The following is a 144,179-nucleotide window of genomic DNA, read 5'->3' as shown; positions in this document are numbered from 1 at the left end:
ATTATAACAAATTCATTAACAAGAACATAATTTATTTTTATATTGGTCATTTAAACATGCACAAGGTGGGTCATGGCAACATGTATATTAGAAGAAGACAGAAGTTATGAAATACTTACTCTTGATGTTGGTTGAATTCTGCGATTAGATCTACGAGGCTCAACAACTTCAGATGTTGATTTTGCAGAATTACCATTAAAGATTTTGTCCTCCTCAATTTTGGCTAACTTTCCACCAGCTGGTGCAAGTTTTCCTTTATTAGCCCTCTCAGATTTGGCATTTGATGTGGAAACTTTCTTGGAGGATCCATCTGATGAAGAAGCCCGTGAAGAAAATAAAATTGGGCCCTCTGCAGTTCCCAGAGTGCTAGAGAGCGATCCAATATCGAACTGGTTATGCTTTCCTGATGCATTCTCAGCATGGCTTATAGAATCCTTGACTTTGGCTGAGTGATTTGTCAGAGTGCCATCATCAGGAGCAGAAACTGCATTAATTGAGAGGCTGTCCTTTGCTGGAACAGTTCTACCTGAGACACTTTGTGGTTTTCCAGTCTTAAGACCTCTGGGCTTGGTTTCAGCTACTCGTTTTTCCTTTAAAATACTACTTTTAGTACTATTTTTCCATCCACGGGATCCTGAGCCTTGAGGCATCAAATATTTCACAAATTTAACTGAATCATTTGGTTCATTAATTTTATTGCCCCGATCTGCAACATAATGTTTGCTTACTTCCATGAATTTTCTCTTCTTTCCAGGCTTAGGAACACCAATAACAACTCTTGATCCTTCCTTCTGCAAACCAGTCCGTAATGTTCTTAGAGCATCAGGCTTATTCTCGTTTCTGGTGTTCTTACCAACATTAAACAACTTTTCATTCTCTGATAAATCCAGTAATCTTGACTCCTCAGATTTCCCTAATTCTACAACACCCTTACTTTCTAACATCTTATCCTTCCCTTTGGCCTCTGCTGCTGGACTGCCCAACTTTATTCGTTTTTCCTGTGGCATATCACCCTGAACAACAGATTTGCATCTTAGTAAATAAAAAAGTAATTATTAAAATTATTTTTAGTCACTATCAGACAAACATCAACCATAAGAACGCACCTCATGGGAAGCACTGACATTTTCTCGCAAATTGGACCATTCTATCCATTCCCCATCCTTCCAAATGAGAGAAGGCCGAAGATGCCAGGCTCTAACAACTGATGTTTCTCCTTGAGCTGCAAGAACCAAACAATGATTCACTTTCAATAAATAGGGTCAGTAGACTCTGTAAAATAATAGCAAGCACATAACAATCGGGTATATTCAAATAACCAATTATTTTTTAAATAATAACAAAATTTTTTTAAAAAAAGTACCTGGAAAATGGACAGTTAATTCAGTCTCATCTTTCTTGTTCTTTTCAGTGATAATCCCTTCGCACCAGCTGAAAGATGAAATAACAGACGGATTGATTAAGCTATTATCACATGGAGTATGCAAATAAAAAATTTCAAACTTGACTGCATATAGTTGGGAACAGGATTCATGAACTGGGTCAAGTTTAAATATTTTCAGTAAGGAAGACGCTTCCAAAAAATAAAAAAGAGAAGCAAGAAAAGCCAATGAGATAGCTCTAGCTAAAATAGAACTTCCTCTTCCCACAAAAATATGATGATGAGGTTGGGGTGAAATATGTGCTAAACTGGCTGCTTGAGGGTTTCAGAAAAAACATCACCTACTACAATCCTTTTTTGTTTAAATTGCATACCATGCAAAAGCAGTATAAACAATCATCAAATAAGATACTGATACTAGACAGTATTTTGTTACGAAAGTTTACTGTCTTTAAATCCCACATAACTACAGAGCAAATAGTATGAACAATCATCAAAACAAAATAGCGTGTTAGAAAGTCAGCTACTAAGACATTTCAAATGATAAGTCTTCATATGATCGCTTTCTACGATGTTTTTCATTAAAAATTTGAACCTCAGAACCATTCAGAAAGTGAAGTTTGCAAATAAATGAGTATCTATGGAGTAGAATAAGTTGTTCAGGTTTTGTGTTACATCAGGACCAATTACATAGTGAAAAAAAATTATAAAGCTACAGTCATAAAAATATTAAAATTTGTGGAATCTTTTAGGTAACATATCTTGTAGTTTGCTTTGCAATAGGCAATTTAATAAAGAGATTCTGGTCATAAAATTAAAAGGTAAAAACTAAGACAGATGACAATATAACAAATTTAAAAAATTCTTAAATAGCATCCAAAACACCTTGTCTATACTAGAGTTGTATCCAGCATGATAGATCCTTGAAATTTTCTTTTCTAAAGTCTGTTAGAAAAATATTTATCATTACTTACACACACCTGTCTCTAATCCATGCATCAACTCTATCTCCAACAGACCAATTAAAATCTCCCATAGCTGCTCTACGTCTCTTCCTTGTTCCTTCATATCGCATGATAGTAACAGGACGGGCAGTGCGTATTTTTGGCACCTTGTCTCCTTCGCCTTGGAGTGACACCCATTCCTTCAGCTGTCCCTCTGCTGGAAAGTTGGGAAATAAATAATATAAACTAAGTGAATAATCAATCAGTGTAAATGCATGAAGCACAATTCATTTTTTTTCAATAATCTCCTTTCTGATGGGTTACACTCTTGGCAACAAATTGTTGTGCCAAATAAGGAGTCCATGCAAATACACTCACACAACTAGGCAGGATTGCTCAAAATCTGGGTTGCAAAAGAGTAAGAAACACTATGGCATAGCTGCATAGGTACACTTGACAGAAGTTCATGGCAACTCACCATTGTCTGTCTGAAGTTCAGTGTAACAGACATATGCTTTCCCATCCTCCAAACTCAATACATTGGCCGTGAACCAAGCTGCTTTAAATCCCTCTGTATCTTTAAGAACCTAAAATATAATCAACAAGTTAAAAGAAGAAAAAGAAAAAGAAAGTAAGTATGAAGACCTAACAACCCAACAGAATCACCAAACTTCAAAGCATGCAGATATTTGGAAGGTAACAAGGTAAAAATTAGAACTCAAGTCCCATGAAATGCAATGGTGTGTAAAAAATTTGATTTTACTTTAAACCCATTCTAAAAGGAGGAGTTAAGTCTCAAGAATTCAAAATCAATTTCAGGCCTCAGACCTCTACATGTGAACCCTCCTTGATGCTGTCCTCTTTAAAAGTTTCTGCCGCCTTTTCATACTCATTCCGAACAGTAGATCTTGATCCAATCTCAGATTCAGGAACCACACCAATGGTTTTTGCTAAATCAGAAACTTTTCGGCCCTTTTGAACTCTTGAATCTGTTTCATTAGATGGAATGGGCACTGAAATTGCATCTACCAATCTCATATGATCCACCATTGACTCCTTTGGCATCTCTGTTTGAAGCTGTGACTTCTCATGTGTAGCACTCTTAGTTTCTTTTACCGATGCTCCGTCTTTTTGATGCTTTGTAGAAGTATCTGGACCCTCTCCAACAATATCATTGCTTAATTGTTCTCTATTTACCTCAATTGATTTCCCAACAAGCTCAGTAGATTCTCTGGATACTTTCCAATAACCCTCTGGACCAAACTCCAGCAGTTCAGTCAACGGCAAAGGATCACCCATTGCAACAATCTTTCCAGCTTGTGATATGGCCTCTGCTGCCAGCTCAGCAGCTTTTACAATTGCATCCATATTTTCAGCTCTTTTAGTAGCAGCTGAAGCAGCTTCAACCCTTTTTCTAACAGCCTCCTTGGCAGCTATAATGATTGAACTCGAGCTGTTTGTTCTGTTATCACCCTTCAGAATGGATGCAGGAGTAGCCTGTCCCAAAATATTCATACAATCAGGAAGAGAAGGTCCAGTACTTTGACTAGGATTGCCATAACCATTCAAAACAAGTGCTTCTTCAGCCATTAACTTTGCTTGCAGTGCAGCATTTGATGCAACCTTGGCTGCTGCAGCTGCTGCCTTTGAAACAGCAGCAGCGGCTGCTACTGCAACAGCTGCAGAAGCTAATTTAGCTTCAACATCTGAAACCAATCCAGAATTTTTTCGCTCTTCCAATTGACTCCAAACTTCTTGGCTATGACTAACAGCAGCTGCAGAGAGAACAGCAGCATCCTCCGCCTGTAATCTAGCCTCCTTAACTTTACTAAGGGTTTCCTCTGACAAACTAGCCCTCTGCTGTACATCCTGGTCTGCCTTTTTTTGGAGGTGATCCATGGATGATATAGGAGATTCAGATATAACGAATTTTTCTGAAGTGGCTTTAGATGCGAAACCAGTGGGCATTGTAAAGACAACAGAAGTGGGCAGATGTGAAGTAACAGCAGGGGTTGAAACTGGCTCAGGTTGAGATTGAGACTGCAAAACAATCTGACCAAGATCCTCAGAAACTGGATTTTTTCTTCTTTTTCTAGACTTTGGATCTGTAGAATTCTTTCCGGGTGATGCTGTTACCTTTTTTGGATCAAGCAGGGAAGTGCTAGTAGGGACCCCGCTATGAACCACTGGATGCTTTATACCAGAGGAATGCGGCACAGATAATTCTTTGACAGGAGTCAACTTAATTGCTTCTGTGTTAGGTAAACGAGTACTCGCATCAGGTGCAGAAGTTTGTGGAGAAGCCATCCAGGGACCACGAAAGGGGCCCTGAGATATCCACGGAGTGTTATGTCCAACAAAGTTTCTAACTGGAGGAGTCTGAAAAGGATGCAATGGACTAAGTGTCTGCTGATAATCCATGGCTGAACCTCTTTGCATGACACTCGATTGCAAGGCATCGCCAGAAGGTGTAGGCATACTCCACAATGGTGATGAAAGAGGTATCATCGAATTTACAACTGTTGGAGTACCCTTGCTGCTGGTTCGACCAAGAAGTGAGGAGACACCTTTACTTTGAAGTGTACTTTGCTTGCTTGCTTGATCAGGAACCCTAGCACCTGTAGATGTGAATTCTGAATCCTGGTTACAAACTCAATAAATAAGGAGAGAAACTAAACAGCTTCAAATCCAAAGAAATACCAGAACGTGATGGCAATGGGGTTTCAGGGGTAATGGGAAGAGACTTTTGACTGTGTAGCCTTTCCATGCATGCACGCCAGGCATTCTCCCAAACATTCCTTCCACCATCTAAAAGCGCAATGCCAGACATTAAGACATGTATGCAATGAATGCCCAAAGAGAAAACATAACAGGGAGATATAGAAAACTAACCAGGTCCACCAAATGCTGATATCATATGTGCCTCTTCAGGTGCTGTTCCTTGACTGCATAAAATTTCAAATGCATCTTAAATATTATAATTAAGGTGCCAAGTGCCACCCCCCCTCCCCAACCCCCTCCCTATCTTATTGAAAAATATCCACTAATCCTACAAATAGAAGAACGTCTCCTTAACATCCAATCTCAAAGGGAACCAGTGGTGCCCTTTGTGTAGGTTTCTTCAATCATGGCATGGCCATTAAAATGAATAAAATCAATCCTTTACTTATCAAAAACAAAAACGAATTACATCAATCCTAAATATCTTCATATGAGAAAAGGACTCACATCAAAGCTCCATACACAAAGATCTGAGCACGCAATTGCACTTGCTGTAAATCCGTGAAAGGTTGCTGAAATAATGTAGATGGTGAAGCTGAAGTATTCAAATCTGGCAGACTAGATGCTGAAGCAGCGATAACAAATATTGGCTTTGTACTATTGCCTTCTACATGCCCATAATGCTGCATTTCCCTGGATTGCACAAACTGGAAAATTGCAGATGGGCTTAGGGATGCAGTAGCTGCTTTATCCCCTCTTTCTGATTGTTTTGTAGGAGTTGTTCCTTTCACATGATTTCCCCTTTTAGGAGTTTCCTTTCCAATTGCTGTCTTACCAGATGTCCGCCTTGTCTTACGCTCATGAGTACCTTTCGAACCACCACGTGTAATCTGTCCTTCAGATACTTGTGGACTACCAGTAGAATTATCTTGTGATATCTTGGCATCCATTTGGCCTAAACCAGAAGTTGAAGGAGAACCCTCTACAATCTTCAAAAGTAATTCTTGGTAAGGATAAAAGGTTATTAATTGTCGAAGGGCATAATATAGATCCCTCCAGAATTTTTTGACATAGATCAACATAATGATCTTCCCCAGATAAACAAAAAATAATTAAAAATTAAGCCACAAAAAATATTAAAGATGGAAGGTTATAACAAAGTCATCTATTAACACAGAACTTACCGGCAATACTTTGACAGCAGAAATAGAAGGAAAGGGTTGTGAATTCTTTCCAGTGTCTTTCCTAGACAAATCTGCCAATGAACCAATCTCAAAAGAGAAACTCTGCTCATCTTTGGAACTGTCCTTTCCTTTTGGATCCCCAGAAACTGACAAAGAATTGCTAGTTTCTACATCATCAATCTCAGCAACCTGGGCTTTCTGATCAGTGGACCTGTTAACTTCTTCCTCTGTTGATGCCCTCAGTCCCTCCTTTTCCTTTTCACTCTGAGAAAGCTCCGTAGTACTTATAATATTAGGGGAACCAGTAGGTTTATCAGGATTGCTAGAAGCACTTCCACTTTCCATTGCACAAATAGCAGAAGATAAGGAACCTTCATGAAGTTTAAAAACATCACCCGCAAAATTAAATCAGTAATGAGAATAAAAAAATTACACTGGGAAAAAAATAGATGTCAGACTTCGATGTCAAACATCGAGTAACAAAGAAGACTCCAACAAACATGATTATTAAACTCCTTCAAAAGTGAACTAAAACTCTTACTTTAAACCTGTCTCCACAACATCTTAATGTACTTTTTTACAGGTCCCACAAAAAAATCCATAACTTTGAATGCTAGTCAGTACTCAAAATATATTTTTCCTACAGGCTTCTTTTTCCTCTCTTTTACTTTTTAAAAATTATTATTTTCCACAAAAGTACTAACAAGACAAAGAACAGAAAGCATGTGAAGCATTGCATTTTTAAACAACACAAACTAAAGCTACAACATACTTCTTCATACAGAAAGTTTGCTTCACAAGGGGTCTACTTAGCATATAATACCTCTCTTCCTCTCAGCCAACAATGAAAGGGAGAAACGCATCTCATTTGACCAATTATGTACAGCACATATTGTGGTCATTACTTTGAAGATTACATATAGTACATAGACGAGTATCAAAATTACAGATTAGACGAGAATTATGACACCAAATAGCATGCCATAAAATAGATTAACTGACTGTGGAAACATAATTCGTCACCAAAAATTAGAAAGAATCCAGACCAACAGCATATATAATCGGTCTCAAGTGGGAATATATATCAAGATGCCTTTGCATATCCTAAGACAAGATCTAACCACTGCATATCAAAGTGTGATTTCCACATAATAAATGTCAGAAAAATATCCTTCCCCATGTCAGACCTTTGCATACATATTGTCATATTATGAAGATTCCAAATATCAGAAGCAAAACTTTGAGTTGATAAACTTAATTTAGGTCTAAAGATTTTAAAAAGATATTTGTCAACAATAATTTGTTTACAAAAACAATGTAAATATTTGTTTAAGCATTTTTTGTTAATGATGTCACTGTAAATGGAATTAAAAAGATTTTGAAAGTACAGATTTTAATTTGGAACTTCTAAAAGTGAGGTTTTAAAACCACCCTAAACTATGGGGTTTAAAATGTAATGGATAAATGACTACCCATCCCAAAAGCTAAAGCTATTATGAAAGGGTAAATTTAATCCTTACACTTTCACTCACATGTGGACCCAAACTATCCCCTCAATAAGTGGGGTCCAACATGTAGTATTTTTAACTTTTAAACGAGAGATAGAGTGGGAAAAGTTTTGAACTCGAGATCAAGAAAGAAGACTCGAGATTTCAAATCAGTTTAATTTTCAACAGTTACTAACCAGAAGATGTGTGTGTGTTTGTGAATAACAAATGCCCACCTGAAGCTTCTGAGGATGCCTTTTCAAGATTCTCTTCTACAGTCGCTTCCTCACGCTTTTCAAGAAAAGTTACTGCATCAGCAGCACCACCCTCTTTTGCTGCTACTTCACAGATAGCAGCATGCACTTCGGTCCCCCTAATGCATTCCTGGTTAACTTCATTAACAACCACTGTTTGAACTTCCCTCTGAATTTCTGCATTACAAGTATCTGCCTTTGGCAGCGATTGATGAACTGTCTTTTGTAAAAGCTTTCCAGCAGTATCAAAAGATGCATCTTTTTCACTTTCAGAAGCAGGACCTGGCTCAGTTTCCAATTCTGAAGATTCCTTCAAAGTAGATAATATTGCTTCTGTAGATATTTTGGTTGCAGTAGACTCCTTATCAGAGTAAGTAAAAGTCCCAACAGAAGATACTGTTAGAACCTCTTTACAATCACCAACCCCATCTATAGTCTTAACATTCTCAGAAGGCTGGAGAACACCAGTCATGTCAAAGGATGCCACCTTAGCATTTTCCAAGGTAGCATTTAATGCTGCCAAAAAAAAAAACTCAAATTTTAAATTTCATGCATATGTATAAGCTTCAACAATCATTGGATAAGTTATAAAATACCTGATTCATTGCTAACAGTGACATCAAGTGGTACAACGGGCTCATTTCCAGCACTACCTTCACATTGAGATGAGGTCCCAGCTCCCTTATCAACGATAAGAGATCCATCCACTACACAATCCATATTACTAGATTCAGATGGCAACTTTGTGCTCTTCTTATCACTAATCGAAACATCTATATCACATTTATGCACATCACCTTGTCCATAGACTTTATCTGCTTCACATATTTGAGTGGATTCATCCAGAATGGAAGACGAAACATGGTCTTCAGCAACCAGATTCTCCCTAGACACTTCAAAAACAACCTGACCAACTTTCAGAGTTCCAGTCTCACATGCTTCCCTAAGCAATTCAGCTGAAGAACACACTGTCACAGTAGAAATACCTCCCACATGACTACTACTGTTTTCTTTATCTTCAACTTTGGAAACTTTATTATCCTCCTTGGATGACAAAGATGCCTCAGATTTACTTACTAAAATCTCATTATCTAATTGTTGACTACTTTCTAACAAATTATCTTTCTCAACAACACTTTCCAGTCCATATGTTAGCTGCACAATGGCATCCATTTTTGGCTCAACACTTGCAGAGATCCCAGCTTCAGGACCACTGACTTGCACTGCATAACCCTCAAAATTAGTATCACCTTCAAAGGCCAGTGGTGAGACCTCATGTGTATTTACTTTAGAAGGTTCACCAAACTCTGTGTCTTTGAACAAAACCGCATCACATTTCCTGGTCTCCACGGGAATTCTGGAATCTACATCCTCTGTGCATTGTTCCGCTGTATGCAAGGCAGAAACAACTACCATACTAGAAGGCTCCTCCGCATTAATGATACGATTTTCAATATCATTTCCTTCTTCCACAGAGTCTACCTTTGAGGTTGAGCCAAGAGGGTTTTCCAAATGAAAGGTGCCACTTTCAACTGCATTGCCATCCAAATTCTCAGCCTCTCTGCTCAGTACATGAAATTCTTCCTTTCGCTCATCATTTCTTGTTTGCAATCCATCCAAATTCATATTGCCAACATCATCTATCTCATGTTGGAGATCTTCATTGTTCTGCTCACCACCACTTGAAATGATATTTTGTGCACAGGGAACCATATTATCAACTTGCATCCCTGAAGCAGAAAAATCTTCTTGGGTCTTATGATCCACATATTCATCAACCAAAGGATTGATATCTCTTCTATCTGCAACATCAGATTTGCTATCAGCAAACGGATCTTCCTCAATCATAGGTAAGCCACCCTTTACACTGACAGCATTTGGATCCAGTTCACCTGATCTTCCATCCACAGAAAACTCACCTTCATGAGTTTTTGAAGTATCTTCAACACAAGGCTCGACTGGTATATCTTCTTTTAACATGGAAAAGTTTTCAGGAATCTCATCCTGTGGTAATGTAGACTTTAAATCTGTATCATCCCCTATTTTAGGAAGAATGTCATCATCATGTTTCAGACTAGGCTCCATTTGCTTGGTTAAGGAACCAAGTTCATCACATGCATCTGACTCCTCAACAATAGTTTGTCTGAGAATAGTTTCCTCCTGCCCAACGGATTTTAATAGCATTTCAACAGATTCTGAGGAAGTGGCCTCAGACCAAACATTGTTACGCCTTGATATAGAGCAAGATTCGGCTGCACTCGAATTGAACTCTATCCCACTACTCCCCCGAGAGAAATCTTCAATCCACTGGTTATCCTCGTTACTTTCAATGCCAAGAAAAACTTCTGTTTCAACCAAGCTATCAAACCTTAAATGCCCCTGAAGGCTGTCGTCAAAATCAAACTTGGGAAGAGCATATGGCTGCAAAACCGGTGGAAATTTGGTGCTTCCTTCACCAGCTAAATGAAGATTCTGGCTTTGAAAATCATTGTCATCATAATCCATGGGTGTATCCCTGCAACAAAGAAAAGGGAAGAGAGAGAGAGACAAAAATTGAGAGATAAAAGAAGACAGAGAATAGGGTGCACATATACACGGATCATGTCTTCAACATTTCAGGCTACAGAGTAAAATGACAATATACAATAGTACATGAGAAGTTATGACACACATAATTACAGTTAGATTAAAAAGGATCACCAAAATTCAAAAGGTCCTTCATAGCCTATTTCAACAAAAATGAAGGGACAAAAAAGACCCTTCCTCTGTTATTTCTTCTATATTTAAATGATATCATCCACTTATGTTCATTCAAAAACTTCATATTCTTCACAAATTAGCAATAAAATGTATATGTAGAACAATGATAAAATAGGTTTCAGTAAAATAATGAAAGCAAGAATAGAAATCTTTTTTTTTTTTTTTTTTTTTTGGGGGGGGGGGGGGTGTGCTTAACTAGTTGCTGATGTAACGACAACAACATTCACAAAAGCAATCAGTAATCATATTGAAACAATCAAGGGTCATATAAAAAGGTAAAACAAAACTGGAACAAAAACAGGGTGCAGTGCAAATGAAAAGAACAATGGTCCCAAATCATCATCCCCAAGAGAACTTTACATGGTTTATAAAGAAGCAATCACATATTTAGAAGATCAAACTAAAACTAAATCCAATAAATAATCCAAACAATGAAAAGACACGAGAAACATGCTATGATATGGCTAAAGTGAGAAAACTGTGGACTCGACGTCAAGTAAATTTGCAAGCATCACTATAGGGAGGAACTATCTATAGCACCGGCTGGCCATTAGGCAGTAGCACCATTTAAAATATTCTCACCATGATTCACACTAATCAATGGGCAACTATAACATCCCAAAACTAACTTTGTCCGAATAACCATACATACAACCAAATTTGTACGCACAACTCAAAGGCATCATCATTCAATTGCATTTCACTGAATTCCATCACAATGCGGAGGAGGAGGAGGAGGAGGATACTACTAATAATTATAGCAACAACAATAACAATGATGATAATGAAAATGATGTTATTTTGTATCAGATACTGATGATATAGAGAGTGAATGGAAAATAAAGATATATGATATAGAGGGCTAAAAATATAAATAAATAAAAGGTGGCCAGATCCCACATTGGGCAACAGGAAATTTTAGAAGAAACCTCTTGCTCAATTCTAACAGTTAATGAAATTAAAATCTTTAATTATCAATTTATCATTGGCTTAAAATTTATTTTTTCCTTTTCTCTTTTTGTAAATAAAATAATTAGAGTACATATTGCTAGGTTAATCTCAATTCCCACAGTACAAGAATAGCAGTTCATCAATTGCACAGGGACACACATAGCCTGTGTCCACTAGTAATAAAGGATATAGTTAGTTGTATTCTGACTGAATGTGTATCAAAGACCAACCACAACCAGCCACAAAAGACAGCCCAAAACCAGTGACTTTTACAAATCATTGAAATGTCAAAATATTAATCATATAAATTACATATTTACATGTCAAAGTCACTCTAGAAACAACATATTAGACATGTATGTAAACACTTGTTATTAAAATGCCAACTAAGCTACTTAACTCAAATTCTATAGTGATTGCTGTGACTTTTCATTTGTTCAGCATCAAGGTTGATGGCCATGCCCATTTTACAAGTAGTTAACAATAATGAAGCAACGAAGTCTAAAAATCAAAATAAAAAAGATAATTTTTTTTTTTTGTGGATAGTTTAAAAAAAGATAAATTTTATAGTTTTTGATGAACGATAAAATTCAATTAGAGTGCACAAATGTGGAAGCAACCGATGTACATGTGGAGTGTACAAAAGGGCACCCCAAATTGGGGGCAGAGGAAGCAAGAGAAAGACAATAACAATTCAAATCCTAAGTTAAAAATCAAAGCACAACGTACAAAAATCATGAATCAGACTCGAGAGTATAATATTTGATGGAAAGAATTTCATGGTATGTATGTCAAACATAAAAAAAAAAATCCAAACATACAACTTTCTACATCTCAGTCACAGGATTTCACTAAATACAAGTCAAGGGGGATCTCCTTGGATCCATAAATGCTTTGCAGACTGATAATAGAAAGATTATTCTAATTCAGAATAATGACACTGCACTGCCATATAGTTGCATCCAGAAAGAACAATGTGAAGCTCATTCTTGGTTAAAAAGAAACCCTATCAGGATAAATTATCTTTTTTTTTTATTAAGTCCTATCAGGATACATTATCATCTGGCATGAATATTTCAAATAAATTTTTTTTTAAAAGTCCATCTTGGAACTCCAATGGGTTGGTCTAGTGGTTACCAAGCCCTCATGAGATCCATGACGTCTTAAATTCAAACTACCCCCAAGGGTTTCCTCCCCTATAATTACCTGGAGTGTGTGGGGCCGGGGGCTACACAACCAAGGTAATATGTGTTCAAAGAGTCCTAAACACCCACAGTAGCCAAATAAAAAGTCCATCTTTAATGCACCAAAAAAAAAATAGAGCTCCTATTTATCCAACATAAGAGAAATAAGGTCTACTATAGGAGTGTTTATATGTGGACAGCAGTCCATGATTGGACTAGAGCCACTAACATTATAAAGCAGAATTGTGTGCTTAAAGTCTGCTTACATTAACAGATGGTATATAAATAACATGTGATCCAAACTAACAACTGGGAAGTTCCTATGATCCTCCAATTGCATTCAGAAAAAGGCCAAACATGATTCAAAGCAAACATCTTTCCATTTTTGTTTAACTTAAAAATAAAAAATAAATCCAGTTATTTTTTCTAGCATATTTTACTCTCCTTTACAAGCACTAAACTTTTATTAAAAAATGAGAATTACTTCATGCTCAATATGATTTGGTCTTCCATCCAAATCCAAAACCAACGGTACTCTTTACTTAAAATCCACCGCGTCGATAAGTTAGCAGCACAGACCAAATGGGACCCTAAATGTTACTTCCAAAATAGTATTTGACATCTTATTATTGAAATACCCCTATGTTGATTATGGATGGAACCGCACCACAATATCTTTAGTATTCCCAAAGTTCAATACATATACAAAAAGGATTGAGCTTTCTTTTTGTCTTATCACTTATCACTCAGTTAACTACTGAAAAGTCTACTAATCCATCAAATCAACTAAATCAATCTATTCGAAGAGCTCATATCTTAGACCTAAAACCTTTAATACTACCCGAAACAAACACGAACACGAACCAATAACCAATTTCAATCAATTTGAATAGTAACCAACTAAAAAAATTTCGTCTTGGCGCTACAAGTAAGCTATGAAATAATGAACAAAAAAAAATAGAACTTAATGAAAGTAGTGTAAAACTCACCATTTGAAAGCAAAGGAAGCAACAGCTTTGCACTAATGCACATAGAAAAGAAAAGCCCTATCACTGTTTAAGAAATGTAGGAAATGAACAGTACCAGAACAAGTAAGTCTAGAGACGCTACCTCCCTCCATCCGGTGACGAAATCCTGCCCGTTTGATCTCTCAACTGCTCCCCAATCGTACGCTCATCTACTGCTCTCACTGCCAAACACCAAACAAACTCCTAGGGTTAGTATTTTTCACTACTGTCAAGCACTCCAACACTTCACTCTCCGACGAATTCAAATACAAAAACACAAGGTCGCCGGAGATTTTTGTACTTACCGGCGGAGTTGTTCTGGTTTCCGGCGGATCGAATTAGGGTTCCGGCAAATCGACGGCGAGAGAAAGAGAGAGAGGAAGAGAGAGTTTTCTCAAAGTGGTTTTTTATGTTTTCTTCGCTACTTGTTTTTCTTGTCTCTGTGCAGAGAGAGAGAGAGAGAGAGAGAGAGAGAATTAGGAGGAAAAAAAAATATGAAAAATGAGTGATTGTGATCGAATTTGAAAAAAAGTGGGGCATTCGTATATGGCTTTGATCAGACGGGTATAAAACGTAACGTCACTTAACACGTGGCTTCTTACGATTCGGGATACGAAAGCGTCTCGAAGTTTGACCTTCGTTACTGCCCGGTCCTGGGTCCTTTACGTAACTGGCGTGCTTTCCATCGTTGGATTTGAAAGGAAGGGTGAGAGCGTGACACGTGGATGGATCAAGAATAGGCTGTGACTGGGAGAGGTGTGACATTAGAGTTGAATGGTTTTTTTTTTAAATTAAAAATACGAATCCGTATGTTTGAATGGACACGTGGCGAGAGACCGTTAGATCGAGTCAGAGAGGTATATGGCTCCTATCTAGGAACGAAAAGTTGTGCACACGATAAGGATTGTTTTGGACCGTCCGATCATGGTTACTATACACTAGTTAAGTTAGTAGTTGTATCGCTTTGATCGAGCGAGCACCGAAGCCAAGATTTTCGAAATTTCTGACTCTGAAAAATAAGTGCTACTCCCAAAAAAAAAATGATGATACCACTGTATTTCTTTTTTGTTTTGTTTAGTACTAGACTGTAATGATCCAACGGCTGCCGATCATTTTTTTCAAGAGGGGTCCACTCCGGAATGTCCTGTCGTGTCAATTGAAAATAAGGACTCTAAACAATAATTTATAGTAATAATTCTTTTTAATGCCTTTTTTTTTTCTTGGCAGATATATTTCCTTTCTTGTCTATTATGTAGCTTAATAGAAAAAAAAAATGGGTATGTAACTATATTAATGGATTATTTTTAGAATTTTTTATACTATTTTAATGAAAAAAATTAATAAAAAGTCTTTTTTTTCATTATCTTTCTGTAAAAAATTTTTCCATACAAATTTTTTTTAAATATATATTTTTTTATACAATATAGAAACTCTACTCTAATCTAATCTAAATATTTTCTGAATCAATGTTTTTAGAGTATCTGTTAATTTTTTCCATAAAAAAAAGTTCAATTTTAGTAAGAATAAAGTTTTTATCCATCTACGCAAGTTCAGTTATCAAAATGTCTCAAGTTACATGGCACATAATAGGACACATGTCATTTTTATATTAGTAGTTAGAGCTAACCTCTAAATGTAACAAAATATGTCTTTAGTTTTAATTTTATTTAATAAATTATGTTACAATAAAACGTTGTCAATTCTATTCTGATCTTTGTTCTAGTTTGTCTATTAAAACATAATATTTCAATACGGGTCAATTATGCCATATTGTTTTAGGATTATAATTAATTTTAATATATATAAACTCACACACACAAAAATAAATAGGTGTCTTCATCGCATAATATTCTTCCATATTATTTATCAATTCAAGATCAATTTTGCACATTGTCCTTCTCAAAGAAAGAAATATATATATATATATATATATACACACACTGCACATTCTTAATGAAGAAAAAGAGTCATATGCGAGTAAAGTAAATGAAAAAGAAAAATGTATTTTTAATGAAAAATAAAACGGAAACATATAATAAGCTGGACTAAGTCTAGCTACAAACTTGCTATAGCCTAAACTTACAATTTCCTTTAAAAAAATTAACATTGTAACATATTTTAAAAATTTAATCGTTAGATTGCATATTCTTTATACTCTTAATACATATGTTAAATTTCGTGTTAATCGGATATTATTTACTATATGATCCATAAATTTATTTTTATGCATAATTTTAGACTTCATAAACGTGTAATCTAAACAATTTATTGGTGACATAGCTATTAATCTTTGATCTTTTAGAAATTTTGCAAGCATAGAAGATAGAAGAAGAAAATGTAATCTAATAATAAATTTATCAAAATTCATATCTAATAAAAAGATATTGTGTAGAGTTATAGACTAAGATTACAACTAAGTTTGTAACCAAATTTTGTCCTAATAAACGAGTTAAAAAAATAAAATAAAAAAGTTTAAATAATTTTTTTTTTTTAATTGAGTTCACATTCCGATCGAAATCATTATATAAGTAGGAATATAGCAAAATCGAATAGAACAAACAAAATAGATCTAAATAGGCCGTAATTTAGAATGAGGTGCATTAGCCTATTAGAATTTAGGAGTATGATTTATAGTTTTATACCCGTTAACTAATTATAATATAATTTTTTTGGCCAAAACAACGGAACGAAATGACATCAATTGTATTCATGCTCTTACTATTGGGTCTCAAATAATATTATCACCAAAACTATCAATTCAAAACAACAATCACACAAGAACACAAAATTTAAGTGGAAAACCCTTTATCTTTGAAGGGAAAACCATGGGACAAATTCAAAATAATTTCACTATTATCAAATCAATTACAACAATTCTTGTGATTATCAAATCAATTACAACAATTCTTGTGTATGTCTCACGACTAAAGAAAAAATCACTTTTTTTTTCTTTACTCTCACACACAAAAATTATCTCTCTCAAAGGCGACAGTACTTTGCACTCTCCTTTCTATTTTCTTCTCCACACACAACTCTCTCTTGACTGTCTTCTTTTCTCTACGTGGCTCCTTCTTGGCTGATCTTTTTTTTTTTTTTTCTTGTGCGACTTTCTCTTTCTTTTCTTTCTATTCTATATGCAGCACGCCCACATGCTTTTTATACACAAAAAAGCTTCAACCGCCTTAGACTTCTTTTCCCAGCATAATATGAATTCCTAACATGACTTGAGTTAGGATTCTTACAAGTATTAATTATTAAACACAACTCCTACTTTCATTTGGAGTAGGATTCTAGGACTTGTCAACCACATTCACCTATTTCTAATTGAAATAGAATTCCATCAATGCTTGCATGGCAAGCTCATTATCTTGAACACAAATCCTACATGGGTTGGACTTTTATTAGGTGCTATGCACCTCCCAACAATCTCCCCCTCCAACCCATCGAGAAAGGAGATCTTCAATTCCAACTCTTTAGTTAGAATTCATGTCGGTCAAGCCAACTCCAAGTTTGACCTACTTCATTATCTTCACCAGCACTGAGAACACTTCATCAACATCAATACCTTTCATTCTCAAAGAATTAATCTCATCTTGAATTTCTTTAATCCAATCCCTTGGCTCCCCCTCATTAGAAACCCAATTATTCTTAAAGCTAACAATTCAATGTTCTTCAGTAGTCCTCTTCTCGTGAGGTTCATCAATCTTTAGTGGAGGATATTGCTTCCCTTGCGTAAGACCTCCAAGGTCTTTCACTTCTTCATCATCCCATGCAGTCTTAACATCTTCATATTCTTCATCACCTACCACTTCCTCTTCTGAAGTCCCATCAAGCAATGAGAATTTCACCCTTTTGGTATCAACACCATTAATCCCAACTCTCAATATTAAGTCTTCTCTAAATTTTTAATCTCATTGAACTTCTTCTTACAGGTCTTCACCTAAGTCTTGTACATACCCAACATGCATGTCCTCTTGCAACAACCAATGACCCCTTAGTAAGTTTCCATATTCCATTACCAAGGTAGTTACAATAACCCACTCGGTCCATAACTAATGTAGAAAACACATTCATCCTTAAATCTGAAACATATCACACATCCTTCGATATCACAGTGCTACCAACATTGGTTTTGATATACACATCACTAATTTCCACAATTTTTAAGTAATTTGAATTACCCATCTTCATTATACCAAAGTCCCTCATTTTGTAGTGGTAAACAACCCTTTCCTAGGGATAACATGGTGGGAGGCTGCAGAATCAACGACCCACTCAACATCATTATTAGCAACATGCTCATACTTTTGCTCTTCAACAAAAAGCACTACAACATCCTTGACAATCACGATAGCTTAGTATTTTTCTCATTATTATTCTTTTTATATTTGCCTTCAATTTGTTCTTTATTCTAATGCCAGCAATTTCTTCTTAAGTGACAATTTTTCCCATAATAGAAGCATTCTCTATTTCCTTGAACTGGATCTGTTTCTTGATTGTGACCTACCATTGAATTTTCAATCATAAGGTTATCTGCTTCTACCTTTGCTCTTGTTTTCCATGACAAAAGCTTGATCTTTTGCATTATCTATATTGCATTTATCCTACGAACCTCTTCACTTAAAATCAAACCTTGAATATCAACATATTTGAGTTTGTTTTTCTTTGCAGAATTACTCACTACCACTCTCATGACTTTCCAACTGTTTGATAAAGAAGCCAAAAGAATCAATACACGAACCATATCATCAAATTCAATTTCCACCGAGGATAATTGATTTGTGATGTATTAAACTCATTCAGACGCTACGCTACATGAGTGCCTTCTGCTTCTTCAGATTAAACAACTTCTTCATCAGATGCACTTTATTGTTAGCCAATGGCTTTTCATACATGCCAAACAAAGCCTTCATCAGATCTACTATGGTCTTTCTTTCACAACATTGTGGGAACTGATCTTGATAGAGTTAATCAAATAACTCTCAATATCTATTTATCAAGAAGGTTCCAGTCTTTATCCTTCATAGTTTCAAGTTTCGTCCCCAAAAGAGNTTAGAATTCATGTCGGTCAAGCCAACTCCAAGTTTGACCTACTTCATTATCTTCACCAGCACTGAGAACACTTCATCAACATCAATACCTTTCATTCTCAAAGAATTAATCTCATCTTGAATTTCTTTAATCCAATCCCTTGGCTCCCCCTCATTAGAAACCCAATTATTCTTAAAGCTAACAATTCAATGTTCTTCAGTAGTCCTCTTCTCGTGAGGTTCATCAATCTTTAGTGGAGGATATTGCTTCCCTTGCGTAAGACCTCCAAGGTCTTTCACTTCTTCATCATCCCATGCAGTCTTAACATCTTCATATTCTTCATCACCTACCACTTCCTCTTCTGAAGTCCCATCAAGCAATGAGAATTTCACCCTTTTGGTATCAACACCATTAATCCCAACTCTCAATTATTAAGTCTTCTCTAAATTTTTAATCTCATTGAACTTCTTCTTACAGGTCTTCACCTAAGTCTTGTACATACCACAACATGCATGTCCTCTTGCAACAACCAATGACCCCTTAGTAAGTTTCCATATTCCATTACCAAGGTAGTTACAATAACCCACTCGGTCCATAACTAATGTAGAAAACACATTCATCCTTAAATCTGAAACATATCACACATCCTTCGATATCACAGTGCTACCAACATTGGTTTTGATATACACATCACTAATTTCCACAATTTTTAAGTAATTTGAATTACCCATCTTCATTATACCAAAGTCCCTCATTTTGTATGTGGTAAACAACCCTTTCCTAGGGATAACATGGTGGGAGGCTGCAGAATCAACGACCCACTCAACATCATTATTAGCAACATGCTCATACTTTTGCTCTTCAACAAAAAGCACTACAACATCCTTGACAATCACGATAGCTGTAGTATTTTTCTCATTATTATTCTTTTTATATTTGCCTTCAATTTGTTCTTTATTCTAATGCCAGCAATCTCTTCTTAAGTGACAATTTTTCCCATAATAGAAGCATTCTCTAATTTCCTTGAACTGGGATCTGTTTCTTGATTGTGACCTACCATTGAATTTTCAATCATAAGGTTATCTGCTTCTACCTCTGCTCTTGTTTTCCATGACAAAAGCTTGATCTTTTGCATTATCTATATTGCATTTATCCTACGAACCTCTTCACTTAAAATCAAACCTTGAATATCAACATATTTGAGTTTGTTTTTCTTTGCAGAATTACTCACTACCACTCTCATGACTTTCCAACTGTTTGATAAAGAAGCCAAAAGAATCAATACACGAACCATATCATCAAATTCAATTTCCACCGAGGATAATTGATTTGTGATGTATTAAACTCATTCAGACGCTACGCTACATGAGTGCCTTCTGCCTTCTTCAGATTAAACAACTTCTTCATCAGATGCACTTTATTGTTAGCCAATGGCTTTTCATACATGCCAAACAAAGCCTTCATCAGATCTACTATGGTCTGTTCTTTCACAACATTGTGCGGAACTGATCTTGATAGAGTTAATCAAATAACTCTCAATATCTATTTATCAAGAAGGTTCCAGTCTTTATCCTTCATAGTTTCAAGTTTCGTCCCAAAAGAGGCAAATGCAATTCCTTCCCATAGAGATAATCTTCAATCTGCATCCTCCAATACCTGAAGTCTATTCCATTAAACCTCTTAATTTCTGAAGTCTTGCCTTCTTCTCTGGCCATCGCTTCTACTCTAACCTTAGCTCTGATACCACTTGTTGGGTCCTAAATAATATTATCACCAAAACTATCAATTCAAAACAACAATCACACAAGAACACAAAATTTATGTGAAAACCCTTTCTCTTTGAAGCGAAAAGCCAGGGGACAAACACCAAATAATTTCACTATTATCAAATCAATTACAATAATTCTTATGTATATCTCACAACTAAAGAAAAATCTCTCTTATTTTTCTTTACTCTCACACACACAAATTATCTCTCCCAAAGGTGGCAACACTTTGCACTCTCCTTTTATTTTCTTCTCCAATCATAGCTCTTCTTAGCTGTCTTCTTTTCTCTAAGCGGCTCCTTCTTGGCTTCCTTTTTTTTTTTTTTTTTTTTTTTTTTATGTGCAGCTTTCTCTTTCTTTTCTTTCTATTCTGTATGCGGCACACCCACATGCTTTTTATACACAAAAAAGCTTCAACCGCCTTAGACTTCTTTTCCTAGCATAATATGAATTCCTAACATGACTTGATTTAGGATTCTTACAAGTATTAATTATTAAACGCAATTCCTACTTACATTTGGAGTAGGATTCTAGGACTTATCAACCACGTTCACCTATTTTTAATTGAAATAGATTTCCATCAATGCTTGCATGGCAAGTTCATTATCTTGAGCACAAATCCTACATGGGCTGGACTTCTATTAGGCGCCCGTGCACCTCCCAATACTTACAACACACAGAGCAATGTTATTGTTGGTAATATCCCCATTTTGGTTTCTCGTTTCTGTTAGCAACTTGTCTTGCTTTGTGCATTGCTAAGCTGAAAAATGCAAACAAAAATGAAGGAATTTTCGGATGATAATCATATTGTTGTCATAGTAACTAGCTAAAGTACACTACTTAAACTACTGCCTTCTGTAAGACGCTATTCTTGACTTTTTGAGCTTCTTTTTGACTTGATCTATAAGAAAAAGAAGATGATAATATTCATATAATTTACAGGACACCTTCCCATGAAATTTGAATATGCTCTTTGTTAATCCGAATAATAAAAACTAACCTCTTGTGCCCTGTGTGTGAACATGCTCTTTCTTTTTCTTTTTCTTTTTAATGAAAAGTATAAGAACTTATAATAAACACTTATTCACATTACCTTTTATCTAAATAAGTATAAAGTATATTTCTTTTATTTTTATTTTTTTAAATATAAGAAGTTAAAATTATTCATTTTTATCCTCTATTTAAATAGTTTAAGGTCAAAATGCAAAAACACCCCCTGAAATTTGGATCAGTTGCAACTAACTCCTAGTGTTTCAATTATTTCTAATTAAACTCAATGAGGTTTCCATATTTGCTAAATTGAATATTTGATCCAAGGGCATGGAGAAAGTTGAAATGTACATAAATCAAAACCAAATGTTAAATGATGTTACATTAAAGTCTTTTTACATCAAGAAGTGAAAGTCAGTCAGACTACTGTTGAAGTTGGTACCACTTCCTGCAATTACAATGCTAAGATCATCAGACAAAATCAGCAAAAAGGTCCCCACTGTTTCAGATTAGATTACAATAGACTAACAGAGAGGCACAAACTTTGCACTGCGTGGAACAACAAAGTGGTACTGTGGTAGCAAAAATCACATGCACAATAAACAAGGATTAGTTTGAAGTACCCACGTTTCATTTCCTCTCTCGGCCAATCAATGTTTTAATGGTTCATGTGACAGTGAGAAACACATGCAACTGCATAAGAAGAACCTCACATCCACCATGGCTTCTCAGCTAGATCCTTTAAGAATACGTACCGGAACCTGGAACTATAAGGCAGCCACTCTATGATCTGAGACGCCTTCTTGCTGGATTTACGATCAATGCATTTCTGTATCGAATCATGTAGCTTCTTATCAACATTTTCAGTGAGCCATTTGAGAATATCATCTGAGTTGAGAGATGCTTCCCTTGCATATCTCTCGAGCACCTTTGGTAGAAACACTTTCCTCGACTTCTTCATAACTATATTTGCTTGAAGAAATTCTCTTTTTGCTGCTTCTAATTCTTCTCCAACATTTGATGCAGTGTAGACTTTTAGCTACATAAATTTAACTACCAACTTTTAATCTACCATGAGCGATATCAGATGTCTTTGGAAGCAACAAGGAGCAATGAATTACAATTAGAGCAAATCATAGAAATTTTTTTTTTTTTTTTTTAATGAAAAGTATAAGAACTTATAATAAACACTTATTCACATTACCTTCTATCTAAATAAGTATAAAGTATATTTATTTATTTATTTATTTTTTTAAATATAAGAAGTTAAAATTATTCATTTTTATCCTCTATCTAAATCGTTTAAGGTCAAAATGCAAAAACACCCCCTGAAATTTGGATCACTTGCAACTAACTCCTAGTGTTTCAATTATTTCTAATTAAACTCAATGAGGTTTCCATATTTGCTAAATTGAATATTTGATCCAAGGACATGGAGAAAGTTGAAATGTACATAAATCAAAACCAAATGTTAAATGATGTTACATTAAAGTCTTTTTACATCAAGAAGTGAAAGTCAGTCAGACTACTGTTGAAGTTGGTACCACTTCCTGCAATTACAATGCTAAGATCATCAGACAAAATCAGCAAAAAGGTCCCCACTGTTTCAGATTAGATTACAATAGACTAACAGAGAGGCACAAACTTTGCACTGCGTGGAACAACAAAGTGGTACTGTGGTAGCAAAAATCACATGCACAATAAACAAGGATTAGTTTGAAGTACCCACGTTTCATTTCCTCTCTCGGCCAATCAATGTTTTAATGGTTCATGTGACAGTGAGAAACACATTCAACTGCATAAGAAGAACCTCACATCCACCATGGCTTCTCAGCTAGATCCTTTGAGAATACGTACCGGAACCTGGAACTATAAGGCAGCCACTCTATGATCTGAGACGCCTTCTTGCTGGATTTACGATCAATGCATTTCTGTATCGAATCATGTAGCTTCTTATCAACATTTTCAGTGAGCCATTTGAGAATATCATCTGAGTTGAGAGATGCTTCCCTTGCATATCTCTCGAGCACCTTTGGTAGAAACACTTTCCTCGACTTCTTCATAACTATATTTGCTTGAAGAAATTCTCTTTTTGCTGCTTCTAATTCTTCTCCAACATTTGATGCAGTGTAGACTTTTAGCTACATAAATTTAACTACCAACTTTTAATCTACCATGAGCGATATCAGATGTCTTTGGAAGCAACAAGGAGCAATGAATTACAATTAGAGCAAATCATAGAAATTACTACACCATGTTTAAGGTTGATGATTTCGAGAATTCCATCACTTAAGTCGGTTTTCAAAATCAGCAGAAATCAGCAAATTTTGGTGAGAAAATCTAGTTCAATAGGTACCTCAAAAATTTGAAAGAGAATTTTTAAGTGAAACTACGTGCTTATGCTCTGCCTTTCTACAAACTTGATAAAAGACATCTGAAAACAGTTTATTCAAATAATTTTCATGATCCTTATATCAAACTTCCCTTCAAGTTGCTTTCCACGTCACATCAGAAATGTTCTGGTCCATCATGTAGATGAAGACAAAAACTAAACTAATCCTAAGTTTTACAAAGCTAATAATAGAGCATAAAGTATACATCATCACAATACCAAATAAAATGATAATTTTATCTACAAAAACTTTGGAACAATTACCTTTTTACCGTAAGAACTCAATTTTATTACAGCTGTACCAATAGTCTTTTAAAAACAATTCAAACTTCATTGAGTAAAAGAGGAGTAATAAAAATGAGAAGTTACCGCAGGATCAGAAAAAGCTCCAGTACAAAGGGCAAAGCAGACAAGGGGTTGGGACTTTAGAAGACCCAATTTTGAACTGAGTTGTCTTTCTTCACCCGACTTTTTTCTCAAGGTAGTGGAAAGGATGGTTTCTAGCCACTGTAAATCATAAAAAATCAGATAACTGAAGTTATACATAGGCCTTTAGGCCAAAAAACTTAGAAAATCTGTTCATATTCACACATATGTTCACCTTTTCATTCTGTGAAGGAAAGGAAAAGTTCAAGCAGTAATTCTCGAATACATGCACGCACCAGAAATTTTAACCATGACTATATTTCTAACATGTCCAAAAAGAAAAAGAGACAGAGAGACAAGCAACAAGTGGCAGGAAGTCATGAAATAATCCTCAATTAAGCTAGCCAACACCAACAATCAGCTGAAAGAGTTAATCACGGTGATATAAGAATAATTTTTTAGATGATGCCACTTGTTAGGTCCATCTACATTTTCCCCATTTAGTGCATATGTATCTTTGCGTGTTCTTAAATGAGATTAAGATGAGTACCCGTCCACCTCGGGGTGTTCGGAAGCAAAATATTGCATGCTCTATAGCATTTGCACTTATGACATGGCCACCAATGTTGTAAGCAGCCTGCACTATACAAATATATCCATCAAAAAAAATTTACATTTCCAAAGATAAAAACAGTAAGATAGGAAAAAATATTATGGTTTCTTCAGAAACAACTGAAAGTCCACAAAAACCTGTATTACGAATCTCCATTTTTCTCAAAATTCTATGCCACAGGTTTTATTTCTTCTCAAACAGTTCAACTTTGCTTGTATGATTTTTCAATCCTATTTTTATGCAAAATAAAAATTTTATAAAAAATTTGAAAATTATATCCAAATTAAAATATTTTATTCCAAAGAAAAGGGGGAAAAAAGGGTTGTCCCCTTCTTGTAAGTGAGCTGAAGCAGAGTATAGCATGAAAAAGTCAAATTTTGAGAACAAATAAGATTTTGTTGACTTTGGAATAGGAAGAACTGGTGAAACTATTAAAGCATCTTATAACAAACCCCTGGTACAGGCAATGGTAGAGATAAGGCTTGGTGGACAGGAAAAAAACAAACTACAAATTTGTAGAGTTTCATAGGTTTGCTTAAACTGTCATTGGTTCTCTGCATCCAACAAATTCTTTTGTTCTAGCAGTTTTTCCTATACACCATGAGAATTTAAAAGAATGATTTTTAACAAACAGCAACATGACACAAAGAAGTTTAATACCTTATGAAACATGGCTAATCTTCTCAAAGAGTTGTTGGGGATTCCGTATGCTAAATATGCCTGCACAAGCCTCAATGATGAGAGACAGTAATATGAAGTGCAAATTGGTCAGAGAAAACCAACAGCCAGTACAATTCTTACATGCATAACAAGCGCATTGTACACATTGATCCAAAATGCAGTTTGTGCATCATTTTCCATCTGACTGAAACTCACTCTTTCTAGTTGTTCAACCAAAACCCTGAAATTAGAAACATCAAGTACATGTCAAGTCAGTCCTCCTGCGTGTGGTTAAACAATAGACGAGATGGCATATGCTATACGTGTGACAAACATATAGCAAATAAAGATTTGTAGTGCACATTCTAAAAGGAGTGACCCACCATATGACTCAAAAATTGTAAACTTAGATCAGAAAAGATTGTCCAGTATGATCAATTGCTTCATTAAATAACATTATGATAATGTCGTCCCCTTTATTATGCTCCATCACCACATATTTGGAAAATGATTTCCCCTTACAGGAGATCCAAGATATGAATAAACGTTCAATAACGTTTTTTGTGAAATTATGCCATCAGATGACACGGCCAGAATTTTGGAAGTCTGATTCCTAAGAAATTTTGCAATGATAACATGTGAGGAGCATTAGGTCCAGCTAACTAGGGATGAATCGTTAATTTTTTTCCTACCACAGAAAACATCCACCCCAAATTCAAAGAAATATCATAAATATAGCCCAAACAAGCAAGTGGAACATGCTCCCATTCATGCTCCAATGAACACCCCCATGTGCTCAAGATAGAGGACTTGAGTTTGTTTTTAATTTTGTTATTATTGTTAATATTATTGAAAATCATATTACGGAAGTAACCTGTAGTTGTTGATGGCATAAGAAGCATGAGAAAACTGGCTTTTATCAGTTGATATCCAAGATATTTCGATCATTGATTTGCAAGTCCAATCTCGGTCTGCTCCAGTACCACGTCGCGGCTGTATAACATTTGTGGATGACCTCGACAACAAAGGTGATCGGTTCGTTTCAGTATTTACAGATGCTGCACTACGAAGCCAGCAATATACAGCAGCCATGCACCTAACCATCTCCTCGGATAACTTGCTCGGGCACTGGTAAATATGATCTTTCAGAGTTCGCAGAACAGATGTTTTATCCATGGATTGAACCTTTTCCCTAACCTGGCAAATAATTGACATGAAAAGGTTTGGACAACCATATGGCATTATATGGCAATCACTAACATGAAATGTATTAATTTTACTTGATAACAAGCAAACATAAAAGTGCTTTTAGGATATTCCATAGAATGGAAATCTGGCCATTTTGTCTCTCTGTAAATGTTGAAGGCATAAATCTATCTATTAATTAAATACATAGACACTAAATAGATTCGTTGCAAGAGTTTCGAGCCTTCATCAAAATTGGTTATAATGACGTGCTCAGTGAAATCCTAATATGATCCCATACATGATATGGAATAGATTTACTTTGATGAGTAGGGGGGAAAATCAAGAATGTTTTGGAAAGCCATAAACACAAACAGAATAATTTTCTTAATACTATGATGTCCAAAGACCTATCTAATGAATAACTTCAGTGCTCAGCATGCACAGGCCTGACCTTAGTGATTAATTGATGGCCACACTCACAAGGTGGCATCAACAAGTGATGCACTTTGTTGAATCCCATATTTGAATTCTTTAGGGCCTTGGTCTACTCATTCTATAAATTTGTTCATTCATGTGGTTGAAAGAGTCCTTTTGGCCATCACCCATTACTACCTTTTCTTTTGACAAGTAATCACCCGCTACAACTATATGTACAGGAAAAACAGATACTCAAACATTTGTTACACCAAAGATCTTCAGAAGGTACTTTTTTTTATTGAATAAAGGGGAGACTTTACCCCCAGAAAGTTTCAAACCCAAGCTCACTCCCATGGCAAAGTCAGACATGCCAATTGACTAAGGGATCACTAGCCCTTCTAAAGGTACTTAGATTCATCTCATGATAAAATTATTTTACAGGTCAACTTTCATATCAACGCTTTTTATTTATCCAAAATCACTACATGAAACCTGATCAAAGCATCAAGCTTGTATTTTCTTTTCCAGCATCCCTTTTTTCAGTCACCAAACATAGTGAAGTATGGAGAATTTCAAAGTTTTGACAGTTACCCAAACTCTTTTTTGTGGGTCCATTGGGGGCCTATTGGAGCGGAAAAAGTTTCTCTTCAAATTAGTTTGGAGAGAAACCTTCCAAACTCCTCCTATATCTTTCTATTGGATGTGAATTTTGAAATTTTCATAGTTGGATGCATGTTCTTTGTGTTCTTAACATACATGTCAAATCTCATTCAAATCAAATGTTATTTATTATTCAATCAATAAACTTATTTTTTATATATAGTTTTAGAGACTTGGTCACCAAAAAACACTATCCTTAAGAAAAGTTTGAAACTCTGCCAAGTTTATACCTAGTCATAGGTCCCTAGGTGACCAAACAATTGTAGAATAAATTCAAAATTGATTGGAAATTCAGCAGACTAACAAATCTAAATGACCTTGCATGTCTCTGGTCCTTACAAACAGCAAAAAAGAAGAGGATCATGACCATTTCTGGAAAACCAACTTTTAAAGTTTTTTGAGCAGCCCCAGAGAAGCTTCTTGTCTCCAAAATCACAATGACATAAGGCACAATTCATTCTTTTTATACTAGATCATGACAGAAGTAGCAGGAATCATATAATCTCCATACACCAACACTTTCAAACTCCCTTGATAATTTTTCTAAACTACTAAATATATAAAGTAATTAAAAAAATGAATTAGAAAATCAAAGCATTTTCAGAAAAAACCCAAGATTTTGAATATAAAATTAATAAGATGTTCTTTTTCTTTTTGTGGACAAGATCAATGATTTCAATTAAGGGAAAAAATAAAGAATACCAAAAAAAAAAAAAAAAACTCAAAAGTACATTTGCAAAATAAAAAAGAAGATAAGTACATATAATACCTTAGTTTGGTCAAAACACATTTTTTCAGTATCAATGTTGTTTTTGCCATTGGACATTGGTGTATGACTAGTCTTGTGGGATCTTTTCCATGGGTCATCCAGAGAAACTAGAACTTGCAAAGGCTGCAAAGGAAACTTTTTTGAGGAACAAAAAGCACTTGAAATGATACTTGGATGTTTCCTGGAACCATGTTTTGTATGGGCTGGGGAAACCATGCCTGAATTTTGTGCTGAAGGTGGCCGACTAACGCTGTCAAAGATGTTCCTGTAGAGAGAAAGAACATGCTGCTCACGGTTTGCAACCTCCTCTTCAAGTAATTCAATTTCAGCAATCAATTCCTTTGTCTGAAAATAGGACAATAATTTTAATTATTAAAAAAAAAAGAAGGAAAAGAAAAGAAAATAGGTCAATAATTTGCAGGTTATTCTCTATTTACTCACCATATGCGTAGTTAAAAGAATATATTAAGTTAACCACAGAAAAGTATAAAACAGACTTGTGTTATAACAATAACAATAAGTAGATATTGCCAATTTCACAAAATATGTAAGTCTCTTTTTGCCAATTAGTAAGTATCAGGAAAATTTCACAAGCCAGATTCTCCAACATGTAAGCAGGTCAAGGATGGAGTGATATGGAAAACTCACAATTGCATCTAAAAGCACCTCTGAACCCCCAATTGGTAAGGTCAAAACTCTACAGCCTACAAGTTGCGCCCATAGGAAATATGTACATAAAAGAAAAGAGGCAAAGATATGGTTCCCAGTTCTACAGCACTGAATTTCAAATGTGAGTGCTTTTACAGGAGCTGCATGCAAGTACCAGGAACATAATTAAAATGGAAAATAAGTAATCATCAAATGGCATAATTGTATATTTCCTTCAAGTTTCATGGTAGGATGTAATAGCTTAGAACCAGAACTGCTTAGAAATTTATTTTCTTGAAGTGCGTTTGACTAATTAAACATTACAATTTTCATCTTGATCATCATCTAGATGCATGATGAGCATGAAACATGGTTCAAGCCTTGGTTGTAAAAATTTATAAAAGAAAATACTCCATCAACATACATGTATATCTACAAACAAATACTTATATTGTGTGTGTGCGTGTGTACACAAAAGTAAAAGAAAAGCAGAAGTTTTTTGAAAATCCAGAAACAGATATTTGGAATTTAAAGTATAAACCAAAGGTAAAGTTACCTGAGCAGCAAAATGCCTATGTCCAGGAGATAAAGTACTAGAAGCTCGACCCATTGTCCTCTCAAGCATCATGCGCATAGATTTTTCTTGCTGCAATCGCAATTGCAGCTGCTCAATCTGTAAAGCAGCATAGACATTTATAAATGGAACAATAATAATGGTGGGGCAAAAAATTTCTACACAAACAAAACACTTATATTATCTTTAGATTTGTTCATTCAGAACTGTGAATATCATTCACGGAGTATTGTTTTTGTACACACAACTTATCACATAATTCACAAAAATACTGTATATCATGAAGTGTATATACTTTTTAAGTAATTGTAAAGTAGTTTTGAACACTGCTTATTCTACACAAAGATGGTAATTTTCTTAAAACATATAAAAAATATACACTTGATTAGTTCTCCATATTTATAACAGAGAAGTAAAACAAGTTACAATAATTTATTCCGCATATATTATTGACTATTCTTAGTGACTAATACAAGGGCCATTGCACATCTAGGGCCAGTTCACACAGATTCATCTCATGATCTCACCCAGATATCAAATTATAGATAGAAGAATTATCCAACCTGACACCTTAATGTAAAGAGAAATATAACACAGTCCTGATGCTTACATCTTTTTCCAAGGAGGCCCTGTGATTTGATGATATGTTCTTATTAAAATGGTTGGCATAGTCATGCAGAGGACTTTGTCCCCTAGAAACACTTGCTGAATATGGTAACACCTGTTATATTCATGTTATAAGAACAAAAAATGGTAATCAATAATTTTATAATCGGTTCACATTCCAGATTATGATATACAGCTTTAGGCTGTGTTCATCGATGATTTTAAGCATGGTCATTGTTTGCCACTAAAAAAAAAAAAACCAATACGATTACTAATATAATTATGACCTGTGATCTCACATATGTTTCATCTTGGTCCCGCTTTATGGAACGCAAAACTCCACCTCCTAAAACACTTGCATTCCTGTCTGAAGCACTGAAAGGAAAAGCCAGAAATTCTGTCAAAATGGGCGCGCAACTAAATACAATGATTCAAATGTTTAAGAAGAATTAAGAATCAATATATTGGACCATTGTGCACCCTTGGTTTGATGGTTACTCCACAAGTACAAGTTCTTGTGGGTGGGGTGGGAGGAGTAAGGGCCGAGGTTCAACTCTCTAGGAAGAAGTTTTACGCACATATACACTTAAATTAGTTTAGAGTAGCATTCTACCTTTGAGCAACAAAAAAGAAAAGAAAAAAAAATCAATATATTGGACTAATCTACTTAACTTGACACCACTTAATCAGAATTTTTACAGTAACCACACAATTTTTTTTTTTAACAGAGCAGTCACCTAGGACCATATCATTCTTCAAATCATATGCCGGTAGTCACACTTCAGAACCAAGGAATGGAAACTCACTTAGAAGAAAACACACACACACACACACACACACACAGAGGTACTAATTGCAAACGCAAACGTTAACTATCTATTTTCCTCAGTATATAAGATGCTTTAAACATTTTCTCTGCTGCCAACAGACTACCCAATTTTTTTTTTTTTAAAATTAAATTTGAATTTCGTATTCAAGTACACGTTCTTCTCATAAGTGGACCACTTAACCATTCCACTACTTAAAATTACAGATTTCTCCCCCACAAAATCTAGATTACTCAGAGCAACAAATTCCAAGATGTTCAAAAAATCTATAAGCCTCAAGTTTTGCTCAAAGACTCATATACTTTTCCCATAAATAAATAAATTAAAAATTAAAAAAAAAAAAAGACTCATATACTTAAATAAAAACCATCCATAAGCTAGCCCATGAAAGCCACAAAATATTGCAATAAAAAAAACTTTATCCAAAAGCCACAAAATATAGACTATATTTAAGATTTTGAGATAGCATATAATAATAAGAACAATTATACAAGTAAAAATATTCAAATTGGGTATGAAATTAGACCTCTTAGAGCGTCTGTGTTGGGAATGAAAAAGAGGATTTCCCCAAGTATCTCCATATTCTCTCTTCCCAACTGCTGCTGTTGCTTCTTCAACAACACTAAAACCACCCATTACTATTTCACAAAATAATCTACCACAAGCTCACATTCTTCTTATATTAAAATAATATCTTTGCACTGCTTCTAAAATGTTTAAAATAAAGTATACCCTATAGAGATCATGTGGCTATATTTTGAAATGGGAGTGAGAGAGAGAGTTGTTATTAAATGGGTATGATTGATTGGATTGACTGGTTTGAATGTGAAGTTGAAATTGGAATTCTTTTTTTTTTTTTTTAAGAGATGGAAGGAATACGAAATGTGAAGTAATGGGCAAGACTTGCTCAGAGAGTGTGACAAAGAATCTGTCTGATCTACTATGAATTGAATTGAATTGAATTTGGTCATTTGGGTTGTTGGGAGCATTCAATGTTAGAATCGTCTAGTCTCTCTCTCACTCTCACTCACTCACTCACACCACGTTTTGCTTGAATAGTTGGGAAGCGAATTGGAGACCGCTTCAGTGCTTGTATCATTTGTACGCGTGAACCCGCCATAATTCCCTAAAAACGGTTCAAGGCCCTTCACACAGTTCTATAATTTATTCCGCATATATTATTGACTATTCTTAGTGACTAATACAAGGGCCATTGCACATCTAGGGCCAGTTCACACAGATTCATCTCATGATCTCACCCAGATATCAAATTATAGATAGAAGAATTATCCAACCTGACACCTTAATGTAAAGAGAAATATAACACAGTCCTGATGCTTACATCTTTTTCCAAGGAGGCCCTGTGATTTGATGATATGTTCTTATTAAAATGGTTGGCATAGTCATGCAGAGGACTTTGTCCCCTAGAAACACTTGCTGAATATGGTAACACCTGTTATATTCATGTTATAAGAACAAAAAATGGTAATCAATAATTTTATAATCGGTTCACATTCCAGATTATGATATACAGCTTTAGGCTGTGTTCATCGATGATTTTAAGCATGGTCATTGTTTGCCACTAAAAAAAAAAAAACCAATACGATTACTAATATAATTATGACCTGTGATCTCACATATGTTTCATCTTGGTCCCGCTTTATGGAACGCAAAACTCCACCTCCTAAAACACTTGCATTCCTGTCTGAAGCACTGAAAGGAAAAGCCAGAAATTCTGTCAAAATGGGCGCGCAACTAAATACAATGATTCAAATGTTTAAGAAGAATTAAGAATCAATATATTGGACCATTGTGCACCCTTGGTTTGATGGTTACTCCACAAGTACAAGTTCTTGTGGGTGGGGTGGGAGGAGTAAGGGCCGAGGTTCAACTCTCTAGGAAGAAGTTTTACGCACATATACACTTAAATTAGTTTAGAGTAGCATTCTACCTTTGAGCAACAAAAAAGAAAAGAAAAAAAAATCAATATATTGGACTAATCTACTTAACTTGACACCACTTAATCAGAATTTTTACAGTAACCACACAATTTTTTTTTTTAACAGAGCAGTCACCTAGGACCATATCATTCTTCAAATCATATGCCGGTAGTCACACTTCAGAACCAAGGAATGGAAACTCACTTAGAAGAAAACACACACACACACACACACACACACAGAGGTACTAATTGCAAACGCAAACGTTAACTATCTATTTTCCTCAGTATATAAGATGCTTTAAACATTTTCTCTGCTGCCAACAGACTACCCAATTTTTTTTTTTTTAAAATTAAATTTGAATTTCGTATTCAAGTACACGTTCTTCTCATAAGTGGACCACTTAACCATTCCACTACTTAAAATTACAGATTTCTCCCCCACAAAATCTAGATTACTCAGAGCAACAAATTCCAAGATGTTCAAAAAATCTATAAGCCTCAAGTTTTGCTCAAAGACTCATATACTTTTCCCATAAATAAATAAATTAAAAATTAAAAAAAAAAAAAGACTCATATACTTAAATAAAAACCATCCATAAGCTAGCCCATGAAAGCCACAAAATATTGCAATAAAAAAAACTTTATCCAAAAGCCACAAAATATAGACTATATTTAAGATTTTGAGATAGCATATAATAATAAGAACAATTATACAAGTAAAAATATTCAAATTGGGTATGAAATTAGACCTCTTAGAGCGTCTGTGTTGGGAATGAAAAAGAGGATTTCCCCAAGTATCTCCATATTCTCTCTTCCCAACTGCTGCTGTTGCTTCTTCAACAACACTAAAACCACCCATTACTATTTCACAAAATAATCTACCACAAGCTCACATTCTTCTTATATTAAAATAATATCTTTGCACTGCTTCTAAAATGTTTAAAATAAAGTATACCCTATAGAGATCATGTGGCTATATTTTGAAATGGGAGTGAGAGAGAGAGTTGTTATTAAATGGGTATGATTGATTGGATTGACTGGTTTGAATGTGAAGTTGAAATTGGAATTCTTTTTTTTTTTTTTTAAGAGATGGAAGGAATACGAAATGTGAAGTAATGGGCAAGACTTGCTCAGAGAGTGTGACAAAGAATCTGTCTGATCTACTATGAATTGAATTGAATTGAATTTGGTCATTTGGGTTGTTGGGAGCATTCAATGTTAGAATCGTCTAGTCTCTCTCTCACTCTCACTCACTCACTCACACCACGTTTTGCTTGAATAGTTGGGAAGCGAATTGGAGACCGCTTCAGTGCTTGTATCATTTGTACGCGTGAACCCGCCATAATTCCCTAAAAACGGTTCAAGGCCCTTCACACAGTTCCCCAAATTTTCATTTCATTGGTTGCATCTTTTTTTATTTGAAACATTTGAGGTCAATGTAGGGACAGTCCGGGCAATGCATTTAGGTCCCTGTTTTTTTTTTTTTTGATCATCTAATAGGCAAGAAATGGACTAATTTGATAAAGCTGGAATACATTTTTCTATTAAAAAAAAAAACTTTCAAATTTCAATGGTTACATTTTTATTTTTGCTCTTACTAATTTCTTTATGGTGTACACAAAATTATTCAACCACAGCACTTTTTTCTTTTAAGTATAGATGAGATTCAAACCTATAACCATTAATCAAGAATAAAATATTTTACTAAATGCACATTGCACAATAGCGTCTACATTTGACATTTCTAATCAGATTTAAAAAATCATTAGTATTTTTTTCAAAACAAAGTATTTTTTTTTCTTGTGGGATGTGAATTCCTAATAATATCAATACTTTAGGAGAGTCAAATCAAATATAACAATTTAAAGAGGGTTATTATTATATTATTATTATCATTAACAACGATGACTTTATTAATGTAAGACTAATAAAAACATAGGATAAAATTTAAATCTAATCATGTTTAGAGTTATCTTGGTTGGTGGATTCATGTGCCTTGAATTTGTCTGGCTTACGAGCAGTTTGGAATTAATGCTAGCAATTGAAAGACCTATAAATTAGTTATTAATTAGTTTAAAATGCAAAAGTCACCTTCTAAGTTTCACCATTTGTCATTTCAGTCCTTTAAATTTGTGTTTTGTCTTTTCAGTCCTCTAAGTTTTATTTTTTTTTTCAATTAAGTTTCCTATTAACCAGCCGTTAGTTCTTGCCGTTATTATTTTTTTGTTACTCTTTTATCACTTTTCAGTTTTCACCAACAGCTCCCTCTAAAAAAAAAAAAAATTCACCTCCAGCTTCTGCGTCAACTTGGTTCTATGTCTGAGCCTAAATTGGTTCCAATTTCTATATAGCAAACAAGCAACCAACTGAACCAAGCCCACTTTGTTCGCTTTGAAAACCTCGCTAGCATTTATCATTAACCCACCAGAAAATTTCATACCCACAAGAACACCCAAGTCTCTAAGCCGAAACAAAAACCCAGTCGTCATTATCAAAGTATCTAACCGCCTAAACCCACACCCATCACACATCATCGTTGATCCTCCAAGGAAAAAAAGAAAGAAAAAAAGAACCAGAGTTGTCCATCATAACCTCTTGGTCCACAAATTCTACAACAACCATAATTAATAAAGTGGCTCCACTCTGCGATAGAACAATGCCACAGAGGCAAGCATCCACCGCAAGGCCCAGCCGGTGCCGCCATTCATCTGATCTGTTTCTCCAGCTACAGTTCCACCTCTCTTCTCCCTCTTTCCCCTTCTCAATCTCTCTTTCTCTCCCTTTCCTCCTCTTTCTTCCTCTCAGTCTCTCAGTATCAGGTGGTGCTTGAATTTTATTATTCGTTATTGTTCTCCAAATACAACGCCCTTTTTTTAGCTTATATCTCTTTCTTTCTTTCTTTTTTTTTTTTAAATTTAAAATTAACGTTTTCTTAAAATTAATAAATTAATAATAAATTAAAATTTTAAATTAAAAAAAATACAAAACGGTGTGGTTTTGCTGTAGATAACAGAAGCAATTAACAGATTGTTAACAGAAGACTTAATTGAAAAAAAAATAAAATTTAGAGGACTGAAATGACAAAACCCAAACTTAGAGGACTGAAATGAAAAATAGTGAAACTTAGAAGGTGAGTTTTGCATTTTTACCTATTAATTATTATTGGTACATACTATATTCATTATGCTGATTTTTGAAAGTACAGATGCATTATTTTATTTGTTTCCCCAGTCCTCATATAATTTGTATTTCATTTGCTAAAAAATAACTCCATCCTAGGCATAACTAAGGCAACCCTTTTGAGATAGAACATCTCCAATAAGTTTGTTAAATTGATTGAAAAGTCAATTTAGCAACCAATATTTTCAAAATACCCTGTACAGTAAAGAAGCTAAATTTAAAATAATTTGAGTATAAGCTACACTGAGCTGCTATAAATTCCAGCTATAGCAGCTCCCTGGAGCTTAAAAAAAAAAGTGTAGTGTTAAAAAAATAGTATTTTAATGTGTTGATAATTGTGATTGTTATTTAGTGTGTTGAATATATTATTTTATTATATTATTTATATTATTTTAATGTGTTGAATATTAAAGAAAACTTTTGAAACTGGGTGTATTATAAAGTGTGGTATTAAGATAAATAAAGTAGTATTTTGAGTCAAGTTATATTTTTTTAGCGTTCTTATCAGTGAATGCTCGTAGACTTCAAATCTTAAAGGTAGGCTTTAAAAGCTAAGCCCCATAGCCTAATGATTAAATAATAAATATTAATGCATTTGCCAGCGAAGGGTTGGCTGAGTCGGTCAGGACTTTTGTTCCCTGCTTGTTAGGCTTGGGTTCGAGTGATCTCGTGATCCTCACCGCTGCCATTCCGGCGCCCTACCCGGAGGTTTAATACAACCATAAACGCTCCCATTTTTCTTCACCAAAAAAAAATATATATATATATATATATTAATGCATTCAAGTCACGTTGCATTAATGCATTCAAACCTAATGATTAAATAATAAATATGCTTCTAAAAAAATAATATTAAATATGAGTTAGAATTTTGAGCAATGAGAATTGAATTTTGAGAACTGAGTTTTGAGTGATGCTCAAACTAAATAGGGCCTTAATAACTCTAAACATTATTCTCTTGTTAGAAAATAAATTAATATGTACACTTGTTTATTTGAGATTCGCTTATTTTTCTAAAACTAAAAACTTTTTACTGAAATTACTGTAGATTAAAATAAAAGTTAGCTAAAATAGTACAGTGAGACTCATGAATAATACAAAAAAGTGTAATGAGATTCATAAATAGTAGTAAAAATAAGCTGAATGGTAAAATAAGTTAGCAAAACTAATTTTTGCCAAATGGACATTTAGTCTAGCTACTTTACCTTTCTTGGACTCCATGGTTGATCTGATCTATCATCTACTGGCTAATAAGCAAGGTCCAAATGAGGAGGTTAAGCAGATATGGCTTGAAGAAGTCTCAGTGTCCTATTGCATATCAAAGTCTTAAATTCGGGGTGATGTGATTGCGTTTATGATAACTTGATGTATCTTATCGAGTATTACAATTTATACCAAGTTTTCAATTAAAAAAAAGGTGAGTGACGTGAGTCTCATGCCGAACCCACAAGCATAACCCATTTTATTCCGATAAATACATTAGTATTTCAAGCAAAATTCGACTTACGCCTAGGTCACTTAGGTAATGGCCTAAGAACTCCTATTCTAGATAAGGCCGAAAAATTAGAGGGTAATAAATGATTTTTTATCTATATTTTTTTAAAATGTGAGTTGTATATTTTTCTTCCACTTTTAGGAAGACCTAAAAATTGAGTAATACTAAGAATACTACAAATTTTATCACATAGGTCTTAAAAATTGTTGTCACTAAGCGCAATAAGTAATTCAAATACTTTTTTTTTTATTATCATTGAAATGCCACCAATCACATTAATTTCCACGTTAGTTTGTAAGTTTTTTATAGTAAAATTTGTAATAATTTAGCATTTTCACAAAAAATGTATAGATTAATAGAAATCCAACCAAATCACTTGAGTGAATGAAAATGCAAAAGCTACTATAAAAAAATAAAAAATAAAAAAATAAAAAACACTTACAAACTTTTTTTTATTGCAAAAACTTACAAACTTATGTGGTAAGAATATGATTAGTGTCACTTAAACAATATAATAAATAAATGTTTGAATAAATTTTTCTTGAATGATGACACATTAGTTTGTATGACCTATGTAGTAAAATTTGTCGTATCACTATCATCACTAAGTGAGTTAGTCATACTAAAAAGTAAAAATAATGTATTTCAAATAAAATATATATAATATAATACATTAACTAAATTAATGGTTAATAAATTAAATATTATTTAAGTGATGTAAAAATATAAAAGGGCTCATTTGAAAATTTTGCCTTAGGCCTCAAATTGTATTAAGCCATCCTAATTTCAAAACTATGACGTCCACTCCATTATAGCTGTTCTTTGTTATTAAGCCAAAGCACTAATTGGTTTTTGGTATATATATGTGGGAATTGAAAAAGAAAATTATATAGATCACATTTTTATGTAAAAAGAAAGTTTACTATATGGAGTGCATTATATAATTTCACATATTAAGATCTTTTAAAACTTGTAGGATAATTTCACAATGATTTTTTTTTTTTTAAAATAGAAGACAGAATTTTTACTCTAGCCTAATCTAAGTGTATATGTGTGCGAAACTTCCTCATAGAGACTTGAATCCCAGCCCTTGTCCTTCACACCTCTCAAACATTTATACTTGTGAAGTGACCACCGCACCAAAGGTGCGCGGTGGTACAATGAAATTCTTAAATTCCTATACATCTATTATGAATAAGTGAGTTGGATTTTATCACATCATTAACATTTAAATAATCATTAATTAGTATAAAAAATTCTAAGACTACATAAAATGCCACAATTTCAATCATAAATGTCCACGTGGCAAACTGTGAGTGGTCAAAAAAATATGATAAGTTTATATGAAAGTGACAAGTAGCCAATCACAATCTGACACATAAGATATTTGTATCATTTTATGTGGCACTAAAACTACTCTTTAGTATCTATTTAAATTTCTAATGACATGTAAAATTCAGCCCATTCACGCATTTCAAATTGTAATGTTCGCGGGAAAACATGTAACTTTAATCTGTATGCCTGTCTTTGTATTCTTTCGAGTTGGCCCACCACTACCAGCTTCTTCTTTTGTTGAGAAAAAACTACTACCAGGTTCTAGTTCAGCATCATTGCCATTGGAGACAAGGAATAGATTTTTCAATTAACAATATGTCGTAGGACTCAACAATATCAACAACCAATATTGTTAGAGCTTTCTCTCGAAAAAAATAATAATAATACTGTTAGAGCTTTTTTGATATTATTGTAGGAAGTAGGGTTTTTGTCATAAAGAGCTTTAACCGAAAAATGCAATAAAGTTATTACCCCATTTGGTAATCACATTGATTATTAGCTTTTAGGTATAAAAAAAAATCACAAAAAATACATAATAAAAGCATTTTGTATGGGATAAGTTCAAGTTACACCTGGTGTAACTCTTTTAGAGTTACACATTTATTAAACCATTAGATTTAAGTAGATCCAACGGTTAAAAAAAGATTACAATTATTACAAATATACTGATTAGAATATAATTAATTACCTTCATTTATTATCTTCTAAACATATCTCTAAACCCAAAAAAAGTTTGACTTCTCTCTCTCTCTCTCCCCGTTTTTCTCTCTGCATTCTCTTTCTGGCAACTGTGTTGCTCAAGTGACTTGTAGTAAATGGTAACACACCATAACATGGGAATATTCGTCCTCTTGCCTTCAAAGAAAGCTATAGATTTTTGATAACCAGTGCGCGATTGTGGCCATTCATTCCTTCTTAGAGCACAATAGAAAGTTTATGCTTGAAAATCCTGCCAATTCATAATTATATATGGATACAATGTTTTGATTAATAATTTGCTTATTTCTTCTTTATGAATGGATACAATGTTTTGAGTATGATTTTTTATTACTCTGAGCACAGATTTTTACAGCTAATTTTTTTTTCTTCTTCTCACTTTTCATTGGAAAAATTCTGTGAGTTGTATGTTGTAACATAAAGAGATTTCCTTTTTACCCTATAGGTGCACTTGCACGGATTGTTGGCTGGTGTGATCTTGGTTTTACACATACGAGTTTCTTAACAAATTTGTGGCCAAACACTGTGTATGTATTTAACTTATTTCTTGACATTGAAGTGTTATGAAAGTCTTAATAATATATGCTAAAGTTTGCTATGATGGTATTCCAGCTACTCTTACAGGATGGGTCATATCCTATCTAATGGTTCATATGTCTGGAGCAAAACTCATTCTTTCAAATCCTCCCCATATCCTGGACAGGACTCATTACAGCGTGTTAAAATATTTGGTGACATGGGGAAGGTAAAACAAACTCAAATGAATAACCAATCAAAAAAAAAAAAATTTGAATGTAGCAGTCACAATTTTTGAAAGGAAAAAAAACTATAATGTTCCAAACCAACTATTAATACAAATCCATCAAAATTTTTATTAGTATAATGTTAAAAATTTGAGTCATGTTTGAGTTTCTTGTAAATGATGAATTGGGAAAAAATCACATTTTTTCTTGTATGCTTTAGGGAGAACGCAACGGGTCAACTGAATATGCTAAAAAAGATCCCAATGCACTTAACACTATAGACCAACCCATCAAGGACTTGCCAAATTATGATATGTATTCCACATAGGAGATATACCATATGTAGATGGATACATCGCAGATTGGGATCAATTCCTGCAACAGGTGGAACCCATTACATCTACTGTTTCATATATGGTTGCAAGGTTTGTGTAATTGATCACTAATTGTTTCCATGTATAATAAAAATCAGATTATATGCCTTACTTGATAAAACTGGTTAATGAATCTTTCAATTGATCATCTTGCAGTGGTAATCATGAACGTGATTGGCTGGATTCAGGTTCCTTCTATACTGGCAGTAAGGTCAGAGAAAGAGAGAGAGAAATGCAGAGAGAGAAACGAAGAGAAAGAGAGAGAGAGAGAGAGAGAGAGTCATAAGTCAAACTTTTTTTTGGGTTTAAAGATAGATTTAGAAGATAATAAATGAGAGTTATTAATTAGAATTTAATAAGAATATTTGTAATAATTATAGTCTCTTTTTAACCGTTGGATCTATTTAAATCCAATGATTTAAAAAATGTGTAACTCTTTAGGAGTGAGATATTACAAATTAGAGTCATGCTATTGCTAACAAGTCCCTTTAGGACAATGGTTAACAATCTATTTTAGGAAAGTTTTGATACCACTTTTATGAAAAATGAAAAAAACTGTCAAAATATTAAATTTTTTTTATTTTCCCATAAAAACTTTCTTTAAATAAATTGTTAATCATTGCATTAATGGTATCCGTTAGCATTTCCCTACAAATTATACTAAATAGAGCTTATAAATTGATGTGTCATTAATTACAAAAAAAAAAAAAAAATTCAAACATTCATTTATTAGGTAATTGAAAGCCCACCAACTATACTTATTGTCACGTTAGTTTGTACTTTATAGAGTAAAATTTGTAATAATTTTAATATTGTCTTGTTATCTCACTCTCTTATAAAATGGATAGGAATTGTATGTCATAACATTAAAGTTCGAAATTTCAAATTTAGATTGAAGTCATTTTCCAACTTTAAGGGGGTCTTTAGAACTCTTCAAAATTGTATTCCATATCATATGTGTAGGGATAAGGGCCCAAAAATCGTATATTGGGCCTTGGGCCTTGGCCAAGGACGTTGATGGTCCGAGGACGGATAAACAGTAAGGGGGGTGTTAAGCTCAGAACCCTGTGATTAAGATACAAATAGAAAGGCTGGGAAGGTGGTTCGAGGAGCCAGTATATCATCGAATGAACAGAGCACAGATTAAAGGTATATCATGACGATCAGAGTGACCTTACAGGAAGTTCTACTGATAAGGATGTGTATTATAAACGTACAAGAGGGGAGGAGGCTCAGAGGTATCTAAGAAAAAACTGTTGCCACTACATTAAATGCTCTGTAGCTAACTTTCTTGCTGCATTTATGTAGAGAAGACCCCTGAACCGTGATGCCTAGCTTATCCCAACTCACAAAAGGCCAGAGGGGATGTCCGATTGGACAAACACTTGAGTAATAACCTGGATGATCAACAAATGGATGGCTAAGATTGATCAAGGGGGGATATATAATGTAAGGAACTGCTAAGGAAAGAGAAATCGGAAAATCAAGAAAGAAATACTGTAGCAATCTAGAACTAAACTTGTAACCATATCTAAGAGTATTATATAAGAACCAGTCTCCTCGGACTTTGCTAAGGACATTTTTCTTAAGCTTAAACTTGTTTATTTTCATTTTGTTATCATCAAACCTACCTAACTTGTTGTTTGGTTAACTAAAATCTAGTTTTCTAACCCATTTTCTATAAATTTATTGTTTTGGATTTTTTGGGCCTAAGTTCATTAATACTTTGGGCTAGGAATTCAAATCTGGTCCTTACAATATAATTGTACAATAGAACATAATTAAAATCACTTGGAAAGGAGAATCATTGGTGTCCGGTGAATTAGTAAAATCATAAGATCCTATAATTCAACACTAATTCTGATATTTTAGTTAACAATAACATTAATGTAATTTAATGTTGAAGGGTATACACGTGTGAATAAAATCAGTGCCACCTTGATACAATTTGAGCCTTGAGGTGATAAAAATAACACTATTATTAGAGGTGGAAATTCATGTTCGCATGTTGGGTTGAGCTATGAGTATTATGCTATATGGATAAACAATTAATACGATCCCGACCCATTTAGTAAACAAGTCAGGATTTCTCAACCTTAACGCAATCTGTTTATTAAACTGGTAACCTGACATGACACATTTAACCTGTTTAATTAGTAGATCATATTAGGGTCAACACAAATGACCTGTTTAATAATAGGTTTGATTAATAGGTCATAACTGACCCAAATAGTCTGTTTAATTAATAAGTAACACTTAACCCGAATAACCTGTTATCAATTCCTATATATCTAAAATTATAATACAACCATAAATCAAGTAATAAACATTCAAATAATAACAAAAGCAAATAATTATTTCCTTCCTTCAAAATAGAATTACTAGTCCAAAAGGTTCCAACCTCCATACTATCAAATTCAATAATATGTCAAAGTTCCATAATAATTATAAAAAAAATAATTAAAAAAAAAACCAAAATTATTACATAGCATCCAAGTGCCATATCAAAAACTAAAAGACATCTCCAAGCCTAATACTCTACTTTGAAAGTGCTATAAGCTTGTTCTGATACTAATAAATATAAGCCAATGATTTATTTTTCTACTAATAAACAATCACATTCCATCTATAAGCCAATGATTTACTGGTAATGAACTTGTAGTGTCTAAAAAGTCTACCAAACAATAACATCTATAGACTATTATATTCCAAATATGCATGAATATGTTTTATATAATATTGATCAACCATACCATCATGCATCATTCAACTCAATTTATTCCATTTAAATTCTCTAAAATATGGTGCATGGGATGACTAGGGATTTGAGGGGAAGAGAGAGCAGGGGGTTGAGAGACATGGAATGATTAGGATTTTGATTTTAAATAATGTAGAATCTGTAGATGAAAGAGGAGCGACTGGAGTTTAGAGGAGAAGAAAAAGAGTCAGAGAGTAATGTTGTGAAATTTTAAAGTACTTGCAAGTGTATGAACCGTACCGAAGTATAGTTTGACAAGAACGAAGTTGAACCCTCAAGGACTTGTATGAATGTAGGAAAATTAATTAAATCTTAACCAAATAAATCCTAATCTAGCTTAATAAAGATTGGTTGTTTTTAAATTAAATAAAGCTAAACAAATAATTAAAAACAAAACAAAGATGTGATATAAAGCAATAAAGAGATGTAACAATCTAGAAAAAAAATTAAGGTTTTGGAATCCGCATTGCTAATTCATATCAGCGTATATTTATGATCATTAATTTTTCTCAACCTCTGCGTGATAATCTAGAAATCAATCTTGTTATCATGGAAAATAACTTATGTTTAAAAATCTAAAGCATGCTCCTTCACTTCCTAGGTATAAAAACAAATAATCAATTGTATTCGTAACCAAACATATCGCAAAAGATATTCAATTTTAAAATCAAACAATTATCAAACCAAGCATTCAATTAATTAAGATAAATCCAAAATCATGAGAAAAACATGATTGAACTCATATTAAGAACCTTATCTCGGTTAATTGTAATGAAGCAAAAACAATTTAAATCATTAAAGAACAACTATTGTGGGAAAAATCAAATCACATAAATAATAATAATAATAATCTTTAACAAGGTTTCATCCTTAACCTTAATTGAAATAAAACACACAAAATATATATTAAACATTAAACTAGACAATTAAATTGCTAACTAAAATGAAAGAGAAAAGTTACAATGCTAGCATAGAGAAAGGGTGAAGAAAAAGCCACATGCGGCATTGCCCTTTTGCTCCTACATTTCAACCTTCGCCATCCCCTGTTTCAACTCTCTTCTCGCCTGGGTCTTAGCTTCCTTCTCTGGCCGCCCCTCTGTTTCTATTTCCTACTATTTATACTTACATTCACCTATGTGGCTGAGACCTAAAAGCTTCTTATAAAACCAACGTGGCCCAAGTACTCCTAGGTAGACAAATCAAGAGGCCCATGCAAATTTCCAAAGCCCACCTTGTTGGACTTGCCAGCTTGTGCTTGTTAAGTCATTCTTGGACTACTTTTATGATGGAGGACACGATTTACTATTTAATTATTGTAATTTATTATTTTTGGTTTTTTTATGTAAAAAAAGTTATTTTAGGTTTAGGTGATTTATTTCCTTGTTTTTAGGTGCTTTTTAGCTCAAATTTGGTTCTTGTTATGGTTAGGTATCAATTGGGAGTTATTTTAGAATATATTTTCTTGTTTGTCAAGTTTTATGGAGCCCTTAAATAGACTCCTAAGTTTGTACACATTTTTTAACAATTATTCAATCAATAAAATTCAAACTTTTGTTTTTATATTTTCTGGTGGATTCTAGACCCTTTCTCATTGTGGATTCAAGGAACCCTCATGGATTATAGGTTATTCTCAGAAGCAAACGTGTTTTGTTTTTTTGTTTTCTAAAGGTAGACGTGTTCTGCTTCTTAACGTTTCTGCATTTCGTATCAGTTAGTATTAGAGCCTTGACTTATCCTAGTTTGATAGCTAACGTATGAGACGGTAGCAATTTCGGTGACAGAAAACTTAGCAAGTATTACGTGATGTACAGCTAACACTCACAAATATCTTTACTAGGATGCTATCATTGGATCATGTAAACAATAGGGATAACTGTCGCGAAGACATAACTCACGGGCAACCTATTGGTAAGTAAATTTCATATAGACCTTATGTTGAGGTCCAAAATGTTATAAGTGTTGAAATCCAAAATTAATGGGCCCTCAAGGATAGGAAATGCCCAATCCATGAGCTAAGGTCCATTTAAAATGGGTAAAGAAAGCCCAAGCTCATGAACAGGTAAGCCTTGGGCCTTAGAGAAGGAAGAAAAGGGAGAGGAAGTTTGGCTCAGCCTCTATAAGAAGAATTCCCAAGGAGCCCAAAAAGAGACTAGACCAGGATACCTAGGAGTTGTCAGAACCAAGGGGGGGATCCTCGGGAAGTGCAGGAAAGAATCAGCTGGGACTTGGACAGCTCAAGGAAGCATGCTTATGGACACAAGGAACGAAGAAAGACATGTCCCATCAGCCGCCTGCAACTCAGAAGAAAAGGCTTTGGAAACAGATAATGATTTAAGAATCGGCACTTGATGAAGGGAAGCTTGGTACCTTGGGAAGAGCAGTAAGGTGAACCATGAAAAAAGGTGGTTGGGGATCTTTCAACTTGAAGGGAGGAATCTTCCTATTTAGAGAAAAAAGACAAAGGTTGAGGTAGCCAAAAAGGGTTTTGAAAAAGCCTCTCTAGAAGTCTTGGAAAAATAGATTAAAAGTCAGGCCTAGGACCCCCCAAAAGAGGAAGGTTAGCTGGGGACTTTTGGGAGGGAAGCCTCAAAAGAAGAATGTAGTAAGAAAATGAGGAAAGAACCAGTTAGCAATGTTGCTAACACAGCACTGGTTCTGGTACTTAGGGCAGCAAATGGAGAGAACCAATGGCATACCAAAAATCCTAGGAATGTACTATAAAAAGGGGATCAAGCCCTTAGGAAAATTCATTTCAGCAACAATTAATCAAGGCAAAAAGAAGCATTAGAGAGAGTCACTAAACCTCAGAAAATAGAGAAAAGAGAAAAAACACTGTGAAGGATCCTATGATAAGTACTTGAGGATACACTTGGATTTAAGGGTATTCAAACTTCACAAGTCTTGGAAGCCTACAAAGAGTTATCTAAGTCTATGATTTTTGAATTTATTTGAACCTTATGGCATATCCCAGTGGGAAATAGGGTCCAATGTAATAAAAACTCAATATAATGAAATATCATTTATTTTTTTGAGGATCCTTGACGTTCTTATTTGCATCTTTTAAATGATTATTTATTGTTCCTTAGCCACTTGTTTTACGATATATATATATATATATATATATATATATATGTTTGCACATATGAATGTGTATGTGTTGTAGGGCCTATTTTTTGTGCACAAATTAGTTTGTAATCAGCCCATTATTGCTGCGGTGAACCAATTCCAGTCCACCAACAAACAAATATAAAACTCTTTAGGGGTCAGGATCCTTGTCACTACTTGGGCCTGGGTACTGCCCAATAGAGGAACCCACACCTTATAAGAGAATTGCAAGTTTTAATTGTTATTTTTTAAAAGGAGATTTTCTTGATTGGTTACTTGATCTTGAGGATTTATTTGACTATAAAAATATTTTTTATGAGAGAAAAGTTGGACTTGCTTTGTATAAACTTAGTAAGTATGCCTTACGTTGGTGGGAACGATTACAATCTGATAGAATCCGACAAGGTAAAGACAAAATTCGTTCATGGCCAAGGATGAAAAAGATGCTTGCTATCAAATTTTATTCTTTGGATTGTGAAGAAATCTTGTCATATAAAACAAGATTATTATTGGCCAAGAAGTTCACACTTGAATTATTTTAAAGACTCATATATTTCACCACTAAGAGAAGAATTACATGTTGAAGAAAATACTTTTCTTGAAGAATATGTAGAAGTTGAAGAAGAAAATATTGAGATTTTTGAGGAAATTAATGAAGACCTTGTTATAGAAGAAGAATTTGAAATCAAGATTGTGGAAGAGATTAATGAAGACCCTATTATAGAGAAAGATCTTGAGGTTGAGATAGTAGAGACCATTAAAGAAGAAATTATAGAGGAAGTTGTTAACGATCTCGATGAAGTCAAGTTAGATGATTGCAACGTTCAAGCTCCTATTATTTTGGTGGTAGACAATGAAATAAAGTTTATTGATTTTATTAGGGTTGATAGATTTGATTCAATTGACAACTCTTATTTGGTAAATCTCTACAATTACATGAAGACAAATGAAAAAGAAATTCAAGTTGATTTGTTTATTCCATGGATGAGTTGCAAGTATGGAAAGAAGATCAAGGGGCTCAAGCATTCAAAGTATTTGTTTATTTGGAACGAAATATTGCAAATTTCAAAGGTGGACTAGAGGATGAGTTTGTTTCAAGTGAACGGGTCTGATGTAGGACACGATTTACTATTTAATTATTGTAATTTATTATTTTTGATATTTTTATTTTAAAAAACGTTATTTTAGGTTTAGGTGATTTATTTCCTTGTTTTTAGGTGCTTTTAATGCTTTTTAGGTCAAATTTGGTTCTTGTTATGGTTAGGTATCAATTAAGAGTTATTTTAGGATATATTCTATTGTCTGTCAAGTTTTATGGAGCCCTTAAATAGACTCCTAAGTATGTACCAATTATTAAATTAATAAAATTTAGACTTTTATCTTTCTCTTTTATGGTAGATTCTAGACTCTCTCTCCTTGTGGATTTAAGGAACCGTCATGGATTCGAGGTTATTTTAGAAGCAAACGTGTTTTGTTTCTTGTTAGGTAGACGTGTTCTACTTCTTGACGCTTCCGCATCTCACATTATTTTATCCTTTTATTTTATTTTTGCTTGCTTCACTTCACGCCTGGGCTGAATCTCTCAAATTGGCCCATTATGTAGCATGTCCACGTAAATAGCCTTTAATATCTATAGGACAAAGATGACTTATAATCAATCACAAAATAGCATAAAAGTAAGGCTTAATATATAAGAGTACTTTATTATCTATATTTCATGCACATCAAGTAAAGATTGATAATAAAAATGAAGAGACAAAGTCACAATCTCATAGAGAGTAAGAGAGGCATAAGGTCTAGTTGTGAGGGAGGAGAACAAAGTGAATAATAGCTATTGTGGGGATAAAAGAACTGAGTAGGAGTATTGAGCCATGGGCCATGCCTGAGGATGCAGAGGAGCTTGATGATGATCAAATAGTAAGATAAGTTTGTGGGTTAATTGGCCGAGGACAAGGACAAATAACAACGAATACATGGAGTCTCCCGAGGAGCCACACGTCCTCAGGGAGCATTGTTGAAGGTTGGCACCCGATCGCCTAGAGAATACTGTAAGAGGCAACCATACTTTTGAGGACAAGCTTTAGAGAAAAGAGTCAATAGTAAACTAAGAAATATTTGAGAAGAAGGATGTTGCCACCACATTAAATGTCTTGCACCTAATCAACTGGCCGCATTTATGTGGAAATGACACCTGAACAGTGATATTTTATCTTATAGCTACATACAAAGTTCATAGGAGGGTTCTGATGAGATAAGCATCTAGGAGATCATCTACATAATCAACAAGTGGAGGTTGGGGCCTAGGATTGAAAAGAATAAGACCATATAAGGGGATGGCTTCCATGAAAAAGGACACATGTAATCTAAAAAGGAAAGGAGAAAAAGGATAGAACAACTTGTACTTAGATAAACTTGAGTGAATATAAGAACACTTCATCCTTAAACTTGACCGAGGAGTGTTATTTCCTTCAAATTGTGTTTTCTTATCTTTCGGGCACGAATCCAATTTATTGTGGCCCATACTTAATTTATTGAGTCTTTACCTGTAAAATCAACTCTCTAACAAATATATTGTTTTGGGCTTGTTGGGCCATCATTCATTTCTAGTGGGCTGAGGGTCAAATTCTAGTCCTTACAGCTATGCTTATATACCTAGGTTTATATGGGTAAAATGGAGAAATTACCTTTATATATAAGCTAATTGGGTCAAACATGTTTACATGTAGAACATGAACATGATCCGTTTAGTAAATGGCCCAGCCATGTTAACTTGAATATGACTGAACCAATTTAGCCTCAACTTATGACTTATTTATAAACAGGTTTGTTGTGTTAGGTCGTGTCGGATTTTGTCACCCCTAACTATTATCCTATATTTGGAAGGCAATATTACATCTATTTTATGTTTAATTCCACGTAAATATGTGAGTTTGAAATATTTATTTGAAATATACTCATTTAGTGTATTTTTCTCTTTTATGAGATAAAAACTAATCAACTAATCATGTAGACATGCAACTAAGAGAATCTAAGGTCAAGATCAATTGGAGCATGAATTTTTAATTATTAAATAAGTAACAAAATGTGTAAAAATAAAAAGGCAAGAAATTTTTTTTTTTTTGGTTTAAACCAAAATTTGAAAAATCCTGATTCTAAAACATCTTGTGTTGTCTTAGTATTTTTGCCATAAATATATGCAACTAAGAGAATCTAAGGGTCAAGATCAATTGGGGCATGGGTTTTTAATTATTTAATAAGTAAAAAATGCGTGAAAATAAAAAGGTAAGAAAAAAATTTGTTTAAACCAAAATTTGAAAAATCCTGATACAAAAACATTTTGTGCTGTCTTAGTATTTCAACCATAACTTTTTGTACAGATATTCAATTTACTTGATTCTTGTGGCCACGGAAAGAAGACTCAAAGATCTACAACATTTCAATTCCCCATAAATTTGGGAAAAAAAATATGTTGGAGGTCAAATGTGGGCTAGAAGCTAATCATGTAGACATGCAATTAAGAGAATCTAAGGTCGAGATTAATTGGGGCATGGATTTTTAATTATTTAATAAGTAAAAAACGTGTGAAAATAATAAGACAAGAAAAAAAATTCATTAAAGCCAAAATTTGAAAAATCCTAATACAGAATCATCCTGTGCTGTCTTAGTATTTTTGCCATAACTTTTTGTACAGATATCGGCCACAGAAAGAAGACTCAAAGATTTACAATTTTTTAGTTCACCATAAATTTGGGAAAAAAAATTTTTGGAGGTCAAATGTGGGTTGGAAGTTGAAAATAGAATGTTTTTTTTTTTGAAATTTATGGTGTGTTTGGATGACCTGATTTGGGCATTTGGATTTAGATTTGGGTGATTAAGGGGGTGTTTGGTTTAGGAATTTTCATCACTCAATTCTCACTTATTATTAGTCAATTCTCAAATTTCGTGGGCTCCACCTTAAAGGTGCTTGTTCGGTTCAAAAAAAATTTTTTTAATTTTTTTTTAATCTCAAATCTCATGACTCATTACTCAAAAAAGTGAGTTAGAGTCATGGAAACTGAAATCAACTTTTAGGAGTTTTCAAAAACTGAAAATTGAGTTATGCGATATGGGGTATGAGATATGAGTTATGGGTGATGAGTTATGAGTAATGGGTTAACCAAACAGGCCCTAAAATCCAAATATCTTGTTTGGCAAGTTTGAAAAATGTCAAGGATTTGAATTTGAAAAATCCACCAAGAATTTTAAATCGTTAAAATGAGTTAAAAATAATCCAAGTTCATATGATAAAATATTAGGTGGATCTTTGAATCCCTATTATTTTTCTTCATCAATTTCTCTTAAATTTATTATGCTACTTTCAATTTTAGTTTTAATATTATCTTGCTCCATCTTTATGTGGAAAAATAAACAAACAACTATTTTTATTTTTTGCTTAATAATAGAGCTTTTTACATTAGTGTCAATCATTTTATGAGGATCAACCTCAAACTCACCGAGATATTATTACTTGCGAATAATACATACTTGGCCACCATTTTTTTTCCCAATCAAACTAATTATTAGCTAAATTTGTGGGTCATTTTTTCTAAGAAGGGCATAAGTAATGGCCTAAGTCGCATTTTCTAAGAGCTAGAATTGAGAGGAAGTCCCACATTTAGGGTAAAAAATAGAACTTAAGATATTAATATAAAATAATTTGAACAGAATTCATAAGTTTAAACTTTTGGGTTAAATGATGTTTTTGTATGTTATATTAAAGCATTAGTTAAGCTTTCCCAATGTGTTATCTCTCAAATAAGTGGTACTAGAGCTAATGATGCTCTAATGTAAGGTGGCAAGATTGTCAACAAAGTCTTAGCAAGGACTGATGCGTGTACTTGGAGTAGTATAGTATTGATAATGGTGCAAAAGCAAAGGATAACAACCTAAGAGCATTCGCATCAAGAGTTTTAAAATTTTTAACATTTTGCATCTAAAAAACCAACTTTATAGTAACTGTAGGGACTGGATTTGAGCACTCCTTCTGCTGGACGAGTGGACTCAAATCTAACTAGCCCAATACAATGAATTTGTAGAGAATAAGTTTAAGAGCTAGACCTTAGTGCATGGACAACGGTTAATATGATATTCACCACCACCAAACATAGACGAACTAAGATTATCTGAGAAAGTTTGTCCTCGGTTCAATCCGAGGAGCTTTGTAGTAACTATTGAATGAGAGTCGTTACATAAAATCCTCCTCGCTTTTGATCTGTTTTTCCCTTTTATATAGTCCTCCTCCAACGATCTCTTTCTTCCACTTGTTAACCATCCATGCCCCCTTCTAACTACTCGTCCCATCAGCCACCTTACCAAACTCCTGTGAGTTGTAGCAATCAAGGCAGCACTGTTCAGGGGTCATGTCTCCATTAATGCGGTTAGAACGTTAGTTGTGCGCATTTAATGTGAATGTGACAATTCCTCATTGAATTGCTCCTCCACCATGCTTCCATGGGTGGCTCATCATACTTGTCTTTTTCCTGGGGTGCTTAGAGAGGCTACCTTTGATGGCCCGTTGCTTCCTCCTCCCATGGTCTTGGTTGGCCGAGGGCAAGATTGTCCTCGGCAAGGTTCCTGAGTGATTTGGACTTTCTAACTCCGTCCTCAGACGTTTCTTCCTCCTCGACATGGGCCTTAGGCTTAATGTGAAGTGGGCTGGGATCGTCGGATTCTTAGGCCCCACAGTAACATTTAACATATCACTTTACAATACACTTAACATCAAAATTTCTATTTTTTTAACTACCTCATTTAAATATTCTTTCTTTATTATTTTTTATTCATTTTTTATAATTTTTTTTATTCTTCCTCTCTGTCTCTCTCTTCTCAACCCAACAATCTTGCTAGCCGCCACCACCAGTATAACAAAACCCAACAGCCACCACACCCAACAACTAACAGCCACCTCACCCAACACCCAACAGCCACCACATTACCATTAGCCACCGTGCCCAAAACTTAAACACTACCAACAACCACCACAAACCCACCACTCATAAACCCACCATACAAACCCGACCACAAACCACCATAGCACAACCATAGCCACTATCACTGGCACTCACAACCTCTACAAATCGGGACCCCTACCACCTAAAACCAAATCACAAACTCACTAAACCCATACCAAAACCACCAATACAACCCACAACCACCACAAATCACAAACCTACATTAGAAATCACAAACGCAAAATAAAAAAGAACATACTTTTTTTTGATATTTTTTACCTAAAATCAAATCACAAAACCCACCTAAACCCAACCACACCCATCGAAACCCAGTCATACTTGCCGAACCACTGCAACCCACCCACCTCGATCAACAGTAGAGACCCACGAACCACAAAATCGACCTCATCTGCTTCATCGATTGTGCCAAACCACTGCCCACACCAGTTGCCAGAGTCAAATCATAGCTTAGTGAGAAAGAGGGAGATGAAGAGAGGCTGGAGTCTGATCATAGCTCAGTGAGAAAGAAGGAGACAAAGAGGCAGAGAGAAACAGAGAAAAGAGAGAGAGAGAGAGAGAGAGAGAGAGAGAGAGAGAGAGAGAAACATAGCACGTGTTAGTTGTTATTAATAGCATTTTTAGCATTATAACATTTTTGATGTGAATACTCTAACGCGAGGCTTTTATAGATGATCATGAGGAGTTGGCATGTGGTCTTTGTGATGGTATACAAGGGCTCATGGATGATGCCTGGGGGTTAACATGTGGTTCCATGTTATGTTCATACTGTTTGATTATTGCATAATGGTTTAAAGCTCAAATATCACTATCTCTTTGTATAAAATAAATGGGCATCAAATAAATTGTTCACGAAGGAAAAATGCATAAAGATATCCACTCATGTAAAACGATCAAATTCTAAAAGTTGAGGGGGGGGGGGGGGGGTGGGGGGTTGTGTGGAAGCTAGATCTTACGTGTTCGTTCACTATTGGACATATTGATTAGTCGGCATTAAACAAACTTCGATTATAGATTTCCCATTAAAAAAAAAAAAGAAGAAGAAAACTAGATCCTTCCACAGTTCCACTAGACAACCCAACCATTATTATATCATCAATGCAAATTATTAAAGTTTTAAAAAAATTATTTGGATGATAACTTTGAAGCCAAACGGCCCAAACCACATTTTATTCTAGCATTATCCTTAATCCATAGATTAATGAGGTTGATGAAATAGTCAAATAGTCCACACACACACACACACGTATCATTATAATTCATGGACAATTAGAGAATAACACTTCCCAATTCCTGACAAAGGTAGAATTTACACTTTTTCTCTTAACATGATTAGTCAAGACTCAAGAAGTGTGATGGGAATTGGGAAATTTAAAATCTGTAACCATTATTCATCGAAATAAAAATCCGTGATCACTTAATTATGATTGAACAGTGAATTTAGTTCTAGAATTTTTGTTTTAAAAAAATTATTAGAGCATGAAATAATTTTTAAATACATTTGTTATTAGTACGTCACAAATCTTTAGATTTCTGCTTCATTTAATTTGACAAAAAATATTTTCTAAGAATCACTTGTTTTTTAATATATTTTACTAAAAATTGATTTCTTTTTAATATATGGCAATGACACTGAAAATGAGTTAGAGATTATATTTTATTGTTTGGTTAACTTGGAATATCTTTAATATTATTAATAATTCCAAATAATTATATGAATCATGAGTCAAAACCTTTGTTCACACTGAAAATATTACATAAAACAATGAAAACAAATTTTATTTTCAAAGACAGATTTACTAGTTGATATTAAAAAAAAAAAATATATTACGTCATCTATATAGCCAGGGAAAAAATAGTTAGATTTGGTTTTAAAGATGTTTGTGGGAAAGTATAATTCACTTCCCATGTCACTAAAAACCAAATCAAGACATTGATTTCAAGAGAAAATTATGAGATTGATTAACAATTAGAGATTGACTGTTAGAGAAAATTGTATAGGAAAAAAATGAGCCCTTTAGGTTTTTGACCCATGAATACAAGTGACAAGATTTAATTGCGTAACTCTCATGTCTTGTCTCTTTCCTTTTCTCTATTACTCTATCAAATTTTTTTACAATGTTTTATTAAAAAAAAAAAGGAAAAATATTTTCATCTAAAACTTATTGTTTTCTTTTTATTAAGGTTGTATTTGGATAGCTTATTTTTTGCCAACTTAAGTGTCTGTTTGGCATGATTAATTTTGTCAGTTTATTTTACTATTTAGCTTATTTTTGCTACTATTTATGGGTCCTATTGTACTTTTTAATACTATTAATGACTTCTACTGTACTAATTTAACTAACTTTTACCTTTGTCTACAGCACTTTCAACAAAATGTTTTCAGTTTCAGCAAAATAAGCAGATCCCAAACAGACTTTCAGCTACAAGTTTCAATTGACCAGTATTTTCCACCATACCAAACACTAGAAAATGCAGAAAACGTTTTTGGAGCATCTTTTCCCCGTACCAAACAAAACAAAATATAAACTTGAATGAAGAATTCGTTGGAAAATTAAATTGGATTAAGAGGAAAATGACATCATACCTCTTTGTTAATGTAAAGGAGATCACTTTGTAATATTCTACAAGAACATGCTTATCTCCCTACTATTTTTAAATAGTTGTCTGTTCATTAATTACTAGTAAAGTTGGTTGTCTTATGCTCATAATGTCTATAATTTATCAAGAAAAGGCGGTTGTTAGGCACCTAAACCCAATCAGACGGTGACTTAGCATTCATCCGGGTCCCATGGTCGGTGCCGGCCATGGCTCTCCCTTCCTAACCTATGTGTAGCACTTGCTGTATATAAACAATGCAATAGGAATGTGACATGACCAAGTTGTAGCAACTAGCAAAGCCACTCTATTCTCTAAGTAGTCTTTGAGCAAAAATAATGGTGAAGCTAGCTTTTGGCAGTTTTGGTGACTCTTTCAGCATTCAGTCTCTCAAGTCTTATCTATCAGAGTTTATAGCCACTCTTCTTTTCGTGTTTGCAGGAGTTGGATCCGCCATTGCTTATAGTAAGTGTGTTAATAACCATGAAATCATTGTAATGAAAATGATATACATAGAATGGTGTAAATGGAAATTTTACTTAGTGTCAAAACATATGTAACAAAAAGTATTTTATTCATACGGGAAAGGTACTTAGAAGGGCAATATATGATTAATTGATTAAGTTTATACCTAGAAATTTGGTTTTGTATGAGAATGATTTTATGGGTATCTTTGATTTGTATAGGTAAGCTCACATCGGATGCAGCCTTGGACCCCCCGGGACTTGTAGCTGTGGCCGTGGCCCATGCCTTTGCACTTTTTGTAGGGGTGTCCATTGCAGCCAATATCTCCGGTGGCCATTTGAACCCAGCTGTCACGTTTGGATTGGCCGTTGGAGGCAACATCTCCATCCTTACTGGCATTTTCTATTGGATCGCTCAATGCGTTGGCTCCATTGTTGCTTGCCTCCTACTCAAATTCGTCACAAATGGAGAGGTATATTTCTTGGGGAATAAAAGAGAGAAAAAAAAAAAAAAAACAATTCATTTCCCAAAAATTGGTCCAAAAATTAATCAAATTAGTTGGACTTCTATTAACATATATATTTTTCAATGTACTAGCTTTATTTATTTATTTTTATTATAGAATATTTATAAGGGAACTCTTAGTAGTAGTGAAGCCAGAATTTTTTCTTAAGAGGGTCAATAAGTGAAACTGAAAATATGTTTTTCATTTTAAAGAAAATTTACAAAAGAGAATAGGTGATTTTTTAGAACCCGAGGGGGCCTTGGTCCCCGGCTACCTCCCCTCCCTCCTCCAACGATTCCAAACTCATCGAACTCGAGAGTAAGCGGGAAGTATCTTCCTTTTTCTTCTTCTCACATCTTCCTCTATCGAAACATAAATGAAAAGTTGGGCAATACCACTTGAGCTATGAGGCTCAGGGATATATTAGCTTAACAAATGTCTAATATAACTGGCTATATGTTAAACTTCCAAATTATCTTAAACAAAGCCTGTGATCCTGAATCTGGCAGAGCGTACCAACACATGGAGTTGCATCAGGAATGAATGCAATTGAAGGAGTGGTCATGGAGATCATCATAACCTTTGCACTAGTCTACACTGTCTATGCCACAGCTGCTGACCCCAAAAAGGGCTCAATTGGTATAATAGCACCCATTGCAATTGGATTCATTGTTGGTGCAAACATCCTAGCTGCTGGTCCATTTAGTGGTGGGTCGATGAACCCGGCTCGTTCATTTGGCCCAGCTGTTGTTAGCGGAAACTTTTCAGAAAATTGGATCTACTGGGTTGGCCCACTAATTGGGGGAGGGTTGGCTGGGCTTGTATACGGTGACATTTTTATTGGGTCCTATGCCCCAGTCCCAGTCTCTCAAGACTATGCCTAAACAGAGTTCTTTGTGCTTTGGGTCTTCCTGTGATTTGGGTTGTTTCTTTTGGGATTGTGATTTGTCAATGGCCAGCCTAAAAAGAGGTTGTACGTGTAAATAAAATTGTAAGTAAGGAATCAAAAGTTGGCCTTTTGTTTTTGCTTTGTTTTAATATTCCTCTTTTGTCATTTACAAGCAAAGTTGTTAAAATCAAGATTCTATATAAGATTGGTGAAGGGGCTTTCATAAGATTGAATTAAGATCCTAATTTTTATTTTAAATATTACAAAAACTAGTAATGATTATGTTTGTTAAATAATTTTTAGAATTATCCACAGAAAAAATTTTAAATTCAATATATTAAATTTTTATTACTTTATATGAATATGTCCCTATTAACTAATTAAGAGATATACTTTTTTTTTTTTTAATCTTTAAGAAAAATTTATTAGAAAATTCATTAATTCGGAACAAAAAGCCAAACTACCAATACATAAGCAAAGGAAAATATTTTTAAGTTACAACTTGCAACACTATAATAAGTAAAATAGCTCATGCTTCAAGTTTTCAAACTAAATTTATAAGAAGAATTGGACAAAAAATAGTTTAAAATAGAATTTGTAAGAAAAAAGAATACCAAACAATCATTGGAAAATAGCCGTGTAACCCAATTTATGATCACTTATACGTATTAATTGATCTAAATGAAGACCAACAGGAGTTACACAAACTTTCGCTTTAATTATTGACCCAATTAAATAGAAGTTCAAATTTTAAAATGCCATAGATAAGATAGGGGAAGTATTTGCTGCAAACTAAGTTGCAACGATTCCTATAAAATGTACACATGTCAACGCCTTAGAGAGACACCTGCCTAAGAATTTTGCTTAAAGAAAACTTCTGTTAACTCACTTAACCCAATTACCCTTACCAGGTGTTGACATATATGCATTTCGCAGGAGTTGTTGCAACTTAATTTGCAGCAAATCCTTCCTCAATAAAAAATAACTTTAAAAACTCATTATAGAAAAGTAAAGAGTTATTCCAAAACAAAAGGAATAAACTTTGAAGTAAAGAGTTTTAATCACATCCATTCATAAAAAATAGCTATGATTGGAAAAAAAATATGAATTTATGTAAAAAGAAAAAGACGAATAAGCATAACTAAAGTACAATAGACTAAGTTGGAGGAATGCTTTTCACTCGAGCAATACCAAGCTAAATTCCTTCTTGGCAAGTTGGGTGTTTTGGATATCCACTCTAACTTGAGAGGGAGTGTTGAGGAAGATCAAATCAATATGGAAAGCTCACCAGTTGCATTAGGAAACACATCTCCATGTAATCATCAAAATCAAACTCTTAAGAAGAGCAATGGCTATATTCATCAAAGCAAATTGCGTATGTATAGGGATTTAGTATGTATACAAATGAACATCTATAACAGAACAAAGCAATGCAAAATAGAGATATAACATAATAACATATCATGGACGTAGGCCCTCGTGGTCATCAAACCTGCCAAGTTAAAAATCCTTGCCTTCCTCTTTACACCATATTATGCCTTGAATACAAATCTATATAACATTTTTGTGTATTTCATTTTATGCTCCACCAATTGTGATATGTCATGTGTCTAATTTTTTTACATTTTAAACTTTAGAATAAGTAAAAAAATATATGACAAGTTGTGATTAATGGAGTGTAAAGTGGAACACAAAAAGTGATACAAAAGATTTATATTTACCTTCTTTTATAGTGTCAAAAGAAGAGCATAATATAGTTATGAGAGAAATGCATGATCCAAAGACTCCAAACAAATATAGTGGGATATTTAAAATTAGAGTTCTACCATGTGGTTTTTACTTTTTTAGGACCTTTGCGTGCTCTGCCTAACGTGCTTACTTATATATGTTATAATATGGTCGAACATGTTATTATACGAGCTATAATTTATATATTAACGAGTATCAGATAATTAGAGCGGTTCGTGTTAACATTTTTCACAAAGAATAATGTCTAGAAAAATGAATAGTTACTTTACTGCCTATATGTAATGGTATTTTTTCCGGAAAATTTTAAATGAAGAAAAGGAAAGAAGGGAACAGGAAAGAAATGAATTTCTTTTGTGCATGTACAACATAATAAGACCAATACTGTTCTACTGTGAAAGTAATTTCTGATTGTATGAGCAGTTAGAAGAGATTATTAACTATACTTAATTAAAATTTCTCAAGAAACTGAAACCGCAAGATCAAAGTAGAATGATGCATATCTAAAACAAGAGAAGCTCTACCTTAAGCTTTATGTTTTCCTTGAGAACTGTAAGTATATGAGATTCAATTAGTTTGATTCGTTGTCCACTATGATATGCTGTGGGATCCATAGTTTTTGGAGCAAGTGTTTGAAGACTGGTGGATGCAAACTTTGGACCCCTTAGTGCAAATGAGCTAAGACCTAGATTTAGCCATTAAATTGCAAATGCCATAGAATTAATACTCCTTTTAACTTGGGTTAGGATTTAATCTTAGACCCCTTATTCACAATTCTTCTCCTTTATTAATTGTCCTCGTTAAAAATTGCAAAAAGCCATTGCCTAAATTAACATGCAGATAATCCATGGTAATGTTACAAAGATTCTGTGCAACCTTCTTCTTCTTGATTTTTTTTTTTTTTTTTTTTTTTTTTTGATTCTGTGCAACCTTCTTCTTCTTGATTTTTTTTTTTTTTTTTTTTTTTTTTTGAATTCAGTGGTACACTATATTGTTCAAGTTTCAGTGTGAGTATGACTCGTGTTGCAAGAGTAGGAAAATGAAGACAACGTGTGGCAAAAAAATCTCACTCTAATTTGGTAGGTCCAACCGTCCAATTGCAAAGAATTTCGAAGTGACACGACTTGGTAGTGGTCCTAATTAGTTATCACTGTCTATCTTTGTTCTAAATGCTGTGCACTTATGGTCAGCAAAATATCATCTTTTACTTTCTTTCTTCAATTCTCTTCCATTGATTTGGGTGTGGATTCTCTCTACAGCGCTTCTTTAATTTATGCAGTTGGAGCTGATGGTGAAAGGTATGGGGGGAAAACTTTTTCCAACCTAGTGGATTTCTTTTTGGAAGTCTAGGAGTTAGTGGAAGATTACAACAATATCTTACAGGCATCTACTCGTCTTGGTGCCTTCTTTTTCCTTTTTCCTTTTTCCTTTTTGTACATAGTGTGATGTTAAATCAGGAAACCATTGTTTGACAGATTGCATTTAGAATCTAATCTTTCTTTACCATGAAGGCACATCTGAATTCTTATTAGGGTGTTTAAATTCTTATGGTTCAACCACAATACCTGAAAACTTTTTTTGTAAATGTGCATTGGTTCTACCAAGTTCCCTCTTTAGTTACACTCAAAAAGAGTATTTTTTATGTGCACGTGTGGGAACCACAAGTGAAATCATGACCCATTTTTAATCATGAGCAACTGCTTATGATGGAGATTCCAAACCTCAGTATTCATTGGTTTAAGCATAAAACTTTTGCTTTTTGGGTAAATAAACATGAAACTTTTTATCCGAATATCAGGATGAGATACCTCCCTCATACATCAACATGAGATGGAAAAATTAGTAGAATTAAAAACAAAGATGCCTTTATGATATGTGCTATCCCACAAAATTTAGACTTGGGCAACTTTGAGTCTATGGTAGGCGAGAAGTGAAATACAACTAGGTCCTATTGATGGAATATGTGACAAGGAAATAATACACTTGAGGTGTCTAGCTATAAGACACATATTGTGCTATAGTAGCGTGGTATGACTATGAACATTAGCATATTTGTTGCTGTCCAATGCGAAAATGGATCTCATAGAGGAAGTGATCAACCGTTACTTCAAACAAAAAACAAAAATAGAGCACATGGTATGCACCGGCAGCCAAAATTGACAACACCAATTATTTTGATAACAATCTGAAAATGATGTATTGTTACAGTTAAATGTTCGTAGATAGAATATAGGAATTAATCGTCATGCCTACTTGATTTAAATTCTCAAATTCCAAGCTATGGATCAGACATATGGCCATTGTAATGTCACAAGACTTACAACATTAGTAACAAGAACTGCTTAACATAAAAGCTAAAATAAATCGTTGAGCTAACTAGTTGAGCTTCATAATTATGTTATAGAAAGATGTGGGTTTTGGTTAACTCAACTGATAGAGTCTCTTGTTATTGAATAAAAGATCTGAGTTTAAAATTTTGTATATACCAAAAATCAATTAGTGTCTTAACCTAATAATAAGGACAACCATCGTGGAGTAGTGGCCGGTGGGACATAAAAATTCTCAGTAGCAAAAGCAAGTTATAGGGTCAAATTCTCTCTTGTTGAAGAAAGTAGCAAAAGCAAGTTATAGGGTCAACTTCTGCTACCTAGACCACACAGCGGAAGCAAGCAAGGGGATTGCGTAAAGCAAGGTTGGAAGCTAGCAATTCTATTCTTCCAGCTTCAATTCATTCATATTTCACGAAGTTTCATCTTCACCTTTGATTTTAGAACATCAATTATAAATGTGACTAAACACCACAGAATTGTAAACATCAATCTCAATCTTGCCCGATGTTGCTAAATGTTGCCTTTATATGTATCAATTTAATATTATAATTCTACACTCAACTATCCTCCCTTTTTTTTTCTTTTTTTTTAATAAATAAAAAAATGTTTTCCTATAAATCAAGTCAAAAGAATCTCCTCTGACCATAGTTGTCAAAACGCGAGTCGATTTTTTATTTTTCCGTATCGTGTATCGTAAGATACACAAACATTTAATAAAATTTATAAAAATTTATAGATATACATATATAAATGGTATATTTATTATAAATTTTGAATATATTAATGATTAATTTATTCATCACTTATGTAATAATATTTAACAAACTAACTAAATAAATCAAACTAGCACGTGTTTATAACATACACATTCAAATTACTTAAATTCAGAAGTGATAATATATATTACAAATGACCCAAAAATTAATTTATGTTCATCATTTTGGCTAATCAACCCCATCTAAGTCAATTCTATCATCACATTTATCATTTTGCAAAATTATTTCTTTATTAAAATTTTCTTCATCGTCATTAACATTTACTATCTCTTCTTGTTCTTGTGTGTGTGTGTGTGTGTTACTTAGATAATTCATTACATCACTTAAACAAGTTACACGATTATTCCAAAAACTAATCGCAGACCCACGCGATGCGTGAGAATAAATAATTATATTTTAGTTATGGTATAATATATAATTTGTTCTCTAAAATTTGTGGAAAATAATTTATTCTCTAAAAAAATTAAACAATTTCTAAAATAATTTTTCATATATCTATCTCAAAAAATATATCATCATTTTATTATTTGGATATGTTTGATTGATATTATTCATTTTTTAGGCAGTCCATATTTTGATAAATTATGTTATTGTGCTTTACATTTTCTTAATTTGTTTTTCCAGTACAACTAAAATGTTTGAGTTTTCTTTCTCAAAAAAAAAAAAAAAAAAAAACTATTTGAGTTTCAAATATATTATTCAAAATTTTTAATTTGTTTTTCCAGTACAACTAAAATGTTTGAGTTTTCTTTCTCAAAAAAAAAAAAAAAAAAAAACTATTTGAGTTTCAAATATATTATTCAAAATTTTCATGAAAATTTCTTCTTGGCATTCTAGTTTCTTAGACTTATAACAATAATGAAAAAAATAAAAAATAAAAAATTTTCAATTAATATCTTATTCATAGTATAGAAAATAAATTTGTAAATAATATAGTGAAGTGTGTGTACTATGCAGTCCAAATTTTGTAGAAGAAAAAGAGGGGGAAAAAAAACTTATGAATATGTTATTTTATTAGGTTAAATTAAGTAACCTAATAATTTTGTGTTTAAAACAAGTCTAACAACTTGTTAGATTCAAATAAAAGTACAAATTTTAACAAAAAAAAATCTCATTTTAAATCATTTGTTTATGTATCGTACGATACATATAATTTTACAATACGATCGATTCATACAATACACACATTATATCATGCAATTCATGAGCACTTAAGATACGCCAATACGAAACGAAACTTTTTACACACGAAACGAAACGTATCATATGATACTGATAACTATGTCTCTAACCTTATGTGTCAACTTAAATGACTTTATATATATGTGTGTGTGTGTGTTACTTAGATAATTCATTGCATCACTTAAACAAGTTACACGATTATTACAAAAACTAGTCGCATGCGATGCGTGGGAATAGATAATTATATTTTAGTTATGGTATAATATATAATTTGTTCTCTAAAATTTGTGGAAAATAATTTATTCTCTAAAAAATTGAAACAATTTCTAAAATTATTTTTCATATATTTATCTCAAAAAATATATCATCATTTTATTATTTGGATATGTTTGATTGATATTATTCATTTTTTAGGCAGTCCATATTTTGATAAATTATGTTATTGTACTTTACATTTTCCTAATTTGTTTTTCTAGTATAACTAAAATGTTTGAGTTTTCTTTCTCAGAAAAAAAAAAAAAAAAAAAAAAAAAAAAAAAAAAAAAAAAAAAAAAAAAAAAAAAAAAAAAAACCCTATTTGAGTTTCAAATATATTATTCAAAATTTTCATTCTCTTGAAAAGAGATTATTATATTTATAATTTTTCTTATTGTAAGAGTAGCTTCAAACAATTGATTGAGTTTTGTTTACTAATATAGATACATAAGATTGGAACGGCATATTTCTTAGACATTCCTAAGAGACTATACCATATTATAAATTTAATATTTAAAATAATATGTAGGAAAAAAGTAGACTTTATATCTAAAATTGAACACTTCACCTATTGAAATGAAAGAAAATAATTTGTATAATAACATAAAGAGAACGTGATCTAACAAATTTTTTTGACCACATACACATTCATTTATATGCAATAGAATAACATTTAACAATCATAGAAAAGAAAAAAAAATATAATAACTTAAAACACAAAACCAAATTGCATCAACCCAAAGTAAAAGTCTAAAGAACACATAAATTTATCAATCTAAAGTAGAGATACAAAAAAATAGAAAATTCACACAAAAATAAAGCATAAGTGAGAGAGAGAGAGAGAGAGAGAGAGAGAGAGAGAGAGAGAGAGAGAGAGAGAGAGAGTAATAACATTTTTCATGTGGGAAAATATGTATAGATAGTAATAGATAGGGATAAGAAGAGTTAAAATAAAAGGAAGAGGAAGAGATAGATGAAGATTGACATTAAGATTGAGAGTAGTGTAGAGATGAAAAGTTAAAAGGGAAATTACAATTCGGGTTAGCGTGTCGGGTTCGTGTTGTGTCAAGGTAAGGGTATTCAACTAAATGACTCAACCCTAACCCGACCCATTTAATAATCATGTCATGATCCTTCAACCTTAACTCGACCTGTTAATAAGGCGGGTTGACTTGACCCAACCCATTTGACTCGTTTAATAAACGAGTTGTGTTGGGTTGATATGAATGTAACACAACAAATTTCAACCTGCATAATATTAAATATAATATTCATCTAGAAATAATTTTTTTTATATCCCAAAAGCATTGCATACACTTCAAGTCTTCAACCCACATTCAAAATAATATAGTTCAACAAAAATATAATATTCATCTAGAAATAAGTTCTTTACACTTCAAAAGAAGTGCATACACTTCAACCTAAATTCAAAATAACATAGTTTAACAAAAATAAAATAATATAGTTCAACAAAAAATATTATTGTTGGAACTCACCAAATGCTAAGTGTCAATATTAAAAGAATTAAAGCAAACAGTAGACTAAAGTTTATAGAACAAAAACATTATGTGGAAAAAATTAAAGCAGAATTTTGAAACACAAAGAAAACAGTTTCCTTTAATTCTAAAACTCACTAAACACATGAGAGAGAGAGAGAGAGAGAGAGAGAGAGAGAGAGAGAGAGAGAGAGAGAGAGAGAGAGAGAGAGAGAGAGAGCAGTAACCAATTTGAGACTTTGAGTTTGAAAATTAGGTATGAGACTATAAGATAATAGAGTAAGTAGTACGGACGAAATATAAAAAAAAAAAATAGATATTTATAAGATGGTTTAGAGATTTAGGGTTTGAGGGGCTTAGAGATCTAAGATTTGTAAAGTTTCAATTTTCGATTATATCCCTTGCAAGTTTTAGTAATTACTCACTTTTCTTTTTTAATTTAAAATATATGTTGGATATAAAAAGTATTTGACAAATTTAAAATAAAATGAATATTTATTTGTTATACGAGTTAAACGGGTTGTGTTAAGTGGGTCATTTCAAATTGACACAAATGAATTGGCGTGTCAAACGTGTCATTGCGGGTTACGCGGGTTGACCCGCTTATAACACATTTCTTATCATGTTGCTTTCTGGTTAACCTATTTATGACTCAAACCCATTAAGGCCCAACCCTAATCGACAAAAACTTGGTCGGGTTCATGTCGTGTTCGCGGGTTGGGTATTGACACTCCTAATTATGGTTGGAAGTAATGAAGAGAAATGAGAAATAGGTATATGATGTGGCTGTTGATGTGGCTCAACATGAGCGTAATAACAATAAATGCTACGTTTTAATTTTTAGATATATATAATATATATAAATTAAGTTTTCTATAAAAGAAAAATTATGTGACCAAAAAGTATATTAGATGCTCATTTAAGTTGTCACATAGTAGATTGGGGGAACTTTTCTTCAAATTGAGTTGGAAGAAAATTATATATTATCTTTTAGAAGAAATCGATGTAATAGGATGTGTTGATTAAAAAAATAATTTTGCACTTAATTGTTCGTTTAATTGTGGTGGAATTTCTAAGGAGATCTACGCTGTATGGTTTAATGGTTTTCTTGAGGATTTTTTTTTAAATAACATTAATTTCAATAAATTTTGTTAGTTAGCACGTTTTTAAAACTATTTAGGAAACTGACATCTCGAGTGTAATAGAGTTGATTTTGGGAGTGCTAAATCGAGTTCAACGAACTCAATTTCAGGATCGTGACATAAAAATCAAGTTTGTAGAACTCGATTTCATTTAAATTGAAATCGAGTGTTGCAGACTTGATTTCTCATCAATGCCTTTCCGTTACACTCCGTCTCTCTCACTCACAACCAAGCACCCAAATAAAAACCCATAAATCATGAAGACTTAGAAATCCACAAATCACAAAGACTCAAACTGAAATCCACGAAGAACAAACCTTCCACGAAGACTTAAAAAAAAAAACTAGAGAGGCGGTAGCGTTTGAACCCAGGTAGAGGCTTTAGGTGGCGGCAACTGGTTTGTTGATTCTTGGGTGGGTTTCTTGATTCTTGATGTTTCTTAGATTTCATTGGGTTTGTTGGCGGAGTGTTGATGGAGAGAATGGCTAAGAAATCGAGTCTGTAAGGCTTGATTTCAATTTAAATGAAACCGAGTTCAATGGACTTGATTTTAGCACTCCAAAATCGATTCTTTTGCACTCGAGATGTTATTTTCCTAAATAATATTGAAAACGTGCTAACTAACAAAATTATTTGAAAATTAATATTGTTTTGGAAAAAAAAATCCCATTGATATCATACATGAAGGCACGCATTTTAGCGCTAAGACCAATTCATAAGATAGTTCCCATTTTTTTTAAAATCATTAAATAATGCGTAATTATATATATATATATATATATATATATATGTTTTATAAGATGATTGTAACTTTATTAAGAAAAAGATAAAAATATTGTATCTTGATTTAAAATTGACTCAATGATAGTCAGATTTTCCTCTATATAAATTACATAACCATCAATACTCTTAACATGCTGAGCGGAAAGAGGTAACCATTTACTGTGAAATAAAATCAAAATATCCAGCATTCCTTTCTACATCTTGATAGTTACATTCAACTATTCAAGTCCAGTGCCATTTCTTTCTCAAAAAAAAAAAAAAAAAAAAGAAGTCCAGTGCCATTTCTTAGTCCATTGCACGTGATGCTAAGATTGACAAGATGTGTGAGATTATGAAATCGAAAATTATTGGAAGGCGATACTTACCCAATTAGTTTGCCTCAGCCTTACCCAATTATCAAGCATTGACAATTATCAAGCCTTATTCAATGAATCAATGATAGTCCAGTGACATTATTTTTATTTGCGTCCCGTGTTCGCGTCATCATTGACAATTTACCAATATTTCGTATTATATTGGTGCCACAGGAGGAATTTTCTTGTCTTTGAGAATTGAGATACATAAAATTCCTAGCACATTTGTAGTAAATTGGTGCCAAATTTTTACTAGTTACAATTTACGTACATTATCAATCATAAGAACTTGGGTGTAAGGCTGTAAACGAGCTAAACTTAGTCGAGTATTAAAAATTCAAGTTTGTTCATTTAATTTTTTCTTTTTTTGAACACAAGTTGAGTTTGAGTTTATCACCAAACAAAAAATTTATGTTCAAGCTTGGCTTATTTTCTTGTTGAGCAAGCTCAACCTTGTTCACGAGTTACTTAATTAACTTATTCTTTTTATATATATTGTGAAGTTATGATTAAAATGTTTTACCTCTTTACAATTTTATAAAATTTTACTACATAGACTGTTTATATCACAAGAAGCTACAAATAATAATTTAATATCATATGAAACTATTGACAAACTTCTACAATCCAATTTCAAGTCTATATAAATATATTTTTAGACAAATATATATGAGTAAATTTCAACTTATTCACTTGTGGTTTGGCTGAAATTTAAGTTACCTACTTGTGGTTTGAAATTTGACACTTTATCCACTTGAGATTAGTTTAATTAGATTTCCTTAACCCACCTCTATTAAAAACATGTCTAAATATGCGATTTTGCTTCACTTTTATATTTCTCTCCTCCAAAAATACAAAAAACATAAAAATACAAGATTATATAAGATCAAAAAGAATCCAACGAAATACTTGTATCATGGGATTTCAAAACACAAGTAAGCAATTTAAATTTCGATCAAATCTTAGGTGAGTAAAGTGTTAAATTTTAAATCACAAGTAGGCCACTTAAATTTCAGCTAAACCACAAGTGGGTAAATTGTAATTTGCCCAATATATATATATATATATATGCTGTTGCCAACTTGCCTATAGACATACAATCTCGTATTCTAGAAAGCAAGGCTATGTTTGGATCTGATACCATAAAGGGGGAAGGGGACGCACAGCTGAAGGGAAGAGACGGAGACGGAAGCACAGTAATATATATATTGAAAGTAGTGTTAGCAAAATAGATGAAAGCAATAATAAGGCGGTAGAACCAGCCAAACAGTATATAACAAAATAATTCAAAGTAAACAAAAGCAAATTAGAACCGTCCGGTATGGCGGTAATCCGTCCAAGGTGGTGGTAGCAACAAGTAGTATAATGAACATAATGTTAACTGAAAATACTTCTTTATTGAAAGTAGAGTTAAGCACTTACAGTAGTAGTAGTGAATACAAGATCTCAGAATAGATCAACAGTTACAAAACTTGAACTAGTCCTAGTTACAAGGTTTGTAGGAACAAGGTAGTAGTAGGTGAACAAGGTAGGTGAACAAGGTAGATAACAAAGAACTTTCTCAAAGAAGGCTTCTAGGAAAGAAAACTCTCTCTAGAAAGAATTCTAACAAAAAACTTCTGATCTTAACTTAAGGGACAGCCCCCCTTAAATAGGCAAAATTCGGAGTAAACAGTGACATGAACAGTAAAAAGTGAACAGTAAAAGGTGAACAGTAACAGGTGAATAGTGACAGGTGAATAGTGAAATAACAGCTAGTAAAACGCATGCCGAAAGTGAACTTTGGAATATTTGAAAGTAGTCTTGGAAACATGAAGAATCTTCTTTTCAAGACATTATTAGAGCAGTCTTGAAAACATGAGGAATCTTCTTTTCAGGAGTAACATTTTAGCATGGGAAAGAACAGTAACATCCTGGCCATTATGTGGGCCAGACCAATAGTGTGAATCAATCAGTCATCGTCACCATCTTCATCATGTCCAAACCACTCTTCATTGTAAGGCTAGTAAGGATCTTTTGTAACAGAACCTTCAAAGGACCTTTCATCATCCAAACTAGCTTTTTCTGCTTTTAACATTTTGATGAGAGCATTGAGAGCTTCAGGGTCCTTGCGGATTTCATCCAAAGGAGAACTCACTTTTCTAGGTTTAGCTGATGATTTAACAGATTTAGCAGAGGAAGCAAGTGCCTCCAGGACAGGGGATTGACCAAGTGAACAATCTTTAGCAATGGGGAGAACAGCCGGGGATGAAGAATCTCTGGAGACAGTAGCAATAATTTTCTGAACATGAGGGAATTTACCCCACCATTTCACATACCAATGTCTAGAGAGAATATCACCATCTTTTTGATACTGCCATTTTAATATCCAAGGTATCTTGAAGTGTTTAACAAAGTGAAGCAAAGGAGGGAACTTAGCACCATGAGCATTAACCTTATAAGATTTCTTGAAACATTCAAAAGCATTAAATAATGGTTCAGGAAATATTTCATCAAGAGGGCCATGTTGAGACCACCAACGGATGAACCAAAGAGGCATAGATCCAGTGAAATTTTCATCAAAGTTAACAAACGAAGAATGAGATATGTCTTCATTCTGGTGAAGCATAAATCTTGACCAAGCATTGATGTAATCAAAGTAGGAATAGGGGATGGGAGAATAGGACATTGTTCTAGTAATACTGGGGGAAGGACCCCATTCTTCTTCAGTTATAACATTGACAATGTAAACACTGTGGTAAATAATTTTGGAGGCATCAATTTTGTCAGAAATGGTGTTAATAATAATAGATTTCTCATTACGCAAGAGATCAGAATAATAATTCAAATTCTTATCTTTATGCTCAGGGGTCCAGTGAAATCTTGGAGGAAAATAGCTTTTAGCAAGTTTGAGAGGATCAAAAATTGAGGCTCTGTTGGGTTCAATATAAAACATGTTTTGAAAATATTGTTTCTTGATGTATTGAGGGATGTTGGAGCTTTTTGGGAAAACAGTCTTAATAGGTCGGTTAACAGGGGTAATAGCATAAGGATCATAACATGAGGCAAGAACAGAGGAGTAATTGGGCTTAGGGATAGTACCTAGTGGGGTGAAACGGTTAACAATATCCAAAGAGGAAACAGGATCTGTTTTAATAGTTGGATTAGGAGTGGCAGGTGTCTTGTCTTTAGACCTTCTACTTGCCATTGGGACACTGCAGAAATTTACGGGTAAGGAAATCAGGGATGGAATTTTGAGATCCTTTAATATATTTAATATCAAAATCAAAAACACTTAAAATAGCTTGCCATCTGGCAAAAATATGTTTTGAAGCAATATTTTCAACATCTTTCTCAATAACATATTTAGCACTTTTGCAATCAATACGTAGCAAAAATCTTTGGTTTAACAAATCACTTTGAAATTTTGAAATACATAGTACTATAGATAAAATCTCATTTTTAATAGTACTATAATTTAACTGTGCATTATTCCATATTCCAGAATAGAAACGGACAATTTGTTCAGGTGACTTTGGAGAAACTCTTTGTTTTAAAATACCACCATAACCAATATCAGAGGCATCGGTTTCAACAATTTTGAAAGCATCAACAGTTGGAATACCAAGACATGGGAGTGTCTTAACATGAGACTTGATTTGTTTAACAAGAGAAGTATGAACATCAGACCAAGGTGAAGGATTGCTCTTTAACCGATCAAAGAGAGGTTTACATTGTTTTCTCATATCTTTGTAGAAATCAGCAACATAATTTAATGACCCAAGAAATCTTTGGAGTTGAGTTTTATCAGTGATAACATCAGGAAATTTATCAGCAAATTGAATGGCTCTATCAATAGGACGAATTTGTCCTTCAGAGATGTCATAGCCAAGGAAACGAACTTTTGTTTGAAACAGTTTGATTTTCTTAGCAGAGACAACGAGACCATTTCTTTTAATAGTATCTAGAAACGAATACAAATGTTTCCAGTGTTCATCAATGGAATTGGAGTAAACAAGAACATCATCAATATAAACAATGGTGAAGTGGCTAAAGGAGTTGAAAATATCATTCATAATGTTTTGGAACTCACTAGGGGCATTCTTGAGACCGAAAGGCATAACATTCCACTCATAATGTCCAAAAGGAGTGGTAAAAGCAGTTTTGTACCTATCATTCTCACTAATCTGGATTTGCCAGAATCCTGATTTCATATCAAATTTTGAGAATACTACAGCCTCACACAATCTATGGACCAGGTCATTCTTGTTGGGAATAGGATACCGAATCCATTCCAAAACCTTGTTCAAAGGTTTATAGTTAATAACTAGACGAGGAGTTCCTCTCTCAATTTCAGCATTCTTTTGAACATAGAAAGCAGAGCAAGACCAAGGGGACTTGCTATTCCTAATAAGTTTTTTCTCTAACAAATCATGGATTTCTTTTTTGCAAAACTCAACAGTTTCAGCATTCATTTGAATTGGACGAGCCTTAGTGGGAATGTTTTTCTCGTCAAAATCTTTAACATAAGGCAAGTCAACAATATGTTTCTTCCTATGCCAAAAGGCATTAGGAATATCAGAGCAAACATCATCAACTAACAATTTTTGAAAATTATCAATTTTTGACTGCAACAATTTATTGGAAAGTTGTTCAGCAATTTTTTTGTATTTAACTTCTTGTTGAAGGAAGTTAAGATGTTTGATTTTAGCATAAAGCAGATTGGAAGCATTATCAGTATTAATCTCAGATTTTGAAACAAATTTGAATTTTACTTTTTGACCAAAAGGGTCAGTAGTAATGCCATCATGTTCAACAAGAAAAGGATATAAAGCATTTATAAAAGGCAAACCAAGAATCACTTTATCAGTCATATTTTTGACTAAAACAGAAGGAATCTTGAAACATATATTATCATGGCAAACATGAGCATTATTCAATTCGTATTTAATTTTCATGTGGGAACCATTAGCAGAAACCAATTTCTCAGTAGATTTTTCAAAATATTTTGAAGGAATCAATCCTTCTTGGATACAGTTTATATCTGCACCAGAATCAATCATAGCAATAACAAAGAAATGATAATCATGAGAAACAACAACTCTCACTTTTGTAAACCACTTTGGAGGAAGTGTTTTATTAATAAGAGCAAGTTGAGAATTATCAATATTACCTTTATCAGAAAGAAGAGTCTGTTGACTGGATTCATCTCTATCCTTGTGCTCATCTTGTTCATTATCAGACTTATTTTTCTCACCATTTTTAAATACATGTTTTAATTCACTTATCTCTTGTTTAACAACATTAATTTCATGTTGGAAATCATTAACAGTTAAATCTTTCGGTTTCTTTTTATTAAGTCTTTCCAAAGTTTTTTCTTCACTTTTAGTGAGAACCTTAACAGTTTTAGTAGCATTACAACATGAATCTCTACAACCAAGTTTAATATTAGGAGAATCAGAAGATTCATCAGCAGATTGATAACAAGAACTAGTTGAAGAAGAAAAATCATCTTCCAAGGAATCAGACGAATTGTTTGATTCAAGGATTCTGAATAATTCTTCTTGATCATTATTTCCAATGTTTAACATGTTTAACTTATTTTTCAACTTACCAGGTTTTTGTTTACAATCTTTACTAAAATGACCAGGTTTTCCACAGTTGAAACATTTACCTTTTCCAGATTTTTGGTTAACATATTTTTTGGAAACATTTTTCTTTTTAGCATAAAAATCATTAGTTTTGTGTTTTCTATAATTTTTGTGACTTTTATCATGTTTTTTACCCTTTTGCCGAGAAGGGGCAATTGGGGGCAAACCATATTGTTCACAAAAATTACCCATTTCATATTTAGCTTTTCTTTTATGTTTTAATTGGTGTTTTAACAGTTTTTCATCATTGCACATATTAATACCAAGTTTTTTAATAGTGCTTAAAATATCACCATAGGTTAAATTATCATAATCAATAGAATCATTTTTACCAATTAATTCTTGTTTTACCTTATGAGCAAAGATAGGAGGCAGACCGTCAATAAACTTTTCTTTCCAATAAGGTTTGTAACAGTCTTTCCGCTGCATCACTCTGGAAAGAAAAACATCTTGATACCATCTATAATCAGACATAGTAGGACATCTCAAATTATTCAGTAAATCAGAAATTTGAGATGAAACATTAGATGGAGCACCAACAAAATGTTTGATAATAGTATAAATCAAGGTATTAACACCATCAGGAATACCTCGACCAATACGATCATCAAAAATAGGCAAACCTTCATCATTCTTTTTAACAGCATGTTTAATAGAGTCTCTGGAGTCTTCAGTTAAATTTGAATCCCACCATCCACGAAGAGTACCAGAAAAACCAGTAGCAAGCAAGTCAACAATTTCAGGCTAATCAAGATCATGATTATTTTGATAAGCAATACCAACCACGGACATATGTCCCATTTTGTTAATAATTTCTTGTTCAGAAAACCATCAATATTCCATTCATAAATTTTATTAGCAGAAACAGAAAATTGAGTTTGAAAAGGTCTTTCTTCAAACTGAATATCAGGAGGAGTAGGTTTTGAATACCAACTTTTTGTGAGAAACATGGGTTTGGAAGAACTTCTAACAAATCTTTTAATTTCTGGAAAATCATTATTAAAAACCTTTTTAGCAGAGACAGAAGAAACAGTATCAGAATCTGTATTTTCATCAGAAACAATTTCTTTTTCGTTTCTTGAAATAGTGCAAGCAGCATGAGTACTTGTGGAAGTACTCTCAGTTTTAACTTTTAAATCAGCAAGCATTTTTTCAACAGTGTCTAGGGTTTTGGATTGAGAAGTTTTGAACTTGAATTTGTTATCAAAACTAGGCAAATTAATCAAAGGCTTCTCAGTCTTAACAGAAATGGATTTTTCAATAGAAGCAGGCTTTTCAATAGAAACAGTTTTTTCAATAATTTTTTCTTCAATACGGTCAAGCTGTTGACCAATAATATGCAAAGACTCATTAGTAAAATTGTTTTGTTCAATAAGACTAACAATAGGAGTTTTATCATCAGCAATTTTGAAAGGAGTAGCTTTAACATCAGTTTTGTCAATAGTTACCAAAATAGTGTCAAGAGGTGGATGACTAGACCTGACAATGGTTTTGTCATCTTTAACAAAATTTGATTTCTTTATCACATTCAAATGATTTTTTGAAACTTCATCTTTTGAAACGTAATAATTTTCAAGAAAATCAAAAAACAAAATATGCTTTTTCAATTGAAGCATTTTTTCTTTCCATTTTCTTTTAACACGGTCTTTTTCAGACTGAGCAAAATTATTTTGGAAAAATTTCCTTTTAGATCTATTTTTTGAAAGCATGAACTCATTGAACAAAGAAACCATATCAATTTCAAACTTTTCATTTAAAACAGTCAAGACTCTTAATCGGTTAACATTATTATCAACAGGAGAAAAATCAGAAACAATTTTAGTATCATCTTCTTTCATATGATAACCAAATGAAGTAGTATTCAAGGCCAAAGTCTTAGCAACATTAGAATCATCCAAAGCAAGAGTAATATCAGGAGAACAGTTAAAATGATTCACAGAAGTAGTATCCATACAGTGATTAGATCTAGCATGAAACTCATTATCTTTAACAGTGTGACCTTCTTTATTTACAATATCAGGAGGACAACCAGTCCTGGAGCTGATAGAGGAGTTGGATCTCCACAACTTATCCATACTATCCTAATTTTAACACTCAGTTATCATGTTTTTCTCACAACCGTTGCATTTCGTAACACATACCCTAAGCAACCCTATACCACACACATGCCCTACACGCCCTCTCTTGGCTCAAACGGGCCTTACAGTCTTGTAAAGTTGTGATTTCCAACTAGCTAGCCTTTGTTGGCTTTAATTCTGTGCCAAATTTGATTGTAATTTCTTCAATCATTTCCCTGTATTTATGTAGATTTATTTGTAAGGGATGAGTGTGAGAAATTGGTGAATAATCAAGCTTCAAAGAAGAATCAGTTCAGTTTGCGACTAGCTCGCAAGAAGAGTAACCCGCGAAAGGCCACGTGTGAAGCACATGACTAGAAGCTGAAAAGTCATGCCAGATTGTCAAATTCGTGAGTATTTTGCAAAAAATGCCATCTCACGAGGTACTCGCGAAGCTCCCTATTTGGTTAAAAGAAAAAAAATGCTTTACTAAATTCTTTACCCACACTATATATACTCTTATTACCCACGAAATGTAAGGAGTGCTTTCAAAGAGAAAACCCTAGTAAAAACACTTGAGAGTTAGAGATTGTTATACCCACAATCATCTACACATTTTCTCTTAATTTTCCTCTACTCCTACCTCTCCATCTCTACATCCTTGAGAGGTTCTTAGCCTAAACACTTACCCTACCCAATCTGAGTGTTGAGCCAAGTTTTGGTGCCTTTGGGAAGCATTGGAATGAGTCATTAAGTGGTGGATGCAATCGGGCTGAATTGCGGAATCTAGAAAGCTAGTGAAGACAAGACTCCGAGAAGTCTATTAGTAGCAGGAGCTTAGAGGACTCAAGTACATGGGGTAAGCTAGGGTTGAAGGGTCTTTTGTTATTCGTGTACTCCAATTTTATTCACTAGTGGATCGATTTCAACTTGGAGGGTCGCAGATAGGTTTTTCACTAAGTTCTTTAGTTTCTTTTTCGATAATACGTTTTGATGTTATCTTGTGTCTACATCTCTCTTCCCTACTCTTTAAACTTTTCTTTTATTGTTTATTGTGGTTGAATATGACTTAGAGTAGAATTACCGGTTTATTACGCATATTTACTTTTATTCCGAATTTATTAAGTTAGAGTAAAAACAATCTAGCCGTAATTTTAAAATTAGATTTTGAACAAACATTAGTGTTTTCACAATAATTTAGTCTGATTCATTCCCAGCCCTACTTGGGTGTGTTTTGATTGAGTGCAATATTCATGGTGACCCAATATATATTCAGTATTGCTTGGAATTACAAAGGAAATTAAGTAATTAATAGAATTGAATGGATGAACTCATAATTCATAGTTTCTTGTCGGCATCGTGACAGACAAACTCTTAATAGATAAAAAATCTATGAGTTAAAACTACTTTTGTCCAAGGCTTTTCCTTCTTTCTTGCTAGGTCAGTTCAGGCACAAGTTGAATGGATTCCATTATTTGGTGTACTAGGCTACTAGCAACTAACTTATGGACATGGTAAGCCTAAAACAAATATCAATCTTGTTTAATACCCTCCCACGAGGCACACGCATATTTGTTCATCATGGTGTCTCAGATGTATGACATGTCACATGCTTTTGATCAAGTGAACCAGATTTGCAGGCCACAACATCAAGTAATAATTAGGTATTCGAGGGATACATTATCTTAGGATTTATATGCAAACAAGGTGACCCACATAGATATTACTATATTACAACTACTGATGGGTTGAAATAAAGAGAGTTAATTGCACATTGGAGATCGTTCCGGTTTGATGAAGAGAAATAAATATTTTGATATCGGTGTACCGTTTCAGGATGATTGATATATATATATATATGCTTGTATTTATTTACATAAGTATAAATTTATTAATTTTTATATTTATCAACATAAAATTTAAAATTCATATATTTTATAAGCCTAAATATTAGTTTAATTACATTAACCAATATATTACTTAAATAACAATTTTTTTTATATAAAAAATCAAAATTTTAACATTTTTTTTATTTAAAAAATCAAAATTTTAATATTACTTAAATAACAATTTTTTTTATATAAAAAATCAAAATTTTAACATTTTTTTTATTTAAAAAATCAAAATTTTAACTTTTTTTTTTTTTATTGTACTAGTTGAAACACCAAAAATATGTCTGGTATAGACCAGTACAATTCGGTATTTTTTCAGTACATTTTAGGGGGGTACCAATATCAATTTATTGGATACTACGATATATTTTCCTTAGTACAACTGATACCGTTACAATATTGACTTTCTTAGCTAAAATGGCCGGACCTAGGAAAGCATTTATTCCCATTAAATTTTCCAATTTTCTCTAACTTTTAGGTGGACATGAGTATTTTATATAAAATGATACCAAGTCATTCCTATCAAAATTCAATAAATGAGAGATATGTGTGTAAAAATAACTATCTACTAATACATATTTTTTAATTATTAGTGAGTTAGTTATTTTTTACTAACACGTTTTACACTTATTGAATTTTATTGCTACTGAGTTCGTATCACTTGATAGTAACTTTGAAATACGTTCTCGGACATGAGACATAGGAAGTTTATTTGATTTTAAATGCGACGTAGACCCTAAACGCTGCACCGTCCCACCGTCAAGTCAAGGACCATGCATTGATGCATGGCCATTGACTGGTCTAGGTTGCACTTTTTAAGACTACAGTACCAACCACCGAAAGCCACAGCGCGCTAAACCCACATAAAAAGACGACCATAGTCAGGTTCACGTTATACAATAATATTAGTATTTAATAAAATGCCTTTCTATGGAGATTAGCGCTTCCTAACACGAGTCTAAGGAACCATTCCCGCTTATTCAGGTGTATGTTCTGTGTTTGTTCCTTAAACTAAACTTATATTAATTTTTCGAGTCTCGTGAATTCCGGTTTGTCTTTGAGTCATACTGGTTCCTCTAATGAAATCACACCTGAATTCATGGGGTTCCAAAGCACTAGGTTTTAGTTCTGTGTTCATGTAATCTATTCTGTCACACCTTGTCTGGGTGTCTCTTTTATATATAAGTGTACGTGTTGCAAAGAAGGTGATGGGTTAATTGTTTCGTTTCATAGTTGAGACTTTGAGACATTTTGAGGTATCAAGGTTAGTAAAGCAAGTCCCTTTTTAGGCTTATGCTTCTTTGTCCTATATTTCTATTTTCTTAAGTTATTTGTTAGAGAAACGTGTGCTTGGCGCTTTGTAATTGAAGTTCTAAAATCAATTTGATCGAATCTCAATTGGGTTTCCTCTTTTTGAACTAAATTCAACATTTCTTCAATTTTGAGTATTGGATGTGAAAATTGTACAGTTCTCTTTTTTTATATATCAAATTATCAATGCACGGTTAGTTTAGCATTTTGGACCACTTTTATCCCTTTTTAACAAAGTAAAACTCAAAGCAACTTTACTTCGATCAAGAAGCAAGAAAAGTATTTTCGAATTGACAGCTAAACTATGCCTGGCTTTTTTGGTTCTCTATAATACATCAGTGTACAAAATACTAATTTATTAGTTTCTGCTTCATGGGTCCTTTTTTGTCTACCCCTACCGTGATATGCTGAGCTTTGATTTACTTGATGTCACAGGAAAAGCCAAATTTGTGAACAATTTCATAGGACAAAAGCCAATACAAAGGGAGGGACTAGAAAAGAACTTTTCAACTGATCGTAACATTTGAAAAATTTTCTAATATCCGGAAGAAAGAATGGAAACTGGTGTTCAATCAGCTTGGAGGAGTAGCTATTTGCATGGGCTAGAAAATGTAGAGGAAGACCAAGAGCTGAAGATAGTGTCATCTAAGCCTGCGATTGCTCAACCGCAAACACCACATGAGCCTATGGAATTCTTGTCAAGGTCGTGGAGTCTTTCGGCTTCAGAAATTTCAAAGGCTCTTGCTGAAAAGCAGAAAGAATTTTTCCATGACAAGAACCCCAACACTTGCCCAGAAGTAGTTCTTGTACCACAACTAGTAAGCTATCCCCACATATGGATTTGTATCATTTTCCTAATTTATCTTTAAGATTTTAATATCTTTGCAATTTTCCTCATTCATCATGGTTGTTAATTTGCCAAGGTTTTGGCCAAAATAAGGGAAGACAAAGTACAGACTTTGTTCACCAAAAGGAATGGATTCTTTCCTAATTAATAGCTTGTCTTAGTAAACAAACATAACTACATATATCTATAATCATGTATAATGCTGCTTGCATATGTGAAATATTCTCTTCATCTGCTTAAAAAAAAAAAACATAGTCATCAATTCTTTGTTCTAATTGCCCTGTTATTTCTTGCAGCCAGTCAAATTAATAAATCCTGTTAGTGCTCGGAGGACGGGTTCATTTGGAAAATGGTTCCACCACAAAGAGTCTAGTATCACCACAGTGAAGAAGAAAGACAAGGCACGTGTAGAAAATGCGCACACACATTCTGCTGTCTCAGTCGCAGGACTAGCTGCGGCCTTGGCTGCCGTGGCTGCAGCAGAAAACTCCAGCAGCTCAGGATCGAAAATGAACATGGCTTTGGCATCAGCTACAGAACTCTTGGCATCACACTGCATTGAGTTAGCTGAATTAGCTGGAGCTGATCACGATCGTGTGGCTTCTGTTGTCAGATCAGCAGTTGATATTCGAAGTCCTGGTGATCTAATGACTCTCACAGCTGCAGCTGCAACAGGTATTTGGCATTTTGCTTAGTCTTTCTATTCTGCATGATATATTAAAAGTATTTCCATAGAAGTCTCAAAATCATAAGTTACTCTTTCAACAAAACTTGACAATTTACCTCTTACAGATACATAGTTAACAATGGTCACAAATACTAATTTTGTGTATAATTATCAAGGGGGAGAAAAACGAAGATATAGTTGGCAAACATCTTGGATTATTCTGTTTTGAATAATATCAAGTACCAACAAAAATTGTATCTAGGCATTTTTTTTCCTTTGTAAATTAAGTTCTTTAGAGAAATATATCCTTAAAGTAAAATTGAATCTCTCTGTCAATCATACTGTGGGTAGGAAAGTAACCTTGCATCTCGGTCAAATCTTCCCAACTGTTGGATTAGCAACAATGAATTTGTCATTCATGGTTTCATACTGTGGTATAATTTTTGCTTGATGTTCATTTGATAAAATTTTCTTCCCTACTAAATTAGCTTTGCGGGGAGAAGCAGCTCTGAAAGCAAGATTGCCAAAAGAAGCAAAGAAGAATGCAGCTATAAGTCCCTATGATAGAAGTTTGACAGAGAGCCACTGGTGGAGTGCTGCTTCTCATAGTCAAATGGTGGAACAGAGTCCTCCCTTTGTTGGAGAATTATTGCAAGTCACACAAAAAGGTAATTTGCCATAAAAAAATTCAGAATCAGTTTAATATAGATCTAAAGTACTGTATAACCCATGCTATAACAGAATGCATAATCTGGATGTTATCCGAGTTTTGATAATGCTAGTTGTTTGGTTCACCAATTTCTAATTTCAGTCTACATTTCTTCCTCAATCATTTCTTATTATTGGTCGAAATAATAATGGAAGGAAAAGGATAAGACATTTGGACTATATCATCCACACTATTGGTTGATGACATTGAGCTCGGAACATTGAATATTATATTTCATGTTTTCTTTTGCTTTTAATAATTTCGCATGATTAAAGAATCTGTATGACTGGTTGAGCGTCAATTTTTTTGGGGCGTGCCCCTGTAGTAAGTTTAAGTAGCTATATTAAGTCACTTGCTATTGGAATTCACAGGAGTTTTACAATGGAAGCATGTCTCTGTCTACATCAACAAGAAATCCCAGGTACATAGAGGAAAAAAATAATGGAAGAGTGCATGATTAAATTTAAAAAAAAAAAAAAAAAAAAGCATTGTTTGCTCATGTCTAGCTTTCTCATATCACTCTATTTTCAGGTCATAATCAAGATCAAAAGCAAACATGTTGGAGGAGCCTTCTCCAAGAAGAATAAGTGTAAGCTTCAAGTCTCTAAACTTGGCATTGTTTCTAGTTTTCACTATTGCATATTTTCTTCACTTATTTATTTATTAATTAAGAAAAAACAAGATACACATGGTCTTGAATCCAAAACGTAATCTCCACTCCATTATTTATAAAGGAAGGAGGTGCCATTTGAACTAGAGCTCATTGGCCATGGTTTCTTTATAATGTAGAATTCTCTACACTTTCCCCTCTTTTGGAAAGTGTTTATTTCTTTGTTATATTGAAATTTCCACACTTAGGTTCTTTCTCACTTGAATATTTTATGCTGCTTTTAGGTGTTGTTTATGGAGTTTGTGATGAGGTTGCTGCATGGCCATATAGAAAAGAAAGGGAAATTTCAGACGAGGTCTATTTCGGCCTCAAAACTGCACAAGGTCTTCTAGAGTTCAAGTGCAAGAACAAGAATCATAAGCAGAAATGGGTTGATGAAATTCAGAATCTTCTTCGTCGAGTTAGCTGCATTGAAGCAACTGAAGGCTCTCTAGAATTTCTTAGTGTTAGTAATAGTATATGATGTAATTTGTGCATACGTAGTGAGAAGTAGGACAGATAACTTCCCAGTGCCATACTCGTATTTCATATGAGAAGATTTTCTTTTATACACATAATTTTGGAGCACGCAGCGTACTGTTCCTATGTTTTGTTTTCAGGACAAGAAATGTGAAAATTTTTACTTGAGAGTTTTCACTTTTCAAAGCCATTATGTAATTAGAAATTTATAATGGAGTGGAATATTGACTAAACAATTTAAAGTAATTAAATGTATACACAGATCTACCACTTTAAATGATTTATCTCCCAGAAGATAGAAAAAGTTTTGCTTTCCTTATGATGTAATACTCGAACCTTACAGAATGCTATAATCATTCACAAAGGTGACGTAATTGCAATTAAGATTGTAGCTCTACATAAAATATAAGCTTCAGTGTTAATTTGAGTTAAAATAAATAGTGGTGGAAGTTTTGGGAAAATTAGATTATAATGAATCAAATGACATGGATTCCAAGACTCAATTGTTTTCTAATTATGAAAAGGGAAATCTGCTGGATATGAAGTAGATAGAAGACAAATCATGTTGAATTTGGATTCTGAAACCACCGACAAGCAAAGAAAAAAAAAAAAAAAAAAAGGGGAAAAACCCAACTTCAAGGACAAAGGAGGTTTTATTATTATTAAGTAATAGTTTCCTATCAGGGAATATGTCCAAAACATATTCCCACCAATATCGTTTCTCAAAAAAAAAAAAAAAACCCACATATATCAAGCTTGCAAAATAAATGTACCCCATTGGACGGGGGAAAGTCCATAATACTACAATACAAGACAAATTAACATCTTTTTTCTCTTGGTAATTTTACTTTTTTGAGAAGAAGTGGTAAGGGAATGGGGAGTAAGAAAGTTTTTGTAAAAACTTGACTAAAAATAATAAAAATATAATTTTAAATGCCTTATTCGGGTTTTATTCAAGGGATGGGTGAAAAGGATGGCACTCAACCATCAGTCACATTTCTGCACAACTAAACTATCAGCACGAATCACATGTTCAACGTCCTTGGTTTTGTTTTCAAATGAAAACTTGCTTGTTGAGATACTAGTCCACTGCTCGGAATTTACACGAATGCTTTCACCAGACTTGACAGGCCTATAATTCAAAACAAAACTCTCTACAAAAATGAAGCTACTTCTGCACACAAATTCCCCTAGTTTAGTCTGATAATATGAACCATTGGCTGACACTGAGTGTCCTTTGTAAAGAAGGGGGGAAAATAAAATGAGAAGATATATGAACCCGAGTAATGTAGAATTTTTACAACATTGACATATTTTTGCACAGAGATTCAAAAAAGGGCAACATGAAAGTGTAATGGGTGATGGTAAAAATTATGGATTCCGCATCGGGGTAATTTACTTCACGGACAAAGATACAGAGGTGGTCAGAATCTGATTCAAAGAATGCTCAAAATCTTGTAGTCTTCTACCAATGTATTCTAACTCATGTTCAACTCAGGGATGAAGTACAGGTATGAATGATTGCGCATGTTATTTGAATTCCAGAACTAAGTGAAATATATTGTGCGAACAATTCAAATGAAGAATTGAATGTATAATACATAGAGTTTGCAACCCCTCTCTCAGCCACTTTATGTACTTCTTTACCCTCAAAATACAACAGTCTTCTTGCCCTCATAAGGTAACACTCGCAGCTCACAGTACGACTTTATAGCCTTTGCAAGGCATTGTTTCTCAAGGTTCTCTGATTTCTGCACAAAACTCAGCAAGTTATCTCTGTGGGAAACTCTCTCAACCTGCAAAATGGATAGAGATGTACTTTAAGCTGTTCATAATTTGAAGGAACAATCATGTATGATTAATGCAAACTGATTGCCAACTACCAGTACTCTGTGCAACAGTCAGAAACTATTAATAACGATATCTAAAGCAGAAGCCTGCATGATCTTGAAGCAAATTACAAAAATGGAGTTTGGCACATAGCGCGCGCACACTCATTCAAAAAAGAAAGTATTTCATAAATCATCAGTTTTATGGTTACGTCAAAGACACTGTACCACAACCCCCCCCCCCCTCCCCCACCCCAAAAAAAAAAAGAAAAGAAAAGAAAAGTACACGCTAAGTATACATGGTCCACAATTTATGGTTAAACATGCCAGAGGTTTAAGATGGTACTGTGACAGCAAACATCAAGTTTACATCATCATAGAGTAGATGGAGAAAATTCTAAAAAACATTAAAAATAAAATAAAATTTAATCACCATCTGTTCGATAATAGGCCCTGCATCAAGTTCTTCAGTCACAAAGTGACTTGTTGCACCAATCAATTTCACGCCTGCAACAAAAGCCTGCCAACACATTCTAGCAAATTAAGCATGAATAGGCAGTTAGGAAGAGAGTATAGAAATGATTGAAAAGGTGATAATTATATAACCCATGAAGAAGGCAGGATTGCTGAACCTGTCTAGATGGATTCCACCCTTGAATGATGGCAAAAGGCCATGGTGAATGTTAATAACATCCTTTCCATAGCTCCTTAAGAAATTACCAGATAATATCTGCAAAGACAAATTGATGTTGTAGATCTTAAATATTGCACAGAGTAATTCTATTATATCTACAAATCTCTATAAGGTTTCTATTTCAAATAAGAGCACCAATACGAATACAGTAGAATTCAATAAAATTTCAAGTAATCATCTGTTGACTTTGAGGATCATAGGAGGGTAAAGAAAGCCTACTCCTCAAACAATATCTGGAAATTCAAATGATAAACATCATCTACTAGTACTTTTTCCATTTTAATTGTCAAAATAATAGGTGATACAGTGAGAGCACAGAACAACAAAATCAGATTTACCTGCATGTACCTAGCAAGTACTAAAAAATCAGTATTCGGAACCAACTCTAAGATATCCCCTTCTCTTTTATTCTCCTTGGTTGTGCGTAAATAATGATAAGGAATACCATGCCTTTCAAGAAAACGAATTACATGGGTGTTTGAACCTCTATCGTGATTACTGTTACGAAAAAAAAAAAAAAAAACATAAATCAACATCATCAAAATGTAAAGGATACATTGAAGGGTGGAAGTCCCAAAACTTCACCTTATTACACAGGTTATATCTACTGGTAGCCTTCCGTCCTGCCATCCATGCAACAAATCAACCAGGCAATGGTCCTGCAGCAAGAAAAAGAGAGCTTAAATATGCACAAAGTTAATTCAAGTTAAAATAACATCATACACCTGCTTTACCCAAAAAGTAGTACCACACTTCATGAGGCGGAGGTCATTAGCTTGAATCTCACCTTCCCTCTACCCTTGGGGCCAAACTTACTCATCAAAATAATAGTAGTAATAATAATAACATAATGTACCTGTTTTGAAGCAAGGACGGCAATTTTATATTTGGGGTCTTGGTTGGGCACCCGGACAAAGATCTCATTGCGTTGAACATTTTTGACAGATTATTAAAGTCTTCATCCATTTGCTCACGTGGCCATTTAACAGGATCAAAAATAAACTGACTGCCATGTTGCACACATATATGTGGTAACAGAGTCAAGAATAATCCACAGGCATGTTACCTAAATATATAGCTTTATAGTTCAACAAATCAAGTATCCTTAAACATTGAACTTACTTGAAAACAACATTCAATTCTAGACAAACCACTACTTTGAGGATCCTTCCCACTACCACCCTCTGACATGTGCCAAAGCAACAAAAACAAGCGTTTCAACAGCCAGATCAAAACAATCCAGCCATTTACTCACAAATAACGAAAGCCAATTTTTCTTCTCACACACACGCATGCATACACGATTCATTGCCTCAAAAGTATCTCTTATTAAGAACCCACCTAACACTAAATGGCAAAATTAAACCACTAAGTCAACTCTTTGATTATCACATTTGTTAACAACAACATTTCACTTGATTCAAATCCACCCCAACAATTGAGAAGCTAGATTTTAGTAAATAACCAATACAAACTAAATAGAACAAAGTATATTTCTTTGTTCTGCTTTCTACATTGGATTAAACAAATTAACATACACATACAAGACAGCATTCCAATGAACTAACAAAATACCTTCTAGAATAGAAGACTCGCTTGTTTTCGGGTACGAAAACATCAGCGCCGAGTATGTTGCCCCTTTAGAAGCTATACAATCCGACAGCTTGGCAACAATCCCGACCGCATCCTATTACATAGTCAAATTCAATTCAATTCCATTCTCATCTCAGAAGCCCATTAAAATTTAACTAAACTTATCCAATAAGACAAAAAAAAANAATGTGAATAGGGAATAAGGGACTTACAGGGCATTGGAAGACGTGGATTCCATGGGTGAGAACGGAAGAGCTTGAGGAATCGAGGGACTGGCCAGGGAATCTCAAGGACTTGAAGGACCGATTTCCAAATCCAATAACTTGGGGGAGCTTGTTGAAACTCTTCGTGTCAAGCTCATTCTCTCTCTCTCTCTCTCTCTCTCTCACAACGGCCAAGGCCAACAAACTGAAACGAACACAACCCACAAAAGTGTGCTGGCGCTTTAGTTTACCTCACAATTTGAAGCTCTAGTAGTTGTAGCTATACGATGTCGTTTCACTGTTTTTTTTTTTTTTTTTGGACGTTATAGCTGTTGATCTTTATTGGACACGTGGCTGCTGTCAACTGTCAACTCCAACTCCAACTCTAACTCTAACTTCAAACTCCAGTCTTTCTAATTTTGTTGGAGACTAGCAGTATTTAATTATTAACGAATCACAGGCGTCAAAGGTCTTTGCCTGCCTACTGCCTAGGAATATTCTCTACATCTAGCTTAATATAATTGAGGTTTGGGGCAAATTTAAATAAAAATTTTAAGGGTAAAATATCATTTCGTCCCTAAACTATCATAAAAGTTCGTTTTTCGTCCCTAAACTTTCAAAAGTTCTATTTTCGTCCCTAAACTATCACAAAAGTTCGTTTTTCGTCCTTAAACTTTCAAAAATTCTATTTTCGTCTCTAAATTTTCATAAGTTCTGACGGAGTGCTGACGTGGCTTGTCAGGGTGCTGATGTGGGAGGGACGAAAATCAATACGTTTGGAAAAGTTTAGGGACGAAAATAGAACGTTTGAAAGTTTGGATGAAAAATGAACTTTTGTGATAGTTTAGGGACGAAAATAAAACTTTTGAAAGTTTAGGGACGAAAAACAAACTTTTGTGATAGTTTAGGGACGAAAATGATATTTTACCCAAATTTTAATATTTAAATATCACTTAACTAATATTTAATTTATTTACCTTTCAAAAAATATATATTTAATTTATTTTTCATCAATCTTATTAATATTCTGTATTATTATTATATTTAATTTAAAATTCATTATTATCTTAGTTTAATATGTTCCATTTATTTCAACGATACTAAAATTGTTACCAATTTTACTACATAAATCTTATAAATTAATGTGTTAACCATAAATAAATTTGATTCAAACATTTATTTTTTATATTATTTAATTGGTACCAATCATATTCTTGCCACATTAATTTGTAAATTATTTTATTTTATCTTTTTATAATAACTTTAACATTTATTATTCACTTAATAGTGATTTGATTTAATTAAGTTTTTATAAGTTTTTCAAAATTACTATATACGTTTTTATATTTAGGTTTTATTAACTTCTTCTTTTTTACAAATTAATAATAGCTAGCTAGTCCATTTAATCAATCCCTTGTAACTTTTTTTTTTTTTTTTTTTAAGGAAGCAATTTAAGGTTTCAATTTAGTTAGATTTTTATTGACTCGATATTTTGGAGGACTTTTTTTAGAGATATAAGAAAGAAAGAAAACCCGTCTATAATTTTTTTTTCTTTGGAAAAAATTAACCATCATCAAAAAACTTTGTTTTTGTACCATTTTAAGGCTTTCTTTTTTCAATAGGGAGGCTTGGGACCTCTTTATAATTTTTTGGGGGGCATAGTAGGCCATAGGCTTAGACTTCAATCCGACACCACATAAGTTTGATACTTAAGCATGTTATGAATTGGGTGTGGATGGGGTATGTCCCTAGACAACTCCATATTCTTGACCCTTTCTCCCTCCAAATTCTTGGCCCCCCTCCATGGATCAGCCCAAACAACTCCACAGATCAGCTTAAAAAAATTAGCAAACAATTCTTACAAAAATAAAATGAAATAATCATTAGTCCATATTCTACTTGTTTATACTTTATACTTTAGCATCTTTAACTCAAAATCTTGGCTACATCCTTGATGAAAGGGCTTCGAGCTATTAGTTCAATGGTATTGACACTCTCTATGGTGCCCATTTTTCGAATTCAAACCTCACCTCCTCTCTCTTTCTATTTACCTAACCAAAAAATAACCAATATGAAAGGTCCAAAGTTCTAAAATTTAGTGATATTCGTATTAGTCAATTCTTATTCAGACTAAAACTAAAATTCAAATTCTCTCAATCATTTATTTTAAGTCAATAAACAAAACCAAGGTAAAAGCAAAGGAAGTAAGTTTGGCCAAGCAGTAGAGTCTAAATGTCTAATGGGATTATCAATTTGTGGGTTCCAGTTAGCTCAAATAGTAAAGTCTCTGATAATTGAATAAAAGATCTGTAGTTCAATCTTCACTTACACCAAAAACTAATTAATGTCTTAGTCTGATAAGAAGAGCTATAATCCAGAGTGAATGTCATAGGTTGAAATTCTCTCAAAAAAAAAAAAGATTATCAATTTAGGTTGGAATCTCTCTCCTCGACTTGTTGTAAGTAAAAAATATCAAAAATAATTGGACAAAACCTGCCTTAAAAATTATAAATAAATATATAAAAAAAAAAAATTTATGGGGTTGGGCGACAATTGGCCCGAGCCGAGCCCCCAGTTGGGCTCAAATTTAAGTTGGGCTAATCACTGTCTGGTTTTCTCAAGAGTACTAAACTACTAACAGTACTAACACACTTCAAGCGCTACAGAATCAGCTACGTGGCTAAAAGTGAGTGCTGAAGAAGCCTCACTGGACCAATTTCACCGGAGAGAAAACCCAGGCCCAGGTCCCAGATCCTCTCTCTCCTACCAAAACCATCGTCTTTTCTTTCCTTTCTAGTTAGTCAATCTTGGGTAGAAGAAAGAATTATAGCAAACAACTCCTCCAAATCCCTCAATCGCATATATTTTTAACTTCCAAATCAATATACAAAACACACGCGCGCGCCTGAGGAGCTACAATCTTAAAATGCCTGTAAGTTTATCTTTCTCTTTAAGACGATCTACCTAACCCAGATCTCTATTCTAATCTTCTTCTTTTGTGTATTTTACTTACATGGATTAATTTTGATTTTTACGGGGTTGGTGGGGTTATGATCGTGTGCAGTTCGGGACTGTAATAGAGGTGGAACCGCCGAGCCCACTGAGATACATAATCGGAGCTGCCATCATGATGATCGGAGTGGTATTACCCGTTGGATACATGATGTTCCGTACCAAACGTGTCCCTTCCTCTTCTTCTTACTCCAAACAGACGTAGGTATAGGTGTGCCTTTTTTACTGCTTTTTAATTTTATTTTTAACCGTGACAATAATTTTCATGTTATTGAAATTGGTACAATTTGAAAATCCAAATTTCAAACACTTGAATTGAATGTTACCGAATTATGGTTTTGAAGTGAACAGAAATTTAAATTTGGGTTTAAAAAAAAAAAAAAATTCCACTTCACTGTGCCTAATGCAAAATCTTAATGTTAGCTTAGGTACTTTTTATCTGGGGTACTGAATTGGAATAATTTAATTAAAGGATCTTTGGTGTTGCTATTTCAGGAACAAAGTTTTGATATAGAGAGAGAGAATGAGAATTGAGAGCTTTTGGATTCGATTTGCGGGTTGTTAGTGAAGAAGGCGAAAGAGAAAAAAAGAAAGAAAGGATTTAACAGATCTGCAAAGTATAAATGTAAATGCAATGAAACTCCATTTCTGTTATATGGGTTGTTTAGAAAATGATATGCATGCATTTCAATTCAATATTCCTTGTTGCCTGGATTTCATTGTGAGCTGTAAGGATTTAACAGATCTGCAAAGTATAAATGTAAATGCAATGAAACTCCATTTCTGTTATATGGGTTGTTTAGAAAATGATATGCATGCATTTCAATTCAATATTCCTTGTTGCCTGGATTTCATTGTGAGCTGATTTGGAGTTTGACTTTGTACTTACATTTCTTTACTGGGATAGATTTTGTCCATTTTTATGTCTTGGCATTTTTGAGTTACAATAATATTGCCGTTCTCATTAAACAAGTAGAATCATACGTTTATACTTATATCTGTTTTAGCTAGATTGAAACTTAAATTGGATCTGCTGGCAATCATTAGAAGCTAGATTTATCTTCAGTTGTGTGCACTCTTATTTTTTATGCCTAAAGTGGCATTTTTGAGGTATCTTGTGAATTCTGTTGTGTTAACAAATTGCATATTGTGTGTGAGTTAAAAATAGCGGATCAAATAAGCATGAGGAACTTTTTGTTAGGGGTTTTGTGGGTTTTGTAAAGGACCTTTAAAGGGTTTTGTCATTCCAATTCATTGTCTTGATGATGAACTAAAGGCTCTCAAGAAGAACACACAGAAGATGCTTATTAAACTTACTTGAGTGGCCCTCATGTTTTTATGCAGGAAGATGGATCAAATTAGTTGATTTTGTCGTCTTGTTCCTTTTTTTTGGGGGGTAATTAGTGCTAATAACTGTTCATGGTGATGCTTTTCTGCATGCTATCATACAAATTGAGTAGATCTGTCACTTGAATGGTTTTGTGAAACACTTTAAATATCAAGGGCCATGGTGATGAAAATGGCTTTATGGAGAAATGTATTCGTAAGGTTTAGGTACATTGATCTGGCACATTTGATGTAGTATGCAATTCATAGCCTAATGAAATTTAGGGCTACTATGGTTTGTGCCGGGTTCTTTTATTTCTAAGAACATAAATTAAGCATATAGAGAATCAGTGATCTTCACTATTGCATAGTGTAAGTCACCTATTTGATCTGTCAACTTATTCTAAAGCTTGTGCAACTTGCCATGGTGCTGATGCCAAATTAGTTACCAGATTTTTCAAAAGTCAGCACTAGAATAAGGGTTGGGGAGCCCTTGGAATTTAGTTAGGTGGCCAGGGGTGGGGTGGGGTGGAGTTTGGAGGTATGTCTGAAGTTGGTGAGTGGAAAAAGAGTATCGAGTAAGGATTAAAGATTCACTGTCAAACAAGCTCAAAGATGACCTGATTTCAGTGGAATGGGATGTTGGAATTACAGGAGGTTTATCGAGACTGTTTGATGGGTCGTACATGGTTTTAGAAAGTGTTCAACCTTGAAGAAGTTAAAAATGAAAGAGGAAAAGAGGAAGGTACCTAGGCTGTCATGTAAGTTTCTGAGCACCTATGCATGAATGTGGGGGCAATTTCACCCTCAGCCAAAACTTCGGGGCCAGAAATTCTTATTAAACATCAATCAAATCAGGCTTTAAATCAGTCCTAAAAATGGTACTATTTTTGTTACTACTCAAGATTGGCAGCAGAAATGTCAAAATGTTGGAATCATGTAGAACTACTATGTCCAAAAATTCTGTAATGCTTATGCCAAATTCTCTATAGCTTGCAACTTGCAAGTACGATCACAACTCTGTAAGAGCATCTACATTCGAAAATGTCATCCTTTATTATTTTACCATCCCAAAAAACAACTTTATCATTTAGACCATACTATTTTACAACACACCCAACATCTCAACTTTTATTTTATCATACAACACATCAAAATAATATATATTATACAATAAAATAATATAAAATTATCTCTTACTCCTTTCTAATTTCTGTCTCTCTTTCACTCTCTCAACCACCCATCTACATAGCAACCACCCTCTCGACCACACCACCTCCACACAGCAACCTATTCACCAACACACAGCAACCACCATGACACCAAACCCGCCACAAACCCAGCAAATATCCAGCCACAAACCAACCAAAAACCCATTAAAAAATAAACAAACAAACCCAGCACCACCATGCCCACTACCCTTTGCCCACCACCGCTACTACCACCAGCACAAATCTGCATCAGCAAACCACTACCACAGCAACCCCCACCTCCACCATCATCAATCACCCACCACCCACCCTTTCACCGCAACCACGGTAAGCCCTACCTCCACCATCATCAACACCCACCACCACCGCAACCCCCCACCACTACCACCACATCAATCACAAACCTAACCCCACACACACACCCACACTTATCAAACCCATTGCCGCTGCATCCATCCACCACCGAAGCACAGCAGATCAGTGGAGTTCGAACTAAGCACACCCACGCTGGACCAAGCAAACACACTCATCAAACCACACGTCGGACCAAGCACACCTACTACCCACGTTGAACCAAGCACACCCATGCCGATCTCAACCAACCACATTGTGAGAGAGAGAAATAAACCTAGCTACACTAGAAAAAACTTAGCATCGTGAGAAAGAGAGAGAGAGCTCTAAGAGAAGGAGTAAGTGAGGACTGAAAGGAGAGAGAGAATCAGAGAAGAGGAAGTGAAATCAAAGGAAGTGGGAGACAGAGTGTGAGACGGTACAGTGTTACAGTAATCTTTTGGAATTAAAATATATTATAATTTTTACAATTGTGTTACAGTGTCATCCTACATTTAGGATGGCACTGTAGCACAATTGCAAAAAAATTTGCAATTCTCAGATTTTACAAGTCTGGCTGCTGGGCTCTTTTTGTGCCTTGATACTAAATTTTCTCTACATTTTCCATTTACAATCCCCAATGGGAATGCTCTAATGCGTGCAAGTGAATCATTGCTGATTTTTGAGTTTTTATTTTTTATTATTTATTTATTTATTTATTTTATATATGGTTAGAAGAGTAGAGAGTGCAATTTCTATTCAGGTAAGGATACAATGGATGAGTGGCATAATAAAATAATGCTAACATTATGTAACTAGTTCGGCCTCTTGATAATAAAATGTGTTCCTTCGTTTTGTAAGATACACACTATCCTTTTCTTCTTCTTCTTCTTCTTTCTTTTTTTTTTTTTTTTTTTTTTTTCACCACCTCCACACAGCAACCTATTTACCACCACACAGCAACCACCATGACACCAAACCCGCCACAAACCCAGCAAATATCCAGCCACAAACCAACCAAAAACCCATTAAAAAATAAACAAACAAACCTAGCACCACCAAGCCATCACCATTCCCACTGCCCTCTGCCCACCACCGGTACTACCACCAGCACGAATCTGCATCAGCAAACCACTACCACAACAACCCCCATCTCCACCATCATCAATCACCCACTACCCACCCTTTCACCACAACCACGGTAACCCCCACCTCCACCATCATCAACACCCACCACCACCATAACCCCCTACCACTACCACCACATCAATCACAAACCCAACCCCACACCCACACTCATCAAACCCATTGCCACTGCAGCCATCAACCACCGAAACACAGCAGATCGGTGGAGTTCGAACTAAGCACACCCATGCTGGACCAAGCAAACACACTCATCAAACCACACGTCGAACCAAGCACACCTACTACTCACGTCGAACCAAGCACACCCATGTCGATCTCAACCAACCACATTGTGAGAGAGAGAAGAAAAAACCTAGCCACACCAGAAAAAACTCAGCACCGTGAGAAAGAGTGAGAGAGCTCTAAGAGGAGTGAGTGAGGACTAAAAGGAGAGAGAGAATCAGAGAAGAGGAAGTGAAATCAAAAGGAGTGGGAGTCAGAGTGTGAGACAGTATAGTGCTACAGTGATCTTTTGGAATTAAAATATATTATCATTTTTATAATTGTGTTACAATGTCATCCTACATTTAGGATGGCACTGTAGCACAATTGCAAAAAAATTTGCAATTCTCAGATTTTACAAGTCTGGCTGCTGGGCTCTTTTTGTGCCTTGATACTAAATTTTCTCTACATTTTCCATTTGCAATCCCCAATGAGAATGCTCTAATGCTTGCATGTGAATCATTGCTGATTTTTGAGTTTTTTATTTTGTTTTATTTATTTATTTATTTTATATATGGTTAGAAGAGTAGAGAGTGCAATTTCTGTTCAGGTAAGGATACAATGGATGGGTGGCACAATGAAATAATGCTAACATTATGTAACTAGTTCGGCCTCTTGATAATAAAATGTGTTCCTTCGTTTTGTAAGATACACACTATCCTTTTCTTCTTCTTCTTTTCTTTTTTCTTTTTTTTTCTTTTTTTCTCCGTTTGATGATTAAGTTACACCTGTTCTCATGGAAGTAGGAAATATCAAATAAGTTACAACTGTTTAGCAACATCATTTCCTTGCTTCAGACAAATATTCATCTGAGGATGATCTTTATAGATAGGTGGTAATATATTGTGAGAAACTGAGAATCAACTGCCAGTAGAGGCAAAGGTGGAGGAGCTGTTAGAGAGCATTTCAAACTTATAACAGAAGTCGCTAACGTCTTGGAAGTTGGAGGGATGATATTGACTGAAGTTAGGAAGCATAGACTAATAAGGGAAGCAAACGGTAGAGTTTTTGCCAATGAAACTGGTGGACTATCATGACCTTTCCAATCATCATTGTAAACCAGTTAACTATTCTATCTTTCCCAACCATCGTTACAGATCCAGATATGCAGCTTCCAGTTTGCAGTAGATCAAGACTAGATCATCCAGTGGTAGTACTGTAACATGCTGCGTGGAACTATAGTTCTTGCATCGCTACAATGCACACATCTGACTTTAAGGGTTAAGACCATTAATTCTAGATTTTGATCATTGAAATCTACTTTACGAGGACATCCTTGATCCACAAGATTGGAACAATAATTGATGCCTGCATCAGTTCTGCTCTGCTTGTCCCAACACCGTGTTTTATAATTAGGTTAATTAGGGTTATAAATTTATGATACTGCACCTCCAGCTAAGGTGACCTACAATTGGGGAGGTCGAATTTAGAAATTTTCACCAAGGCATACTTTTTTTTCTTTGAATAATTTAGTTAACTACTAAACCGCTTAACTTCACGCATACACACAATAGACAAGTTAGATATCTGCTTGATCATAAATGATATAATTTTTATAACAAAAATCATAAATATATAATTCTATTTCTATTAGCTTTCCGTAGCGGGCTCATAAATGTAGTGCACCATAATTGTTGCTACAAATCATGCCACCTCCCCAGTGCTTCCCCAACTCGGATTCTATCTCCACGTTTGATGCTAAACTTGAACTTTGAAGAGGAATTCCCAAGTTCAACTGATTTTGATATGGGGGCTTGGAAGACTAGTACCACTGTTGATCCCATGTTGAAAGCGGCTACCTGAAAGGATTAGAGCATAAAAAACAGTAAATAAAAAATGACAAGATGACTGAAGACTTAATAATTTGTTTCGTCTTTAAATATTATTAATAAATTTTGGTAGAGGAGATTCAAATTAGCGACCTCCATGAGTTTTGTTACCCAGCCAATTTTTGGTCCTTATTAAAGGAGAAGCTATCAAGCATTAAAAAATAAGAAATAATTATTGCATCTCTAACCTCATCCCCTTTCTTCAGCATCATACCAACACCTTCAGGTTCATAAAGCCGTTCTTCAGGAGGTTCTGAAGGCAGTAACTTCTTTCTTGGCTGATTTGTCTTAAGTTCCGGTTCAATGGAAAGCTGGCATGTACAAGTTTACACCAAAGTGAGGATTTTTTTAATTTTTGTTTTGTTTCTTAAAAGTTACACACACACCTAGTGGGTGTAGAAGACTGTAGAACCCATGACCTCATGCTTCATCCCATTATCATGGAAGGAAGTATGTGCCATTCGATCTAAAGCCCACTGGCCAAAACAGAGGGAATCTATCAAATTACATACTTCAATTCCAACTGTCAATGTAGCATGGTTACTTCTATTCTAAACAAATCACGATGTTTGTTTAACAAAAATGGGATCATCTGGTAATCTTAGCTTTACACCTAGGCAGAAAGTGGCTGTCATCAACTATCCTATCTCATTTTCTTTTTTTTGATAAGTAACTATCCTATCTCATTTTCCTTAAAGGATTTCCATAATTTAGCACTTTTATGAGATAAAACACCATGCACTGCCAGCCATTGGCTTGGTGAGATTAAATTTCCAATGGTTTCTTCTTTCTAATTGTTAACCCACAAGTGTAAAAAGGGCCTTCCAATGTGTACACAAAAGGGAGCTTTATTAAAAGAACAAAGTTTGGCTCCAAGCATGTTTGGTGCCTTAGGCTTCAACCCACAAAAATGAAATGTGTCCCTGTCATGTGCAATGCACATCACTTTGAGTCATGTGCATTGCACATGACAACACCTAGGAAAATGAAATGTGTCCCTGTCATGTGCAATGCACATCACTTTGAGTCATGTGCATTGCACATGACAAGGACACATGTTATCTTCCTAGTGTGGGTTGAAGACTAGACTCCAAACAAACNAGGTTTATTTATTAATTTCTATGACTAGAGAGAGAGAGAAGAGAGAGAGAGAGAGAGATTGTATGAACTCATCATCTGCAAAAAGCCAACCTCAATTGACCCAATATTTGTAGCGCCAACTGCAGCCATCGCCATAAACCCTTCTTGCCATAGACCTTCAAGTACAACCTGGTGACAAGAGAATTACAGAGAATCCATGAAACCCAAACTTATTCACAAAGATAAGAAAACAATTGTTGAGCCAAACACAACAAATTAAAATTTTGATAAGTTCAGGACATTAATATATATTTGGAGGCAGATGGTTGATGGCAATGACAGATACAAAAAGAATCTTGGCAGGAAGTCAGCAAATACTGTAGAGATATCCAATTACACAAAACAAGTTGCAGCTGCTGAATCATATCAGCAGTTGATGAACCACATGATTATTCCAAATGAGGAAAAAGGGGCAGTTTGAAAGCACATATTATCTACATAGATATTGCAAGAAGAGAGTTTTGGCATTACTGAACATTGGGAAATGTCCAACATGTTAATATAAAATGAAAATCAGAATTACCCTTTCATTCTCAACATAAAGGTTTTTGATTGTTCTTGCAGCACGTTCATTCACAGGAAATAAGCGACCTGCAAAGTAAATCAACTTATTTTACAGATAACAAGCAAAAAAGAAAATCAGATTAATCAAATATTGACAGAATAGAACTGATTGAAAGTAAAAAGATTATGTGAAATATAAATGAATAGGGAAATGTTGACATCTACATTTTAATATTTAATTACTCTTAATGTTCCGACTGTTAGCTAATGTTGTCTCTATGACAAGATATGCACATAGCTGCTTACACAAGCAGTCAATTTTCCAAAGCATATGCACATAATCATTAGCTGAAAGATCTTTTGTCAGCAGGGAGCACTGTGGATGGAAGGGGATCAAGACACTCATAACAAGGGAATTCAAGAAAAGACATGAGCTACTAACTCTTATGGTCCGTTTGGATTGATGGAGAAGGAGGGGGAGTAGAGTAGAGTAGAGTAAATTTAACAGAAAATTAGCTTATTTTTAGCCAACTCTGCTCTACTCCTCCCTACTCTCCCTCCTTCCCCCTCCAACCAAACAGGCCTTTAGATTCTAGGACTGACCAACTCAAATTTAATTTTGATTTTATCTCTAGAAAAGAAAAGATTTCCACAAGATGAACACACCACCTGAGTTTTTTTTCCATCTTTGTCCTTCATATTATTGTATTCTTTTTTGACTTTTTGTTTTAACTTTTAATACCATTTTCGTAGATTTCACTATAATAAAATAATTCTCTGTGTTGTATAGAGCATATTAGTCAACAGAAGAGAGGCACATAACACAACATTCAGAGAGCCAACCACCGCCCGCTACCGGAGGGGGTGGTGGTGGAGAGATTGGTAAGTTACACACGCACCCAATGGATCTTGAACATTTGACCTCACCCTCCACCTAGAATTGAGAGGAGGGGGGGGGGGGGGGGGGTGTGTCAGTGGAGTTAGAGCTCATTGGACTAACCACAGAAAAAATATTGGCCTATGCATTACAAATGTATAAGTTCCTCCAATAAAAGGTTTACCTGAAAAATGCCGGCGGACAAGGATGCTCCAATCAGCTGGAGAGTGTATGCGATGATAGTCTCCAGGCTTCAAGTAAATTACACAGTAAAAGAGGCCTTTCATTGGACTGCAATGACAGTTTTCAATGTATAAATTAGCTTGCATATCGTTTCACTTTGTGGAAGCAAAAAATCATAGTTGCAGGTGGGCATAAAGTCCAATGTAAGTCACTTATCCAAAGTGAAGACTAAATGACAAACCAAGTAAACTTGATAACAAAGAGACACAGACTGCTGTACAAATATGCAGGTATGTAACACATGCAAGGAAAAGTTATGTGTTAGATCACGTTTGAAGCTAAATGTAAATTTCTTAAATTGGGGAAGGAATTGATAATTTCATTAAACCATATTTTGCTCTCATTGAATTGGTCATGTATGACAATTAAAGAATTTTATAAAGAATGACATTTTCATTGCAAAGGTCAGAATGTGGACTTAATCCATAGTTAACTGAAGTTGTGAGATTTCTAAATGAATCAAAAAATATCATATTCCTATACCATGAAATCTACATGAACATTTGGTGGAAGTGGCCAGAGTACCTTCCAACAAGCAAGTGAAACGAAGTGCATAAGATGCTCTAAATCCTAAAGGAACATTATAAATGTTTCCTTTCAAAAGATTGACTCACGTATCTTTACTAGACTTAATAAACCCTTAATCCCAAGTAGATAAGGTTGATCTCATATTCCATGTTACATAATATGCATATTTTGTAATACTAAAAAACATGCAAAAATTTTAATTGTAAGAATATGAAGATTTGACAATCCAGCTTGACTTTGTTGCCAACATCTGCACTTTGAAAAAAAACATGAAGGGATATTGATGAAATCAATTCTTCATTCACATGGTCAGATGCGCCCTTTAATCATTACAGAACCAAAACAAATTGTGATTGAGAACTTAAAAAACGAACATCACTCTAAACTGCTTGTTGTTTAAATTAATTATTAAATCCCCTTCAACAATATGGACCTCAAAAGCCATTTAAGATCCAAAACATTCAAAGTACATTCTACCTTTTACATGAAACCAATGCCCATTATTCCCTATGAAATCCTTAAGAATTAATTTAGTTTTCAAGAAGGCCTTGTGGAAAAGGTGTTCATGGGGAAAGCAAAGGGAAAGTAAAAAAGAAATTTGCATTCTATCATAAGTTTTCTAGGAATTGTCTCAGCCCTCAATTTACTCATGATGTATTGTCATCATTAACAAAAGAAAATGACAAAAAAAGATAAGAATTAAAGGAAAAGAAGTTCAACCAAGAAAATATATGTTGGTGAAACACACACATTCCTGTGACAAGCAAATGCACCAAAGTTCTATTCTTATGTTTGATTCTCTCAATCAAAGAGAGCCTAGGTTGTGCTAATATTTTCATTGAATCTTTGTCATATTTTGTATTTCCAATGACATGAACAAGTCCAAAACTACAACAAATTTCCTTGAGATACTATGGTAATTTATATTGGGGAGTTACAAAAGAACGCTCTATTACACACATTTGCAACATAATAGATGCAGAATAAGTGACATATTCAGATGCCAATCTAGGAAAATAAATTCTGAAAGATAAATCAGTTTGTGCCTATAAGTGATAAGCATACTTATACGTGATCATGAATATCCTTATCTGCATCATGTTAAAGATTGAGGAAAAAAATTTATTAGACATGAATATCTAATTACCGTGCTGATACAGGATCCCAAACTTTAGGAGAAGCCAATGAAACGCTCCACCATGACTTCTTACTCTTCTCTTTCACAGTACTTTCCTGTTCACTAACTTCTTCTTGCATATCCCCTTGGGCTATCATGGGAAGACAAGAGCTTGCACCAAGAAGAGAAGAAACAGAATAGGAAAACCCTTTGACTTGCTCAATCATAGCCCCTGCTCCTTTCAACTCTCCAAATCTTAAAATGGTACCGTCCACGGGACTAACCTATATTCGCATGAAACACAATCATACAGGTTAAGTAACATTTAGCAATGATTTAGAGTAAAACATATTGGACATAAAGGATGTCCAAGAAGCTGGTTACCAGTTACCAGACATCGTGGGTCACGGTCAATAGGCCTGGAACCTTCTTTCAATGAGCGAACAAAGAAGTGCCGTAAAGAAGCATATTCATCCAGAGGCAGGGCTGCTTCTTCTAAATCTGTAAAGCAAACCAGATCATAATTCTTATGTCTTTTTGAGTATAGCCATTAATGAATACATTCTACTAATTGTATCAAAATAAGAAGGGCTACATGTACACTACACTTCAGTAACTTCAAGTTACACTTATATTTCAACAAGCCTTTAAAGTTTCAATTGGAACAATTAAGCTCTCAAAGGTTCCCTAGTGCTCCAAGTAATTTACCCTATGCTTGGATGCAGGAGATGGAGGGAAAGAAGTTGTGAAGATGGCCGGAATATGCTAAAAATAGTACATTTCGACCATCTTCCTATCAAATCTCCCTCCATATTCCTCCACCCCAAACACCTTAGTAGGCTCTAAGAAGCTCTAGTTGAATTGGATGGAATTTGATGTTTGGTCTTGGTTTTATTTGGGATTATTCTCTAATTTCCACAAAAAAAGGAACCCTGCACATTATCAAACCTAAAGACTTTCCCAAATATTTATCCCTTATGTGAAGTATGACAGTACTTCATGCTTTTGGGTTAAAATCATAATGTCTGTTTTTTTTTTTCTTTACTTCTAAGAAGATATAAACAATTGGTGATGAAGATGTTTGATGGAAAGAACAGGGGAGTTGATAGAACCAAAAAAGAAAGGAATTTTACATACTCAATTAAAAGCCAGGAGACTGGATGACATTAAAAAACTAACGAAACTTCGAGCTTTATTACTCAAATCTAAACTTCAATGACTTCATCAAAATTCTAATTGAACTTGGAGGTAGTAGAGTGTCATAAACCTTAAGTAGAGTAACAATAAAGCAGTATAACTAATAGCAATAACAAAGAAAAGTAAAACAATCATACTTGAATGGAATGCCCGAGCCCATGCTCTATATGCATAAGGACGCAGCCAGACAGGAAGTTCCTAAGAACATTTACTTCCACTAAGTAAATTCATATCAAAATAACATAATATCATAGAAATATAACATAATTATTGGAGAAACATGAGCAAAAAATTACTAAATAAAAAGACAGATGTTTCTTAAACATGTAAAGTACACTACATGTCAAGCAAGGGAAAGCAAGAATTGTAAAATCGTCAGAAATAGCTACATGAAAACAGTGATTTAACCATAAATAGGAATAAGAATTTATTGCCAACCACTTTAGCAGGAAAAACTAGTGGATATCAGATAGCTATCATGGGTGAAGGGTAGAAATCTTTTTCTTTTATATAGGTAATAAAAGTTTTATTGAAAAAAAGTACACCATGTTCTGAATTGTGAACAAATTGAACAGAAGACCCTTCTTTAATCTAACAAATGAAATACTCTGATTTTGTCATATTACAGTTTAATTCTGCTGCCAGATAGTCAAAAGAATTTACCAAAAACAAACTTCAAAGAATGACAAAGCCAAGTATCTGATGCATAAGTATTCCAAGAATCAAAGATAACCAATAGCTTCAAACAGAAGATCCTTGATTCTCAAAACTAATGAATTGCAGGAAATGGCATCTTAAAAGTATTAAGGCTATAGTGGTGTTCCTTCTGATCAAATAGTATATGTAGATCCGTCTCCAAATATAATTATCAAAATTTCCCTCAATAGGCGAGAGCATTTTACAGAAGAAACCATACTTGAATGTAACACATCCTAAATAATTTCCCTAAAGTTATCATAGACAAATCCTTGAAACATATTTGTGAATTATCAAACACCATGAAGTATAATTAGTTTGAAGACAGTACTCCAATGATTTTCTCCACAACATGCATTAAAAGAGAAAAAGAATATCCAATATGGAAGAGAAAGTTAAAAATTCAGGGAATAACTTTAACTTGAAACGGTACAGGAGCATCATAACTAAGTTTTTCAGCTTACAAAATAGGAAATTACTCACCACGCCTGTCAAGAAACCCCAACATCTAGAGATAGAGCGCAGTGGTAGCAATCTCAAAAATGACGCCTAATGTTGGCAAGTAAAAAGAAAAAAATATCAAAGTTAGACATGAAGAGTACAACATCTGTGTAGCTGAAACACATTGGCTACAAAATATGCAAAAGAATCACAAAACAAGAATACATGGGCAAGATTATAGAGATATTACTTTTACATCAGGTTGGAACTCAAATTCAATTCCTTTTTCTCGTGCCTCTTCAACCTATCACCAAGGGGGGAAAGTAGATTAAACAAATGAATGACAACCAAAAAAATTGATAGTAGGGCAAATATAATACAAAATGCGCACACACGTGCGCGCGCGCAAACACACACACACACACACACACACTCCATGCAGTTATCTAGTCATTGGCAAGTGTTTGTGCTTCTCTGTCTCTCAAACATAACTTCTTAACATTTTACTTTTATTCTATTTGGAATTTGGTTCCTACAGAGCGAGAGAATAAATAAACATTAAATTAAGATAATTAATTAATTTTTCTAAGATTCCAAAACATTTATTTTTTGTCCTTTTGGTGACTAATCAGGATAGAATGAAACCTAATGTTACTGTGTAGTCTATTTGCTTCTAAGATAGATAAAAATGCGTACATTCACCACATTTCCAAATCAAAATTAGTACCCCATTCTAAAACTTTTAGAAGTACACCTAACCCTAAAATATTCATTGCTTATGGCCCCATTAAAATCAACACTACAAGAATACCCTTTTGGAAAATTACAACTCTCCATATGGCAAAAGTTCTTCTATATTTCTTAGGTGGCTCTGAACCAATGAGCACTTATACTGACATTATCAAAGAGGAACTAAAACTTAGAGGATAATAGCTTCCCAACTTTGCGCTCTAATTTTTGGAGCTTTCAAATAATAATTTGTTCCAGTTATGAACAAAACTAGTCAGGAGTGGTGCCTGCCTGAAATGTAATTATTTTGGTGTCGTACATAATTCTAATTGGCCCATCCATGAGGAGCACATAACTACAGCTATAAAAGCAAATAGATGTCATTCACCCCTCCTTACATGAAACTACAAGTTACGAGTTAGGAAGTTGCAACGACACATCTATAACCAATGTATACCTTCTTGTCATCATAAAGCCTACGGGCATGGAGAACCCCAAGCATAAGTAAAGTAGCGGCGGTTGCACCAGGCACCAAAAAAGAATCACCTGCATACACCCTCAGTGATGAGCTTCACACACTTCTAATTAGAATAGACAATAAACTAATTAACCAATCATCATGATCACTTAATTAATTAATTATAATAAAAAGCTCTGTATTTAATTTTCTTCTTTAACACTTTTCTATCTTGTTCATGCAAATTATTACCTGAATTTAAAAAAAAAAAAAAAAAAAACACAACAACAACAACAACAACTGACCTCTTCTTAAGTTTTTGAGGATTTCACAAATTTTCTGAACTTCTTCCACTCAAATTTAACAGCAATCATAAACATTTGCTAATAATCTTTCAGAACTAATGGTTTGCTTCCTAAGGCATCTATCAGCATTTTGAATTTGCAAAACATTTACTGCTTTTGGTAGCAAAGCCTATCATTATTTTCTCAACAAAAATTTCAATACAAGTAGCTTTTGGCTTTGAACAAACACTGCTGTAGAAAATTAACAGCAGATAATGTAAAGTAAAACTACAAAGTTTCTATTTCAGTAGATTTTTTAATTCTTGGATTTTCTAAGCAACCAAACAAATAACATGTACAGAAAGTTTCGGAAGTTTCAAGTAAATAGGCAGGACAGGCTGACCTCGAGAAGGGCCAGTTCCGCCATTGAATGAAGTTCGGGCTCGAGTGGTTGTTTGGAGCTTTTTGAAGAACGAAGTGAAGCAGCGACGCTGGTTGTGGAGGTATCCATGGCGTGTGCGGTAAAGAAAAATTGGGAGCCTATACGAAACCCTGAATTTCATATTTGTTGAATTAATCAATAACGCTCACTCTGTTTGCAGGGATAGCACTCTGGCTGGTTAGGGTTTTGTAGCCTGCGTCGTGTGTGTTTTATATTTTTTGTATCGGGGGCAAATTAAACGGCGGACATATCTGTTAGTAGTGGTGGTGGTGGTAAGGTTTTACTTGCGGCACACTTTTGGTCCTAAATTTAAAATGACCTATAGGTAGGGATGTTAGTTACTGTTATTTTATCAACCGTTTTTAATGTTTAAATAATATCATATATATATTTTTATATAATTTTTTTACATGTATTTTCATAAAATTAATATCGTTATTATTAGAAGTCTCTTACCAAATAAGCCTTAGTTGTTGTTATTTTTTTTTCTTATTTATTGAAATTGGGCTTCTTACTATCTCTCTCTCTCTCTCTCTCTCTCTCTCTCTATAATATATATATATATATTTTTTTTTTTTTGCTGAACTCTTACTATTAGGATATATAAAAGTTTCCAGTTTTCTTTCTCAAAAAGAAAATCATTTTTTAAATTAAAAAAAATTTATACCAAAATATATATTTTAAAAAAAATTGTAAGTATAAATATATTAACATATTTTATCCAAATATATATATATATATATATAAAACATATATAATTAAAAAATTTCAAAACATTTGGGTGTTTGGGGGGTGGGGTGTTGCGGCCTCTATTAGGATTCACCACTATTTGAGAGCATGTCTTTAAAATAACTCTTTAGTGAGGAAATTTTATCTGCAGTAACAAACAAACAAACAAACAAAAAAATCTTGCTTAGGTGACTATTGTTGCCAAAACACCACCGAAGTTTGAGATGATTTGAGAGAAGATGGAGAAGGAGGAGGCTTGGTGAAACTATGTAGGAAAATGTGAGAGACTTTGATAGGGCGTAGGTATTTTCTCATCGGGCCGCTAAAAACCAATCCCCTCAATTTGAGGATAAAATGAGAAAGGGTAGGAGGTAGATGGTAGTAAAACACAAAAACTAACACTTCCTTTTGTTTTTCGTTTATGTGTTTTTTTGCTAGTTATTTCATTAGCTGTGTTACTTTGTAGGTTTATAATAATTAAAAAAAAAACTTTCTTATAAACCATTAAAAAATTTTGTTACACATTTACTTGACACGAAAAATATGTTAGCAATTCTCATATTTTATGGAATATTTAAAACATAATATTCCATACAAAGTATACAACTATTTCTAAACAAAATCACCAACAATTAAAATATAATTACAACCATAAATTTTGAAGGCAAAATTAGTAAAATTGACATTCACTTAAACAAACGGATTTAAATGAGTTTCAAATTTGAATTGCTCTTGTGGAGACCATTTTTGCCGAATGACCAATAGCTTGCTTATAATCCTTAGCTCAGAGTCCCACCTTAGAAGGCTTTGTCCGCTTTGGGGAGCCAAGCCCTCACGGTTTTGTCACAAAGGGGTGGGATTGTCCCACATCGCCTAAGTAACCCTCCCACTCATGCTTTATATGCCCTTGGAGCTTGCATGAGTATACCACTACAACACGGCCCTTTTAATGTGGAGACCATTCTTGCCGAAAGACCAATAGCTTGCTTGTAATCTTTAGCTCAGAGTCCCACCTCATGTGTTGTAGTGGTACACTCATGCAAGCTCCAAGGGCATATAAAGCATGAGTGGGAGTGTTACTTAGGTGATGTGGGACAATCTCACCCCTTTGTGACAAAACCGTGAAGGCTTGGCTCCCCAAAGCGGACAAAGCCTTCTAAGGTGGAACTCTGAGTTAAGGATTACAAGCAAGCTATTGGTTCTTCGGCAAAAATGGTCTCCACAGCTCTATTTATTAAATTGGTCAATTCGTGTCAACTTGAATTTCACACACTGTTAGGGTATCTTTTTTTTACACCAAATTTTATTTAAGTACCACCTATTTATTTTCAAATACCGATAATAAGTTATTGGGTTTTCCCAAATAATTTTTTCTCTATTATTTTGTTAACCACAAATATTTCATATCTCATTATCTAAATTTGGTCATGTTATAAACAATCACAAAAAGCGCAAAAAACTTATATTTTATCCAATTTTATTATAATTATTTAGCTAATCCCAAAACCGGCCCTATGAGCCCAATACACACACCCTATTTTATTTAAAGCCCGAGAATACTTATACTTGACAATATTTGAAAAGTCCATGATTCAAGTCCATGGCAAAACAATTTTATCAATGGAATTCAAATCCATGATCAAAGCCCATGATTTAAATCCATGTCAATTTTATCAATGAAATTTAAATCCATAATCAAATCCCATGGTTTAAACCCATGGCAATTTATTTATCTAAAGCCCAATTCTCATTGGCAATATCAAAACCCAGTTCTCGCCGACAATTTTTAAATCCCAATATTTATTGGCAACATCAAAATCCTATTCTCCTTGGCAATATCAAAACCCAGTTCTCGCTAGCAATATTTAAAGCCCAATTCTTATTAGTAATATCAAAACTCAATTCTCATTGGCAATATCAAAAGCCTAACTTACGTTGGCACTATTAAAAGCCCAAGCTAACTACTTGGCATTGTTTTATCAAAAGCCCAAGGCTATTAATACTTGGAAAAATACTATATCATAATTATTTCACTTAAAAGTCCAATAATGAACAATACTTTAGAATCTTAAACCTATTACTATAATATTACAAGCTCATGAAATTTATGAATTATCTATTCTCAAAACCCATGGCAATCATCTTATAAAAGCCCGTGAAAAGTTATAATTATTTATCTTAGACCCCTAACATTTATTTATTTCATATTATATTATAAACTCATGTTCACTATCTATTTTACATCACAACATTCATAATATTTATTTCCAAAACTCATGGTAATTATTCATCCTACATGCTTATTATGATTATCTATAGAAAAACTTGTGAGAATATCACATTATTCCATTATAGTGGTTGTTACCATATTTATTTAAAACCCATGGATATTGCCTCTATTTAAAACCCATGGTAAATATTATTCTCAAGAAAAAATTGGAAATCATTATTTAAAAAGTCCCAAAGAAAATATCATTTACAAAGTAATCCGTAGAAAAAATTATGAGAAACTATACAAATTGTTATTTAAAACCTATGGAAATTAATACCCAAAACGTATCATAAATACTTATTAAAGCTTATAAATTCATTTTATTTCTACTAACAACTAAAGCCCATATGGAATAAAAATTCATGACAATATATGGTAGCTTTGTCTATTTTGTAGGGCTCACAATGAGAAAGCAAAAGGATAGGCCAAAATGAAGAAAACCACTAAGTCAGAAGCCCACCAAAATACTCAACCCTCATAGCCAAGCCCAACATGAAATCTCAACCAAAACAGCCCACATGTGCAAACTAACCCCACTGAAGAACTTCATTTAGTTCTGCCTTCCACTGGAGGTCATCTCAAGAAGCAACAAAGCTCCTAAACCAAATTAGGAGCTAGCCACCTGTCTCACTACCAACTCTGATGTAAACGGTACCAGAGGCTAACACCTAAAGGCTAATGGGCAATAAATACCCTTCTTTCCCAAATTTTGGTCATAACTTAAGGAAGCCATAACCAAGACCTCCAAACTCATGAAATCCTCAACCAAATAGTTTATTTTATTACTAAAAATGTATGTAATTGATTCATAAACCAAGCCCATGAATTTAGAGGGCATAAAGGGATTTCCAGCGAAACCTTCTGAAGTGGACTTAAATTTTGACACCTAGCTTAGGGTGTTGAATCCTACTTCCTAGAGTCCAAATCTCAATTGCAGCACTAGGATTCCTCTTTAATACTGCCTTAATCCCATTGGTTGAACACAATCTTAGAATTCTTAGCATTTAATACAAGATTACGCTGATTTTTACCCATGTATGACATTACCCAAAGAAGCAAAACAGCCCCAAAAGAAAATCTCCCATTTTAGGCCAAATCCTAGGATAATTAAGTCTGTTGTCCTGCCCTTGATCAGTCCTACGTTTTTGGACTTTTGCTAATCAATCTCTTGAGCTTCACTATAAAGGGGAACTACCATCAACTTATGGAAGACAACAAAATCTTATCATAAAATTCCTCACCTATCATGCTATTTTCTGCCCATAAGTTAGTCCCTTAATTTAGAAACTAGCCTTTACCCATTAAAGCCTTAGCCTCAACATTAACTCCATCACACTACCACAAGCTTAAATACCCACTCACTTAAAAATAGCCTACACTACACCATTCATGCCCCACATATAGATATTCCAAAAATCTTAGTTCAATATATGCCGTTCTAAGCTGGAATCTCTCTTTCTCCCTTCATTCCATCTTATTTTTTCTTCTTTTATTTGTAATTATAAAGCCTTTAATCCTTACTTATTGTTATTATGATGAAAGTCATAATGTTTTGGATACTATGGAAGTTTTCCCTTATGTTGACTTAATAATAATAAGAAAAACATATGATTTTCACCATGTGAACACACTTATTAATCTGTCAGCATCTACTACTAGAGGTCTGTCATTTTCACTACTAGACCATTTTTCCTCTTGTGTACTTGTTATAATGGACTCACTTTTATATTAACCAACTAAGGAGGAAATGCATATTTTTTACTATGCAAATACATTTATTGATTTTTCAAACATCTATCGTTAGACGTTTCTCTTACTTACCGCTAGACTATTATTTAAGCACTTGTTGTGGTGGGCTATCATTTGTGCTAGTTTTTCTTTGCAGGAGGTATTTTGGGAGCCTTATTGTAATCTTTGTTGGATGCAACCTAGACTTTAAGCAAAATGGGCCTTTCACACTTCACTGATAGCCTTTGGGCCATGTTCCAAGCCTAAAGTTGAGTTTCAGCTTGACTCCCCTAACATCATATGGGCAACGAAAAAACACCCCCAACACACACAAACTTGTTAAGCTTAAATCTTCGCATTCTAATTCACATAGTGTTTGGAATCAAATATTGCCCCATGTTTAGATTACATTAAAATTTAAAATAGGTAAATGGCTTACAGTAAAGGAACCTTCTCAATCCCTTATTTGGGGCAAAGCCAAAGCCGCTCTCCTTGCTATGTCCACAGCAATAAATCTTGGTTTCAAGTTTGTGATTTTTGAAGGTGATGCCAAGGTTATTATTGATTCTATAATTTGCTCATCTTCTGATCTTCCATGGGAAATCTCTTCCATTATCTCAAACATCCACAACCTTTTTCCTTACTTTTTTATTGCAAAATTTTCCTTTTTTTATTTCATATAATGAGCTTGTTCATCACTTAGCTCGTTGGGCATGTATTTCTCCAAATTAGGGACTCCAACCCATCTCTTCCATCCCTTTGTGGGTCTTTTGTAAGGAAATTGATTGATTGGTTCCCCCTTTGTTATCCCGGCCTTTTTTGGGGCATATGCCTCCCTTTCTTTCTTAATAATATTATCTTACTTATAAAAAAAGGGTTATGTTAAAGGGTGCCTTTAGGGCAATTATTAATAAACTATAATGAAAAGTTTTGACACCACTTTTATGGAAAATATAAAAAATTGTTAACAAAATTAATTGCTTTATCATTTTTCTATAAAATGTACCTAAAATAGTTCTTAAAATAGTGCCCTTAGGGCTTTCATAAAAAAAAATTATAAAAAAAAAAAAAATGAAGAAAGGTAAACGGCTTACATAAGGAGAAACGATACAATTCCCTTTCGCTCTCGTTTGGGAGGAGGGAATAGAATGAAATGGAAGAGAATGAAAAGAATAATTTTATAATATTATTCAATTTACTTGTTTAGGAGTTTTAATTGAGGGAATGAAAAACCTATTTCCTTATTTGGGTGTTTAACCTTTTTTTTTGAATAGGAAGGATTTGGGAAGAAAAGAAGAGAAATGGAAGGAAATGAAATAAATTCATTTGTTTGTTTAGGAGGGATTGGTGTGAAGGAAAAGAAAACAAAAGAAACATATTCATTTGTGGCCCATCATATGCTTTTGTCCCAAATTGGGAGGAAAATGAGAGATAAGAAAGAGTACTTATTGTGGGACCCACCAATAAGGTGTGATTCCCTTCATTTTTCCCTTACAAACCAAACAAGGGAAATGAAAAAATTTATCCTTTCTCTTCCCTCTCATCTCCCCTTTATCTTCCCTTCCCTCCCCTTTTGTTTTACCAAACACAGTGTAAGTGAGAGGGAATAAAATGAGTAGGAGAAAACACTCATTCCTCTTTATTCCATTAAAATCTCAAATTTTTATTCCTCAAAATTGGGAGAAATAGAAAGAAATGTAATTAGATTTAATAATTTTTTTACTAAAACTCTTAAAACACCCTTATAAATTTAACTATTTATTTTAAAATAAGGGTTTAATAGTAATATTATCATAAAATAACTCATTCAATTCCCTCTATATTATTCTCAAACAAGATTACTTATATTCTATTTCATTCCCTCTATGTTACTCTCAAACATCCAATCAAAATTATTTAATTTCATTCCATTCTTTTATTTTCCAAACAAGATTACTTACGTTCCTGTAGGGACCAGATTTGGGCTATTCTTCAAGTTGAGAGAGTAGGCCCAGATCCAGCTTGCCTTTCAATAAATTTATAGAGAGTGGGCTCAAGAACTAGGCTCTAGTAAGGGGTGCAACTGCCCTGCATGGTTGCATGTGGATTTATCAACTTAAACATGAATTGGGATGCACAATGATGCTCCTCGGACTGGTCTTCCGAAGCTTGGCGTTCTTATTACTACTTTTAAGATTGATTACAAAGGTTCAGAGGACACAGGTCACTACAGGACTTCTTAATGCCGATCCTCCGTCCCCCTTTTAGGAGAGACTCCTTACATTATATATCTCTCTAAACTGATCATCACCCTCCATTTGTTGATCAGTCAGGCCACCACTTGAGAGCCTGTCCCATCAGTCGCATCCCCATTCCCCCTGTGGGTTGCAGCACCCAAGGCAATACTGTTCAGGAGTCCTATCCTCATTAATGCGGCCAGGACGTTAGTTGAGAGCATTCAATGTGGAGGTGACAGCTCGCCTAAGACTTGCTCCTTCACCGTGCTCCCGTCGCCGACGCGTGGCACTTGCCCTTCCCCTCCTCGGATATTCAAGAAGACCTCCCTTTGGTGGAGTGGTGCCTGTGTACTTCCGAGGTCTCAGGTGTCCGAGGACGGGGGCATCCTCGAATATGTTTCTCGGAGGCGGACATTGCGCTTTCATCCTCGGATCCCTCATGCATCCTCGGCGCGAGCCTCTGGGCCTGACTTGAAGTGGGCCGAGGCTGCCTGATTTTCTAGCCCCACAGTTCCATTTCATTTCCTCTTTGTTACTCTTAAACATCCAATTAAAATTATTTAATTTTATTCCATTCTTTTATTTTCCAATAATTTCCCCTCCCTAAATATATTTCATCTCATTCCATTTATTCCTATTCATTTATGATGATCCCATTCCTGTATGAAGATTCTATTATTTTCCATTCTTTCCGGTAAATCTTGGTCTCCATTGGTCGTTTTTACTCGCGAAAAAAAAGGAAGAGACTCCATTGTTAGATAACGGCCAAACCAGCCACTAGAAAATAGAATGCAACCGTCCCTTTACTTTATATCTGAGGCAAAACTAACGCATACATAAAGTGTGAGAGTCTGTTAGAATCTCAAGTCGACTATCAACCATGGCTGCAGCTGTAGCTATAAGCAGCACAGTGAAGTACGGGATCATCGGTGTGGGAATGATGGGCAGAGAACACCTCATCAATCTGCATCATCTTTGCACAGAAGGCGTAGCTGTTGTTGCCATAGCTGACCCCCATGTCCCTTCCCAAGACCTTGCCCTGCAATTAGCTCAATCCTTTAATTGGCCACTCAAGGTACCATTGCTTTGCATTCGATTTCATATCAAATTAGATGGGAATTTTTTTTTTTTTTTTTGGGTATATTCAATTTTGTATTTTTATTCAGTTTAATTAATTGGATCAATGATGGGCACATGAACTTTGGGATTTTAAATGTGGTAGTTCTTCTTGCCACTACTCGTATAATTACAAAACATTCAAAGTCTTAATGAGTATACTTTATTCTTTAGGGGTTCTTATCTTGCACACTAGTTTATGAATTGATGCCTTAATAGAGGTTTTGATGACCTTTAAAAGTTATGAAGGTTTTTTTGGGGCACCGGGAGCTATTGGACAGTGGTCTCTGTGATGTACTGGTTGTGTCATCACCAAACATGACCCATTATGAGATTCTTATGGATATCATCAGCCACCCGAAACCCCATCATGTATTGGTCGAGAAGCCATTGTGCACCACAGTTGCTCACTGCAAAGAGGTTAGTAATCTGATTGCGTGATCATCTGTCATTTTATATGTTGTATGGTATAACAAATCACACTGTATATGTAAGATGGGGAAGCTGTCTTGGAACATTATGCCCATTTGTTTAGATGCGCTGTATTAAATACTTGAACTTTGTTCAATTGACGATTATGGGATTGTCACAAATTGTCTCACTTTTTGGTGGCTAACCTGTGGTGGTAGGGAGTCTGGAATTTGATTTGGGTCAATGACTTTATGACTTCAGGAATTAATGGGAAGATGAATATGCGGTTTAAAGGTCACGAAACCAATATGACACGTGAAGCAAATAATTTACTAAACAAAATCAATTTGTTCCATGAATCCATGATGAAAGTAGCATATGTCACCATTTTTTTGAATGATATACTGGGCACTTGCATGATCAATGTATGAGAATAGAGAACCAATCACTTAGGCCTGACTGAGTTGAGTTTAATGTGAACTTAGGCATTATAGTCATTTGAGGCAGCATTCACTAGATTGTAGCATTTCCATGTCATGAAGGTGATTCCTTAATGAGGCAGTTTGCCTAATTTTGGAAATTTGCATCATGTAGATAAAAATGTAAGTCATTTTCCTCATTTTAAAGAAGTGCAGCATGATTGACAACAAGGTACCTTTGATGCTAATGGATATAGTCAATACTGCTTCTAAGGTTTGAATTTCCTTGACAACCAGATGAGCCATGGTGAAAAAGTTGTGAACTTTCATGATTTATTTGTTTAGCAGAAAAAGGAAAATCTCTAGATTTATTTGGTCCAATACTATTTTATCAAAATTCTTTTTTGCAATGTGTCGAGAAGAAGGAAAAAAATATAGAATAAAATGACTGAAGTTTATCACAAACAGAATTATAACTTATTGACCAGCACTCTACATTAGTTAGTTGATTGCCTTCAGCTATAATTTGTAACTGAATTACATTTGAATACAATTGTGTAGCTGATAACTTTAGTAAGACTTGCATGCTCTTCCATTTTGTTTTAGATTCTAGATTTACGCAGTAGTATAGTTGTTTCTTTCTCTGTTTATTACATATTCAGTTATCTAATTTGTCACATGAGCATACCAATTATATGTTTGGAGGCTACCCTGTTATCTAGTTGATTGCCTAGGCTTCATTACTTATTTTTGTTTTTCACTGATTGAGCAGTAGTGTGTGTGTGTGTGTGTGTGTGTGTAATTCAATTGTTTCAACAAATGGGGGAGGCATTGCCACTGGGCTACGAGGCTTTTGGCCTTTGATTGAGGAGTAATTGGGGTTTCAAAAAATTTCTCTTTTATTGCTGAAATATTAATCGTGGATGAACTGTGTCTAAGTAGCGTGGAAAATTGAAGAAAGAGGTATACAGTTTTTGTATATGGATGCAAAAATGAATTTGTTTTTCATTTTAGGTAGCACCCAAACCTGATTAGAGTATAATTTGAAGTGTAGTAGAGATATTTTTCTTAGTAATATCCTGTGGCTTCACCGCTTTCATTTCATTGACATACACATATTTTACTGAATTCATTAATGATGTTTGTCTAGATATGATAGTAAACATCCAGATTATGCACGGAATTTCTCTCCCTGTCTGTCTTCCTCAAGTTAGTGATGTATTTCCTATTTTGTCTTTGGAGTTAGGTTGTAAATGCTGCTAGAAAGAGGCAGGATATTCTTGTACAAGTTGGTCTGGAGTACAGATACATGCCACCTGTTGCTAAACTAATAGAAATAGTTAAGGGCGGAAATCTTGGACAGGTTAAAATGGTGGCAATCCGGGAACATCGTTTTCCCTTTTTGGTTAAGGTATATAATTGAACTCTTTCCATATTTACAGTGTAGAAATCCATCTTACAGACTTACGCTTGTGATAGGTCAACAATTGGAACCGGTTCAATGTTAACTCAGGGGGAACACTGGTAGAAAAGTGCTGCCATTTCTTTGATCTGATGAGGCTGTTTGCAGGTGCAAATCCTGTCCGTGTGATGGCTTCTGGAGCTATTGATGTTAATCACAAGGATGAAATATATGATGGAAAGGTAACTTTGATTTGATAAAAAATTGGCAAGGATGTTATAAACAAATGGAATGCGTGAAAAGAATTTAGTGTTACAGGTTTAGCTATTTGTTAATATTTTAAAGGTGTTGAATCCTGCAGAAATTAGAAAGTCATATACCCAATTTAATTTGAACATGCTTCCAAACTGTACCACTGGTTCACTAGGTTGTCACAACCAGTCTCCCAATCACTTAAATAAAGCAAGTTGGCTGAGCATAGTCTTATTTTTCCATGCCTTGTTCATGTGAAACTATTTATTATGTTTATACTATTTCAAGCATGGTTTGGTAGATATTATTGTTTATGTCGTTTGGAGGGGTTGAAAGATGCACTTCTTTTAGCATTTGCATTCTAATAAATGGATGATATTTATCCAAATTTACTATCGATAAAATAAAATGTTATTATCCCATTATACCAGAAGAAAATGAAACCTTGATGATGGAACTTGTTTTTTTGATTTAGTGAAGTTCAACCAGGTAGTTGTGTGTGTTTTTATTTTATATATATTTCTACTGATTTATTACCTCCACCCCAAGGCCTCTACAATGGCAGACAACACTTTTTGAGAGACAGAGAACACTTTCCTATAATAGCATGGACTATAAGACATGACTGTGGCTTTAGGCTCCCCACTTCACATGCATACCAGGGACTCTAATTTGTAAAAATCTAGTCACTATTTTTTGTCCGTTGGTAAAAAGAAGGCATAAAACAAGCTCAAAGACATACTTTGCTACCATGTTAATAAAGTAGGTAATATATGTTTCTTTTGTTGTGCAATGACTGGCTGTCATTTAGATAAAAATTGGAATCTGGAAACTTAGCGTTTTGAATAGAGAATATTATACCTGAAGTTTCCGAACAGAAGCTCTGGAAAATATCTTCATTCTACTGAAATCTCAGATCTTTGAATTTTGGAGCCCTTTATGTTTTGTTCACCCTCTTGTTTATTCACCAAGTTTTTTTTTTTTTTTTTTGCTAAACATTTATTCACTAAGTTTTGTGTTCAGGTACCAGATATAATTGACAATGCATATGTTATTGTTGAATTTGACAATGGTTCTAGAGGGATGCTCGACCTCTGCATGTTTGCTGAAGGCAGTAAAAATGAGCAAGAAATATCTGTTGTTGGTCACATTGGGAAGGTAAAATTCTCTCCCTCTCTCTGATCACTTGCAGTGTGTCCACAAGTGACAAGTGACAAGTGACCACGGGGGCCAGTATAAGACAATGTGTCTTATTTCATGTAGTTGCCCACATGAATTTCCACTTGAATTTCATGATTACCTCCCACATGCAGTTGCCTCTTATGGAATTTCCACTTGAATTTCTGGTGGACCAGTATAAGACACAGTGACTTATTTCATCAGTTGCTACCATTAATTGCATTTCCCTGTGACCTCTCTAGTATTTGCTTTTGTTTTGTGCATGCATGCAGGGGAATGCATGTGTTTTCCCTTTCAGCTTGATTCAAATTACAAGTATGCTACAGGGGGAGGCCTTTGTTCCTGAGAGTATTGTACGTTTTGGTACACGAGAGAAAGGAAGAGATGGTGTCCATACTTTAAAAGCTGAGGATGACCGAATAAAGTGGGTTTCTTTCTCTAAAAGTTTAATTGTTTTAAATTGTGAACATCCATGGAAACTCCAATTTTCATGACTACAAGGAAAGCCTTTATATATGGCAATTCTTTTAACTAAGTTCCCAATCAATTGGTTTTCAGATATGATGGGCTGCATCATGGGTCTAGCTACTTGGAACACCTTAACTTCTTGTCTGCAGTTCGAGCTAAAGGTGGCCAAGCTCCTGCAGTGGGTTTGCAAGATGGTTTGATTTCAGTTGCTATAGGAGTTGCAGCACAGCTCTCCATAGAGAAGGGCCGATTTGTTCCCATCGCGGAAGTCATGGATTAATATTGCAGTGCTTCTGTTTGACTTTTGATCTTTGGTGGCAGTGGAAGTTGTAATTCCGTTATCTTCCCCTTCCTCCTTTGTTTAGGTGTAGAAATGGCTGTAATTGTATATCGGGTGGCCTACATTAAAAGGGATTAGCCTATAATAAAAGTCTGCCATATAATGCAAAAATTTTACTTCCTTGTTTCTGCTAACCTTAACAGATTTATTTTTGGGTCAATGCTTAAACCCTGTGCACAATAAAAAAAAAATGCTGTGATATCGTGATTTTTAATTTGCCAATCAAGGAACTGTAAATTCTTGAAGTAGTTGAACCGGTAAAAATGGCAAAGCTATTCCCAACACCAAATAGATAGATGCCCACGTTGAGACTGATGACTCTAGAAGATGGTGGTTAATTGGTTTTACAGAGGAAGCGTGAGTAGGGGAAATTGTTAAAGCACCTAGGAGCTATGGACAAAACCCCATGGCTTTGCCTTGGTGATTTCATGGAATACTGGAGCAAAAGGAGAAACAAGGCAGTTACCCCCACAGAAAATGATGGAATTTTGTGAATAGCTGCCATTTGATTGACATGAGATATAGGGGTATGGACTTTACTGTGGTTGAGGTGGGGAAGCAAATATTCAAGAGAGGCTTCATAGAGCAACGGCTACTATGGTATGGAGTGGCTTCAATGGTTCAGCAGTTGTGTGGTCTATCTTGTCCTGATGTCCCCAAATCTATTTCCTATCATGTCCCCATATTAGTCGAGACGTGAACCCAAGTAAAGCACAAAAAGAGGGGACACAGACCACAGAGTTTTGAGGAGAAGTGGGCCACAAAACCTGAATGCGAAGAGATCATACGTGCTGTGTGAAGTGTGTAAGAGTCAAGAATGAGCAAACAATAAAATTGTTAGTGAGGTCTAGGCAATACAAGAATGAAGAAACCAATCACATCACTCATATATCTATTGACACTAGGACTGAGCAGTTCGGATTGGCAGGGAATTTTTTTTAACCAATCCGCTATTGACGGGTTGGAAAAAAAATTTCAAACCACCTTCAACTCACCAAGCTTAAAAAAGGCGGGTTGGTTGAAAATTTGGGTGGTTTCGACTTCACAGATTAGGCGGGTTAGTTTTAGTTATGTGTTATATACTAAATTTTAAAATTTATTTTACTATTTACAATTAAATTTAAGTTGTATTTCCTCTAGATCTTATAAATCATTGAAGGAAATTATAGGAATTAGGAAGTGATCAACTTTTCCATAGATCTAAGTACACACTACTTCGGTTTTGAATATTTTTCAATTTTCTAATAAAAAAATTGAGTACCATATTCATATCACTATATATACTTACAAATAAGTTGGGAAACTATCTTTCATTTTTAATGTTAACATATATAAGTCATGGTATTAACAAAAAAGATAAAAAGTATTTGATTTGAGATAAAAACTAAAAAGACATGAGCATATATATATATATATATAATTTATAATTGGGTTGTGTCAAGTATCATCAACTTTAAAAAAACTCAACACGCCATCCAACCTGACCTATTGTTTTAATAGTTGAACCTGACTAATTCGTTGGGAAATCAATATCATATTTGTGTAAGGTAATGCAGGTTAAACGGTTTGGGCAGGTTATTACACATGCCTAATTGACACTATGACTTGAAAATAATGTCCAGCAATCAAGGAGTTACGCATATATAGCTCTCACATCTCCTAAGTTCTGAAATTTTGTGACCATGATAAAACATAGAGATTTGATGTTATTTAGCATGAAGCACGGAACAATTCAAATGAGTGTGATTAGACCACAATAGTGACAAACAATAGATTTAGGACATTTAGCCATTTTTATTGTAGAGAATAAATTAATTCGTAAGAAGCACATTCATTAAACATGCCAAAATGCATCGCCAAGTTTAAAATTAGACCACAATAGTGACAGAAAATAGATTTAGGACATTAATTTAAGTGTATATGTAATAGAGACTTGAACTCCGGACCTTAACCTCCCCCCACACCCCACAAGTACTTATACTTGTGGAGTGACCATTGCGTCAAAAGTGAGCGGTGGTATCAACTATTATTATTAAGGGTACATTTGGTACGCTGTAATAGCTCCTGTAATGGAATAACTATTCATGTGTAATATCAATTCGGTCATTTGGTTGCATCTTTATTACATGTATTAATTATTACATTGGAATAACTATTCTTTAAATTGAAGAATAACTATTCATCTTTAAAATGGATGTAATAGCTATTCCTTAGTGTATATAATAGGTTTTAAAATTAATATATTTCCAGAAATGTAAAGTTTCCTTATACATCTTCTTTTACAAGTTTTCCATATGTAAAAACCAAACTTATGAATGGTAATAATTATTCCATTACAATGTCTTCTATTCCCAATAATAAAGATTACTATTCCTAATGTAATCTACATTCAGTGTACCAAACGTACCCTAAATTTAATGCATTTGGTTCTCTCTTTTTCTTTTTCTTTTTTTGGGAGAAATAATGTATTTGGTTCTTAAAGAGGAATAAAACCACAAATTTGTATTTTTAGAAACATAATAATTTTATATTTATCATAATTATTATGCACATAGAGATAGTTTGTATTTTGGGAAATATAATAATTTCTAAATAATAATAAAACATCATAGAGAAAAATAACATTCTCAATTTAAAGAATATTTATTACTAAAAATCCAACCAAACATGTCATAAATTTTTCTATATTTATGTGTATAATTTAAAAAACAACTTTATGTCATATTATTAATGCATCTTAGCCAACCATATATACACAATAATCTATTAATGCATCTATATTATGCCAAATAAGTTTTTAAGGCTTTATAATTTTACACATCATTATTCTAGGCTAATATATATATATATAATTAACTTTAAATTCCATTCTATATTTAAACTTTCTATTAAAAACTTAGCACATTATATTTTATGTAAATGGTAAAATATAATAAATGCCTAATGCTTACATATACAATAATTTTCCATATATAAACATAATCATAAAAAAAATGTCTATTAATAACTATTATAATTATTGAATTTCATATTTTTAAAAGTAAATAAAAGTGAGAAAAAAAAATCATATTATATTTAGTTGTTTACTGACCAGTGTTAACTGAATTTTTTTTTTGAAAGAAAAACGGCAGACTGAATTTTTAATTAGTCTAGTCTTTAAAAAAGGAATGGTTAGAATGTCAAATTTAAAATTAATGCTCACAGATATGAATTTAAATTTGAATATAAGTAATTTTTTTATTTTATTTGAGATAAAAATTCTACACTAACTTAAATTTAAGTGTATAAAAATTTTACATTAACCTAATCTAAGTATATATATGTGTGTGTGTGTGAAACTACACAGTGGTAAATGATTACATTTTTTTCTTGAATTTAAACCCTTTTAACAATGCTACGTAACATTTTCCCTATAAAATATTGAATCCAACATAAAAAGTTTTGAAATGATTTTACTCTTAAAATGAGTACTTACTATGTTTCAAATTCCTTTCTTAGTACGTAATAGGAGGGAAATATATTATGGATAAAGTTTGACTACAAGTTTAAATGTAGCCCAAGACTACAACTTCTTTTAAAAAATTAATACTGTTACATATTTTGAAAATCTAACCATTGGATTGTATGTTTTTTACGCTCTTAACACACATGTAAAATTTTGCGTCAATAAAATGTTATTTACTATATGATCCATAAACTTATTTTTTATGCTTAATTTTATACTACAAAAACTTGCAATTTAAACACTTAATTGATGACATAGTTATTGATTTTTGATATTCTAGAAATTTTGCAAGCATAAAATATATATGAAGAAAATGTAATTTAATGGTAGATTTGTCAAAATTTACATTTAATAAAAAGATATTAAGTTAAGTTGTAACTTTAAGGTGCAGCCAAGTTTTTAGACTTTCTTTCTCAAAAAAAAAAAAAAGTTTCTAGACTCTAGTCAAACTTTGTCCATATATTATTCCTTACCAATTTTCTTACCTTTCTTTCCTCCCTTTCCTTCTTCATTTGTCTGCTCTCCACGTGAGATTTGGAAACTTCTTCGATAAAAGTTTGACCACGATGAATCAACTAACAAAAAAGACAAACATGATCTGTTAATGGACCTTGTCTTAATGCCCTTTTGATGCAATGCCTTACACGTAGTTAGCACGACTCAAAATTGTCAATGTGATTGCATCAAAATTCCATAAAATAATATAAAAATTTGTCAATTTTAACCTTCACTCATTTAATCACGGAAAAAGTTTACTTTCAAATTGGTTTGAAATAAATTTCCTCCAACTCACCAGGTGATAATTTTAGGCAATTGACTTTCATATGACTTGATTAAATAATACACATGGATAATTTTATAAATCATCAAATAATAGATTAGATGTGATTCCCAAAATTCTTGTCCATCAATCACCTTCCCAAAAATAGTTTGTAACATTCCCATTCATTAGCTTATAAATATGGATTCTATGCTATAGCATCATTGCCCTGCATATATACTCGAGGTTGTACAAGCAATTGTTTGTGAGTCAAAGAACAAAGATGACTTCGACAATATTTGGAGTCAGCAAAAATGCAATTGTTGCAATTGGTCTTCTCTACATACTGATCATCTGCGAAAACGCCCAGGGAGCCGAATACGTTGTGGGAGGTAAGATAGGATGGGATCTGGATCCTTCGGTTTTTCATTGGCCTGAGGGAAAGAGCTTCAAAGCCGGTGATATCTTAAGTAAGTCCATTTTATTTTCAACTTCATAAATTTATAAAGGAAAAGGGAAAGAGAAAAACTACTAAATTATATGCAGATTGTACTTTAAATTGATTTCTGAAATATTTTTAGCCTTTCAATCCCAACATATACTATTATTTGATTAATATTTTTTTGAAAGTATATTATTTGTGTCCAATAATGAAACCAAAAACAGTTTTTCTTTTTTTTTTTTCTCTTTAAAAAAGCATAAATGGTACATAAAAGATATACATAATACCTAATCATTATACTCAAAATGTCTTGTGTTTTCTTGAAAAGAGAAATTTCTATGCCTTGCATGCATGTGTATATCCATTATTTCTCATATTTTCAGAATCAAATATATAATATTTTAATTTTTTGGATATATAGTTTACAATTGCGCACTGCAAGCCAAAATGAAAATCAATAATAAAACCTGCTTTACTCATTAATTCAGACTCTTGGAGTAAACTTTGTTAATTAATTGATTTTTTTTTTTTTTTTTTTTTGGTTTATGGAAACAGTTTTCAACTATTCCAATCCATTGTTCAAAGTGGAGCAAGTGAATAAAACACAATTCGATAATTGCTACTCAGACTTCAATCCGATTAAGACTTATGATTCTGGGCATGACAAGGTTGCAATAGGGAAGGGTACGACTTACTTTATATGTGCTACCCCGGATTATTGTGGATACGGGATGAGAATTGTTATCAATGCAGCCTGATGAGAACCTTGAATGTCTTATCAAATATAATAAGCTTTTGTATTTTGATATTTTCTTACATTGTTGTTGGAATAAAATTTTTATTTTTTTTTATTTTTATAGGACTAATAAGAACATTGAATTTTAGCTATTGTCCCCTCACGTTTGCAATAATCCAGTCCTTTCACGTAAAGGCCGTAACATAATATGACCTTTTTGTTTTTTGATAAGATAATATGACCTTGTTTCTTGTTTGTTTAAAATTATGTAATGAGAATTATAGGGTATAAAATAGCACAGTTTTTAAAAAAGACGAATTCCATGGGAATTGGCTAATCTGACCGAAGGTTATGCGCCATTTTCTAAAAAATTGGCCGAATGGTCCAATCCATCGAATATAATGCAACCCTTTCTTTAAACTCACTCGACCAAATTTTAGAAGTTTCTCTCACCCCTTGCTTCTCTCTGGCATCCGTCTCCAAATCAATTTTATATTAGATAAAACTTAAATATAGTAACTTAAGTGTTGTTTCTTAAGTTTCTCTCTTAAGATTCAGCTATGTGGCTACATAACTAAAAAATATACTTCCATTTTATAAAAAAAAATTATTGTGGCAAATTCTTAAGAGAGGAACCTAAGGAACAGCACCTAAATACTATTTTAGTTGCTCCAAGTGAAACTTAATCATGTCTGGTTGGGGTGATTTTGGGAGTATCATTTTGTTTAGTTAGAGAATAAATAGGAGAGAAAACTGGTGGGCCTGAATATTTTTTCCTTGGGTCCATTAAAATGGAGAAATTATACCCACATAAGGACCGAGCTAGAACTTTGAGTTAGTGGGCAGTTTTACTATTGGCTATATGCGGCGATTTTAACTTCTGACTCTACTACTTAGTTGCTGAGTTTTTTTTTTTTTTTTTTTGTGTGTGTGGGGGGGGGGGTAAGAACGAAATTTTTTTGTTTAGAATTTTTTAAAGGGCAGAGTTATTTATTTTAGATAAAATCAGTTAATTGAGTTTATTTTTTTATTTTTTATTTTTTTAGTTTTACTGGTAATTTTTGTTGTTGTGCCTTTTTTTTTTTTTGGGCTTGTATATTTTGTTTTAAATTTTAGATCTAATTTTTTTATGGTCACTAAAATGAGGAAAATGCTAGAACTACAAGTTTTTTTTTTTTTTTTTTATAAATTACTGATGTAATAAGTGGTTATTGGTCAATAAAAAAAAATGATGTAAGTGGTAGGCTCATATGCAAACTAATAAGAATTTGCTACCCAAACAGTTTGTAAAAATATTATAAAAAAATTTGTGAGTATAACATTACTTTTAAAAGAATCAATGATATTGTTAAAGAGAAACAAAATGTAATTTTACAGAACAAAATTGCTAAAATTAGTACACATATATATAATAATATTTAAATAAAAATTTGAAAAAAACTTTAGGGGGCCATTGCCCCACCCCCACCCCCACCCCCCCTAGTCCAATGGTGGTTCTGTCCATGTACCCATGTCACTTGTTCTCCATTTATTAAAAGACTCTCACATATTAAAATTGTTGAGTCAACTTATGATTTAAAAAAAAAAAATTAGTTAAACTATCTCAATAATTTTAAATAGATGGTGTACCTTTGTTTAAGAATCTCTTTTCCTATCCCTTGTGTGTATGTTTATTTTTTTTTAAAATAAATAAAAATTAAACAGGTAGAGATTTTTTAGTAAAATTGTGGATAAGTGATGCGTTCTACTAGGAAGCCGGTATAATTTCTCATCAAAATGCTATCTCTTCAAAATAGGGAGAAATTTGGAAAAAAAAAAATGCACAGCCCTTTATTTTGGACAAATTTGGACCTCTTGCAACGGGCCTTTTTTTTTTTTTTCCTACTTCTTCTATTAACTTCTAGTTCTCATTCAGGTTTTATTTTTATTTTTGTATCTGTTTTAGTTTTTTTTTTTTTTTAATCCATTTTTTCCCTCAGTTTGTTTTGGGTTCTTGTATTTTTTTTTTTTTTTAATAATGCAGTGCCAATGTATACACAATTTTTTAATAAAAAAAATAGTGTTCTTTTTATTTAATAGGGGCATGAGAGTAAATTTATACAATTTACCTTTTCTATCTTCTAATTTTTTTTTCTCAACTAAACAAAAAGTTTTTTATTCCTCAACTTTTCCACTTTCAATTAAACATCATGAGAAAAAACTAAAATCTTCTATCCTCTAACTTTTTCATTCTCTCACTTTTTTCTATTCTTCTATTTTTCTATCCCTTTAACCAAATGAACCTTAAGAGACTACTGTGACAAGGTTTGCAGTCCAATAATGCCTCACTTGAGAGGACTATTTGGGAAATGCCTGGGAAATGCCCGAGTTAACAATGAGAATGGAAAAATTCAAAGTGATTAAGTTCCTAAATTGAATTAAAGGGCCTAAGTTATCACTACAACAATTGATTCAGAGTAAATTGAACCGATTCAAAGTGATTTATGCCTAATTGAACTAAACTGATTCAAAGTGCATCTCAAAGTGAACTAATCCAAAGCAAATCTTCTTGAAGTAAAGTAAATCATAGGTATTCCAACGGATTAAAGCCTAAGTAATTATTCTAACATCAAATTGATTCAAAGCAAGTAGGAATTCAAATCAAACATAAACAAACACTCAAATATTGCATCAAACTTGACTTTACTCTAATTCCACCTAGGTATCCACATAATTTTTACTTTTTACATTACTTCTCCCTATTTTGCCATGTGTCTTGTCAATAAATTAATTATTTGGCCCGACACCCTCCCCCCAATCCACCATCATTCTCTCAAACCTTCCTCTACTAACAAATCTGTAAGAACTACACTTTTTTTGTTTAATTGCTTCTTTGATTTAGGTCGCTTACACCAAGATTTGATCGATTGAGCTTTTCTCTTTTCTTTTCTATTTTTTTTGCATTATATCATGTATTTGACTCGTGTAGATACTAGATCACATATAAGTTATCCACTTCTTAGCGAAGTGCCACCTCATTGAGTCCTTTATCCACATCAGGTAATTTAATGGATTCATAATGGAGGGATTAGAATCTAGAATGCCTCATTTTTAAAATTTGAAGGACCTAAATTATACTTTTAAAATTTTAGGAACTAAAATAAAATCAAATTTACACCCAATTCTTTGGTTTAGAATAATAATAATAATAATTTACACCCAATTTTAGGAACTAAAAGTGCAATTTACCCTAATTTTTGGTAAGAAAATGGTAACAAGTGCTTCCAGTTTAATGTTATGTTTGGTTGGATGAAAAAGTGAGAGAATAGAAATAGAGAAGGAAAAATGAGGGAAAAAAAAGGAGTGATTTTTCATTATTTTGTTGGAGTTAAAAGAGAAAGGAAAAAAAAAAAAATTGGGTGAATGAGAAGTTTTCTATCCAGACCCACCATAATTTTATATTGATTAAAAGTACAAAATTATTTCCACCTTTCCTTCCTTTTACCTATAATTATACGAATATAATTGTAATTTAGTTTTTCCCCTTCCACTTTTGTGTACTATCTTTTTCTATCCTCCTGGTACATACCAAACAAAACTTAGAGAGGGATGTAATATTGAAATAATTCAAACAAACATGCCATTATATGTGTGAAGTTTCCTCTTAAAAACTTCAACCTCGGTTATTGCTCCCATACCCTATAGGCAGCTATATTTGTGAAATGACAATCACGCCAAAGATGCGTAGTCCTATTACTTAGAGTACATTTGGTATATTAAATAAGGATTACGATAGGAATTGTAATATTTATTATTAGTAATAAAGTGTGTTGTAATGTAATAACTAAACATATTCATTAATTTGGTTGTGAGTTATAACATTCGAATGAAACTTAACATTTGTAGGGGCAAGGGCCCAAAATTATGTATTGGACCTTGAGCCTTATCCGAGGACGTTGGCATGTTCGAAGAGGGATAAAAAGTTATGAGAGATTCCAATTTAGAGTCTCCTAACTGTGAAAGGAGTGAAAGGCGGTCCGAGGAGGAATTCCTCCTTCGCTATGACAAATACAACCCAAATATGCATTCCAAACAAGTAAGGTGACCTTCCAAGAGGCTCCCGTGACAGGGACAAACATCGTGAACATACGTGAAGGAAGGAAACCCAAAAATATTTAAAGAAAGGCTGTTAACACCACATTAAATGCACTGCAACTACTTTTCTGGCCGCATTTATGTGGAGAAGGCCTCTGAATAGTGCTGACTTGACTACCACAACTCACAGAGAGTCAGAAGGGGTGTCTGATGGGACAGGTACTCAAGTAAGGGTGCAAATGATCAACAAGTGTAGGGTTGAGATGATCTAATGGGAGATATATAATCCATGAGAAAGAGATCAAAAAATCAAAAAAGAAACATTGTAGCAACCTAGAACCAGACTTGTAATAAGGCTTCACAAGCAATATATAAGAATCAGCCTCCTCGGATTTGGCCAATGACTTTTTTCTTTAGTGAACGACTATTATCTCCCTTTCATTGTCATCAAAATCTATTGGCTTCTTACTTAATTCACTAAAACCCAGTTTTCTAACCCATTCTTTACAAATTTATTGTTTTGAGCTTTTTGGGTTTGGGTCCATACATCTTTTGGGCTAAGAGTTCAAATCGGGTCCTTCCAATATTTATTTTAAGAAATATCTTATCTATATATATAATAATAGGTGAAGCAGAGAGAATCTCAAATTGCAATTCCAATTAGAGTTCTAATTTTGTGCCAAGTGTCTAGATTTATCATTCTAATTGTTCAATTCAAATCAGAAATTAGAGTCCAATTTCACCTCCCCTTCTAGAAATCTGTGTTCTACATTTAAATGTTGTGCTCTTTTTTTTTTTTTTTTTTGGCTAAATAAAACTTTTTGCTCTTCTTTTTATATCATTGTATCAATTAAGTTTTCTTAATTTTGCTGCTAAATGTGAAAACCAAAAAGATTACATTAAGAACTTGGCTTGGGTACAATGCATCTAGCCAAAGAGATTACAATAAGAACTTGACTTTGGTACAATGCATCCAGCCATTAAGATGGTAACACATGACTATTTTTATAGGGATGAAATGCACTGAGTTTGCTATTCATTTTTTTTTTTTTTTTTTTTTTTGAAGAAGAAGAAGAAGAAAGAACTAGAGATAGTCGTAGAGAGAGGGTCTATAAGGTAGAGAGAGAGAGAGAGAGAGAGAGAGAGAAATAGGATATGCACGTAATGAAGCAGAGGCTACATACGTATTATTTTAGACATGATACTAATTGCCATACCCCTTACTAATAAACGGAAAGTAAAGTGCTTCTATTTATTGTTCAGTTTCTATGAATATTAATCTTAGGGTTTCATAGTTTCCAATGAATATAGTTGAAGTTTTAACTTACATGATCCTGCCACCCCATCTAGCAAACATAGTTATTCTCATGTAAACTTGAAGAGTTGAAGTGGTTGGGTCCTCTGGCGAAGGTTAAATTTTTATTCTAGGTCTTCTTTTTCGGCCTCTTCTGGTAAATCTTTCTCTCTCTTGTGTTTTCAATTTTAATGTGAGCATTTATAATGATTTTGAGAATACATGGGTTCAAAGTTATGTTGAAGGATTTGGAATTGTTGGTGGAAGTCTGTCAATGAAACTGTACATCAAATTGAAACCTTATTTTGTTTAATAAAAATTTTGCAAACCTTTGAGCACGCTATTAGCTTATGGTTGTTCTTTTTAATGGTTACACGTTTGAAGATTTTCTTTAATTTAATAGAATTTGTCTTTTAAATATGATAAGATACAAGACATTAAAGGCAATGGAAGGACTGATATAAGCCCAAAAAGACTATAGATCCTCGGAAAACAACTTCATCGTCAATATTGGAGCCCATACATGGCCAAAAACCATCATCAACTGCTCCATACTTTATTATAAATTTGTATTTTATGTATGTTTTCCTCTCATTTTTTGTGGGTTTAAATTGAGTTTATGAAATTTACTTTTTTATATTAGAGTATTGTTATTGGAGCTTTGTCTCATTTTTATTATTTTCCAAGGAAGCATTTCAAGATATTTTCTGCCATTGCAATTGACTTTCTCTGCATATGTGTCTTTTGATGAAATTATGTTTGGATATCTTCATCTAGACCCACTAAAATTAGGGGATTTAAATGGAGGAACAAAAACATCTAGATCTCTTTTGAGCCCTTCTGCCAAAGCCAACAACAACAACAACACCGATCTCTTAACCTCCTTGATCTCAGACATCAAATCCTACTCTAGCAACGACCCTCTTCTCCCATGGCTCCGGTATGCCTCTCTCTTTCTTTGTGGGTAGCTCTTTTAATGGTTTTAAAAAGTAAGATTGTTTGGCATTTTGTATATACAATGGGATCAGAAAGATGAAGGATTCGCTGCCTTCGCAAGTATTGAACGAGAAGTTGCCACGGTTTTTGCATAAGTGCGCACAGACCTTCGATTTCGATCGCCGTTACAAAAACGACTTACGGTACCTCCGCATTTGGTTACAGTTGGTATTTTACTAATCCATCACTTTTTCTTTTTTCTTTTTTCATTTTCTTCTTGATGATTTCGATTCTGGGTCGTTGGGTTTCTTAGAAGTTGATTGGTTCCTAGGGAAATTAAAGGGAAAGATGTGAAAATCAAATTTGGATGCTCTTTAGATTTTTTTGGTTATCTAAATGTTGTGAATTTATTCATTTATTTTAGTGTGTCGATGGGTTTTTGTGGATGGTCTGAGAGCGTTTTTTTTTTTTTTTTTTAAAAAAAAAAAAAAAAAAAAAAAAAAAAAAAAAAAAAAAAAAAAAAAAAATTTTTTTTTTTTACATTTTCTTATTGTTGATTTTAATGCTGGGTTATTCGGTTTTTGTTCAATTTCATAGCCTTTGTTTTGGTTCTTGAGAGAAAATGAAGGAAAAGTTATGAACATCAAATTTGGAGTTTTATTAAATAGAAGGGTTGTTTTGGACTAAGTTCACTAGCTCTTTATTGTTATTATGATTCTCTTTTGATTTATGACATATCATCTTCATAGAAGCGAGGGATTTGATAGGAGTTAATCGTGAATTGAAAAATGCCAATTTCATTGTCTGCATCATAATTCATAAGTAATTGTTTATTTATTTATTTTGTGAGTAGATGGAGTTTGCGGATGATCCAAAAGTGATTTTTATTATCTTATGGATGATTTTGATAATGGGTCATTCATTTTTTGTTCAATTTCATAGCCCATTCCCTCTTTTTCAATGAATGCTATGAAATTTGAAACGCATCTCTCAGGATCAATGATGAATGCTTTTCAGCTGTGACTATTCTTATTTAATATTTTTTTGTTATTTGTATTTTTTGATTTCAAGTATTTTGGATTTATATCTGTCAATTCCTTTCTCTACAGAGTTGAGGTGGGTTCTTTCTAAAATCCTTGACAGCTCTTTCTCTCGCTGTCAATGCCAAACAAGAAATTAGGGTTCTTCACTATAAAAGAAGAGGATTATGAAGGCATAAAGAGAGGGGAGGCACATACTACTACAGAAAGAAGGAGCACTAAAGGGTAAAACCTTTCTTTTATTCTGCACTTTTATTTAGTTGCTTTTCTGAAATTTAATAATTTGTTAAGATAGAGAGAGGCTGGAACCACTACCGGTGAGTTTTTATCTTCGATTTAAGTTTGTTTATTAATTGTGATTAGGTTTTGATATTCAGAACCAACCCAATATCAGATTGTTGGAACCGCTACAGGTAAAATCGTTTACGTTAATTTTGTGCGTTTAATAGGATTTAGGTTTTGCTATTTTGGTTGGTTGGTTTTGATTTAAGAAATTGGTTTAGATTTTGTATAGTCAAAACCTAATATAGATTCCTTTGAATATATAACCCTCTATATATTCCCATCAGTGGCCATAGAAGAGTGACCACTCTCTAACAAACTTATTTTATTTTGGTTTATTTGGAAATATCTCATGTCTCATTCTTTTAATGTGCTGTGGCTTATAAGAGAAGGGCCAGTTATGAGGAGAAGTTCGTTGATTCTATGTAGAAGAAAGCTAAGGTAACAATCTGCCATCTAATTGGTTATCAATCATAAAGTTCAAATACTTTTCTAGGTTTTGTTTTATAGTTCTCAAGTTTCCTTTTTTGTGGCAGGAGGAAAAAGGTTGAATTTGCATCAAAGAGATTCTTGGTATTCTTTCATGGGCTTACAGATTGATTAATTTTGATAGCAACCAGATTCCAAGATCCTTCAAAGGCAATGAATTTTTAAGATATAATATTTGGTTCCGGTAAATTAGCCTGTTTTTTATTGAAACTAACAGAATTTGTATTGCTCTATTTATTTATTTGGTTGGTTAAGAAATTCTGTTGATGGGTTTTGTTGGTGAGAATTTCTACTCTGAATCTAAAATTTAATACTAAATATTAAATTTGATGTTCGCTTCTTACTTTTTTTTTTCGTCCTAATTTCTTTGTCTCATTGACAGGCTTCAAGCGTAGGAGTAGTGCACACAATCTTTTGTTAATAACTATGCAAGTTTGTATTAATTTCATGTGATTTTTTATTATTTTTATGATAGTTAGATATCTATTTGCTTTATTTCAGATTACATTTAATATCTATTTGCTTATGAATGATATCAAATCTGACCCTCACTTAAACAAAACATTAGGTATCACATTCACAAAACTTAACGTAAGATACCCTATGCTTTCTTGCTTTCTGAGAAAATTTCATTTCCATTCCATGTGTTTATCTCAGGTTTTTGTTTTGTGTGTCTTTGGGTTAATAAGGCAACAAAACTAAAGTTTTTAAGGCTGTCTGAGACTATCAACAACATCACATAATGGTAGCTTAAATTCTTCTTTCATTGCTGATTTTTTTCATTTGCTTTGATTTGTAAATAAGGATTGTGTTTTTGGAGAAGTGAATAATGACTCTAAGTTCATTACATTTCATACTGATTGTACTGTCGACTTCCTGAATGGAAGTATATAAGTAAGATTTCCATAATTTAAATGCCATTGTGATTTTTTTTGTTTTTTGTGATGCACTTGAGCATAGAGTTTCTTTATTCAAAAATTGATAGTTGATACTAGGTTAATATTTCTTCTTATTATACCCTATGGGTTTTGTTTTCCCTTTACTACACAAACACAAACAAAATTCCAATATGTTATTTATTTATGTAGTTATCCTAGATTTTTTAAAACTTGGGTTGCCAAACATAGGGGTATATGATTTAGACTCAAACTTTAAATAACTACCATTTGTTGTGATAAGATTGTATTGAAATTATGCACCATAAATGTGTATTATCCATACTTCTAAGAGGATTGGCTCTGTTCCTTCTATGCCTACTTAGATAAAGTGGATGTGGTTTTGTAAGGTGCCACTAGGTGCCATCATCGGAGGTTCATTTGAGACTAATTGTGAGAATTTGTGGCATAAAAAAATTTGAAAATAATTATATTGAAAGTTAACACAAATTTATCTTTTAGATTTATTGAATGAAGAGCAATTTCTTCAAAATTGGTTGGCACTGATAAGCAAGAGTTCAATGCAGATGTTGGTAATTTTGGAGTAGGAATTTGTCATGATATATGCTTCTCTAAAGTTGCTACATTCCCGTCAAGGTAAGCAAAATACTAAAATTTTGAACTGTTGTAGAGATTATAAACAAAAGAGACATGCCAAATCTACCTTCAATTAAAATGTCAGGTTTTTAGGAGTTATCTTGCAACTATAAAAAGTATTTTCAACCTTTCATTAGGTTATCCCACTTGGAAGACCATTTTTTAGTTATTATTACATGTGTTTTGTGAAATTTCATTAGACATGTGATATGTAATATTTAGTCTCGATTCCCACTTTATCACATTGGATTCTTGCTTATCACAAGTGTAGACTATGTTGGTAAGGTATTGCTTGCTTTGCTGAGCTAAGTTCATTTTTTGGAGTTCATGTAATTGTATTTTTTTTTAAACTTCATTAGTCACAATTCTGCATTGTGTGCTATCCGAACATTTGAGTTAAATAGTCAATATTATCTTGGTTTGAGAAAACCCAAGACCTAATCAGGGTGGCCAAGAGCTTCCTTAGTCTCTGTATTATTAGGTGCACCAAGAGCTTTCATGGCCTTTTATTTCTATTTTTGTAGGGATCACTATTTTCATTCTTTAGATTATATTATGAACTTTCATTATTGTTTTAATCATTTTCAGGTGTGGATTTTGAGATTAAGTTGCTCACAATTGGTGGGAGAAGATTGAAGCTTACAATTTGGGACATTGGCAACTACTAGAATTATTTTGAATTATAGTTTCATTTTAATCTTTGATTAATGATGCTTTTGGAAGTGATAGTTTATGCTTACATGTAATCTTTCTCTTCTTTCAAGTTAGTCATTGCTTTTGGTGCATAAATAGATTGTAGAGCTATTAACAATTGATGAAAGATATGTGTATCTGATTTTTAGTTAGGTGAACTTTTGGATTTTAATAGAAACATTTAACCTTCTGATGTTGAAAAAACAAGAAGGTAAAATGTTCTTTAAAATTTAATTTTGTGAAACTGATCAATGGCAATTTGAAGTGTTAAAAGAGACAACAATATTGAATTCGGCTTGAAACATACTCAAAATAAACTCAAGGACAGCGTATTAGATATGTTTATAGGGGAAAAATGCTATCTAATGGCATCTCCACTAAAAACTGTGAATTGCAACACACTTCTGATTCTAATACGCTATTCATGTCCAATTTTATTAGAAACTTTTGAAGAAAGTTCCATTAATGTCCATTTATATATTTTAAATAATAAAATGCAACATTCTCTTTTGCCTTCATTGTAGCATCACTAAATAATAAAATACAATATTTTCTTTTTTTTATTCATTGTTTTATCTAATACTATCCTATATACGATAAATCCAAAAAAAAAGAAAAAAGAAAAAGAAAAAGACCAATAGCATTACTTAAATAATAAAATGCAATATATATTTTTCATTGTTTGATTTAATTCTATCATCTGTGTGATAAACCCAAAAAAAAACAAAAACAAAACAAAAACAAAAAAAATTGGCCAATAACATCATTACAATTAACCAGTCTCGTGCGATAGCACAGGATTACATACTAGTTCATATAATTATATCTCCTTAAAAATTATTATTTTTAAATTTAAGAGAGATATGTGTTTTTTTTTATAATTTTTTATTTGTATAATTGTTAGATGTATATGAAAAGTTAATTTATTTGGAAATATATTAAGTTTTGAAATTATTGCACTTACTAAGGAATAACTAATGAGAAATGCTATGTTTATAACATTTTTACAACATTTTTATAACAAATCTTAAGTGGCAGGTTGTTACTAGTTGTTATTATTAGGGCAAAAAAGTAATCTTAGTGTTAGTTTCAAATTTGAACCAATAACAACTAACCACCTGTGATTTGTTGTAAAAATATTGTAAAATTATTGTAGATATATCATCTCTCATAACTAATAATACTACATTTTAAAGAAGAATAATTATTACTCATTTTAAAGAATAGTTATTCATAGAAAATAAATATTCCTTATAATAAAAACATAATTAAACTAAACAATAACTAGTTCATAGCAATAATTATTACATTACGTAGCTTATCACAGCGCCTAATACTACTCTGATTTCTTAATTCATAAACTGATTCAAATCCCGAAGCGCACTACGTACCCCACTCAAAGAATCACCAGAAAGAGTCTCACCTATATATAAAGAAACACACAAAACTAGCGCGCATTAACAAAGCTCGTTGAAGCTAGTGTGTAGTGTGTGGCAATGGAAGACGAGGGAGGAGAGAGATCGAGCATCGTGATTGGTCTCATCGAGAACAGAGCTAAAGAGGTACACTATCGTCTTCGACTTATACAGATAATCTGTGTTTGCTTTCCCAGAAAATGCAAGTAAAGAAAAGAAAGTGAATCAAAGTGGTAGTATTTTAAAATTTTCAGGTATTGCAATATTCGGAACCGACACACTAAAATCAGCCTAATACTACTATTTTGTTGTAATTGATCAATTTAACTTCTACGTCAAAGTTAGAGTATGTGAAAAACAATGTTTGAAATTATATTTTGTTTTTCCTTTCCCTCGCCTTTCTCGGCTACCAAACAGACACTTCCAGTGCTTTATTCTACCTTTTTAATTGATATGAAATAGCACATTTGTGAAATTATGGATTCTTTGATGTTCAATTTTTCATCAGCGTTTTGCACTCGAAGTTTCTGGAGTTTCATGGATAGGATTTGATCTTATACCTTTAATTAGTGGTTGAAACTTGAAAGGTAATAGTCGAAGATGATTATTATTAATTTATTTTGTTTAATTAATATTAGTGGGAAAAAATCTTAAAATTACTTGTTAGATGATTTGCATTGAAGTTTTGTGAGCAAGTGTTATAACAAAGAAGCCAAATGCTAATTGCGTTAGAGAAACATGCTTTTCAATCTGAATTCACAAATGGCCCTTTTGTTTTAAACTTCTTTTTATTGAAATGCTTATTTTGATTTCTTGGATTCTCTAGGTTCAGATATGTGTTGTTACATGCAATATTTTGTTTGAAGATTGTAAATGAAAATTGAAAAATTTGCTAGTTTTTTTTTTGGATATATGTGTGTGTGTGTCTTCGATTTTGGATTTTTTTTTTTTTGGTACTTCCATGTTCAGCAATTTTGAGGAAAACAAATATTAGAGGCAAAACCTTACAGTTATGAATTCAACCTGCTATCTAAGCTTTCCACCATTGTACCACAGTTCAGAGGGTGTGGTGGATTGCATATTTGATAGAATAGAATGTACCATGGTGAACTGTGTTGCAGGAAACTTGGGTTTCTAAGCAAGTCTCTATCCAAAGATTATCAAATGAGAATGGAAATGGAATCATGATTTTCTGAGTACTATAGTTATGCAGAGAGTCATTACATTTATTTCTGTTGGATTGAATAGGATATTTATCCATGTGTACATGTGTGTGTGTGTGTGTGTGTGTGACTCGAAGTTAAGATTCATTTCCAAATGTTTATTATTCTGCCAGCTGAAGGCTGGTTTTGGTGACTAATGATTGCCATAATGAGTAACTGATTCCAAATTCTCTGGATAGGTTGGAGTTGCTGCTTTCGACTTAAGGTCAGCTTCACTGCATCTTTCTCAATATATTGAGACTAGCAGTTCATATCAGAATACAAAAACTTTGCTGCATTTCTATGATCCCATGGTGATCATTGTTACCCCGAACAAGCTGGCACCAGATGGTATGGTTGGAGTTTCAGAGTTGGTGGATAGATTTTATGCTACAGTAAAAAAGGTGATGGTTCGTAAAGATTCACAATGCAAAATTCTCTTTATCTTGTGCTTGTATGTGCACTTTGGACAACCAGATTCGTATGTGTCTTTGTTTTGTATGGTTTTTATTTTTCACAAATTCATATCATATACTGCTTTGTGCAGGTTGTAATGGGCCGTGGTTGCTTCGATGATACTAAGGTTATGCTAGATACCTATTCTCCACCGATTTTTTAAAATTTTGGGTGCTAATTCTTGCATCTATCTGCTGGAACTGCCATTGTGGTTTTATGCTCCAGGGTGCTGTGCTGATTAAAAATCTAGCAGCCAAGGAGCCTTCTGCACTCGGTTTGGATACTTATTACAAGCAGTATTATCTATGCTTGGCTGCCACTGCAGCTACTATTAAATGGTACTTTCAGGACTTGATCTTTTAAGAATTAAGATAAGAAGGTGGAGATGTTTATTCTGAATATGAATTCCTGATTTTACTTGATATTGGAGGTTAATTTGATGAGTTTCACATTAAAGGTTCTTATATCAATGTTCACTTGCCTATTAAATCTAAGGAGCAGTAAAATCCATATCTAGTTTCTGGCTAGATATTGTTTTTGAGGGGCTATTATTTTGAAAACTAGTTTTCATTTGAGAAGGAAAGTACCATTCTGTTGAAAAATTCGAGGCTTGAATTTTCCAGTTGCTCATGTACAACATGCATTTACTAGTGCCATCATGTGGATGGTCTTGAAGATATAACAATTTACTATTTAAACATGGAATGCTAGTAAACTCAGTCAACAATACAGCCTAATTTAGGGCTAATTGCTTGGCCAAGAAAGTACATTTGACTTTGAGGTATTAGGCTGGACACCTAGGCCACATTGTTTCTGCTATCTCTGCTCCTGGGCAGAGAAATATTTATGTTTCATTCCTCCTCTTTAGAGTAGTTATCATCCTTTGATTTTTTTTAATTTACTTTCTCCTTTCCTTCTAAATGCCCTTTGCAATGTTTAAGATTCTGCTCTAAAGCAATAAATTCAAAGTTCATCACATTTTTTTTTATTTTCTAAGTTGTTTGCCTAAAATTTCTACCTAAGCATATCATAATTATAATTTCTAACTACTAGTCCATTTCATACTTTGGAACAAATTCTTATTTGCCTATGTTTAATTCAATATAAATCTAAGTTTGCTTGAATTTGTGAACAGTGGTATGCACTTTTGACTATTATAGTGTTTCTTGCCCTTGATTACTTATTTCACTTCTAAAAACAAGCTTCAACTGCATCATGCACAGGACAGAAGCAGAAAAAGGGGTCATTGTTACAAACCACTCATTGTTGGTATGTGTTTAATAATGGGTGTTCTTTCCCTTCCCATTTGAACCTTTAAAATAGATTTTGGTGGTTTCTTTATTACCAACATTTTCCTGGCTCCTGAAAGAAAATGTGACTACAGCTGTAAGAATTTGACTGTCTTGAGGCAGAGGATATCTAAATCCATTAAAATTCATATTAAACATGAGTTTTTGGACCTGGTATCACCTGCTATAAGTCATGTTGCTATGTGTTGTCTGGTTGATTATGAGGAGTCCAAGAAACATTGATTATAATTACCTGCATGTGGAAATGACTTACCTTAAAAAAAGGTCTGTTGCACTGATATCTTTTGTATGAAATAAAAGTAACAGATAGTACCTTTTCAATATTTTAGGGCCCAGTTGTAAGTTTTCAATTGAATCATAGTACCTACTAACCTCTTGACCACTGTTTTGTGTGATATTTTATTAAGGACAACAAATGGTCAGTGTTGCTTCTAAAAGGATTTTATGATATCGCTGTGGCACCGAAATAGTTCCTTAAACTTTAAAAGTAGTATGCTACTCTCAAAAAGTTCCATCTACAAGATATGTAATAGTGACCCTGTAAAATTTGTTCTTACATATGATATAATGGCTCAAATACATTACTTCATTTTTTCTTCCTCAGTTCTTCCATCTGTTTGTCTTTTTAGTTGCACTGTTTTTGGTTTTCTGGAATATTTTTATTTTTATTTTTATCATAAAGTTATCACTTTCCCAGGTTACGTTTAATGGATCATTTGACCACATGAATATTGATGCTACCAGGTACCATCCCTTTCTTTCTTAATATATTAAGGTACTTATCCCCTGTCTCACATATATTACTGCACATTTAAATAGTGCTACCTCTTATTGAAATAAATATTTGGTTGATGGGGGTAATGGTCTAGTCTATTTTATAATCTATTGTCAAGAAATTTTAAAGTTGAAATTCAACTGCAGTGTACAAAATTTAGAAATTATTGAGCCACTTCATTCAACCCTTTGGGGCACAAGCAACAAAAAAAGAAGTCTGTTCCATATGCTTAAGACAACAAAAACTATTGGAGGGTATGTCATGTCATAAATTTAGAAAAAATCTCCTTTTTCCCTTTTCATCAATGTAAATCTATAATTTTACATTGTTTCCAATTTCTTGTCCAGGACTAGACTTCTTCGTGCCAATCTTTTGCAGCCTTTGAAAGATATTGAAACCATCAATGCTCGCCTTGATTGCCTGGTTAGTGCCAAATGTGGCACTCTCAAATTTCTCAATAACAGAAGCTGTGTTAAATTTTCTCTATCAAACTCTTCCCTATTTGTAGCCTTCTCTGTGCTGTTAAGATCCACCTTTTTAGCTTTTTTCCTTGTTCTTCCTTGAATCTATAATATATCATACTCTTGTATCTCCCATGAATTACCATGTACTTTGCACTTGCTAACTTTGGAAAAAGCCATTTGTGCTTAAATGAAACAGTGCTACCCTTTTCAATCTATGTTTATAATAAAATCATCGGAAATTACATTCCTATATAATTAGGTGTGACTTAGTTATTGTTTAGTAATTTGCATTATATATTTATTTACTTTTATGGTTTATTCGGGTGGAGAAGGGCATTGAATTTTGGGGGGTCGGACCCTTGCAGGTTGTTACAAGCCACATGGCTAAACTTGGGGATTTTTTGGACATACCATATAATTTTAAAATATATATATATATATATATATTTTATAAAGGTTTATCTTGTAATGGATATGCACATTCAATCCTGGACAAATTCTCCCAGATTTTCCCACAATTTAACAGTATATGCATGTCAAATTTCTTCTTAAAACATCTCAGGGTTCTTTCTTCTGGTTTTTTCACATGCACGCCCACCATTGTGCTTGCTGAAACATATATTTTCCTAGAAATCAAAGCATTAATCTGAACCACATGTGGCTGGCTGCAAAAATCCTTTCTGCCTTATAGCTCTGTTTGGAGCTGCTGTAATTTATCCATATCCATAAAAGCACATATATTATGACACCAAGTTTTATCCTTGTGCCCACACATAGAGAGCTCTCGTGAAGTATTGTGTTGCACTTGCACCCACATCATTCTCTGAAGTTTAATCTGTGTGTCTAAGTTACCTATCATTGGCAGGGTTATTCTATTATCCTTGGTTAAATTCATTAGCTCATTATAAAATTTGCAAGTGCAAAAGAAACCTAGTAATAATCTGCCGAAGATTCATAAAATATTCAAAAGTTAATAATTTTATTTTTTGATATATTCCACCATCATCTATTTAATTATTGGTAGCATTATAAATCGTGGTGCAGCTCACAACATTATTGTTTTAGATCCATCATATGTCTCTTCATTTGTTTGATTTTAGGATGAGCTGATGAGCAATGAACAGCTGTTTTTTGGACTCTCTCAGGTTCTGCGTAAATTTCCAAAAGAGACAGGTGAGCAAAAAGGAAAGAGACAAATTTATTCGATTTAAAAAATATATATATTAAAAAAAAGGTTATTCTTATGATAGATTTTTGGTATTATGTTAAAAAAATTTCCCTTCATTCAGATAGAGTACTGTGTCATTTCTGCTTTAAGCCAAAGAAAGTCACAAATGGCGTCTTGGGTATTGATTACGCTAGGAGAAGCCAAATGTTAATCTCAAGCATTATTCTCCTTAAAACAGCATTGGATGCACTGCCTTTACTCTCAAAGGTAAAAATGTTTGCTTTGCAACACCAGTTGGTTTCTATTGGACTCAAATATGTTTTGAAGTGTCAATTTATTTCATAAATCTCAGGCACTTAAGGATGCAAAAAGTTTTCTTCTTGAAAACGTATACAAATCTATATGTGAAAATGAGAAATATGCGTCCATTAGAAAAAGGTATGTTGCAAGCTTTCCTGCTGATCATGTCATGAAATAGTTTGGACACAATCACTTTCTTGTTTTAAGTTTTAGGAATCCAACTGATGCAAGGAATGTGATGGGTTGCTGTTTAGGCTTGATTGAATTTGGGAATAAGAGTTGCTTAGAACAAATTAAATATTAAAAAAAATTATTGAGTTGTGTAATCCAATGTTGGGATTTTCAAAATATTAATTAAAAAATAGTTATTGAGTTGTGTAACATTGCTTCAAGTTATACCGAGTGTAACTTGAACCCAACCCATATATATATATATATACACTAAAATTTCTATATCAAAACTCAACAAGAAAATTTTCTGTAGTGTTTGAACTTTGAATGGGCAGCTTTTAGATTTGTGATTCAGGTTTGATTCATTACGATAGCAAATTTCATGGATTTTTACAACTGAGTATCATCTTTTCTACCTGCTGGTTCCAGATATATGTCAGCTTGAACACCATAGGGCATGCTTGGCAGAGATATTTTTATTGATGTAAAATTTTTGGGTTGTCTAAGCTTGGTTTGAGACACTTGTCCTCTAGGATGTGTTCGGACAAGCAGCCTCACCTTGGCTCAACCCAGCCCATTTACAGATCTAGATGTAAGTTCACCCCACCTTGGTTAGTCACCCCAAACTTACATAGTGATGATAGTAGTGGTTGTGGTGGTAGTAATTAGAGATGTTTGAGCTGTTAAGCATTTTGAGATTTGTTTCCACCATGCCACTGATTCTGTATCATAGGAAAAATTTTGTTTGTACCTCTATGATTTAAAGAACATACTTTGCCATGCATCTAATACCCCATAAACACCCATTTTCACAATAAGTTGTATTTACTTAAGGATCGGAGAGGTGATTGATGAAGATGTTCTTCATGCACGGGTTCCTTTTGTTGCCCGCACACAGCAGTGTTTTGCTGTCAAGGCAGGCATTGATGGAATTTTAGATATAGCAAGGAGGTCATTTTGTGATACTAGTGAAGGTATTTGTAATTTTGTACAATTGATGAAGTTCGATTTCTTTGTCTTCTCTGTCTTCTTTAATACATATCACTGCAGTGTAAGGCCATCCTAAAAATATTCAATATTAATTTGACAGCAATACATAATCTTGCGACCAAGTATCGCGAAGATTTCAAATTGCCCAATCTGAAACTCCCATTTAACAGTAGGCAAGGTTTTTACTTTAGCATACCACAGAAGGATATTCAAGGAAAGCTTCCTAGCAAGTTCATTCAGGTCAGGAATAAGATCTTTGCTCTTTTAATTTATGATTTATGAAAATCTCCTTAGTGGTAACTTCTGACCATTATATGATTGTGAGACTTAAATCAGGTCTTGAAACATGGAAACAACATACATTGCTCAACTCTGGAACTTGCTTCTGTGAGTATTTTGATCATTTTAACATTATTCTCTTCTAGCATTAGACTATTCCGTGTCTAATGTTTTGGTGGTATGAGATGATTAAAGATTTACGTAACCTATCAGTCTATCAAGTGACAATTTTACTATTTTTCAAGCCTCCTGATATTATCTTAACAATGCCCCCATCCTATCCATTAGAGTTCTATTTCTAATGTTGTTGATGCTTCTGGAACTTTGGTCGCATTTGAGAGGTCTATCAGTGAAGAGGTGACAATTGAACAATTCTCCAAGCCACCTGATGCTATCTTGAACCCACCATCTTTCTTAGAGTTCTGTTTGATTGTTCTACCTGTTGACGAGTCGTGCCATGGGATTATTCTCTTCTTGAATATTAACCCTCAGTGAAAATGAGGCGATAATGATATGTTTAAATTGACTATGGATTCCAAACCTTGACCACCTCGGGTTTAAACTGGTGTTGGGCTCTTGCAGAAAACATTTTGTGATACAACCATGACAATGTTGGGGAAATAACTATTACAAAAGAAAATAAGTACTGAACAAGATAATCATTAAATTCCAACTTATTGATTGACACACATTCTTTCACATAGCAGCATGACACTGACATATGATCTTGGACATGTTTACTTATGTTGGTAGGCAAGGTGGGAGATATTTCATTTCAAATAATTCTTAAAAGTTTGATCAGTCTTTGAAATTCTTTGATAAAAATTAGGCATTGAATATCATTTTTAGCCTATATATTGTGGTTGTTATCAACATGTGTTCGATCAAGCGTACTATGATTTTTCATAGTGAAGCCCAGATTTTCATCTTTTAAGTTCTCCCTTGTGTGTGTGTGTGTGTATGTTTTTACCTTTATATATTCATTTGATAAGCCTGTCTGGGTGCGGGAACACTTGTCATTACTTTGATCCATTGTCATTACTTTGATCCATTGAATGAAATTTGCAGCTGAATGTTAGAAATAAGTCTGCAGCTGCAGAGTGTTATATACGAACAGAAGTTTGCCTGGAAGGTTGTGCTAAATTTGCTGATTAGTACAATACATCTTTTGTATCATGAGCTTTATGAGTTGACCCTTTTCTTTATCTTTATATGCTAAATCATATATAAAAGTTCTTAAAGATTGAAATCATGAAGCCTGCACTTATTTTGTGTCAAGAGATTTTATTTCTGGGGAATTGAGTGTTATTAGAATTAGCTAATATTAATAATAATTGAACTCTGTGATAATATTAATGTGTATCTTTAAATTGATTTTACATTAAGCTTTCCAGACCCTTTTTGTGTCAAAACACTGGCAACTTTTTGATACTACGTTCTCATATGCAGCAGGTTATTGGATCACTGGTTTTCATGTCCTTTGTAATGCATATGATTTATTTACAAGTTATTTATTTTTTATTTGGCCATATAGTGAGGTTTATATATTTTTAAACACTCCTCTATTCGTGCAATTAGCATCTTATGAATGCACTGTAAATACCAACAAAAGCTTATTGCAATCCTATGCTGGTTCACAAATCCATTGATCTGTGGACTTGGGATATATGTTTTACCATTGGCATTTATACATGTAAATTTTTTGAAGATTTGAGAAAATATTTAAAACAAAATCTTTAGACTTACGTACCTTTCTTTTAAAACTCTTTATGCCCTTGGTATTATTCTTATATGTTTCAATTGTTTTCATGTTTTGTGGATATAAAGTTATTTATGGTAATTTATGGCATGCAGCACTTTTAGATACCATACGGGAGGATGTTTCTGTGCTCACTCTCCTTGCGGAGGTCTTATGTCTTCTAGACATGATTGTCAATTCATTTGCTCATACAATATCGACTAAGCCTGTTGATCGATATACTAGACCTGAATTTACGGGTTAGTAATCTGGTATATTGTGCATATTCTAGTGACTATTGGAAGTGCAATGTGGTAAATGCCTAACTGTCACATTGCTGACAGATAATGGTCCAATGGCAATTGATGCTGGAAGACACCCTATCTTGGAAAGCATACACAATGACTTCATTGTATGTAATTTTCTATTTTCATTGATTTGATTGCTTGTATCATATTCTTTCTCATGTAGGAACTTTTAATCCTTTTTCTTTACAACCTTGATTTTGTTTTTAAAGATTAGTGCATTAGGAGTTGGACTGAACATTTCTTGTTTTGCAGCCCAACAACATCTTTCTCTCAGAAGCATCAAATATGGTGATTGTCATGGGCCCAAACATGTAAGAAAAAGCATTTGTTCTTCATATGAGATTGAAGTTTTTTATGCATTGTATCTTTTCCTTATTTAATTTTTTTTTTTTAATCTTCTCTTTTCTTTCTCCCCCCTCCCCAAAAAATGTAGTTGTGAAGCTATCATAGGAAAAAGAAAAACATTGTAGTACTGCTGGCTTAATTCAATTGATTACTGGTAGAGTACATGACTTTTCAACAATCTGAATGTAGATTTAAATCCAAGGATGGCAATTATACTCACATGAGTATATGAAATTAATCACCAGTGGCACCAAAGGAATACCAATCACCTACATTTAAGTTGTTGCGGCTCATGTATAAGAAACAAGATTAATCAAGTCAACAAAATTGTTAAAAAAAATTACCTAATATGTACACTATGGAGAATCAGGACTTAAAACGCTTGAAAAAAGCCATATTTATATATTAGTTGGCATCAATTTGTTGGTGTGGTCATGGTTATAACCTATGAGACCTATGGTCTTGAATAAAATAGATGAGGCTTTTTTTGCAAATATGGTTTGAGTAACCTATCATAAGAAAGTATTTCACTTATAATGAGGGAGGTGAATTGTATTTTTACCATGAAAAATTAGGCTAATGTCTTGAACATCCAATTGGCATATAATCCGTATAGGTCTTTCTCTTAGACATGTCTTCTGGATGCAGTCCTTCTGCCCTTTTCTTTTCTTTTTTATGAATACAGTCCTTATGTCTTGGACCATATGATTTATAATTTCTTTTGCTGAAGTTTCAACAAACATACACACCTACGCACTCACAAAATGTGCATATTTATGAAAATATTTTGCTGAGTTAGTTTACATATTGTTTGCTTCAGGAGTGGAAAGAGCACTTATCTCCAACAAGTTTGTCTCACAGTTATTCTTGCTCAGATTGGTTGCTATGTTCCTGCTCGCTTCTCAACTTTTAGGGTAGTCGATCGTATATTCACAAGGATGGGTACCGTGGATAATCTTGAATCAAACTCTAGTACGGTAAAATTTACATCCAGCATTGAAAATGTTATCCCTGTTAAATTTCTAATTGTTCCAAAAGTTTAAACTATTAGGGAA

The 144,179-nt window shown here is 33.6% G+C and overlaps 10 protein-coding genes and 2 long non-coding RNA genes across 27 annotated transcripts in view; 7 read left to right on the top strand and 5 right to left on the bottom strand.

The window, feature by feature from the left end:
* LOC112028026 (uncharacterized) overlaps positions 1-14,355 on the bottom strand; it is a 16,128-nt gene extending 1,773 nt beyond the window's left edge. Inside the window, exons 1-15 of one of the 9 annotated variants that reach the window (XM_065776798.1) lie at positions 14,179-14,355; positions 13,977-14,055; positions 13,856-13,887; positions 8,568-10,486; positions 7,954-8,487; positions 6,231-6,601; positions 5,554-6,035; positions 5,218-5,270; positions 5,026-5,133; positions 3,154-4,958; positions 2,804-2,912; positions 2,356-2,542; positions 1,364-1,431; positions 1,107-1,246; positions 120-1,013 (exon numbers count right to left, since the gene is read on the bottom strand). In XM_065776798.1, the coding sequence (XP_065632870.1) occupies positions 120-1,013; positions 1,107-1,246; positions 1,364-1,431; positions 2,356-2,542; positions 2,804-2,912; positions 3,154-4,958; positions 5,026-5,133; positions 5,218-5,270; positions 5,554-6,035; positions 6,231-6,601; positions 7,954-8,487; positions 8,568-10,476 (6,660 nt within the window). In that variant the 5' untranslated portion in view covers positions 10,477-10,486; positions 13,856-13,887; positions 13,977-14,055; positions 14,179-14,355. Of the gene's footprint in view, positions 1-119; positions 1,014-1,106; positions 1,247-1,363; positions 1,432-2,355; positions 2,543-2,803; positions 2,913-3,153; positions 4,959-5,025; positions 5,134-5,217; positions 5,271-5,553; positions 6,036-6,230; positions 6,602-7,953; positions 8,488-8,567; positions 10,487-13,855; positions 13,888-13,949; positions 14,056-14,178 lie in introns of all 9 variants that reach the window. The other 8 variants (XM_065776797.1, XM_065776795.1, XM_065776802.1 and 5 more) reach the window with 8 other exon arrangements.
* An 8,738-nt stretch (positions 14,356-23,093) lies between these two features.
* LOC112027998 (uncharacterized) lies at positions 23,094-32,511 on the bottom strand. 3 transcript variants are annotated; one of them, XM_024060633.2, is made up of 11 exons: positions 31,907-32,510; positions 30,841-30,928; positions 30,558-30,668; positions 29,930-30,046; positions 28,726-29,070; positions 26,566-26,888; positions 25,833-25,932; positions 25,692-25,751; positions 24,969-25,055; positions 24,422-24,559; positions 23,094-23,801 (listed from the first exon to the last, which is right to left on the bottom strand). In XM_024060633.2, exons 1-11 carry the CDS (start codon positions 32,014-32,016, stop codon positions 23,472-23,474), a joined length of 1,809 nt encoding a protein of 602 aa, XP_023916401.2. In that variant the 5' UTR covers positions 32,017-32,510; the 3' UTR covers positions 23,094-23,471. The 3 variants fall into 3 exon arrangements, with proteins under 3 accessions (XP_023916401.2, XP_065632866.1, XP_023916403.2); XM_065776794.1 differs by having other exon boundaries at positions 30,853-30,928; XM_024060635.2 differs by lacking the exon at positions 24,969-25,055 and having other exon boundaries at positions 31,907-32,511.
* A 217-nt stretch (positions 32,512-32,728) lies between these two features.
* LOC136068929 (uncharacterized) lies at positions 32,729-34,679 on the bottom strand. The gene is made up of 3 exons (XR_010630225.1): positions 34,072-34,679; positions 33,006-33,093; positions 32,729-32,833 (listed from the first exon to the last, which is right to left on the bottom strand). It is a non-coding gene; the product is annotated as an uncharacterized LOC136068929 (long non-coding RNA).
* A 21,211-nt stretch (positions 34,680-55,890) lies between these two features.
* Positions 55,891-57,643, top strand: LOC112028030 (probable aquaporin TIP-type). The gene is made up of 3 exons (XM_024060672.2): positions 55,891-56,100; positions 56,322-56,572; positions 57,115-57,643. The coding sequence occupies exons 1-3, from the start codon at positions 55,974-55,976 to the stop codon at positions 57,487-57,489; spliced, it is 753 nt and encodes a 250-aa protein (XP_023916440.1). The 5' UTR covers positions 55,891-55,973; the 3' UTR covers positions 57,490-57,643.
* A 20,368-nt stretch (positions 57,644-78,011) lies between these two features.
* LOC112028049 (VAN3-binding protein) lies at positions 78,012-81,985 on the top strand. Of its 2 annotated transcripts, none has more exons than XM_065776793.1 (7): positions 78,012-78,120; positions 78,883-79,265; positions 79,591-79,969; positions 80,450-80,629; positions 81,042-81,091; positions 81,202-81,259; positions 81,565-81,985. In XM_065776793.1, the coding sequence occupies exons 2-7, from the start codon at positions 79,002-79,004 to the stop codon at positions 81,801-81,803; spliced, it is 1,170 nt and encodes a 389-aa protein (XP_065632865.1). In that variant the 5' UTR covers positions 78,012-78,120; positions 78,883-79,001; the 3' UTR covers positions 81,804-81,985. The 2 variants fall into 2 exon arrangements, with proteins under 2 accessions (XP_065632865.1, XP_023916467.1); XM_024060699.2 differs by having other exon boundaries at positions 78,012-78,400.
* Positions 81,986-83,052: 1,067 nt separating this feature from the next.
* On the bottom strand, positions 83,053-86,375 carry LOC112028044 (formyltetrahydrofolate deformylase 1, mitochondrial). Its single transcript, XM_024060694.2, is given in 12 exon segments — positions 83,053-83,595; positions 84,062-84,148; positions 84,261-84,277; positions 84,280-84,358; positions 84,661-84,820; positions 84,908-84,981; positions 85,179-85,237; positions 85,240-85,328; positions 85,898-85,961; positions 85,964-86,009; positions 86,128-86,246; positions 86,249-86,375. Coding segments are annotated over 12 exon segments (969 nt in total). The 5' UTR covers positions 86,277-86,375; the 3' UTR covers positions 83,053-83,448.
* Positions 86,376-88,802: 2,427 nt separating this feature from the next.
* Positions 88,803-89,849, top strand: LOC112028068 (uncharacterized). Of its 3 annotated transcripts, none has more exons than XM_024060731.2 (3): positions 88,803-89,050; positions 89,183-89,341; positions 89,626-89,849. In XM_024060731.2, exons 1-2 carry the CDS (start codon positions 89,045-89,047, stop codon positions 89,333-89,335), a joined length of 159 nt encoding a protein of 52 aa, XP_023916499.1. In that variant the 5' UTR covers positions 88,803-89,044; the 3' UTR covers positions 89,336-89,341; positions 89,626-89,849. The 3 variants fall into 3 exon arrangements, with proteins under 3 accessions (XP_023916499.1, XP_023916498.1, XP_023916497.1); XM_024060730.2 differs by having other exon boundaries at positions 88,806-89,050; positions 89,183-89,335; XM_024060729.2 differs by having other exon boundaries at positions 88,810-89,050; positions 89,183-89,331.
* Positions 89,850-94,917: 5,068 nt separating this feature from the next.
* LOC112028034 (phosphatidylserine decarboxylase proenzyme 1, mitochondrial) lies at positions 94,918-104,225 on the bottom strand. Its single transcript, XM_024060678.2, has 12 exons — positions 103,850-104,225; positions 103,163-103,251; positions 102,227-102,280; positions 102,019-102,084; positions 100,977-101,037; positions 100,034-100,143; positions 99,673-99,926; positions 97,939-98,045; positions 96,897-96,964; positions 96,425-96,502; positions 95,422-95,544; positions 94,918-95,203 (listed from the first exon to the last, which is right to left on the bottom strand). Exons 1-12 carry the CDS (start codon positions 104,007-104,009, stop codon positions 95,042-95,044), a joined length of 1,332 nt encoding a protein of 443 aa, XP_023916446.2. The 5' UTR covers positions 104,010-104,225; the 3' UTR covers positions 94,918-95,041.
* A 7,254-nt stretch (positions 104,226-111,479) lies between these two features.
* LOC112004553 (uncharacterized) lies at positions 111,480-116,554 on the top strand. Of its 3 annotated transcripts, none has more exons than XM_065776790.1 (7): positions 111,481-111,908; positions 112,199-112,369; positions 114,026-114,190; positions 114,259-114,423; positions 115,457-115,591; positions 115,939-116,036; positions 116,171-116,554. In XM_065776790.1, exons 1-7 carry the CDS (start codon positions 111,714-111,716, stop codon positions 116,358-116,360), a joined length of 1,119 nt encoding a protein of 372 aa, XP_065632862.1. In that variant the 5' UTR covers positions 111,481-111,713; the 3' UTR covers positions 116,361-116,554. The 3 variants fall into 3 exon arrangements, with proteins under 3 accessions (XP_065632863.1, XP_065632862.1, XP_065632864.1); XM_065776792.1 differs by having other exon boundaries at positions 111,794-111,908; positions 112,191-112,369; XM_065776791.1 differs by lacking the exon at positions 112,199-112,369 and having other exon boundaries at positions 111,480-111,908.
* A 4,323-nt stretch (positions 116,555-120,877) lies between these two features.
* Positions 120,878-121,978, top strand: LOC112028006 (basic blue protein). Its single transcript, XM_024060642.2, has 2 exons — positions 120,878-121,155; positions 121,683-121,978. Exons 1-2 carry the CDS (start codon positions 120,969-120,971, stop codon positions 121,883-121,885), a joined length of 390 nt encoding a protein of 129 aa, XP_023916410.1. The 5' UTR covers positions 120,878-120,968; the 3' UTR covers positions 121,886-121,978.
* A 7,899-nt stretch (positions 121,979-129,877) lies between these two features.
* LOC136068921 (uncharacterized) lies at positions 129,878-132,298 on the top strand. The gene is made up of 3 exons (XR_010630220.1): positions 129,878-129,930; positions 130,026-130,723; positions 132,099-132,298. It is a non-coding gene; the product is annotated as an uncharacterized LOC136068921 (long non-coding RNA).
* A 1,288-nt stretch (positions 132,299-133,586) lies between these two features.
* Positions 133,587-144,167, top strand: LOC112028045 (DNA mismatch repair protein MSH4). The gene is made up of 19 exons (XM_065776781.1): positions 133,587-133,765; positions 135,021-135,224; positions 135,368-135,403; positions 135,502-135,614; positions 136,500-136,545; positions 137,284-137,330; positions 137,508-137,615; positions 137,709-137,784; positions 138,926-138,998; positions 139,115-139,260; positions 139,346-139,431; positions 140,299-140,438; positions 140,555-140,694; positions 140,791-140,841; positions 141,802-141,865; positions 142,588-142,731; positions 142,816-142,883; positions 143,032-143,090; positions 143,945-144,167. Exons 1-19 carry the CDS (start codon positions 133,700-133,702, stop codon positions 144,165-144,167), a joined length of 1,890 nt encoding a protein of 629 aa, XP_065632853.1. The 5' UTR covers positions 133,587-133,699.
* The last annotated feature ends 12 nt before the right edge of the window (positions 144,168-144,179 follow it).

The sequence above is a fragment of the Quercus suber genome, unplaced genomic scaffold (genome assembly GCF_002906115.3).
Source record: "Quercus suber isolate HL8 unplaced genomic scaffold, Cork oak 2.0 scaffold_142, whole genome shotgun sequence".
NCBI lineage: Eukaryota > Viridiplantae > Streptophyta > Magnoliopsida > Fagales > Fagaceae > Quercus > Quercus suber.
The sequence above is the reverse complement of the archived record's forward strand: the minus strand, read 5'-3'. Positions and strand labels throughout refer to the sequence as shown.

What these genes read in the sequence shown, in the direction of transcription:
- LOC112027998 (XM_024060633.2), bottom strand. Translation starts at nt 32,016, where the DNA reads ATGGGTGGTTTTAGTGTTGTTGAAGAAGCAACAGCAGCAGTTGGGAAG. An exon ending in ATAGGCATTTTGCTGCTCAG is followed by an intron (nt 29,071 to 29,929) that starts GTAACTTTACCT and finishes TCCTATTTTCAG; the next exon opens with ACAAAGGAATTGATTGCTGA. An exon ending in GATTAGCCATGTTTCATAAG is followed by an intron (nt 25,056 to 25,691) that starts GTATTAAACTTC and finishes TGTATAGTGCAG; the next exon opens with GCTGCTTACAACATTGGTGG.
- LOC112028030 (XM_024060672.2), top strand. Translation starts at nt 55,974, where the DNA reads ATGGTGAAGCTAGCTTTTGGCAGTTTTGGTGACTCTTTCAGCATTCAG. An exon ending in TGGATCCGCCATTGCTTATA is followed by an intron (nt 56,101 to 56,321) that starts GTAAGTGTGTTA and finishes TGATTTGTATAG; the next exon opens with GTAAGCTCACATCGGATGCA. An exon ending in AATTCGTCACAAATGGAGAG is followed by an intron (nt 56,573 to 57,114) that starts GTATATTTCTTG and finishes TGAATCTGGCAG; the next exon opens with AGCGTACCAACACATGGAGT.
- LOC112028049 (XM_065776793.1), top strand. Translation starts at nt 79,002, where the DNA reads ATGGAAACTGGTGTTCAATCAGCTTGGAGGAGTAGCTATTTGCATGGG. An exon ending in ACATCAACAAGAAATCCCAG is followed by an intron (nt 81,092 to 81,201) that starts GTACATAGAGGA and finishes CTCTATTTTCAG; the next exon opens with GTCATAATCAAGATCAAAAG. An exon ending in CTTCTCCAAGAAGAATAAGT is followed by an intron (nt 81,260 to 81,564) that starts GTAAGCTTCAAG and finishes TGCTGCTTTTAG; the next exon opens with GTGTTGTTTATGGAGTTTGT.
- LOC112028034 (XM_024060678.2), bottom strand. Translation starts at nt 104,009, where the DNA reads ATGAAATTCAGGGTTTCGTATAGGCTCCCAATTTTTCTTTACCGCACA. An exon ending in CGGAACTGGCCCTTCTCGAG is followed by an intron (nt 103,252 to 103,849) that starts GTCAGCCTGTCC and finishes GGGTGTATGCAG; the next exon opens with GTGATTCTTTTTTGGTGCCT. An exon ending in TTTATGTTGAGAATGAAAGG is followed by an intron (nt 96,503 to 96,896) that starts GTAATTCTGATT and finishes TCTTGTCACCAG; the next exon opens with GTTGTACTTGAAGGTCTATG.
- LOC112004553 (XM_065776790.1), top strand. Translation starts at nt 111,714, where the DNA reads ATGGCTGCAGCTGTAGCTATAAGCAGCACAGTGAAGTACGGGATCATC. An exon ending in TTGTTGGTCACATTGGGAAG is followed by an intron (nt 115,592 to 115,938) that starts GTAAAATTCTCT and finishes AGTATGCTACAG; the next exon opens with GGGGAGGCCTTTGTTCCTGA. An exon ending in GCTGAGGATGACCGAATAAA is followed by an intron (nt 116,037 to 116,170) that starts GTGGGTTTCTTT and finishes ATTGGTTTTCAG; the next exon opens with ATATGATGGGCTGCATCATG.
- LOC112028006 (XM_024060642.2), top strand. Translation starts at nt 120,969, where the DNA reads ATGACTTCGACAATATTTGGAGTCAGCAAAAATGCAATTGTTGCAATT. An exon ending in CAAAGCCGGTGATATCTTAA is followed by an intron (nt 121,156 to 121,682) that starts GTAAGTCCATTT and finishes TTATGGAAACAG; the next exon opens with TTTTCAACTATTCCAATCCA.
- LOC112028045 (XM_065776781.1), top strand. Translation starts at nt 133,700, where the DNA reads ATGGAAGACGAGGGAGGAGAGAGATCGAGCATCGTGATTGGTCTCATC. An exon ending in ACTGCAGCTACTATTAAATG is followed by an intron (nt 135,615 to 136,499) that starts GTACTTTCAGGA and finishes CATCATGCACAG; the next exon opens with GACAGAAGCAGAAAAAGGGG. An exon ending in CACTGCCTTTACTCTCAAAG is followed by an intron (nt 139,261 to 139,345) that starts GTAAAAATGTTT and finishes CATAAATCTCAG; the next exon opens with GCACTTAAGGATGCAAAAAG.